At 37.2% G+C, this 121,896-nt stretch overlaps 1 protein-coding gene across 1 annotated transcript; it reads left to right on the forward strand.

Moving 5' to 3' along the window:
• Nucleotides 1-49,766: 49,766 nt before the first annotated feature.
• gfra4a (GDNF family receptor alpha 4a) lies at nucleotides 49,767-121,472 on the forward strand. The gene is made up of 9 exons (XM_038304703.1): nucleotides 49,767-49,843; nucleotides 50,788-50,812; nucleotides 62,878-63,181; nucleotides 65,924-66,004; nucleotides 78,263-78,602; nucleotides 81,649-81,758; nucleotides 83,966-84,100; nucleotides 116,484-116,653; nucleotides 120,874-121,472. The coding sequence occupies exons 1-9, from the start codon at nucleotides 49,767-49,769 to the stop codon at nucleotides 121,018-121,020; spliced, it is 1,389 nt and encodes a 462-aa protein (XP_038160631.1). The 3' UTR covers nucleotides 121,021-121,472.
• Nucleotides 121,473-121,896: the final 424 nt, after the last annotated feature.

A 121,896-nucleotide genomic window follows, 5' to 3' on the forward strand; every position in this document is an offset into this window, starting at 1 on the left:
CTCAAAACCAGCCCGCTTAGAATCCAAAAATTCAAAACACATCTCTGCGTTCTGATTGGCCCGCCAGATTTAGGGCCTGGGGCATTGATCGAGGCTAGACCAAACTTGCAGGCAAAAATGATTTTGGCCGCTGGCAGGTGGAGCTAGTTTACTAGGCTACTAACGTGTGGCTGATGTGGTTTGGCAATATTACAAAGATAAAATTTACAATAATTCTCTAAGAGAGTTTTGATCCAGGTCGAAGTATTTCAATGCTTGTTTTAAGTGCTTTAAGCAAACAATGCTTGTTTGGACCAATGCAGGGCTCTTTTTAAAAAAAGAAATAAAATATAAATATTTTCCTTTCATTCACCCTGATGGACTAGTTTATGTTACCCTATATAAAATCTCAATAAAATACATTGAAGTTCTAATATGCTAAAATGTGAGAAAAATCAAAAAGTATGAACAGACTGCAAGGGTGGACAAGAAAAGGAACAAACTGAGGGAGAGATCAGACAACATGCAGCAAAGGTCACCTCACAGACTCGAACTGTGAACGTTGCGATTTCACGGCCAGCCTCTGAGGCCCCCAAGCTATCAAGATGCCTCATTTGTAACACTTGCTGTCAGTGTTGACTTCAAAGACCACCAGAGGAAAATAAACCGTGCTGCTCCCATCTGATGTAGTTTGCTTTATTCTTCTTAAATGCCAGTATAGCTTACCTTGATTATTTCTCCATTTTCTTTTTTTATGTTCAGTTATTTAAAAGAAAATTATGGACAAATACAAAAAGAGAAATAGTGCATGATATTTCAAACATGTTTGGATGATGTATTCCAGTAGAAAATTATGATGGAGGAGTCCTGTAAACAAAAGGAGAGGATCGAAATGGACCCCTGGTGCCTAGACGCTGCTTGTGGTGGATGAGGAGATTTAGCAGGTGGTTGAGGCATCAAATCAGACTTGCTGCGCATCACAAAGAGGAAGAGAGGAGAGAATAAATATGAAAAATAACTTACAAATCATACTGATTGATGGCAGTAAAAAAAAAAAGGCCATCAGAGTCATGACATTGGAAAAAAGGGGGGTGGACAGCATGTGAAAACAAACATTTCACCGCTCTTCCAACATTTCATTTATCTACAGATACAGCAATAATCGGGTGAAAGTATAGTCGAAGTGCTGTAATGATAGGAGAAGAACAGATAGTAATCATATTGCTTTACTCTTTCAAAACTGATCATTCCTGCACTTGATATTACCCGTCCTGTTATTATTATGAACACAGACATCACATCTAAGAATCAAGGCACTGTGATGGAGAAAACCGTTTGGTAAAAAAATTTACTTTCCAATTACATGTTAGTTTTTCCTCTATAATATTGAGGCCTATGCTTCTGCAAGACTTTATGTACAAAATTATATTTAACAACATACTGTCACATCAGTGGAGTAATGCTACAAACTCCTGTCATAAGATGGTAATCAATACTTTGCCTGATAAAAATTTGATAAGATTGTAGCAAGAGCTCAAACCCTATAGTGATTAATGAAGCTAAACAATTTTTCTGATTAATTAATCAATCTAATAATTAATTTTTAATTAATTAACATTTATAAATAAACAAATGTTGGAAATTTTGAAAAAAAACTATAATGCACATTTAAAATGAATTTTAAAAGGCAAAATATAAAGTACTCTTTATACATAAATAAATTTGCAATATCTATAAAACAATGTTTTTTAAACTTAAATGGAAAATATTTGTACTTTCTGTAGAGTTTTGGGTTATTTGTTGGTGTAAGTGGGATATTCGTTCAATAAATGTCATGTTGTAGACATGTAATAACACCAATTTAATTTTTTTTTTTTTTTTGATAATCGATATATCACTATTAAGTCAATTAACTGATTCAGCCCTAGATAAATATCCATCTTCTGTTTTGATTAGTGGAGTTATTCTGAACAGTGGTGGATATATTCAATTTTTCAATGGGGAAAAAAAGCTCCAAATATCCAGTCAGGAAGGCAGTGCTGGACCTAAACCAATTAGAAGTGAATGTAATCAACAAAACAACAAGATAGTTTCCTACGTGATTGTTAAATATTGCAGTTCAGCTCTGACCAGTTTGCTTTAATGAGTTTAAGGAGACTTATGCCAAAAAGACATTTTTTTGACGCTTTACAAAAGCAAAATTCTCAAAAGTGATATTTTTATAAGAAATTGCTGTTTAATGTAAAATCTTGGGTTTAAATTTTATTTTATTTTTTTTTTATTTTTTATTTACTGTTCAGTAGAGATAAATTAATGATAGTAGAACAAACAACAAAACTAGAATTATAAATACGATTATCATGTTGAAGAAAAATGGAGGAATTTAACTAATTCATTTGTCGTTTCAAATTAAAACTATTTACTCAGTGAATCCCTTACAGGTACCAGATTATGTACAAAAATCCTGTAGCGCTCCTGAATCCAGGTAAGTTACAAGATTTAATCCTGAATACACAGCAGGGTGACCTCTGCTTTGTGTCTGTGTGATTTAAAGTAAAGGGCTAAGACTAATTTCTTATGAGTTAGTTTTAATTTCATTTAACAGCCTTTCATAATCCGTTTCTAAAGTGCACATTATGCTCTTATGAAGCCTATGACAATAGACACGGTGCATGATGGTCGCTGCAGGGCAGCCGTAATTGGAATAGACAAGGTCAAATGTAGCACTCCCAGTTACGAACAGAGTCTAGTGTGCTTTCTTTCCACCCTAACTATGATTCCAACACAAGCTGGCATCTGTTAATATCATATTTGTGCCCCGCCCTCAGGCTATTAAAATAATGTGGAATAAAAATCTTGGCTTTTCAAAAAAAAACGGACCAATCCATATCCAACATAAGGATCAGTTTTTCCGCTGCAGATTTCTTCAGAGTTTACCTTGTGAAGATATTAAGTATACTGAGCTTTTTGTTCTCTGCTCGTGAATTAAACATACTGAGCAGCATTGGACTTTCCATTATAGTTGAATCTGGGGCTACTTAGAGTTGGTTTTATTTTTTGCAGATTCAAACATGATATGTGCTCAAAACAGCGTTCATGTTTACAGCCTGTTACTTTGACATGGTTTAATATATGCCTTCAAAGTAGCACACAGGGGCCTAACAGTTCTTTGTCGGGATGATTAGTATTCTAAGAAAAGGTGATGTGATGCATTGGCTTAATATATTTGCATTATTCATTCGGACTTGGCAAACGTGCAGTGGGAAGCCCCTGTGTTGAGAGTTGGAAGCCTCCCGATGAGTTCTTGTTAAAGCTAACACCTTTTTCTGCTTGCAGCCCTTCAAAAATAAAGAGCTGCCTCTTCAAAAATCGCTCAGCGAGGAGGCTCTTGACCAAGCATAGTGAACTTAATTGACAACCAGCGGATCAGGGGCAGCATAACTCAAAGGTTGTGAAAGTTGAAAGCAACATTCTGGATTATGTTCCTGCGACTCATTGTCAGTAGGGAAAAACACACATGCAGTATTTAAACTATTTTTGTATACCTAATTAAAGGCTGCATTTTGCAGACACATGAATTTTACTTCTACAGGATACATAAGGTGAGCTTTAATATGGAAAATATTATTCTCTGCACTGTTTGGAGGAGAAAGTCAGAAAGTCTTCCAAAAGTGCACACACATAAGAAATATTAATATGAGCAATTTTAGTTGAAGCACAGGTAAACTATTCCAAAAAAGTAAAAAATAAATAAAACCTCTGGACTTTGTTTTCTAAGTTTGAAGACGTTTCGCTTCCCAGGAAGCTTTTTCACGATCACGCTCTTTCTCTCTGCTCTATTGCCCTTTATACAACTGTAGATTCTTTACTAGAATCATTTGGACAGGTTTCTGTGCACTAATGTCACATTTTCTCACTCTGACAGTACATGAAACTTGAAAAACTGTCTGTTATTGGCTACTTTTTAGGAAATCTCACTTTCTTAGACTAAATTATTTCATTCGTTGCTGTTAGCAAATCATCTTTAGGCTTATCACCCTAACGGCATTTTATATGAGTATCCGAATGTCTAGTGGACTCAACATTTCCCACAATGCATCTTGAAAAGTAGTGTACATCTATGGTCACTAGACAAGCAGACATATCCCAGAATGCCTTGCAAGAGCCCTCCTCCCAAAGCATCATGGGATTCATTTGTTTCTGGGGGGAGAAAGAACAAATATGGTGCAAGCACCGTGTTGAAAGCGGGAGTCATGTTACCAACAAGGAGTGAAAACTAGTTGTAATTTTTCCAAACAGTTAACAGTTCACTATAAAATCCACTATATAGCCTAGTCTCCACTCTATATGAACTGACATTTTTATAAACACAAAGAAAAAATGCTTAACAGTAGCTGCAATATTAGAAATGCAAATTTCTAGGTGTGTTTCTGTGCTGCAGTGTTTAGTGTTTAGTCCGGGCGACCCGGGTTTGAATCCGTCCTATGGTCCTTTGTCTCTCCACCTCTCTCATACTCCCTCTCCTGTCAGCCTGTTAAAAAAAAAAAAAAGGCTCACTTTCAAATAAACGGTGAAACTAACATTACCGGTAGCTCAGGAGATAATCACAAGTTGGAGATAATCTACATGTGTGGATTTTAAGTATTACTGCTTTATCATTATTTATCACAAGTGTGCACTTCTAACACAATTCCGACTTCATGCAACATGTTGCGGTGAAAGCGAACTGCAGACCCACCAAATAATTTTCAGCTCTAAATATGTCCTGAGCATTGCTTTCCTCTCTTACTAATTTGTCCACTTTTTTTCTGCATAATCAACTTTGAATTTCCTGACTCTCTGTCCCTGTTTTCTGCATGATCAGCAAATCAATTCAGGAGACCTCATTGGCCGCATCTTACTTGCCTTCTTAGCCAAGCTGTGTCTATTCCACAAACACCGAATCAGACATATCTTGTTGGTCCACCCTGCATCACAGAAAATAAAAATAAAAACATAAAAATACCTCACTGTGCCTTGTGATGCATATAATCTGTACATTTCCAGAGGGTATGATTCAGGATTCTTTCATTGTCCAATTCTCAGGGACTAAAACTCAGTTGGTCATAATGCGTCAGATACCACAGCAGAACACAATCTTCTTACACTCATATTTTAAACAGATGGGAAGAGGGAATGAACATGACAAGGCATCAATAAGAGCAAAACAAGCTATTTTAGTCTAGCAGTCTCATTTCTCTGGTTGCTCTCTGCGATGCAAGACCCCATCGCGCTGCACATGGGCACAAACAAACAGGCAGGATGGCAATTCTTTATAATGACTTTTCTCCTAGGAGATTAGCGACAGAGACATTCTGCTGAGGCGCTACGTTAAGAAAAGCTTCTTCTCTTTATTTTTTTTGCAGAGGCAACCTGATACGTCTGTGTCTTTTTAAAACAAGGAGGCAGTTAAAGTAATTATACCAGCAAGATAAACATAATTAGCACAGCATGAAACTTTGCCTTTTCCCGGGAAATTTTCTCTCGCTAATTATCTTGGTGTGGTTCAACAGTTTGTTGGCCTATTCTAAATAGAGATCTTTTGTAGATGATGTATATCTATTTCACATCACTAAAGTTTTTACACTGAAGTCCTCTATGAATTGTCACCCAACTAGGTTTTAATAAGAATTTCTTTTAAGTTACGAAAACAACGAAACAGTATTCATTACTCCTATTTTTTTCATATTTTGTGACAGAAAACTGCAAACGTGTTTTTTATAGTCTAGGGATAAAGAAGTGCATCATTTTAGTAGACCAAATAAAATAGATGACTCTTTTTGCCTTTCACTTGAGCAGGGGTCTGCAAAAAAAAAGACAGGCAAGAGATAACATATGTGTATATTTTTTAAATATCTACTTTAAAAAATGTGTTTTTATTTTTAGGGGACCACTTTTCTGTTTGATTAAGACAACGAAAGCAAAAAAACACTTTTTTGAATGGATACATTTTCCTTTGTGGAATGCTGAAATTGGAAAAAGCTGTAATGGTGTATAAAAACTTTGTTTCCAACGTAATAACAAGAAAAAAAAAATTACTACCTTTGGACTCATTCTTTTGCACAAATTTCTTCAAAAAAACATACAAACATTTTTCTAAAACTTGTACAGTAGTATTATTTATTATATGAATATTTTAAATGCACTAAGTGTTTCTTTATTGTGTAGGTTATTTAGAACCACTGTGTAGCTCCCTGTAAAGGCCACAGGTAGAGGACTGCTGATCCATTAGCAACCAATTTAGGAGTATTGTATTAGCCATCAAATACACAACATGGCTCTCCAACAGAACTGACGGAGCATTTAAATAAAGGAGCCAAGAGTCCCCTGTGAACTTTACAGGGTTTACAGAGCTCAGGTGGGGAAAAAAGACAATTGACAGAGAAGCTAGTAATCTGCGTTCCATGTAAGGAATAGAAAAAGAAATTCAGTGATCAATAAAAAAAAGTGTTTTTTTGATTGCAACAATAATGTAACAAAGTTCACTTCATATATGGCATACTGAAATTTACTTAAACAAGAATAACGACTTTGTTTTTATGTAAGTGACCTTTGCACACATTATGAAGACTATACAGCTCACCCTATACCTGCTCTCATTTAATCTTATTTATAATTTTTGTGAAATCACCAGCAAAAGTGGATTGTGAGCAAAAAAGTTAATGTCAAGCCCTGAATGTTATCCAGTAAATCTAACTGGTCCTGAACCCCTTTTTTTATTTTAAAAGAACAGACATTTTGGTCACAAGAGGGTGAATATTGACAGAGATGTAACCTGTAGAGCTTTTATTGCAGTTGTGTTGGTCAGTGATATAATAATCTACATAAATTACATTAAGATTGTTGCTGTTGTATGGGAGAACGTGGATAAAGTTAAAAAATCTAAATATTTACATGGCATGTAAGACATTATATAACTGCACCACCTATTCATCACTGGTGTGCGGAAAAGTTTGTGACAAATCTTTAGCTCTACTCTCTGACGTTTGCTTCCCACTGCAGTGACCCTGAATGCTGCTGGGACTTCAAGTAGCGGCACACTTGACACTGTTTTATTGCTTCCTCTTAGGCTTTATCGTTGCAGAAAGTATGTGGCTCGTTTCCAGACTTCTCTCTGAGTGCCCTCGGTGGTGACAGCCAACAATGTTCCTGCCTGTCAGTGATACCTTTGGAGGGAATTCAAGTTAAATCTATTTATAAATTCCTTTTAACAAGCAGATTTGTCACAGAAGCAAGGGAGATGATGGGGAATGAAAAATGACAAGAAAGGAGTTGCACACAAAAAAAAGGATGCAGGCATCAAGGGAGGCTCGGATAGGATGGTGAATTACGACATCAGCTCACAGTGGAACTTTGCGTCTACTTTAAGTACAGTCATGGAAAAATTAATCATGAATCTAAAGTTTTACTTGTCAGGATATATAATACGCTCATCGGGTACTATCTAAAACATATTTAACTCAATGTTATGTTTTAAGAAAATGCAGAAGCAGTTTGTCTGAACATCTAATGCTTGCTATCCTGCCACCTAAAGGTAATCAGATGCGCACGATTAAATGCACCTGGGCAGGTGGGAGAGCCTCTGCAGAACAAATTGTCTCATGCAAAGCTTTTAATGTATGCTTTTTTTAATGTTAAGAGGGTAAAGACATTTTTCTGTGCCATTAGATTTGACATTAAATCAAAGGTATTCATATCTGTCTTATAGCTTTTCCAGTTTGTTTTATTATGTCAAAACTAACTAAACAGACGGAGGCATAAGCATCAAAAGGTGAATCAGTAATTCAAGCTGTGTGGTATTGACTACATTAGTGTAACAGTTTTAGAATAAAGGGACCAGATTAAAAACTAGATTTGCCTTATATTTATATCCTGCTTTGTAATCCTGACCAGAAACATCATTAGCTTTGAACTTGTGTTATACATTAGCTTTGACACAGAGCAGGTCTCTTAGCTCTGACGATATGCAGGGCTTTCAGGAAGAGGGAGCTGCCTGTGAGTCAGCGCTTAGGGAAGCAGGAAGATACTAACTGCAGCCTAAGGTGTTTGTGCAGTGTCCTAAGGTTGATTGTTTTTTTAAGTGAAAATGTTAAACTTGTCAAGAATATAGAGAAAAGCAACAAGATTTTCATTTTTATCTCTTAAAAAAAGTTGCTAGATGGATATGAAAAGTCTCCAAATAAAGTAATAAAGTCTCTATTTTGGTAATAGTGGATTATGTCTAGTTTTCCTTCCCTAATGAGAGCACAGCAGAGCACTGTAGCAACCAGTTGGCTTGATCCACTAACCAGCTTTACAGAAAGACAAACAGGAGTTAGTGCTGCTAGTTTTTCAAAATAAAGTAAATTTTAACATTTAAAAGTATTTAAAAGCATTTTAAATTCTGATTATCATTAACATACATTTGCAAATCAACAGCATGCTATATCAGATCATTTACATTGTTTTGACATATTTTTTATATAATTGATATAATATGTAATATAATACATTATGAAGGTCTGGCAGCTTTTATTTTTTCTGCTGCAGTGCAGCATGATCAATTATATGTTGCAGAAAACCTGTCTAATATCAGTATTGGTCCCGATATTGAAAAAGATCCAAGGCAGACTATCAGTGAATTTGAACATAATCCCAGTAGGTTACGTATTCTGTCTATTATTATTTCAATCTGAAAAACTCAGAGAGAGAAAGATGCAATTAGAAGAGTTTATTGATACAATAGTTTGAACTTTGGCGCTCAGGCCTCGGCAGGAAACATAAACGCTGGTTTATACTTTAATGCAGATAAACTGATGTATGAGAATAAGGATATTCCCCCCGGGCCTGAAACTGGTGGTGGAGTTTAGATAGGTGAAGTTTGGTTAATCCATAGAGGCTGGTATACAGGGTGATGCTTGAGTTAGATGTCACTGAATGAACAAAGTTTGCATAAACTGTCCATGAAGAGCAAGCATGAAGCGACTGTGGAGAGAAAAAAACTCCCCTTTGGGAAGAAATCTCTGGCAGAACCAGGCTCAACGTGGCGGTCTTCTGCCGGACCGTTTAAAGTGACAGGGAACTCCATGAAAGTCTGGAGGGAGTACACAGTGGAGGTGAGGTTGAAGGAGCATCGAGGAGGAGTCGGATGAGCTTACTACAATGGTGGAGAAGGGGATGGAGGTGGGTTGTCTGAATCAAAGTCCGACATAGGAGCGATGGATCTTGCGCTTGTTGAAGAGCAGGCCTAGAGATGATTTGGAGTGGCTTTAAGTAGGGTGCTGGAAGATGATTGGGCATCAAGGAAAGTGGCTTGAAGCGGGTTGGCTGCGTCGGAGGCGGATCAGCCTCAGATTGAATGGAAGTAATCAGAGTTTCTTCAGTTGAATTTCCGCCTTAGCTTCATTTCAATCTGAAAAACTCAGAGAGAAAGATGCAATTAGAAGAGTTTATTGATACAATAGTTTGAACTTTGGCGCTCAGGCCTCGGCAGGAAACATAAACGCTGGTTTATACTTTAATGCAGATAAACTGATGTATGAGAATAAGGATATTCCCCCCAAAAATTGCTGAGGTACAGGCCTGAGCGCCAGCATATGCAGAAAGCGGAGGGAGAAGGATGAGTACAGAAGGACTTCATTATGCACAGGCTGATACACGTGATAAATGAATAATCATGACAGGGATCATAGCAGTGAGCATGGCAGAGAGAAAATAAAGGAGTTTTGCAGAATGCTTAGCAGGGTGCATTGCAGGAAGCATAGAAACATTGCAGGGAGCATTGCAGGAAGCAAGGCAGGAAACGACAGGGGATGTGGCGAGGAAGCAGGTTGGAAACACACAGGGAGCAGGCAGGGAGCAAGGCCGGGGACCACAGGGAGCATGGCAGGGAACACACAGGGAGCATGGCAGGGAACACACAGGGAGCATGGCAGGGAACACACAGGAAGCATGGCAGGGAACACACAGGAAGCATGGCAGGGAACAAGGCCAGGGAGCATGGCAGGGAACAAGGCCAGGGACCACAGGGAGCATGGCAGGGAACAAGGCCGGGAACCACAGGGAGCATGGCAGGGAACAAGGCAGGGAACCACAGGGAGCATGGCAAGGAACACACAGGGAGCATAGCAGGGAACAAGGCCAGGGAGCACACAGGGAGCATGGCAGGGAGCACACAGGGAGCATGGCAGGGAGCACACAGGGAGCATGGCAGGGAACACACAGGGAGCATGGCAGGGAACACACAGGGAGCATGGCAGGGAACACACAGGGAGCATGGCAGGGAACACACAGGGAGCATGGCAGGGAACACACAGGGAGCATGGCAGGCAGGTAAAGTGGCAGGGATCACACGGGGAGCGTGGCAGGGCGCATGGCAGGGAACATGACTCACGGGGAGCATAGCGGGAAGCATAGCAGGAAACACCCAGGGAGCATGGCAGAATGCAAGGCAGGGAATGAGGCAGGGAACACACAGGGAACATAGCAGGGTGTGTGGCAGGGAGCAATGATTTAGCAAAGATGAGAATATATTTTAAACCACCACCAGTATTCGAAGTTAGCTTACCTTACAGACAGAGAGAGCGTTGAGCTGCTAAGATTGAAGAGTGTTTAGGGCGGATATAGGATTTATAGGCTGAAAAAGTCTATCGGCCCAACTGCTGGAGAGAAGCCACAGAGACACCACGAGCAGCTGTTTGTGGCTGCCCCTATCCTAAATGAGTGGCTGGAATAATGACTGGATGAAAAGCCACAGGATTCTAATAGTATTCTGAGATGGTCTGGAACCAGCATGGTGACGCGGGAGAACCCTTGCGCGTGACGAAGTGGCTTGAAATGAGGGAAAAACTTTTGGCGCTTTGAACAGATTAAACATGGTGATAAACGGGCAAAGGGGCCATCTGTACGTAAGATAGAAATAAAACAAGGGCCTTTCCTTTAGAATGATTCAAGATATTTGTAAGATCGATGTGGAAACGAAGATCCGAAAGAGACAAATGCCGGGAAGGATCGAAACGACTATTAGTTGAAGTGAAGCTAAACCTGATTTATGTAGAAACTGGAGGAAGTAAGTACGAACGAAGAGAGTGGGTTAGTTAAGGATGAGTTCTTCTAGCGGAGGAACGGGGGTCGGAAGGAGATCGGCAGAAGGACGAAGATGTGGAAGGTCTGAAATTTAAAACGAGAAAGAGCATCAGCAGCATGGTTAGAAAGACCAGGAACGTGTCGAGCAGAGATGATGGAGTTGTAAGAGACTGCTTGCCAAGTTATGCCTCTAATGAATGGCATGAGAGATTGAGAGGAGGAGCGACCTTAGAGATGGCGTCAACGACTGCCATGTTGTCGCAGAAGCGGATATGCGCATTCTCCTCCAAAGCGGGCCCCACAGACGGCAAGCTACGGCTAAAGGTAAACCTCGCATAGCGCAAATGACTGAGAACTAGTAAAAGAGGGAGGCCATGAACCAGCAAACACCTGTCCTGAAAGAAACCCCCCAAAACCTACGGATGGGGCAGCATCCGTGAAAAATTGGAGCGTGTCGGCGTTTGAATGATGCCATCGAAAATAATTTGCCCTTCCATTTACAAGAAGTCTAGCCCAGAAGGAAGGATCGGAACGGCAACCTTCGTCCAGAGAAACCTAATCTAAGAGAGAGGGAACAGAGTTAGCTAGGTCAAGCAGTCGGGAAAAGAAATGAAGGAACGGCCATGATGCGCACAGCAAAATAAGGTGACCAAGCAAAGAAGCAACTGACGTTGGGAAATAATTGATGCAGAGCTATAAGACTGAGAAATCTCACGAATCTGAGACAGCTTGTCTGCGGGCAGGGATGCCATCATGGCCACTGAAACGAGAGCTATGCCTGGAAACACAATTTGTAACAGGGCCGATGGTTTTTCTTCGGACAGGGGAACACCAAGTGGTTAAGAACTTTAGTTTAAGGAGTGACGAACTGGGCTAATGGAGGGAGGATCTATGCGTAGGAAACCATCCTGAGATGAAGAACGCATGGCAAATGAGTAACATTAAGGAGAATCCAACACAGAGCTTCTGAGATTGTCAAACAGACAATGACTGCTCCTGCAGCAAAAGGTGAGACGGACAGCAAAGTAGAACAGAGACTTCCATTTAGCTCCGAACAGGAGCCATTGAGAAGGGTGAATGAAAATAATTTTGTCTGCTTTGGCCAGCCAGGCCCCTTGGCCGGTGGTCTTAATGAGAGAAAATAGCGTGGTCTACAGAAGCGTAGTGAAGAGAAAAGGAGGAAAGAGGGAAGAGGCTATTTATGGAGGAGTGACGGCCAGAATGAGGGGCAGATAAGTCCAATATGAGCCTCATTTTCCCGGAATATAGCGGTTAGCTACCACTAGGGGGCTCACACGAAAGGGAGCAGACAGAGAATGTTTTGAAAGGACCAATCGTGAAACTCTAGGACACAACTTGAGAAGCAGCTGATCTACGACGTCTGGTTCTTTGAAGCAGATTGGAGATTAGGGGAGACGTGGGTGAGGGGGGGTGGGGGGTGGGGTGGGGTGGTGCAGACTCCGAAATGAAAACCTTGAGACAGACCGGTAAGAATGAAGTTGACGAAAGTGCGGTCGGATGATGGGTAAGATAAATTGCCAATTCAGAAATAATGATGGGCGTAGAAGATGACGGGCTATTAATGTTTGAAGGTACGATTTCTCATGAACAGAACACGACGGGGACAGACGGACTTGGGATGCGCATCCTAGCAAAGCTGCAAATGTGGAGAAACTGCAATTAGGAAAGGTGCATGTACTTTCATTAAACTTATTACAGATGGGTCTGAATTGAATATCTGGAAATTTCTACCAGAGTCTGTGGGCTGGGCAAGTGTAGAAGAAAACGGAGGAGGAATAGATTGAATGCTAGACTTAAAGGGTATAGATGGGCAAAACGCGCTCGGATGATTTGAAACAGCTGTAATGTCACCTGCTGAGGCGACTTGATGTTCGACTTCACAGGAGGGGAGGGTGAGTGAAACTAAATTAATATATTTCCCTTATATAATATTGCAACAGGCAAGGATAAACGTTAGAATACATAGAAATATATAAACTGCCTGGATGGAAAGGGCGGGGGAAGCATAATGAGCAGAATGAAAAAAAAAGAAAAAGAAAATTATAATAGAAACATGGTTAGATACGTCTTACCTAGAGCTGGCTCAGGGCGGGCGTAGGCGAGTGTGAATGTAGGAGGAGGAGGGAGGGGATCCCGCTGCGAAGCTGAAGGCAGTGATGACGTGGCAGTGTGGGGATTTCCCAAGGCTTGGACACGTGCAGACAGAGTCTGAACGGAGCGATTTAGAGAGTCCAGGGTGGAGCATAGAGAAGCCGAAAACTGGTCAACTGCGGGAGGATTGTGGAAGGGTGGAGCCGCTATGGATTGAGAAACTGGCATGGTGGGAACATCTGAAGAAGGACCTGGGTTTGCGTCGGAACGGAGAGAGGGACCGGGCGCTATGGCGGCTGGAGCTGAGACGTTCTCTGCTGCGTTTGCATGACCGCTTACGAACCCTGGAGCGGAGTGCGGAGGACGGAGATGAGAGAGCGGCTAGACGGGAACTCCTTCGAGCCGGAGGATTGGAGGTAAGTTGATTTGTCTGAATCAAAGTCCGACATAGGAGCGATGGATCTTGCGCTTGTTGAAGAGCAGGCCTAGAGATGATTTGGAGTGGCTTTAAGTAGGGTGCTGGAAGATGATTGGGCATCAAGGAAAGTGGCTTGAAGCGGGTTGGCTGCGTCGGAGGCGGATCAGCCTCAGATTGAATGGAAGTAATCAGAGTTTCTTCAGTTGAATTTCCGCCTTAGCTTCATATTAACTGTAAGTTAGGTTAAAAATCTTTTGGACAGCAGGTAAGTGCTGAATCCTTTATGGAAAGCTGTCTTTGATTCAATAAAAATGTTAAGTTTGTCCTTATACTAATCTAAAGTTGCCTTTTGGGCTATATCTGTGCATTCATATCATACATGCTTGTCGAGCGAAGTTTATTACAGCCTCTTAAAGATCAGCAGTAATGAAGATAACATAAAAGCTAACATATTCCAATAGTTAGCTAGTGAAAATAGACACATGGTTTATATGAAAAAAAGTTTATCTAAATCTCAATAAAACAAACCACATAGCAAACTGCTCCCATTAATAAAATTTTCTGGGATCCACATTCATAAGTTCCTTAGCTTTAAAAGACATATTGATGAACTTACAACTAAGCTATCTTTTGTTTTTTTAAGACATTATCCTTCACTTTCTGCATTTCTCATTTTGTATAAATGTCTTTTTAAACCTCTTTTACAAAATTGTAATATCATATCGTGTTACACTAGTGGTAGACGTGGAGTCAGCAAGTCATCTCCATGCCATGCATTTGTTTTGCGAAGCCCCTGAACCAGCTGAGTCCAATCTGCACAATTTTGTCCACTGTGCAAATTGGACTCACTTTGTTAACACTTTGTCTGGCTGAGCAGAACAGATGCATGGCATGGAGATGACTTGTTGACTCCACATCTCCCACCACTGGTGTAACATAAACCCAAACCATTTAAAAAAAAACTTGTATACTTTCCATTGTAGTCTTCTTAGGCTTAGTGAGTATAACTACTTTCAGAAAGCTAATGTACCAGACTGACCACAAATTAAACCGTGTGACCTCATTCCAATCTGTACTCCTCCACCACTAGAAATAAAAATTTATATTACTGGAATAAAAACAAACATTGAAATGGACAAGCTTTAGTGTTTCCAGAGCACCACAGAAAACTTGGAATGTCACTTCTCATTTTCAATACAAAACTTAAGACTCAGCTTCTATGAATAAAAGGATAATCTACTCGTTAATAACTGTATAGACTTAAACGGCTTTTATTGTCATTTTTTTTATACACAGAGTGTATATAAAATGAGATTTCATTTTCAGCATAAATACCTGTATATTGCTCAATATATTAATCGTACTGCTATCATTCTTTGTAGCAAATCAAGTATAACAAAATCACTGAGATTGTCTTTTGTTTGTCTACTATTTATCAATGTTTTCTATATAATAAAAACATCTGGCAAATATGTAGTACTCATAAAAATATCTCCCATTAAAAGCTTTGAATAGCTTAGTGTACTTGGAATGAACCTTTAACTCATCCGGTTTTAAATATGTACTTGTTGTATGGAGCATCTGTTCCAATGTATTTCCTAAATGATGTGTAAATAAACTAAATGAAATAATAATAAAATCAAAATGTTTCAGGATCTGCAGATATCCACATTAAAGTATCAGATTCAGATCAGAAGTAGAAAAATGTGTTGAAACATCGGTAGTTGAAAACAACCGTACTGCCCATGAAGTTTAGTTGTTTTCAGATGTTAGATTTAAGGCACCTCTTTTACTAACTGTAACCTTCACCTTATGGGATCAACTAATCGAAATTTATTGAATTAATATGCAGGTATTAAGATGATAGACTCAATTTAAAAATCCTGAATTATCTCTTTACAGGGAATTATGGAATGTCAATATTAATCTGCAAGCAGTCAAAGATGCAGATTTTTTTCCTCCATTATATAGAATATTGAAAGTAAACATGATCATCACAGATCCTTCCCCCCAGCAGCTGTTAAACTTTATAAGCATCAATGCTCTGAACAAACTCAATAAGTTGTTTTCATCCCTGCTGTTTTTTTCTCAGTACTTTTTTATTTTCTTGTAAACATTCTGGGTTTTTAATTATGCAAAATTATTCACACACATTTTGTACACTATTCAAATCACCCTACTCAGTTCACATTCGATGCAATCTGATTATGCCATTCCTAATAGCCTACCAGTAGTTATCTTTTGTTCAAAAAATTTTACCTGCTGCTGACATACTTGCATTTCTATAATGTGGGAATGTAAATTAATATGTTCTGTTTAGATGTAAGGTGTCAAATTTTAACTTTGCCATTGGTTGCTTTAACAATTTCCTCTCTAAATTAAGTTTATTTTATAAGGTCTCGACATACTTTAAATGAGTTATTTTGGAAATGACAATGTGCAGCATTGATTTACTTTCTAAAATGATAGATATTATTGGTGTAGAAAGTCTGTCTGATAATGTTTTATGTGGTTGGTGTCAGCATGTGACTTTTTCTGGTAAAAAAAAAGAAATTAAGCTGTTTTTGTTTATTAGTAAAAAAATAAAAGCAAATCCTACCACCTTCAGTTGTGTACTGCAATGAAAATAGCAATCCGTTCAACATAGGAACAGCTAAATGTTTGTTAGATTTGATATGGGTCTAATCTATCAATTGAATTAAAGGATTTTTATTAAACCTACTCTACTGTAGTTATTTGTTGTGCATGGCTTATATGTTTGGCCATTTGAATTATGATGTGACTTGTGTAAATGAAAAAGCCATCACTGTCTACAGTTTGGTCCTGGAACTCATTCTAAAAAAGTTACATTTGTGCTTTCATCATGATTCAAATTGCCAAACTCATAGACTATATACAACAAAGACATGATGGGTCTTTTATTTGCATCTGGCTTGCAATGTGCTTAGGATGATGGATCTCCAGGCAGCTTAAAACCATGATTCTGCTCCACGATTTCTTCGTATGAAAGCCTATTTTCTTACAAACCTGTATGAAATAGGCATGTCAAGTATGTTGGCATCAAGTAAGTATTAGATCTTTTTTTAAACACAGTATGAAATTTATGAAACTACAATTTTTAATGGATCTTTTGCAACATGTCTCTTTAGACATTTAGACAAAATCAGAATTAGACAAGTATAAAAATTTCAACAACAAAAAATCTAAAAAGACCTGAGTACTGGTTTGTAACCACTAATGTTTGCTATTAAGACAAAACAACTGAGTTCTGAATTTTCCTTTAAAATAACCCTGACAAAAACAACCCACACTTGGAAACCCAATATCATTTATGTGTTCCATCTCATCAGTTGGATGTATCGTCACATCCTTAAAAGATACTAAGATGAGTATTTTCTCACAGCGACCTTAAGACAAATGTTCCCTTTATCCATTATTTAACAGCAGGTAGTTCCTGCAATTTCCAATCATTTTATGTTCAAGGCTTTTGTGAAAGTCTAATGCAAATGATACATGAGTACAGGAGCAGTGAAAAGTGAGCAAAATTGAAACCAAAGAAATTTGTGGTTTGTACTGAAATCTCTAACTTCTGGCAGCTCGTATGGGAGAATGAAGACAACGGTACGGAGGTTTAAAAAAGTGTTCATCAGTGTTGTGATGCTGTTGCCTCAGCACTGTGTGTCATTCCAGGTGTCAGCCTGATTAATGAGCCCCTATCCACCATGAGTCCCTCTCAGACGGACAACACAGATCAATATACAATGAAATCTCGCTCTGGAGAACCATGTTCACAGCCCTCGTGGCTTTCCGTCTGATCTCAGCTGATGGAAAGATTCAAAGAACATTTGCTTTTAAATCCTCTCTCATATAGCACCTTGAAACTGTGCAAAGTTGAAACAACAGCTGAGGCTCTTTATCTCGGGAGATATCAGACGCAGGATGTGAGTTATTTGATATGAAATGCAACGTGCTTCAGTTCACACTTTTAAGCCAAACTGCCCCTGGGCACGATCCTGGAGGTCTCTAAAAAACGATAGTTAGCTCATCAGAAGCATGAGATGAAGTCCTTTTGCTCTGTAAGTTTCACTTTTTTTTTTATCTGTGTAAGAACTTATTTTCTTTTTTTCTTTCACTTGTACTAATACATCTTGAAGAATAAGTAACCCCCTAAAGTCAAATTGAGGTTTTAATTGTTTTGGCTGGAGCACAAATCTGCCTCTTGCTAAGATTTTTCGGGGGCATTGCTGATCGATGGCACACAGTCGATATTGCTTTGTGTCCAGAAGAAGAGGGGAGGTGACAATGTCAGGATTTACAATCCCATAATGCAAAGGGATTTAAGATGGAAGAATGATTGTTGATATTGAGCATCTAAGTGGGACGATTGCATTCTGTCTGTTTCAGAGACTGTAAATGATGCCAGTTTTCTTCCTGCTCACTCACTGTAAAAGTCGGTTTCACTGGAGACTTTGCTCAGGGAAATTTCCTGTGTCAAATTCATTATATTGGTTTTGTTTGAAGCGCTCTTAGAAAACCCACGGGGATAACTGTTTTGTGTTCATACACATTCAAAGAACTAGTCTCCGTTAAAACTTATCCCCTTAAAAAAAATTACAAAATTTCTGAACTGTGAAATTGTTTGAAATCCCCATGAAACATAAGCACCCTGAACAACTGTTCTTTGCTTAAGAAAACAAAACTGTTGGAACATTTCGGTTTTATCTTAGAATACCAATACCCACTCTCTGGGTTTTCTCTTTTTACAGCTGTTTTTATTAAAGCTACCATGATCTGGTATAAAGTGGGGTTTATTTTAGTTTTAGAAATATGTTTAATTCTTATTAATACAAACAGAACCAAAATACAAACGCCATGTTGTGTTTAAAACAATACGTTTATATTAGCTGTTTGCGTTTTGTATCTTCTATGGTTCAGAATCGCCCATTCTTTCCTAATAAAGGTGTCGTTTATGTTGTGCTTTTCTTCTTCATATACTCCTGTCTCCTCCCTCAACTTTAATTGCTGAAAAGTTTAGATTTCTCTTTTCTTTTTAAGTTTCTAGCATTACTAGCAGTACAAAAAAAGCCTTATCCTAATTATAATGCTGTGTTAACACCAAAAGTGTTTCAGGTGTCAAAAATGCTTAAACGCCAAAATTTGGATGCAGGATCAGACCCTAACCCTAACCAGAAGGTCCCCCTTCAAACATCATCCGTACAGACAGCTCACAAGGATTGTGATCTTACTAAAATATTAATTTCTTGTGTGGAGCACCAGGACTCCTGCACACCGTAGTGAGGCCGCTCTGGAAATCCCAGCTGAAAGCTCTCTCCTGCGGCCAGCCAGCGAGGGATTTCCTGTTGCATTTGCAGCGGCTGGAAATGAATATAAAAATTTTTTGAGGTTCTGCAAGTACCAGAATATACTATCAAACATTTTTTTTCAGTAGATTGTAACATTTTTAGTTACCTTTGGTATTTAGAAACTGTTTCACCATAGTTCATTAAAATAAAAGTAAAACGTTTTAGTGCAGCAATAATGAGGAGTGCTTACTCTTTTTTCCTTGTGCATAATCCATTCCCGTCTTTTTTTTTTTATTGATATTTATTAATTTTTCATATACAGACAGTTCTGCAGAAACGCTAACAATTTCATATTTTATGATGTATGGTTGTGATCATTTTTAGCCTAAAAAGTAAAGAAAACTATTTTAAAGGTGGTCATTGGTAGTGGTGTCTCCTAGGGCTCAGGATTGGGGCCAAATATCTGTTTGTTTGTTTTTGGCAGATGATCCTTCTGTGATTTTGCCATTGTTTTATTTGTTTTTTGGAAGATATACAGGTGTTGTAAGTATTTAATTACAAAAATGAATAAAAAATGTTTTGGCAAGAATAAATCATTAAACCTCAGTAAAATAAAAAAGCATCTTTTTAAGATGCAGAAATTAAACATGCAAGTGGATTGTAAAACAGGGAATTAAATGACTTTTTAGGAGTAATAACATGATAAATACAGCTGTCAATTTAATATCAAATACATTCAAAATGTCTGTGTGAATGAAATATATTCATACTAAGATTAGGCTAAACATTTCCATACCTTCTTTCCCTCATCACTCTCTTTCATTAGTCATTATTTTCTAATTTGCATTACTGAGCAATAATTACAATTTATGAACTATTACTTGCTTTATACAATATTTGTATAAAGCAAGTAATTGTCTTTTACCTGCAACATTTAAAGGTTGTTTATGCATTGTGGCAGTTGTTATAATCTAAAGGGGAAACTGGATTTTAATTATCTACTGGTAATACCAACATAAAATTACCGGTATATATTTTTTTATTATGCTCAGGTGATATCCGAGGATGTCCCAGTTTAGGTATGTTTAAGTTCAAGATGTTTAAAAGTCACATTTGTGAGAGAGGTTTGATGAAGAAGAGCTACTCTTTTAAAAAGTAATGATTATTAATTCATTTTAATCTCATTTTTTTAGGTGTAGGGGACTTCCTTCTTTGCTGTATTTTGGGTTTTTATTATGCTGAGTGTGGTAATCTATTTTAGATACTCCACAGGGAAGAAGGGAGGGGAATTAAATGAGCCTATGTCTTTTCCTGCTCCTTTTTGGACATGTCATGTTTATACTGTAGGCTACTTGTCATCTGCAAAAACTGGTCAAAAAATAATGAATAGTGAATAGGTGAGTGCTTAAGCTAAGGAGCATTTTTAATTGTTTCAGAAAATGAAAAGCTGAAAAAGACACTTGCAATTTACTCCTTGGTGATAAACAGACAGAAAGATCAATTCTGCACAAACATCCATCGTGTTTGTTTAGGGCTCAGTAAAGTTTCAGCAAAGGTCAAGAAAGACAGCATTCTGTTTCTGATGCTTTACGATGTAGTCAGCGAGCAGAGCTCGTTGGCCAGAAGCTGCATTGAAAATGAGATCGCCGATGCACCTTTCACAACTGTGAGAAGTTCTTACATCTGAGGCAGCATTACGGAGATTCATTTAGACTCCTATAAGTTCATATCTGTACCTTTGACCCTCAGTGTTCCATCAGTGAGCTGTGAGGGCAGTTTCTCATGTGTGTCTTGTTAGAAAAAGCTGCCTGGGGAATAGCAGCAGGGACAGCTGAACCACTGACCTGGCATAAAGTCTTCAGGGCTCTGATGAAGATAGAATTCTTATCTACTTTGTTCCCTACCTCAGGAACAGGTGATTTTTTTTTTTCTGTTATGAAGAGATCCACAACTAAGAGAAAACATTTATTATCTGCTAGCTATACCAAAGAACCGGTTGCCAAACATTTAAGCCTGTGACCCCAAAAATACAACATTCTAGCGACCCCTTTTTATGGTACATTTATTTATCTTATTGGAGAAGGGTTCCCAAAGTGGTGGATTGGGTACCCCCCCCCAGTGCGGTGCGTGATGTTTTTCACAATCATTATGGTCTACAACCTGATACTGAGATAAATTAAAGGTCACAATATATATTAATATGAATGCCTGATATATTCAAGAAATGTACGGTACCATACAATAAGTACTATAGATGTGACATCTATCTATCTATCTATCTATCTGTCTGTCTGTCTGTCTGTCTGTCTGTCTGTCTGTCTGTCTGTCTGTCTGTCTGTCTGTCTGTCTGCAAAGGTTACTTGCTCATTTTCAACTTCAGCAATATGAAGAAACTGAGGACTAGATGGAGTGAAGGAAACAAACATAGTAGTATAAGCAGGCAGTTTATTCAAGCTAATGTTTCAGTTGGCATAAAGCTGAGCCGTTCTGTTTTCTAACTTTATTGTCATTTTTAGTCAAATAATACATGGTAACTACAACATAATTGTGTAAATATATGTATACCCATGCTTACATGACGGGGGGAAAGCTCGGTCAGCTGTCCTGGGCCAAACGTCAAAGGTGCATTCATGTGAATAAGTAGACACTCCTGCCTTTAAACCTCAACTGCTAAGGAAAAACTTTGACCACAATATTTTGTGCTCCAACATGTCACAAAAGCAGAGGTGTGTAAACAGGATCTTTTCTGACTGGATCAGGTGTAGAAAGCAAGAGGTGTCATGTATCCAATGCATTAAATGTTGCAATATTTGTCTTTATGAATCTATAAAATTTCATGGTTACTCTTGATGTATCAAACAAAGACAATATTGTTTTAACCTAAATAAATAAATTCAATATTATTTTTAAAATTATTAACAAATGAATGTATTATTTTTTTTTATTTCATGGCCATTCGGATTTTCTTACTTTACAAATCAAAATCATTTTTTGGATTTGTAAGGTCATTCCCAACTAGGGGAAAGTAAGAACGTTATTTCAAAATGTCCAAAAGCTAGGCAGGTGAATCTGCCTAGCTTTAATCTTAAAACTTAAAAAAAACTTAAAAAAATTTTAATTAGAAATTTTTTTCAAAGTTTCATTTTTGAATAGCCTTTTTTTCCCTTTCAAAGAAGTGCTCTTTACTTACAACAATAATGGAACAAAATGTACCCCATAAACATGCTAACTTCCATCCTCTACTGTAGAGACAAAGCATAAATCTGCTTATTTATCAGTACAGTGTATTTGACTGAGAAAAGTAAAGAGCAAAAAAACTCCCTCCACATTTAATCATTTTTCCACTCAAGGTTTCTCTCCAAAAGCTTGCGGCAGTCGGGTGCATACCACTCACATTGTTACTGAGCACCAGTTACCTTTTTTTTCTAGCCGCTTTAATTTAAGATACAAAAGGCTGAATAACGTCATCCATTGATTCCCTATGGGAGATCTTTCAATACATCCACCGTAGGGTTTTTTTTATTTTGGCAACAACTTTATCCAGGTGAACAGTAGAAAATTTTTAAGGAGGGGATCTAAGATAGGCATAGAGCTTCTTTAGGTCTTTAGGGAGCATTATATCAGAATTTTCAACTAACCCCCCTGAATTGAATTCATTTAATAAGATATTCTTCTTCGGAAAATTGCAAAGGTTCTCATATCCATCTCAAGTAAGAAACATATAACTGTGAAATAGAAAACTAAAGCCCTAATGGGTGAGTCTAAAGTTTGCTTTTTCTATTATTTCTTCCCAGCCTAAAATATAAAGTGTTATGAAGAACCACTGTTCATTTGTTTTCAGCAATAAGTAGAGAACATTTGTCACAGTGAACAGTCCAATATAGGAAGGTCTCAATGCTGACTTCATGAAACAAAGCCACTTGGGTTTGCTGCTTTCTAAAACTTTCCCTGCTTGCAATTTAACTGAGCAAGAAAAAAAGGGTTGATCTAGCTTCAGGTTATCACAGACTGGCAGTTTGCCTGAAATAGGCAAGCTGTTGCAAGACTTACTTTTATCGTACATTGTACCTGACATCTGTCCTAAATCAAAAAGTTTAATCAGTGAAAAGAAAAGTGGTGACAGAAAGAAGAAATCGCCCAAAACCTTTGAGTTTGGATAAGACTGCACTGTATTCCCCAACAGGTTCAATGAACTCAAAATATTTGATGAAACTGATTACCTCAAAATATTTAGCTATGTTAAAGAATATTTTAAGTAATTTCTACTTAAAATGAGACTTTTGTTAGTGCTCAAAATTTTGAGTACAAGGATAAAATTAAAAAGAATAATGTGAGAAAAAGATGTTTTAAGTAATTACTACATTAGTTAGACAAACTCTTTACACTTAAAATCTTTGGTCAAATGAACAACATTAAAAGAAATAATTTCAACAAACAAACATTTTAAGTAATTACTACTCTAAACTAGAAAAGTTATTCACACTCATTTATTTTGAGGAAGTTGATGAACTGAAACATAATAATTTCACAAACTAACATTTTAAGTAATCAATACTTAAATTTTTGATAAGTTTAATGAACCTGATCATTTTGAAACTAATGTTAAAACTAACAAAATTGACACTGGAAACGGAGTTGATTTTTTTAAGTTATCACCCCTAATAATATCTTCATGTTATCACCATGACTCATCCAGTTTCTCAGACCTAAACATTGTCAATTCAGCCTTTTATATTTTTAAGTTGACTTAACTGTATTTAAACACATTTTATTGCCTGTATATGTTAGCAATTTTTCTCAAAATCAAATATATTTTATTTGTATGATTCAAATAAAAAAATATTCAAAAGACAATTTTACTGCAGATTCCATTTATTTATGAATTCCATTAGAATTCAGAACAATGTCCCCAGCAATGGGGTTAATACAGAAAATAAAATAAATAACAACCACATTTTCAATCAAAATGCTGAATAAATACGGTTTTATTTATTCAGCAAATAAAACCGTAAAAGATCTTTTAGTTCCCAGTGACTTCAAGGCAGACCAAAGCATTTCCGTACGAAACTCTGAGACCTCAAGCCAAACACTGAAATGATCAAGTCAAAAACAATTACAAATCTGCAGGTCTGTTCAAAGCTGCCTTCTGAAACATCGGCTTCTCTGTATCCACAAAAAACTAAAAATTGGCCAACATAATAGGCCGATCCAAAAATAATGGGCCAACATAAATAAAAAAAGCGAAAACAAAAAACAAAGACAAAATGGTTGCTTGAGTATCACCATGCTGGTAGTAACAACGACATCTTTTAAGCAGACTGCTTACTCATCAATCATCAGATCATTTTTAAGGCTAAGCAGTCTCGGAGGTAACCGCTTCAGATCATCCAAACCCATTACAACTTTCTGAATAAAATTGAATGTATATGTCAATTTCTTGGGATACTGTAGATGTAGTGCATAAATCAAGCCAAAAAGCAAAATGAATGTCTCTGTTAACTGTGCTATAGTATATCACATACCACAATCTCTCCCTCAAGAACAATAGAATGTATTGTAGGACCAAACTTCACAAGGGAGACTGTATCATTCGAGACAGTGAGAACAGCTACAGTTGTATCCGAGAGGTCTGGCAGGTCAATGTCTTCTGCCTAAAGATGACATGACAGTAATTAGTTAATGAGTAGAGCAGTCAATGAAAAACACTACATGTGTATTTAATATGAAATACCAGTGAATGAAAAGTTCAGGTAAAATTCCCAAATATGACATTCTTGGAGAATTACTGTAGTACAGTATGATTTAATAGCTTTTCTGGTGGCTAGGAAGAGGGTTGTGGTTGTTGTCTTTTGGCAGTAACAGAGGGTTAAATAGAAAAAAATATATATTTATAGAGATACACAAACTAAGAAAAAGAAAGAGTAAAAGAGTACACACAGTTGAATCTAGGGCTGCAACTAACGATTATTTTAAAAATCGATGAATCGGCCGATTATTTTTTCGATTAATCGATGAATCGGACAAAAAATATTTTTTATATTAACCTCTTTATTCCAAAATAAACATTTTAGACAGAACAAACAAGCACACAAGTACAGGTTGCTCATTAACTGTACTGGTGCAATATGAAAAATAAATGTTTGTTTTAAAACTACGCAAACTTACATGAGAAATGTAGCTGTACATCCACAAAATATAGGCTACTTCGTTTCATAAAGCGCAAAAAAAGACAGGCATTTTTGTTTTTAAAAGCCCCTAAGGGGTTCAAACAATAGGCCCCCCCATTTCAACAAATGAGTTTTTTTAGACTAGAAGAGTTCTGCCTTTTAAGACAGGAAAGTATAGCAGTTAAAGTTGCTACTTGAGAAAATACTGAACCATAGAGATAAAAATAGCCCTGTGATTCAAATTATAAATTGTATTTGGAATAAAAATGAGAGAACTAGGGGTGCTAAAAAACACATCCTCCAAAGACAGATATTTACATGGGAATGTGGCAGATAATTGACATATTACTGATCTTGCTGGATTTTATTCTGCTTTACTTCCATAAATTGCAGGATCTTCTTTACTTTATCTTTGCCAGAAGATTTAAACTTTAAAAGCCTTGCCCTCATAATTTGCAAGTTAATTTATTTATAAAGGCTGTTTTAATTATTGTGATCAATTTGCGCCGTCAATCCCGGCGCATACGCACTTCATTTGCAGTCTGGACGCTGAGGGTAAACATCCTGCGGCTCTGACTGCAGCGCTGAGAGGGACTCCTGCGGGTTGAGATGGGGGAGGCGCCTCACGGCAGAGTAGGAACGATACATGCTTTCACGTAAGAGTCTCCAAAGGCCGCCAGTGACACCGTAAAAAGTTGCCAGATTTGTCACTATTTGCTTTTTTTTTTTTTTATAGTCGCTGGAGGGGTCTGAAAAGTCGCTAAATATAGCGACAAAGTCACTGAGTTGGCAACACTGCGCACCTGCGGTGCTGACTCGCTCTGCCGTAATTTTTTTTCTTCCCCCGTTTCAGTCAAGTGGCAGTGATAACGGCGGCGGCGGATTACGCATTTATCGCGCGACACAACTAATCAATGATGAAATTCGTTGCCAACGCTTTTAAAAGTCGATTTTTATCGATTCGTTGTTGCAGCCCTAGTTGAATCATAAACTTACATTCCAGGTCTTAAAAAATCCAGCAGCATCTTCACGCAGGAAGATGGGAAGTGCCTGCAGAGCAATTGTTCGTCTGCTGTTAACATCAAGGTCTTCCTAGAAGACAGAGGGATTGTGGGTAATGGGAAGACAGAATTGCAGAATAAGCAGAATATTAATCATATGCATATATTAAATAATACTATAGTACAAATTGTCATGAGGTAGGAAATGTTACATACAAGGAGATCATAGGTCCTGAATTCAGAAGTTTTGCCAGTGCGGGCCGCTTTCTCACGATACATCGTCATTAGCCATGGCATGTACTTATCAAATGCAGAATAAAATGTACTCTTTAAATTTATATTTGTTATTCGATGGAATTCTGCACAAATCTGAAAATGCAAAAAGAAAATTGGTCACAATGACATTAAGTTATATATTGCTGCAACATGGCATCACTACCCATAGGTCAAATTATGCTAAAATTGTTGCACTTCCTCACAACTGGGTGTGTGTGTTAGACCACTTCCTGAGGGGTGGCTACACTGCTAAATATTATTGGCTGTAGAGCATGTCCGATTTTGATAACGGAAAATGCTACAGGTATCTTTAGTGAGGATAAGTCTGTTTCTTTAAAGCAACATTAAAGCACTTTTATTCGTTTATCCAGCACCTACTTTGCAAATAACAATGTCCACAGATAGGGTAGAGTATGTTGCATGATTTTATGAAAGTATGATGTATTGGGACATCGAAGCAAATAATCAAATTAGTAGTTTCTTACGTCTGATGAGTGCCACTAAGATATTTTCATTAGAGAGCAGTAGCCAAACTTAGATATTGTATTTTCATGGCCTAGTTTACCAGACAGGATGTTTACATAAATCTGTTTTAAGGCTTATTTGCACAGATAAGATTTTTTAGGTATGGAGGAACAGCTCTACCGTATATAAAATAAATACATAAATAAATACATGCTCAATAAATAAATAAGCATTCAATTAAATACCCCCCAAAATACAATGAATAAATATGTGGGTAGAAGTTAAATTATACAGTGAGACATAAATGTATATCTCTTAATTAGCTTCTTAATTTTTTCACCTTTTTGTAAACAGTTTTATTTGTTACTTGAATCGTCTGTTTAATTGAGGTCTGAAGAAGTTTTCTCTAAGGGAAACCCTAAAGAAATAAGATGTCTTTTGTAGGGTTTTGTTTTCCATAGAGATGTCCATTGAATGCAAACTCACAGCCATGTCTCCATGTGTAGAACACTACACAGTACCTTTCATTTGGCTCTAATAACAGCAGATTGTTTATTTTTTTGTCTACTAGTAAATACTTTCGTTTTTTTTTTATTATGCTGATCATTAAACAATTTTTACACTGTGTTATGTCATTGGCTGATCTTTAATAAATATTTTAACCAGTGTATCAGACTCATTTTGAATTGATATTAGGTTGGTACAACGTTAAGTAGCTTCTGATGTAGTTAAGCTACTTTTAACACATTAATGTAACTTAGCTTGCTATAATTCTTTAGGTGGTAGCTTTTGTGTAGTGAAGCTTAATTTATTGTTGAGTAACTGATAGCTTAGCTCACTACACTGGACAAGTAGCTTGCCTAACACTGCCTATCAGAATCAGACAGTGATCATGCTAAGCTAGGCTATTGTCGGCAAGTTTGGATATTACTTGGCTTCCTATCATAGGCTCAAGTTATGAAACATTGCTTCGGCGTCTGGCTGGCTATAACTTTCGCGGCCAAAGTAGTAGGCTTAACACCAGAAACGGATGATAAAAGATATCTGGTAGTGCTAAAACCATACGGTTTGTCTGTCCTGTTTTCCACTAAAGTAGCGCAAAAGGCTAGCTGGCTCACAGCTGAGACAACGAACTTTAGTTAACTCGCAAAAACAGCTGAGGTCTGCCCGCTGGAAGACGACAAACAAATAAATAAACAAAGTAGCCTACAAGCGCGTTCTTACCTTCTGTGCAGAGAGGCTACGGTTTGCAGGCTGGTGTTGTTGATGGTCTCCTAAACGTTGTTGCCTGCCTACATCCGAGTGCACAGCAGTCCTTGCAAACAACTAGTCGTACGATGTCAAATTGTAACAGATTACATTCACCACAATCGATCATAGACTAGTTCTATGGAACCCCAAATGATTCATAATTAAATAAATTAAAAACTTTATTAAATAAATACCATTTTGATAAATAACACACAAATATATTAAAGAATAAAAATATATATTTCATAATAACATTACCTTGTTTTTATTTAATGACCATATTATATATTTGTTTGTTATTTATCAAAATTGTATTTATTTTAGGGCTGCAACTAACGATTATTTTAAAAATCGATGAATCGGACGATTATTTTTTCGATTAATCGATGAATCGGACAAAATATATTTTTTATATTAACCTCTTTATTCCAAAATAAACATTTTAGACAGAACAAACAAGCACACAAGTACAGGTTTCTCATTAACTGTACTGGTGCAATATGAAAAATAAATGTTTGTGTTAAAACTACGCAAACTTACATGAGAAATGTAGCTGTACATCCACAAAATATAGGGTACTTTGTTTCATAAAGCGCATAAAAAGACATTTTTGTTTTTAAAAGCCTCTAAGCTAATTCAAATGAAATTAAAAGTAAAATAAGTAGCCAACCTTATCACTGTCTGTAAGTAACTGTCTGTAGGTAGGTAAGGAAAGCATCAGATGAGCTACCTGAGAAACTAACGTAACGTTTCCCCCACTTTAAAACCAAACAAACATGGTGGTTCCGTGCCATGTTAATTTCTTTTGAAAAAAGTTGCATGTTATCACTTTTTTCGCTTTACAAAGCACAGGCTATTTTAATTATTGTGATCAATTTGCGCCGTCAATCCCGGTGCATGCGCGCTTCATTTGCAGTCTGGACGCTGAGGCTCTGACTGAGAGGGACTACTGCGGGAAAACGCGGTTGGTGTGGGGGAGGCGCCCCACGGCAGAGTAGGAACGATACATGCTTTCACGTAAGAGTCTCCAAAAGCCGCCAGTGACACCGAAAAAAGTCGCCAGATTTGTCGGTAGTCGCTTTTTTGAAAAATAGTCGCTGGAGGGGTCTGAAAAGTCGCGGAGTTGGCAACACTGCACCTGCGGCGCTGACTCGCTCTGCCGTATTTTTTTTTCTTCCTCTTTCAGTCAAGAGGCAGTGATGACGGCGCGGCGGATGACGCAATAATCGCGCGACACAACTAATCGATGATGAAATTCGTTGCCAACGCTTTTAAAAGTCGATTTTTATCGATTTTATCGATTCGTTGTTGCAGCCCTAATTTATTTCATAATTTTTATTTATTTATTTAATTATGAATCATTCGGGGTTCCATATAGTTCATCCACCATTCATTTGGGATATCCGATTTTTTGTATTTTTTTATATTGGTTTGTTAGGTTAATTTCCATGTTGATATGAACCTATCCAATGAACTGGCACGTCGTTATTACGTCAGACGTAAATTCAATCCACTCTTGAAAGGAATGAGTTTGGGGGTCAGTTCTACTCATATACTAAGAGTTAATCTTGTCAAAATAATCAATAACTGGGTAACCAGTTGAGTGAACTTAAAACATTTGTGGTGCCTGAACAATATGGCAGCTTTGAGTACAGCTCTGCAATTATATTGAGTTTATAGCACTGTTGGGGAATACAGTGTGTAAGGTAAAAAGAAAACAACAATGATAGTAACTGTCCTACCATAACCTCAGGCATCGTTTCATCAAGCACCTAATTTATTTACTTTTTTTTTTTTGTTGTTGAATGCACTGTAATAAACATTGAGTTAATTGTCTGAAATAGCTTTATACTGTTGATTCAAGGATAATTCAAGGAAATGTTGAGGAATTCTAATCCTTTGTAAAACCTTGATTTAAAACAAAGTGCATTATTAATGGGAAAAGTGTTTATTTTTCTTTAAAAAAAAAACTTATTTCTATTGTAATGTAATCAAAACATACATTTATAGGAAAAACATCCATCATTTATAGGGCTTGTAACATTCTATTCGAATTCTTACAAACTATATATCCAGTTCAGTTGCAAAATAAAACTCACCCACCGTTCTCTTGCATTGTTGGGGTAGTTTTTCTGTGTACTGTTTTTATGGTTGGCTATTTGAATACAGGGAGTGTGATTAAGTAATTTTGTTGGAATGACTTCCAGGACGAAATCGTAGATGTTAAGAATCTAAAATCGCTGAATCCTTTCTGTTCAGAGGTTTGTGTTTTTTCCTGGTATGTGTTTAGGAGGATGGATTCATGGAGCTTAACTGCATCAACGCTCCAACTTCAGATTGCTCTATTTTCCTTCTAATTTATTGTTTAATTCATGTAAAGCACTTTGAATTGTCTTTCTACTGAATTGGGCTATATACATAAACTTGCCTTGCTTTGCCTAGTGGGAATCGACATAATTTGGCATGACTCCTTGAAAGGTTTTGAAATGTCTTCAGAAAAACTGAGCCAAAGTCTGGTTCCCTCCAATTAAAGCCTGTCAGTAGAATCATCAGTGGAAGCTCTTTAACCTCCTACAACATTAATCAGTATAAGGGTTGATTTAATAGATTTTGCTTTGAACGGAAATGGATCTCGAAATTTTCTTCTGAGTGAATTTGTTATTTATTTTAGTATTTGAAATACAAGAAGTAGAAAAAAAAAGTATGTGTGACTGCAACATTTTAATCATTAAATCATATGTTTTGTTCCATACTGCTTCTAGAGTATGTTGTGCTAATGTTTCATCTAATTTATTTTCTTGTTTACAAGAACAAAAGCATCCTTTTTGCTAAGGCTTTTGTTTTAGTTTTTTCTGCTGTTTATTCATTCGAATAAAAAAAAAAAAAAAGCAAATTCCTGAATGTACAAAGACTATGATATGAATTTTTCTATGATGGCATCACTATGTATTGGGTTGTGAGACATGGTAGGTAAATTACTTACAATACGTCTTGCAGCAGCGACATAAAATAGGCTCATAGAATAAGTTGCTGTAATAAAAAAACAGTTTTGCATGCACCATAAGATCTTCGAGTGTCATACGTACTTATAGAGTTTTTTAAGAAGGTGGAAATTATTAAAGGAAATGAATAATAGCGATAGATGTTATAACGCTGTGATAACGCACAGAATGAAGAAAGATGAGTAGAGGTAAAACCAATATGGATCAGGTCATTCTAATGTCCTGTTGATCTGCTTGGGTCAGTTTGTGTTCAGCAACATTTTACAGTCAGCATGGTTGGGTGTACACTGCAACTGAGTCTATAAAGATCAATTTTTGATTAAAACAGGCATAATATCCACCCCTGGTAATTGCACAGCTACTGTGCATGCAGATGGGACCTCATATTTTTCAGGCTCATGAACTACTTCCATGAGGCATTTGCATACATAAACTAAAGCCACACTCTGAATTGAAAAAGATAATCAAACTTTCATCTCACTGTGGCACACAGAATGCTATCTTTGCTGTTTAAACAGGAGGGAATTTGAATTGATACGGCAATTCACTGCGGAGTCTGGTTTGAAGACGTTATATTCCAGTTGGTGGATAGAAGCTCATCCACAGGAGGATTAACAGGTCCAAAGCAGACCATGTGTTGCCGTATGAATCTAGTTGAAATCAGCTGCTTCAACACAGCCTTTTCCAGCAGAAAGCACATAACAGGTGGTCTCATATTTTTCATTTTTGTTTACAGAAACGTTCTGATCAACACACAGAAGCTCTGTTGGACACCGTGTACTGTAGAAAATGCTCAAAGGGGTTCTTTTCAACAAGAGGCTGAAAAGCACCTAAGTGGGTGGGCAGGGTTTACAAGCTGAGAAGTAATGAAATATTCAGTCTTTTTTCTCACAAAAGCATTCCTTCAAACCTAAAATGTTTTCGTTATAATTATATGTGATATGTAGAAGGACATGGTTTTTAAGTATTTTTCTTATTTTTTCTTTTTTACAATGACAATCTGAAAAGTGCAGAATATGTATATGTTTAGCCCCACTACTCATTGCAAGTCATGATTTGTTCCCCCAGTTTAGTAAATCTAGTATCTATTTCTGCCAGTTTGGGTGTTGTCCTACAGCAGCACATCATCAGGACACCAGTTTGTAAGGCTCTTCTTTAGGAAGATTGTCTTAACATAAACATTAGCTACCCCAAAAACTAGCACACATTTGGCAGGTGAGATACATTCAAGGTAGAGGCTTCTTGAAGAGGACCGGTATCACTGTAATTTTATATTTTCAAATGTTTGGGGGTTTTTTCCCCTATTTTAAGATTGATTTTTCTAAATTGAATTATCTAAATATATTACTTCCCAGATTCCCTACTTTTTACTCCAAGCACAAAACAAACATGAGCTCTTGACTCTCACATTGACCAGTATAATGCTGTTGCTAAAGTTTATGCAGACCAAAAAGATTGCATCTTTGCTCCTCAGCCCAGAGGAAAGCCATCACCCAGAAGTGCAGAGAATCTGGCCTGCATAAATGCAATGTAAAAAGAATGCAATTCATAAATCTCAATAAAAAAAACAAAAAAAAACACTTAAAATATCTGAAAAAAAGAACAGAAACTGAACAAATGAAAAAAATAAATTGGGGAAACTCAGTGCCACTGAGATTATTTGCAGATAGGACTCTTGTTTCACTGGGCCACATGGCAGTGTCCAAAGAACTGGCAACTCAAAAAAAAGTATTAGTGTTTGTTTTAAACCATACAAACAAATTGAGTCAACCAACTGTGTGCACCAACTTAGTTTACCAAAGCAAAACATATAAGTAAAAAATAATTAAAAACAATATATTAAAATATAAAGTGATACATTTAGATAAAAAGAATTACCTGACCATTTATTTTGGGGTTGCACATGCTGCCATCACACATTAACTAAGAATTTATACTTAGTACCTAATTGTACTTAGACACCTCTAAGATCTACAAATAATAATTGAAGGAAACTTTAAGCTACACAGCATTTTTCTACCCTATTAAAACATTTTGCACTTTTTTCCAGGGGGGCTGCATTTTTCACACTCAGGTCTGTTTCTGGTTAGAAAAGCAAACAAACTCAAATTACAGCGAAAACTTTTTTACATTTATGAGGTGAAAAAGTTTATTAGCAACATTTCTTGGAAAATAAATGAGAACCAAAGAAACTGCTCATTCAGTAGTATGCCACCATCACATACAAGTGTTAAATTTCCGTTTTGCTCCAGGTTGTTATTACCTTTAGATCCAATTTTTACTATTATATTGCTTCCAAGACCTTATGAAAGCTTTTATCCGCGATGTTGGGGTGTTTTTCGGGATGTTTTCCAGAGACATTTCAGCTCCAATTAGTCTAATTCAGACATGCTTTTAAAAGGCATGACTGAACAACTGATTTAAAACCTAATTATAGTGGAATTTTGGAGACATGCTCAGAACATCTAAAGATATTTATGGTCATGTTAAAAAAATAGAACACCTCGTTTAGTTCTTTATTAAGAAATGTTTTGATACCAGATTGTTTTGAATCAACCCCTTGTTTTCTGCTCAGTGAGTTATTTCTTTTAGTAAACACCAATGGTTTTCCTTGATTAACTGAACAATGAATATCAGAAAGGTAAAATCCAGGTGCAGTGAAGCCCAGGACACACAAATAGCTGGCTTTTTCCCCTTTTCCTGAAGTAACTTCAATCAAACCCTTCTTTTTTTCTATCTACCAACCTCAAGGGCTTTAAATGAGACCAAGTTTAAATCTATTCCAGAACTTTCCATGTCTTTATTTTAACACAATGAAGTTAGTTTTGGGTTCTGGGTCATTGTAATGTTCCAGTTTCCTTTTATGTTTCAGCTTAATCTTTAATACAATTCATAATGCAGAAATAAAGATTTATTATAAGAGTTTTCACAATTATAAGAGTTTATAAGAGTTTTCATAGTTTCTGAATATTTGTTATATTTATTGAGATTTATTGATGCAGAAATAAACATATATAAACATATACCTGACTTTTTCAAAAAGAAAGATTCTTATATAACAATTTTTCCACACAAATGGTCATTTTAAATATATACGTACTTACTTTAATTATGTTTAAAAAATCATATTTTTTACGTGAATAGTTAGTTCTGCATGTTGGAATACAATTCTCCATTTCTGCATCACTCAAAGAGCCAGGAAACTTTGTTCCGCATTTTGATACTCACATTGCACATAAACAGTTGCAGCCATTCAAAACTGCAATGCCAGTCAAACTGTAGCCGAATGGCAGCCTACTCCCCTGCAACTCCTAGCCAAATCCCCTCATAAATCCCCAAATTTTCTCATAATCAATTAATATGAATATTAACCTTTAAACATCTTCACCTTCCAGTCTCAGAGGTGGGTACTAAATAATTCTGTTAGCCAGCTGGCCTTTTCCTGGGCGTTCTCTATTTTTTTTTACTCTGGCTCCACCCTTGCACTGAATTACAGGGTCTGACCAGGAGATAACGCTTCTCTTTAGCTTTTCAATGTCCACAAATCATGGCAGAAAGAGTATTTTAGTCTGAGATTGATGTTTAAAAAGGACCTAAACACATACATGACGAACGCTTGCAGTATTTTCTCATAATCAATTAATATGAATATTAACCTTTAAACTTCTTCACCTTCCAGTCTCAGAGGTGGGTACTAAATAATTCTGTTAGCCAGTAAAATTTAAATTTCACATTTAAATGTATAATGTAAAATATCATTTTAGGAATAGTTCTTTGCATTATGCTTTTTATATTTACTTAAATAATATCTTTATAAAATATTATAACTTACTTGAGTGAAATATTTAGCTTCTTCATCCATCATGAGTAACATCACTAAACAACAAACAAGCTTATTTTAAGCAGAGGTGCTTCGTGTTTATGTCAAAATGGGTTTTCTTTTGTTTTTTGTATCCAAGCTTTACCTAAACCTCCAGCGCCCTGACATTTGGAAGCCAAGCTGATGTACAGTAAGGTGTAAATATTGTTACTGGAGCTACTGGATTGTGTAAAAAGAAAACTTGTTTCTGAAATATGTTTTAAATAAATTATTTGTTTGTTTTAGATATTTTTTATAGTCTTTAAAATACCAGAATTTAAACATAACTTTTGGTTTGTTTTTATGACATGGTTTTAAAATATCAGATGTTTTAATGACTTAAGGGCCCTTCAGACAGGATGCAGTTTTTACTGCCCATACGGTATGGGGTTTGGAGCTGTGCTGGCTGGGTTGGTGGAGCAAATATGGATCTGTCTCATGCTAAGAAGGCAGCGCTGGCACCAGCCCTGCTAGTTAGGAGAAAAAGAGCAGCAAGTAAGAATATGCTTTGGGGCATGAAACCATCAGGTCCAGGGAGCAGCTCGTGGAAGAGCTTTTTGTTAAATGTCTGGGGATAAGCAATATGGATCTACATATGTGTTGGAATAACTATTGAAATGGTGTTAAAACATTTTGAATCAGAGCTTTTTGAGGCAATATATTCTATAGCATTGACTGTAAACACACAAACACAAATACTGGTCTTTAAAGTAAAATAATCTTAACCAGAAATTCAAAAAATTAGCAGCACCTTTGCAGAGCACACAATCCCTGGTTTCAAAATGTGGTTTCAAAAATAATAATTTCTAGTTATGCTCATTTTTTCCAAATAAAAAAAAATAAGAGGCACCCATTTGTAAACTCTTTTTTCTTTAGTGGAATGGATGATTTAAATTTTTTAATTTTTTAATCTTTTGAGTTTGTTGGGGGACTCGCCTCCTCATTAACAGTCAAACTCATGGGAAATCCTTAAAAATGATTAAGACAAATTTTCTCAGTGTGTGCTTTGATTTGATGTTTCTTTTTATTTATTGATTTTAAAAAAACTCATAGAAAACCGAATTACATGAGAATAAAAACACTGAAAATGACTGCAGAGAAATGAATGATTTAGTTAAAGGGAACAATAAAAGACTCTTCAGAAAATGTGGCTCAAAATAAGGTCCAGCTTAGTGATGGTATCCAGTCACTTTGGAGTTGTTCTCCCTGTCAGTCTCCAATAAAAGCTGACCTGAAGGAGCACCCACATGAAGGAGACTTTTTCAGTCATTTTAAGTAGATGAAAAGGTTTGATTTGTTCTCACCAGGTTATTATTTATTTTTAATCATATTCGGCAAAAAGATTTAAAAATTCTTGTCTTAATTTATCAATGTGGCCTTATAGTAATTATGTTTTCACTGTTGTTCAAAATGATTACATATTCAGAAGCCTAGAGTATCTTATATTTTTCATAAGGCAAGGTTGTGGGTGGAAAAAAATATCTATAAAAAAACACACAGTCACACTCTAGGCAAGCATTCTTCAGCAGCTAATTAAATCTTCTCAATCATAACATTTTCTCCTATTTTCCTCTAAGCTTTGAAAGATGGTTCTGAAATCAAATGCACAGAGAACCCTCAGGTTCTTTCTATTCCTCCCTGCCCGGCTTCGTGCTGCTCATGCAGCTGCTCCGCACCGCCCCCACGCTCTTACATTCATGCCAAAAGGGAGCTCTCTTCCAATTCCTCTCATGTACTGCATGCCGAGTCAGGCTGGACCCGTCTCTTTCCTGCAAGTGAATAGTTAGACGCAGCACTCAGTCCAGGGGAGCTGTCACCTCGCCTGACAGAATTTCATCATTACTGGATCCATATGAGGCTTGTTTTTTTTTTCCTTTTTATTTTTCGGTCACAATAGACTCTACAAAAGCTCCTTGACTGAATATTGTTAGTGCAACCCTCAGTGTTCAAGGCTGCAGCAAATGTGCAGACTCTGTTAAAGACTTTTTTCAATGTTATTTTACATCTACTTTTATTCTAGCCATGGACCCATAAGCAACTAAAAAAATGTGTAGTAATATTTTCAAGTTATTTCTGTTATCCACCAGCCACCACAGCAGTAAACATTTCTTAATTTAACCAACCCATGAATGCACTAAAGATATGTATTTTCTCCAATGGCAGGTAATCCATCAGAGATGGCAAAAGTACTCACTTTCCGTACTTGAGTAAAAGTACAGATACTTGTGTTAAAAAATACTCTGGTAAAAGTGGAAGTACTGATTAAACTTCTTTACTCAAGTAAAAGTAACAAAGTACAGGCTTGTAAATTTACTTAAAGTATAAAAGTAAAAGTAGAAACCACTTTTTTCATGCCGTTGCCTACATTTTAAATGGATGTCTGCCAATAGGACTAGATCTCCGTTGTGTTCATATTCAATCATCTCGTCGTCCATGCTACTACGCTAACGCCACCGCCACCAAGCTGCAATGATTTGCCGCCAATGAATACCGCCGAATCTGTCGATTCATCTTGTAGTGGTGCGTCAAATGCAACGTAGATTCCCATCCAATTAGGTTGAATTTGGTATTGATGATGTGAAAAATAATAACGTTAACTCCATTGAAATGATTCAAAACTAAAGTAACGAACCAATTTTTTAAAATGTAAGGAGTAGAAAGTACAGATATTTGTGTAAAAATGTAAGGAGTAGAAGTAAAAAGTCACCATAAAAATAAGTAGTAAAGTAAAGTAAAAATATCAGAAAAATCTACTTGAGTACAGTAACGAAGTATTTGTACTTCGTTACTTCCCTTCTCTGTAATCCATGAATTACATCTATTAAATGTTGAAAAGATGATTGCTTAAACAACAGTCTCTAGATCTAAATGATCTACGACGGTGAAATTAGATTTTGCTGTTTTTATTTGTTGATTTGAAATTTTAGTGAAACAAAAGGTTAAACGTTAACATCTGAGACAAAACTCCAAACTTCCAGTTAGTTGTTTTGGGATGATACATCAGAGGACCAGAAGTTACATTAAGCCCCTGTCATACCTTGAGGATTTTGCCAGCATATGCCTGATGTCCCAGTATCTTCCAAAACGCTGGCATACGCTGAACTTTCTATGTATTTTATTTTATTTTTTCAATTTTGGGCGTATACATAGAGTAACCATAATGAGTCCATAACTTATGTCCGACGACAGCCGAACTTATGCATAACGCACGACAGTGTAATACCCATGAAATGTCACAAGCCAGTGTCCTGAGGGGGGCAGCAATGCGCCCAGAGGCGCTGGCCTGCATAAAAAGCAACAAGATTCCCTAAACTTCGGAGTTACTGTATCAACCAAGCTGCTGTTTGCCTCCCGCCCAAAACAAATGAAATGAAAGAAGGAAAGACGGTTTGCAGTCGCAGAAGATTAAACGTCATGTATGCTTGGAAGTTTGTTGGTCGTGTCCGTGGGCGTGAAGGCAGGGAGGATCCACCACACTCACTTTCTCGCTTACGCTATGATGGGGATGATATCTGAAGGAAAAGTGATGGTTTTCTCCTGTGAACCCCCTTTTATACAAAAATGCTGCCAATACGAAATTATACAGTAGCTGTAAGTTAGACGTTCAGCATTTGTCTGGGACACTTCAAATATGTTGATATGTATTGGAGAAAAGTTATTGACAAGTTCCGCTTAAGTTATGCACAACTTACTCATAGGTATTGGATAAGATAGACATCATGACTTATGAGTAATTTACACTTAATATATGTCAACGATCAAATAACTTACCTTTAACCCATGTATGAGCATATGCTGGCATACTTAGGGAAACTTTGAGCATGCTCAAAATCTCTCGATGTACCTGACGTATGTCGACGTGTGCCATCGTGCTTCACCATGCTCATACAGTAACTTATGCAAAACTAACCCATAGCTGATCCAACTTTTACCAGCGTTTTTGCCAGATTTTCCATATGTCAGGCATACGTTGGCTAAATCGTCAAGGTGTGACAAGAGCTTGACTTGAGAAATACATTTATCGTTTGGGTTAATCTTTTTCCTTAAGGCTAAACATGTAGAATAGTGCAGGTTCCAGACTCTACAACCCTGGAGAGCTACCATCCTGCAACTTTTAGATCCAGCCCTTTCCCAAAGCACTTCAATGTCATTCAGCTGTTGTTGAAGGGTTGCATCTCAGGCTACTTTCACACTGCAGGCAAATGTGACCCAAATCCGATTCTGATCTTTTTAACTCACAAAGAGATCTTGTTTCTTCCATCTCCCTACCTGGTAATAAATCGGTTTTTACTAGCATCTGTAGTCTGAAAGCTAATGTTTACATTTCATCCGACTCCAAGCTCTGACTTCTCCTTTATTCAGACTCCTCTGCAGCGCAGCAGTCACTGCTCCACTAAAACACACTGCTCTCTTTAACATTTCTTCATCGTGATATAATGTAATTTGATGCATTGTAATTAATAATACATTTGTTAATACTTCCATAAACATTGTGTTGCTGTGTGCTCTGTGCAGGCAAGAAAACAGGTTTTAATAAAAAAAAACGAAATTGATCCTCAAGACCTGCAGTGGGAATTTAGCGTAAAAGCTGCAGGATGGATGCTCATAAGGACTGGACTTGGTCTGCTGCTCTGTTCCTGAGGTTCTGCAGATGTTTGGCTCCACTGGCAGCAAGTTAAAATGACAGGAGGGTTGCGAATGCCCATGGGAAAAGCTTTAAATCTGCCTCTGTGACTGTGCAGGTTTTCTGTTAAGAGAAGTAATATCTTCTGGGGTAAGAAAGCTATAGAGAGTGGAGTTACATTAAAGGGAGCATGTTACCTTTTAGCAAAAAGGTGGCCAATTGACGATCCCTTTTCATTCCCAGGGAAGAGCTGAGCTTCCTTCTGGTTGAAAAATGCTTGAATATTTACTCTCATCTTTATCACTGGTCAATCAGACTTCAGTTTAGCCCTTATCGTCACATTAAGCAAACACTTTAGTTTCTTACCCTTGTATGAAGTCTGTGATGGGGTTTGAGGTGCACTTCAGGCTGTTTTGTGAGATCTATCTTCACAAACAGTCACTCCTGTTCTCTTTCTGTGGCAGAGACTCTGTAAAGTGGCCTGATAATCGAGATCTATTGAGTCAAACCGAATCACTCTCATTGAAGGACTAATGGAACCTCTAGAGGCAACTGTGGTAAATGGATGAAAGCTCATTTTACATACAGGGCTATTTTAAGGGCAGGTTTGCGAAACAAAAAAAAAAGTAAACATGTGCACTGAAAGTAATCTGCATTGAAATACTTTAGTGTGTGAAGCAGAAATAACAATGGCCCTGAAACAGCACCTTGAGGTTTGATTATGAAGTCAGAGCTCTGCCAAAAGTCCACATGTAAAAAAAAAAAGTATCATGTGAGCAGTTATATTAGAAACCCACGCATGTAAACTACTCTTCACATGTAGTTCGAATGTTTTATTTGTTCAGATTCAACAGCATGAGTCACCCAATATATCACAAACATGAGTGCCTATAGATCCTCTCCTAATTGTGTGTTGATCCTTTTCTGTGTGCTCAGGTCAAATTCGTTCACTTTAAGGATGAAAACAACCTAAAAATGAAGACGCCTGTGATAGGTTACTTTTCAGGGAATTCTGGCTCTTGAGACAGTACTGTTTTCTTCCTGGTTGTGGCTAGCCGTTAGCAAAGCATCTTCAGATGGATTGATGGGAAAATACACAAGTACTCGTACATACTTTTAAACTGTAAAGAGATTAAAATAGAAAACACATGAACAATCCAATCAACTCCTCAAATTTTTTTGGAAGTACATTTGAAATGGGCCTCTTCTTTTTAAGATGGTGTTTGAAATTTTGACATCTGCTAACCTAATCACCTGAGTGTTGTCAGCTGGCAGCTTAAGTGACGTGAAATAAATTTCTGTTCAAGCATTTGGTTAAAAAATTGTTGACTCCTAAGGTTGTTGTTTCGTCTTTCTGTCTTGCCTCCCAGAAATAGTGCCTTTTGTACGAACAAAACATGAGATGTCTCTGATTTACAGAAATGCTGGTATCAGAGAAGCTGTGAGTGTGTCTGCATGAGTGAACCCAGAGCCGTTACCTGATCAGGCTGTCAACTGGTTCTGACACTGCAGAAAGAGCCTGGATAACTAATGGTGTCTGACTTTATCCTTCACTGCAGCATTCGTGTATTTTCTTTTTGCTCTAAGTGCCATTTAGAAGCATTCCTTCAGCTGGAGCATTTTCATGTTTTGGCATCTCAAATAAAAGATCTATGTTTTATTAGAACTGTATGTAATAAACCAGGGGTCACTAAGCTTAACAACCTAAAGAGTAATTTTTGTCCCTGTCCTCAATCAATGCAATTTCTTTACAGCCATAAAACTCTGATGAGTCCTTGACCAAAACAGAAAACAAGCTTATCAGGTTTTATAAACACCTACTATACTGTATAAATTGTTTATATCTTCAGGTTTTATTAGTAAAAAAAAGTTTAGCATTACAGTAAAATAAAAAATAAAAAACAATGTGTATTTTTGATAGAAAGAAATAAATCGGTTTTGATGAATACAACTTTCCAAATTTGATGGATGTGGTTGTCAGCCTAAAGAGCTAAAGAAAAGTAAATTCTATCATTCTTTCAAGGCAGAATAATCTAGAAGTAGGATTTTTTTTTATTTATATAATTAAAACATTTCCTAGGACTTTATCATTTTGGAGAAAATCATTGGTAGCTACTATTGATAACCATAGGTGTCACATGTGTCTCTGGAGCAACAGGTTGCAGGCCCTCATGATAGAGCAGTAAAAAATATTTGCATTTGCAACTGTGCAGCAAAAGGAAAAGAATTCATGATCTTTTTTTTTACTTTAGTTGTAATGAAAAAATAAAAATAGGATTTTGCACAAGCATTTAGCATCTCGTTACTCCTAAATATAATCAAATCAACCAATAGCCTCAACAAGACTCCTCATTATAATAAGTCTTTAATTTTTTCAATTTTAGATAGCAAGATGTTTTGTGAAGGCTTTTAACAGTGAAACATGGTAAGAAGGAGGAACACGGAATGATTTGACTGAAGTTTTTTTTTTGTTTTACAAAATGTGGTAAGTAATTTTGTATTTCAGTTACATTAATAGAATTTAGAGTACAATTTTTTAAAATTGTCTAATTTTTAAAGTATCTATCTTGATCAACACTAGATTGAGTGTTGTCCAAGATAGATAGAAGATTACCCCTTTGAAAGTATTAAACAGATAACACTGTGAAAGACTTGAAAAAACTAAATATTTTGAACTCAATACTTATTTGAGTGAAATTTATATAGCACTAGTTTATAGTATCAAAAGTCAACCCCGCACACTAGTCTTAATACTCATATTGATTTATGAACAAACATAACTGTGTATCATCTGCATAATGTGATATTTAATCCCACACTGTCCTAAAATAGTGTGCTGCTAGGGCACGCTAACAGAAAACTGTAAACAGGCTCTGAACTCCATCAACACTTATCCATTGCAAATCAGGTGACTTGCCCATACATAACAACTGAGGTCGTTTCCGGCAACCCTGCAGTTGCAGGACAAACTTCTCTATCCCCCTTAATAATTTCAAAGTTAATTGATCTTGTTGTTAGCATGTATTTTAATTCTAAGACAAAACCTGCTCATTGTATAAAATAGAACTACCACCTAACTTACACTAAAATACTGTTAAATTAAGAAAATTAGCTGTTGTAATGAACACATTTGTTAAAGGGTAGCCTGTCCTCTGTTTCTATAAAGATGCTTTTGGCTCTTAAAGTAATTCCTGACCATAGACCTAAGATAAGAAAACTTCACTCTAACAGTTTAGAAATATATCAAGCAATGTCCTCCAGACACTGACCTATTTTAGAGTGAGAAAAAGGACATACACTACATAGAAAATGGAAAATAACTGAGCAAAAGATGGCCAAAATTCAATTTCCCAGTAATTATTTCACCAAGACGTCAGATCCATACAGGGAGCAAACTGATTCCAATGGATGCTTCCTCCAGATTTGAAGCGGCGATTTGCTCATGCAGAACAGTATTACTCAGAGTGTGACAGAGCATGAGGAGACTGACACAAGACAGAAAAGGGTCTGGACACAATATTTCAATACGCGTTATCATGCATGACAATCTCTTTTTGAATAACAGTCTGTCTTCGATAAGCAGAAGCCAGAAAAAGGTGCATATTTTATTCTACTGTCTTACATAATGAAACCTCAAGTTACCCCTAGATTCGTCATGGGTCATCTCCCAAGAATTGTGAGATCTCAAAACTCTGCCAAGCGCTATCATCAATAGCCTGTTTTATCAGTTGGAAATGCATCAGTGATTCAGTAATTAATGCATGGTAGATTCCTGTCTGGTGAGGGGAACAACTGTGCAGAACAACCTTATTAAAAAAACTCACTGATGATTCATATAACAACTTGAGAACCATTTGACTGAACAAAGTTTTTCATTATGTTTAAACTGAGTTTCACCCACATAAAAAATAAAAAGTACATTAAACTCTGTGCTGTGGGTTAGACTAAGTGTTTAGAGAGCTCTATGGAACAGTTGGAAGTTGAATTCAGGAATACATTCAGTAAGCATGTCCTTATCCAGTCACCTTATGAAGAGAGAGTGCTTGTGTCATGCCAAGTGGAGCTCTCAAAAGTTAAGTACCTCACAAAGTTAATCATTGTTAATAAAGTTTAGATTTTTTTTTTTCAAAATTTGTCAGATTCTCACCACAAATATTGTATGTCTTTGACATGGTGTGTGATAGAACAAAACAAAATATTAAATAACGTGAAATCGGAATCAAACTAGAAGATAATGAGCAACTGTCTAAAGTTACAGTGAAACATCTCTCAGTTGTTGGAACTAATTGTTCAAATACATCTGAGAAATTGTTATTATCTAGATGCTAACCTAAAATAGCCTCAGTTAGCATCTCCTACTGTGGCGGCAGCTGCGAAACTCAGCTTCCTTTGCTATCTCTCCTCTCTTCATTCCCTTGTCTTTTCTACATTCTCATCAATTTCAACACACCCTGGTTCAAAATGAAAAGGTACAACTTCACTGATTGCTGTTTTCATGGGATTGCCTGTAGCTAATGCTACAGGACCTAGCATCATTAACCAAGATTGCTTTGCAATGCATACAACATAGCAATTATTAAAATAAAAGAGTTTATAGCATCTTACGGTATTTCATTAGTGTAGAAAAAGTAATTTTTAAATATGAATTATTTATTTTATATTATTATTTATTTATTTCATTTTTATCAAATTAGAATATTTGGGATACAAAATATTTCTCCAATAAAGTCTTTTGCTTATTAATTAAAAAAATAAGCTTCATACAGCGAAGAAACACTCCAGTAATACTCCGTACCAACTCTGAATACATTCTGTACATTCAGCACCATGGACAGAGCACCTGCAATGCGTTTTTGATTAAGAGAACTGTTGAACCTGAACAAGCTGCTATGAATACCCAACAAGCATTCTAACTTCTGAGTGCATCAGTATCAAAAGTTGTCAGTATGTCAGTTTTGCTCCTCTGTTAAGCTCCTTCTGCTCTGTAAAATAACAGACTAAGCCAAAAGTCACATAACCGTCTCAGCATAACACATTTGCTAGTATAACCCCTGTGAATAAATTGAGTGTTGCTCAAGGTTTTATGGGTTCAGTATGTTACAGATCTGCATTTTTTTAACGTTTAAGCAGCATTTGCAGCAAAAGTATGTGTCTTTGGCATTTAAAAACACAAGTGTGACATACAGGAGGAGCAAAACTAAAGTGACCGTTACCACTATGAGTCATGTTCATAATTATTGGACCTACTTTTTTTATTGCGGGTTAAAAAACAGGACCTGTTTAGAATAACATTTTGATTCAATGTATTTATATTTTATACACATAGGTAGAGAAAATACCACACTGTCTTATAATCATCTAATGGTTTGCCACAAATTATAACCTTTAAAAAGGAAATATGTTTGAGAAAGAATGTTTTTTAAGAGACATGAGTGTGATAACTACCAATGAAAACAAATTCTGGACTCTAACTCTTATCAGTGTAAACTGTTAGGTTTTATGTAATAAAGCAACACAAATTAGGCGATGTAGAGATAGGGATATACCATTTTCTGCATCTTTATTTCACAAATAAAATCCTAAAATTTGGGTGTGAATTCTCCTGATACTGGTTTATTCTATTTCCACTATGGATTCAAATTATCTATTAAGTAAATCATTGGATATTATTCATTGATTGGCAAAGGATTAATTAAAGAGAGGTGATTTTTCTTTTTTTTTAACTCAGTTTTCTCTTTTATTGACAGGATCTTTCCATTTTACTTTGCATCTTGCCAGAAGCCTACAGTATAGATGCCTACACCTCGATAAAAAAAAATATTTTTTATCAAATGAAATGCAGTGTTGTGTATGACCTCAACCAGAAGCAGAATGCTGAAGTAAAACAAACATGGCTGCACCAGTTTCAGCTGGAATACCCTGCATTTACTTTATGAAAAATAAACAAAATGACTTCATTTGTGCCCTTGTGCATGGGGTAGGTGTGTGGGAGCTGTACTTGCTTTGTTTCACATATGTAATTTCAGGTGGAATTTACTCCTAAGACCCTCAGGGCTTAAGGCGTTAAGATGGGTTCATAAATTAATTGTATTGTACAAATTTTAATATATATATATATATATACAGTATATATATATATATATATATATTAAACAACATTATTTCTAAATATCTCTTTGCATCCCTAATATCCACTAAATGCTGCTTATTGAAAACAGTCCATCTGTGTATATTTAAACATGTAAAAAACTCAGCTATGTTTATACAGGATTGCCAGATTTAAATAATGTAACCTTTCATTTGAAAAAGTTAAACGTTGGAAACTTTTGCAAAGCTCTTTAGACCCTTTTATTCCCCCCGTCATAATAAACATTTCATTATTAATTTCTTTCCCATTTAGTTCATATTGTAAAAGAGGCAGAAAAAAATTTACTTGTGAGAAAAGTAATTTAGACAAGTGAGATTGCCTTGCAGTTTTTGACCGATTTAATTTAATTTGAAGTAAATAACAAGGCCATGTAATTCTAGAGAAATCCCTCATTTGTCATTTTTTTATTTCGGCTAGCGTTTATGCAAATCCATTTTATTGAAGCAGTTTTATTCTCCTGGGATTAACTTAAACAATATGTTATTTGCTCTCACACAAACGTACCATGAACAGACAAACATTGGAGTGATACAACCAAATATATAGTCATATTTGCTACCAAAGTCTGTAATTCTCAGTCAACACTGGAAAAGAAAAGAAGATGGAAACGCGTCTCTCTGACGCAGACACAGGCCACAAAATATGGAGCTATGCAGTGTTATAACGAGACAAGTAAAAAAGAAAATGCTGCCTTATCTAGAGTAAATTAAAAAGCATTTATTTAGGCAGTTATTATAAAGGCTGTGGAAAAATTGTTTTGATTGAATTTCTGATCAATTATTAGATGCTTGGACTTTTAGATAAAAATAAAAAGATATCTTTTAGCAAATCAACATTCCTCAATAAACAGTTTTAAACTAAGAAACTGATAAAAATGTGTAAAAGTGTAATTAGTGTGTTGCAGATGATATGTAAAGATTCTGTATGCAGTTGGAAAAGTGGTTTCAGCTGCCTTATTTAAATCAGGACTTTATTGCTGTTACCATGGAGAATTCTTGAAAGCAACGTCGATTTACTTTGCGTGTCCCAAAAGGGGCTACAATTTACAACAATGTTCCACAGAAATGGCATCCATGATATTCAGGAGAAGAAAGAGGGTTTTCTATGTTTGTGTGACATGAAAAAATAATCAGGACTCATGGCTAGTAAAATGACTGAAGAGCAAACTCAACACCTCTGGCTCGGGCATCTACATTCCAACTGTTAAAGCCATTGAAGTTTTTTTTTTTTTTCTGAACACAGTGTAACTCAGAAATGTTTGTCTTGAAATCTGCTCATATTGATGTGATTATCTATTACTCATAGCTACTTTTGGCAGAATTCTGACTTGATACATGACACTGATATTACATATATATATTTTTTTAAACTTGTAAAAGAAAAAAAATCAAAAGTTTAAATCTGTAAAGGAGCCCATACTTTTCCCCAGTTGCCCATGAACTGCTAGAGGCAGCTCAAATGGGGGGGAGTGTAGGCGGGTTTGAGACACAACTGTTTTGTTTAAAGAGGCCTTTTATATAGAGATTGCTAATGTAAATGTGAACCAAATTACTTTCAAATGACACCAATACTGATACCTAACTTCTTCAGTGATAATATTTGATGGTGTTTGGCCCTCTGGGCTTCCCTAATGTAGCATCCCCTCAAACACCCATACTATGATGGGCTGATCTCTGTGTGAACCCATTAATGCTGTGGGACTGAAAGAAAAGCTGCAGAAGTTTATTTGAAACATGCTTTGTTTAAACACTGATATCAACGTTTTAACTAAATTTACTAAAGGAGAAACAATCTTACTGTGGTTTTGAGACCCAGCTGGTTTTTTTTTCACATTTAACTGCATTTCATTTGTACCAGCATAGAGGCATTGCAAGCCATCAAAAGTTGAAACTGCAGGGTTTTATAGCTGTCATGCTCAAATAAGAGTGAGGATTTTAAAGGTCAGCATGAGAGCACTCAGGAAAAGATGAAACAAATAGTCTTGTTTCCCCCAATTGCTGTCTGAGAAAATTGGCAACAATTACATCTGGAGCGACTCTGGGCTATTCTGTCAAGTCCATGGATTTCCTGGCATGTGTGACAAATATCTAATTCTGGAAAACATCCTCTCCCAAGTCCTGCCTTTTCCAGCTGATCGTTTCACACACAGGTGGATGACATTTTTAGTGCCTTTTTCTTCCAAACATGGTGATCTTCAACAGCTGCCAAGCTCATTTTTCTTGCTGCTGCTGCTCTCAACCCTCTGTGAGGAAATGTGAACCACTCTTTTTATTGTCTAAGTAGGCCATCAGTGCAAATAAATGCAGGAAATGTTTATTCAGTGCAAGGGATAATAGGATGTCTTGTTGACAACCAGTTGTTCTGTGGTCAGGATCAATGTCAACTTGTAAAACACCCTCCGTTTGGTTGCTGGCATAGTACAGCAGGGGGCAGCTGGCAGGGTGGACACGGTTCAGTGTGCTGCCAGCTATGCTCTCTAATGGGCCCTGATGCCCTGCTGCAGGACAGAAGACTTTTCATGGTTGGAAAAATATTACTTATACTAATCTGGTCCAATGAATATCTGACTTTTTCTCAGAAGCCTCTATGTGGTTGTGTGCTGTTATAAAGGAGCAATACGCATTAATTAATATAAACAGATCAGATAAATAGTTACCTGTAGAACTAAAGGTATGATTTTAGGTTGGAATATGGTATGACGTCACACACCGTCTCTCTGTGGTTAAATGCCATCATAGCGTAGGAGCATCTAACTTAGATTGCTGTTGCAGGCGGGCTATTCATTCTGCCGTCGCAATGTAATTACTAACTAAACAGTCTACTAACACCATTAGCCGCAAATTTACAACATTTGATGCTAATAGGAAACACTTCATTAATGGCATAATTATTCTGTCTTTGAAAAACGATAAAGAAAAATTGAGGAAATGGAGGGGTTTTCTGAGGGCTGGTGTGCAGCTGGGGTGGAGATAGAGAGAGGCATGGCACTCATTTCATTTTGGCCTATAGAGTGTGCTCAACAGCCCCACCTAGTAGCTACGTTTTTCTTATTGGTTGTTAAAGGCGCTGGAATTTACCAAACTAAGAGCCTGATCTTAAGAAGCTTTATGTGTCTTACAACAGGTGCAAATTTGTTAGTAGGCACATAGCAGATCTTCACAGAGGGTACAAAGTGATTTATGTTTTCAATTCAGCAGATGGTAGCTAAAAAAAAACGTTTTTTGAGTGTCTGCCTTCATTAATATGACCAAACTGTGCAAAATAATGTTTGGAGGGTCAGTAAATGTATGTACATTTAAGACGTGCAAACAATGTTTCAAATAGTCAGCTCAACTGTAGCCGAGGTTCTTGTGTTGTTTAGTACTCCTGAAAGTCGGTTGCAAATTGGATGCACAAAATATTTGCAGTTATTGTAGCCACAAAGGAGGCACTGGTACAATGACGGTGGAGGGCGTTAGTTTATGTGCACATCTACACATATTTATCAAAAATAACAACAGTTAAAAAGATAATAATGAGTGGAAATAAAGTCTGTGCAGGTGGGCATAGATTAATGCCGTAAGATGGCACATATTCTTTATACAATTAAACCAAAACAAACAAAAATAAGGCTAAAGTTAAGTGGGGCAGAAATCAAAAGAGCCTGCAAAGAGACATGGGGAGTGCATCTCTTACTGTACTCTGAGACTGAGATTGTAGATCACATGAAACACTCCCACCTATTGCACGTACTGAAAAGAGTTACAAATGCAGTGTAGCTCCTCCTGTTGTAAATCTTTAAAGATCAGGTCCACAGAGTCTTGGTTTTAGCCTTTCTGCCTCTTCATTACCAGAACACGCTAAACATTCTAGACGTCTTGGAACCAACTTTAAAGTCTGATCTTTGAGTCAAATGCTCACTCTTTTAAAAAGATATGTTTTTATTTAAGACAGGTTTAATTTAATGTATTAGCTGTTTAAATGCTTTATTCTTTCTGAAGAACTTTGCGACATCAATGATGAAGGTGCAATATACTATAAATGATTATTTTCCTAATACACAAATATTTGGTGCCAGCATGGCTGCAGAGGTTGAAGGTGAGGAGGGAAAGCCTATTAGTGCTCAGACCATACGCCACACGCCACAGTACAAAGAGTAAGATTCTTATAATAATAACCACAGATTTTCCTATAGCTGCATGAATCATGACAGCAGACAAGATAGAGGAAAGCAGCAGGCGGGGTTACGAATCTACTTGCTCTGCTACTTGTTTGGCGCTTTTACATGTTGTCGCCAAAGTCTCCAGTAGCAGAAAAAAGTCGCTAGATTTTGCGCTAGGGGCTTTTTTGAAATAAAAGTGCTAAATGGGTCTGAAAAGTCACTAAATGTGGGGATATAAGCGGTAAGTTGCAACACTGGTCTTCACACCGTTTGTTTTCAAATGGTTTGCTGCTGTCTGTTTGGACCTTTCTGAACATGTGCAGCAATGTGGTGGACACTGAAGGGAGTGGGGGCTAAGACACAATTAATATTATATGCGTTCTGATGGCATTTTAGTGAAAGGATTGGATCTATACAGTAAACAGAGTTTTATGAGCCCCCAGGTACTTTGGGGGCCTGGGCAACTATCTAGGATTGCCATATGGGAAATCCTCCCCGTTTAGGAGTAGTTTGACTGCACCATGTTTTTTTTTGTCTTTTTTTTTTTACTTTTACTTAAATTAAATCCTTGACTATACTACCAACTGTAAGTACATTTACTAAAGAGAAAATAAGGCAAGGTAAGGTGAGGCAAGACTCAGCCCTATCTACTTATTATATGTCGCTGATAAACACAATCTGCCAAGTGCAAAAAGTGCTTTTGTCTAGCTTAGGGATTTTGTACGTCTCACAAGAAGTGATGCAAAACTGTCTTTAATTTCTTTTAAAGAAATCCCTAAATTATATCCAGAATATTTTCTTAGTTCCAGTGAGAACACAGGCAGCAGTGTTTTGGATTAGCTGCAAATTTTGACATAAATTACCAGACACACTTAAACTATCACTAAAATGAGTATTAATTTTTGTTCATTTTTGCTCTAACATGATTTTAACTGCAGAGACTTTTATGACATGGAGGTGAAAGTAATACTATAGTATCCTTGGGGGTAATTTACTCTGGTCTATCATACATGCATACGAAAGGGTTTCATATGATTAATGTTAGATAAAACAGATTTTGTGTTTCCTCTGCCTAAATTTATTTTACAAATACTCTTTTATATAATTATTTTTGTCTTTAAAACAAAGTGAATTTGTAAATAACTTCATATCATGGTGTGCCTGATTACATACTTTTAAAAAGTGAAACTGTTACTCGGTACTTTAGTAACAGTACCTTTTTACCAAATTTTTTTTTACTTGAGTTATTTCTTAAACCGCTACTCTTTACTTTACTCAAGTTTGAATATGTTGAGGTAGTACTACATAAATGTGATTACCATTTTTGGTACTCTGCCTGCCTCTAGTCATTTTTCTTATATTATTTATATATAAAAATATACACTTCTGCCAGTGATTTGATGTTTTACTCATATCTGTAGTACAGCCATCTTTGTTTGCAGTTATATTAATCCATCAACAGGGAGCGCAGAGTTTAACCCAAACTTTCAAAAATGACTCATGGATAGCAACTTGCTGATGCCATGCTGGAAATGATAAAAAAAAAAAAAAAAAAAAAAACATTTACTCATCTAATAAGACCTAGCAATCAATTTTCTAACTAATTTAGCCTGAATGAGTCATAGTTTAGTTCACTGTAACACTTGAGTGCCTTATGCTGCTTACCAGTTTAGCCAAGATACACTTGAATGTCTATTCCGTTTTATTGTGTGGCAAGATTTGTAATGAATCAACTTATTTTCTATTACCTGTGTGGGAATAAGCATTTTGAACAAGAGGGATGGAGGAAATGATTTACATTATGCCGAGTAAACTCTGTGGCTTTAGCGGGGTTTTCTCATGTAAAAAGTGAATAAGAAAATCTGATTTAAAAATATTGTAACATTTTTAGATCACTAACATAAGATTCTTCCTGAAAAAAATCACACTCCTAGACGGAACTGTAATAATGTATTTTCTAAATTCCATTTTTGCAGCAGACACTGAATTTCAGAAAGTAAAAAAAGCAACATTATACCAGTAAGAATTAATGTTTTATATACCTAGAAATGTTAACACATTTTAGGTGGCCATTTTGATATTTCTCATCTTGACTGAATAGGCATTTATAATATCTGAAATACATTTCTTTACTCTCAAAATAATACAAATGCTGACCAGTAACAATAGGAATATGGAGTTCTGAAATTAATTTCTAGACATCCAGGATATTTATTCTAGAAGTGACCTTTTTGACATTTTTACCAGGAAAAAATGACCAAAAATATCTTTAGATATCAGGAATACATTTTCAGTAAAACCAACACAAATCAAAACGGCCTGCCATAGCCTGTTAGGACCACGATAACATTACAGGTTTATTTCTTGAATGGTTGTAGATTAAGGATTCTATTTAGATTAAATAATCTTGCAGCAGGTTAAGATGAAGTCTAAAAATGTTATTCTAATAAATAGAACCTGTTCATCATCTCATAGGGTTCCTCCTCATGTTGATTCTGTCTTCCATCATACAGTAAATACTAAGCAGCTGTTTGCAGCAGCTTTGGATGTTATTATCCCAATAAATAGCTGTAATGAGTGGTTATGAGTCTTATAAAAGGGCTTTGAATTTTGCCAGTAGGATCAGTAGGTTGTAGGCTGGCACAGAGTGAATCCTAATCCTAACCCTAAAGTAATTCCTTTTTCCCGCGGAATTAATAAATCTATATATGTGTAAACTGAAAAGTAGTTCTTCATGTACTGTAAAAATAGATAAAAATTAAACAGTCCACATGTCACTCATATAAAAAAAAAAAAAAAAGCAAATAAATCTGTTATCCTCTCAACTTAGTTGTATAATCCTCTCCCTATAAATATTTAATTCTCTGTGGAAAAAAATGACGATCATTGTTTAAAAAAATCCTCATCAAACAGACATGCAGTGTTTGTTTTTAAAACCTACTGTGTCTAACGGACCTAGTTAATAATTTTTATTTTATGCACAAAACTGCGACAAAAATCGGACTAAATCAGGAAGTAAAACAGCGTGATTGGCTGTAAGGAGAGCAGACAGAGTTAGCTCTGGGGAGAATGTTACTACAGCAACAGAAGCACAGGTTGAGTAAAATCTCTTTGAGAAACAGAAAAGTCAGAATTTCCCATATTTCAGGTTTGGAAACTTGAGTTTTCAGTAAACCTGCTTCGTGAAACAGACCCTTGATCTATAGATACTTTCTATGTTAGAAAAGGTGAACTAGATCCACAGGTGGTTCTGTCTAATAATGATGAAAGAGAGCACATACAATTAGTCACAGTAAAAATTGGGCCAATTGCTATAGATAACTCACAATAACACATCAACATTAACAATTTTATTGGTTAGTTAAATTTGTATAGAAGATCTCTAGACCCAATACTTCATATTCACATCCTCAACTTTGGGAATCAATGCTCTTGTGAAATCAGAAACCAACAGTGTTGAGCTTTTAAAATGTTACGAAAGTACAGTTGGCCACATAGAATGGACATAGTGTGAAAAATGTAAAACTTCTTCCCTCCCTATAGAAACTGGCTGTTTGTTGTTTTTTCAAATTGACTGTTTTACGAGCTGTCCACTGATTGTTTATGGGATCAGGATATTACATACTTGAATGGAACAATAATTAATAATAGCCTTCACCTGTCTGCTGTGTTTACTTTTTACATGATGCTTTTACTCTTAAAGATAGCCGCACTCATAGTGGGATGAGATTTTACACAAAAATAGCTTCTTACTGTTAAAATAGCTTCTAAAAGCAGCTGTCCAAAGTGGATTTTTTTTGTGCCTTATTTTCAATATTAGTTTTAAGCAGGTATCAAAGTGATAAAAAGGAAACATAAAACATCATAGAAATGCTCCAGAGCATACAGTTCTCATTTTTTTATCCCTGCAGTGGGTTGGTACCATTTTGTTCTGAAGTGTTTTTCTTCTGTTTAGCCTTGACTGGAAACAGAGATTTTCTAGGAACTGTAATTCTTGGAAAATGGATCATAAAATACCTAGCATATTCAAGTTTGATGGAAGACACACCTGAACAGCAATTTATTGTGAAAGTTCTTCTCCACAGTGCTGACCAAACATATCTGAGTAACAACATGCAGCTGGAGGATTATTTTTTTCAGCTCAACAATAACAGAGCTAACCATTTGGCCAACAAGACGTGTGTTGTATTCAAATGGTTATCATTTAGTCTTAGAGCTTTTTCATATGTTTCCTGTAACTTCTTTTTTTTTCATTATTGTTCTCCTGTGTCAGTACAAATTTATATTTTTTTTATGTTTCCAACTTTTTGTTTACCTTACCATAGATGCTTAAAATAGATATCAAGTTTAATAGGTTCAAAGCAGTGGAAGGCACAGTTCTTTGTAAAAGCTTGTAGTCATGTTGCACCTATAGCTGACTTCACAACACTGAAAGAAGAATATTTTATCCCGGTTCTCAGGGCCACAAGGGAACATCAACACTTCTGAATTCTTACATTTTATTTAATACACACACTGACTAAATGCCAGAGTTAAAAAAGGAACAGTCCTGTTCATTCAGAAGCTTGAAGGAAGGATTTGGAGCCACTTTGAACCAGCTTTAAACACAAGTATGATTTCTCCAAAACTTTTTCTTAACTGAAAGGCCAGATTTCGGAAAAGTTACTTTATGCTTGTTTGCTGATTCCTGCTATGCAGACCAAGCTCAAAATAAATAAAAATTCATAAAAAAAAACTGATAACTCTCTCTCTGAATGAACAAGTTTTGGTACGGTTTTGGCTTCATAAAAAGACTTAAATGTATATGTATGAAACAATGAATTAATAATTATTGTAGGAACCCAATTACACAATAAGTAAAATACCGGTATGTGAAAAATAAAATCTGATTTTTTTGGACATGCAAACAAGTCAGATTTTAGCTTGAATAAGAGTGAGGTGGCTTGCATCATGGATTGCTCTGCATGTCTATGTTGGACGCAGTAGGACCATCAATGGTCGGACTTGAATTTACCAACCACTTTTGGTTTGGCACTGTATTTCACTATGCCCTTAAACGTTTATTAGTATATTAGAAAAAATTCTGTTTGGTTTTACTTTGAAATGTACATATTAAGTACAATGTTTTTTCTAAAAATGCATTTAGAGTAATTGCAAAGCAATGTGAATACAGTCTTTTATTGTGAAGATAAATCCACTTCAGGTTAATTCAGTTTATTCATATTGTGGGAATTCAAAACACGTGTCATCTCAAGGCACTTTACAGTTCACCAGATCATATAGTTACATTTATTCAAGTTTTCTATCTAAGGAAAACCAGTTGAGTGCATCAACTCATTGAAGACAATCCCTCACACTAAGCATGCTTGTTGCAACAGTGGAGAGGAAAAACTTCCTTTTAACAGGAAGAAACCTCCAGCAGAACCATCTGCCGAGGCTGACTTAGGTTTAAGGAGACAGAAGCAGTGATACAAAAGGCAACTGTAAAAGGCAGCCCCGCTCCAGGAAACAGACAGCCAGGGAGACGAGCTCTGAGTCAGCTCCCATGTCAAAGGATGAAGAAAGCATATCCAGCCAGTCACAGTCAGAGAAACAGGGCTACACTGGAAAACAGAGGTGTTTATGGTCGCAGCAAAGCTGATATTTCTCTCCAGGATGGTGTCAAAGCCAAACAGGAATAGATGAGGCAAAGCTACTATGATAATAGGCACCAAACTAATGCTGCCTGAAAAGTTGGTCTCAGTTCGGCTGCAGTCGATATCTAATAACAGCTGTAATCTGATATATATTCAGAAACAGGGTCGTCTGCCTGTGTGTCGCGGTGAACGCAAATATGCCCCGGCCGCAGACACTCTGGTGCCCCTCTTCAAAATTGTAGGTGATCGCAGACAGTGCCGCAGACAGAAGGCCTCTGATTGGTCAAATCTACAACCGCTCTACGCTATGCGTATTTCCTGTTTGGTACCTGCTTGTTTTGTTTGAATGACCGCCATTGTGGAAAACAACACGAGAAGTTGGACCAGCTAGGAGAATGAGGTGCGTGAGAACGCTGGGACCCTTTTTCCACCTGGATCCCCGCTCTTTTTCGGCCTCATATCCCTCCGTTGTCGCACAAACACGCCCCTTGCGTTTTTCCACTTCCTCACCACCTCGGTCGTATCTAGACCCACAGCCAGTTTGTGATTGTCCCTCTTGCATTGTGGCGTGGAATAACATATTGCAGACCACTCTTCAAAATTTGGCATAAATCAAAAATATCTGCGACAAGCTGTGACAGACTTCTGTAGGAGTATAACCTGTCCTTTAATCTGCACCTATTTCTGAATCTGGCTTCTCCAGTGACAGTACCATTTAATGCTAACAGCCCTCATATCAATATTGTCTAATGAAATATGAAACATTTTATTTTTTAAATCTGTAGTATAGAGTATTTGCACTTTATTTTAGTTGATATACACTTTTAATCTCACTTCAACAAAATAATATTTACTTTTGAAACTTTTGGTACTTTTATGGTTGTGTGTTTTTGAAGAACTTGAATATAGAAAGATTGCTTTTATACAAGTTCCGCTCCCAGAAGTTTGGATAGGTGTGCTTATTTTGGACTAGCTAATATATGTGTATGGGTGAGTTTGTCAGTAATGGGTAGAAATGAGGGTCCTTCTTTCTCTCAGACATGTTTTGGTTAGCCATTGATTCACGTCAAAATGTCCTTCAGGGTTTCCATTTAGCCATTTAGCCATTTACTCTTCCTGAACCTCTTTCAAAAAAACTGAATTAAAATGTTTTCCTTAAATGTATATTTTCTTTTCTGAATAGAGACTGTTCTGTAGCAGGGAAAAAAATGGAAAACAACAAGCCCAAGTAGACAGAATGAGTCACTGTAGTTTGAAAAGTGTTCAGATCGCTAATAGTGAACAGCAACATACAGTGACAGAAGTGTGGTGACAGAGGTAATCCTGTCATACTTTCAACAAACCTCCCACACACTTATAGGGATTGTTGTAACTAAATGGCTAGAAACTGTGACTATAGGGCAGCACATCAAAATAAAATAAATTATTATAAAAAAAAAAAAGCACCAAAACATCCAGTCTCTCATTTCAGGAGAGCATCAGTGTTATCATATTTTTAAGACACTCCATTTTGAGTCTTTATCATAAGACATGATCCTCAAAATAATACAAATTAAAATCTTGATTTTTTTTTACTCTTTTAGTAATTAGTCTATATAGTAAATAATTCACTTTTTTCAAAAATGAGTAATAAAATACTGAAAGGTGTCATTCATTTGCATAATTTCTTTGATATTCTATGTTATGATGTTATAAATGTGTATTTCTAACATAAAACATCCCTTTTCACCACATAATATTGTTTGTTCAGTTGAATCTTGAAGTTGCATTTCAGGGTTTAAGGAAACCAAACAAACCAGATATACAGATGTCAATGTTTTCCAGCTCAATGATTTATACTAAGTCAAGCTCACATTATGTGAACACATTAGTCATTCTGCCATCAACATCACTTATTTCCCTCACTTTTTTATCACTATCATCCTTTGCAATAACAGTGATGAATGTCATTTTTGGATATATGATCTTAATTAGATTTTGTCATACAATCCATAAAAGTATCAATCTTTTTCTCCATATAAAAGAAACTGTGAGATTTGTCAACAGCTATAGTAGCTAGATAATGGCAGCCATGGAAGTTCAATGGACGCCTCTAGCAATGCAAAGCACGCCTCCTGTTGATTACAAAAGCCATTTCATGTTCTGATTTATCTTTAAGACACAACAGAGGCATTTTAGACAAAGTCACGCTGCAAACAATCAGTGTAAAACAAAGATTTTCTACTCTTACAAATAGAATAAAATGGATAGAACTGATATTTAAAACCGTCCACAGCATCTTATATTAGAAATGAGGAAGTTAATGTGGCTAGCACTACAGAGGCGGCCATCTGTGTGGTTAGACATCCAGGGAACATTGCTCCTTACCTTAATTCTGATTTTTCCAAAAGCCTGTCAGCATTAACATCTACAGTAACTCGCTCCATAACAGATAGCTTTAAGGGATAAAATAAAGCAGCTTTGCCACCTCCCATGAGCCTTCCTGTTATCTATTGAAAATATTTCTCTTTCTAAATGAACTGCAGCTATGAGGTCTATATTCTGGCAAAAGTAAATACCCATACAAGCAGTTTGAATTAAAACACACTCATGTGAACTGATCTCCATTGATATTTTAAAATTTTGATGCATGCAGATTCAATAAGTGGCCAACAAAAAGTCACGACCATGAGTTCGTGCTCCTTCTCTGCTCTCTCTTGCTTTTTATGCTCCTGTTTCTGTAGGCTAAAATCAACTTTTGTCCCTATGAGCGTGGTGCTCCTATAAAAGAAAAGTCTGAACATTTAGGTACTAGCTTTGGCATTTCATTGAAATAAAGTAATTTAAGTGAACATGGAAATTTAGTGAACCATGTGAAACCATAACTGTTCAATACATAGCCTATACTGCCCAGAATTATTCTGGTTCTTCTGCTTCAGACATTTTCCATCGCGCTTATCCCAATCAGGGTCACGAGGGGTGCTGGTGCCTATCTCCATCTGTCTACGGGCGAGAGGTGGGCTACACCCTGGACAGGTCCCCAGTCCATTGCAGGGCAACACAGAGATAAACAGGACAAACAACCATTCACACACACACTCACAACTTAGGAGAGTTTAGAGAAGCCAATTAACCTATTTGGCATGTTTTTGGACTGTGAGAGGAAGCCAGAGTACCCGGAGAGAACCCACGCATGCTCAGGGAACATGCAAACTCCATGCAGAAGACACCTGGCTGGGAATCGTACCTGCAACCTTCTAGCTGCAAGGCAGCAGTGATTCATGATACATACAATCCTCAAAATACGCCTAACCTGCTCATGTGAACTGGCTTTATAGTTCCTACTGTGTATTTATAATTCATTAAATATTAATTAAATTTATCAGTCATTGTTCAGACTGACTCAGGTATAGGACGTTTCTGAATACACTTTAGTTTTACCTTTTCTTTATTATTTAGTTTTATTCTGGCATCTCTTTAAAACTCTATCTCCTTTCAAGGTCTGCTCCTTAAATAATCCCAGATGTGTTTTCAGCAGGAGATGATATGTGGGTAGAAAAAAAAGAATGATTTGATTGTGTGCAGAGGAAACAGAAAAACCTGAGAGAGCAGAAGCAAAAAACAAATTATTTATCGCAGTATGATAAACAGTCAGGCACATAGGATGGAACAAATTTGAATGACAGGGCAACTGATTCCTCTTAATTGGTTTTGACTGTCTGTCTTTGAACTGCTGGGGTGATGCAGCTCTGTTTCTAGGCAAACAGCATATCTCCTGCAATCTGAAGTGCTTCTTAAATTTCAGCATAAATATCAAACCCCTCCACACTGGAATAGTTGCAATTTAATGTGATTTGCACTGTTGGGGCTCAAGGGGTCCTTTTTTTCCCTAGTCATTTTTGGAAATGGGTAAAGCCGAATCATGCTTTGAGGTGGCTGTTTCAGCTCTACTTCCAGCGTGAGAACACCAACACATACCACCCACACGTGTTTTCCCACCTGCAGTTCAAACCACTTGTACAAGAGAAAATAAACAAGAAATAGAAACTATCATAACAATGCAATAATAGGTAATTTCAATGTGAATCTGCATTAATGGAGACTTCTCAAAGTGAAGAAGGTATTTGGAGATGAAACCGCTTCTTAAGGTTCAATCGCTTGATCCATTTTGAACTCACCAGTGGAACTGATTTGCATGATAAATGAATGGCATTATTTAGCTTTTTGGAGTTAATTTTTCTATATGTATTTGCATGAAAAATTAGCTGCTAAAGGTGAAGTCAATAGTTTAGGGAGAGGGGAAGCACAATCAGTTCTTCTGTCAAGTGCTTAAAACAGGTGAGCACTCAAAATGAGTGGCAGATATTTTCTTTCAACAGATTTCACAAACCTACCAAAGATCTCACTATGAACTTCTCAGTTCATTGTCTGTCAAAAGTTTTATTGACAGCCAACTATAGGTGACTCCTTAGAAAGGTTGAATTGTTCTGCTAGGAAGGTACCATTTTTTACTATATGCACAGAAAGCAGAGCCTTACAGTATACACTTAACAGCAGAAATAAGATATTGTTTTTTTGTTTATGTTTGAAAATTAATGACAAACTCAAATCAGTCTTAAAATGGAGGCAACTGGATGTTTGTTTACTAAAAAATCCAATATATTTCTCATGGAAATCATGTCAGCACATACCTGTTGTTTTTTATTAAACAGAATAAGAGTGCAGAGCTTCTAGATGTCTTGAAAATTAGATTCCCTGGCATCATTACATATCAGTAGGAAGGTTCATAAATCTGTTTTTAAGCCAATGACAGACACAAGTAGGGAGAACTGCAGATTTAAATGTGAAACAGATTTACTGGGATATGCAACATGCAATAAAATATATCTGCAAGTTTACCAGAGAGTTTACAAGAAAAATATGTAATGCTAAATTTCAATTCAACATATCTTTTTGTCTTGTGTAATTCAGCAAGAATCAGAATTGGTTGTGCCAGTCAAGGCAGATACTGATGCACAGTCAGTCTCATAGGTGAGACAGACTTAAAATTGAAATATAAGAAATCTACAAGAATTAAAGCACAATAATAGAGTAAAAATCATACAATAAATGATTTTTGGAATATAACTTTCAACACATAGACTTTACCTGCCAATATGTGGGAAAAAATTCTAAATTAGACTTTGCTGCTTGTGAAGGGGAATAATCACTAATGCAGCTTAAAGGGAAAACATCCATCCATCCATCCATCCATCCATCCATCCATCCATCCATCCATCCATCAGCAATCATAGTTTTGATGTTTTGATGTTTCCGAATAATAATATTGTGTTCATATTTGTACTTTTCAGTTTTTCATATTTTTTTCTGGATGGATAGATGCCTAGAAAGAATTTAAATTGTGTACATACTAGAGATGCATGATATATCGATGTTGGCATCGAAATCTGCTGTCATTCGTCTTTTTTTATGCATTAATGTTTTTAGTCCTTTATAGATAGCTACCGTACTAAAAGGCTTCTGTCTAAATACATATAAAGAGCACTGTATTTTGGTACTATGGTGTTCTCAATAATGGAAAAAATACTTAGAGAAAAAGTTATATAAATCTATAAACTGGTGAGGGGAGGGCAGTTTTTATGCCCTAACCTAGTAGTTGGGGCATAGGGCCCCACTCCCACAAACTGCAACTCTGGGTCCCTAAACAAAAGACCCTTGACCCCCACACTGCTCCCCGGGTGCTGCACAATGGCAGCCCACTGCTCCTCAAGTGGATGGGTTAAATGCAGAGAATTCATTTTGTTCCTCTGCACTTGTGAGAGTGTAATGACAATAAGAAAAAGAAAAAAAAAACTTCAAGATATAAACCTGCAACCATATTGGCTTCCTCTCTTAATTTTTAAGTAAAAAGTTGTTCATCTGAGAAAAATTATATTTTCAACTAAGAAAAAAAAATCACAATTTAATTCCTGTTGCCAAATCAATGAATGTGTCATTGAGTCCTGGGACTCTTAAAGAAGTCTTCAAAAATGCAACAAGCTTGATTACTTAAAACTAGCTTAACATAGCCGTACCTGTGGAGGCTAGCTTGACCTTTGGTGAAATGATCAATAATAGCTTGAATAAAGTAATCCAAGTGTTGTAGTTTAACTGTTCTCAAGCAAATACAGTGAAGTAAATAACTGCCCTGGTGCACTTTTTCCCCCCAGAACATCTTAAAAAATTATGTCATACAACACTTCTTATTGTATAACCCTGTTTTTATTTTTGTTTTATTCATTTTCTAGACTGAGCTGAAAATTACCCCTCATTTTAGTGATGAATGTGTTGGATGTCTGAAATTGGAAAAACACTTAACCATCTTTGCGTATAATTAGTGCCTTGTGAAAATGGATGACATTAAATGTGTAGTGATACATCCCTCTCCTGCACCTCTGTGAAACAAACATGGCACCTTGTTTAGGCTGGAGCTGATATAGTCTGGTGCTAAGAATGCCAGGATGTATGGTTGAGACGTGTCATTAACCCCCACAGTTTCATCAGATTCCACTCAGTGGTGTCAAGTGTGTTTAATATCACATAATAATTCATGCACAATATAGCCCGTCCTCTGCTCTGACTGGTCGATTCCTTTCCTTTTTTTATATATGGAAATTTAAATGCTTTAATGAGATGTAACAGTATTTGATCAGAAGGAGACAGACACACAAAAGAAATATAGAAGCACTGATCCATAAATGCATTCTATGTTAGAAAAGGCAGTAGTAAACTAGCTCCATAGGGCATCTGTCTAGGAAAGAAACAGTTACAGAGATGAGTTATGGGTTGTTGTTTTATGGCAAAAAGGAGGAGAGTGCATAAAGTTAGTCAGAATAAGCTGAGCCCATTGATTTGTCTTGAAGAGAAAGAGGACTAAGCACTGAAAAACAGATCCAACTCTATCATCTATAATTGGAGGTGTTGATGGCAGCAGCCCAGCTGCTATTTCACTCCAGGATGGTGTTAAAGTCAAACTTACCTAGAGCAGAAGAAGCTACTGAGAAAAAGCAGAGAGAGCATAAAGTTAGAAGTTGAACTAACAAACGCTGCAGATACAGTAGCAGCCGTTTGCACTTAAATTTATTTCGGGGTCTGAATAAAAGGATTGACAGCAAATGCTCGCCACCTTCTCAGATTTTTGTTTTACAAAATTTTGATAGACAAGCTCCTTTCGATTGCATTTTATAATCGTGGGCTGCTTTTTGTTGGTCTATCCTCTCCAATCATAAACACATTGAAGGTTTAATTCCAAACAGGTATAATATTAAAATGTCTCAGGGGAGTAAGAAGCTTTGCAAGACAGTTTAGTTTTTTAGTACTAAACACAAATCTCGTTAGTTTCCTCCTGATGCTTGAGTGCCTGTCATCTAACAGGTCCTCCCGCTTTGTCTTACAGGAGTCCCACATGCAGTCCTCTCTGCAGGCGGGAGGGACTGTCTGCGCGCTGGAGACACCTGCTCCAGCGATGACACCTGCAGCCCTCGACTGCGCACCCTCAGGCAGTGCGTGGCGGGAGATGGCAGCATGAAACTGGGCCCTGGGGCGCGGAACCAGTGTGAGAACGCTATGACGGCGCTGCTGTCCACCCCTCTGCATGGCTGCCAGTGTAAACGAGGGATGAAAAGGGAGAAGAACTGCCTGAGCATCTACTGGAGTCTTCACCAGTCTGTGCTGCACGGTGAGATAAGCACACAGAAAATGTATGGTTGAACAGTGGGCGACAGCTGGTAGAGTATTTTATTGGGATTATTGTGTGCTGGCCACCAAAGATGGATAAGGCAACCGCCTCCACACATCTCTACAGCAGGTTCTACGTTGAATAGAAAAGAGTGATTATTATGTCAAAAATAGGTAAAACTAAAGCTCTGATTCCTTTTGTGCTGCCCACATACATTATATTTGATCACTTTTGTGTTTATTTCCAAGCTCTTCTTTGTTCTTCTCTGATGCTGACATTCAAACATTAACCTTTAGGAGACATTTTTACTCTCAGCACATGAAAAATAGAGTTCAGTCATGATGATGACAGGATTGTGTGTTCTATTGAAGTCAAATACAAATCGTAACGCTTAGGTACAGATGAAACAAGTCCTTGAGCTGCACATCTGTGGGTATTTTTACTGGACTGGTGGAAAAGTTTCTCCAAGATGTGCACACATGTCCAATGTTGTACCCAGTGGTGGGCTTAAGAAATAAATTTAAGGCCCAAGGCGGAAGCAGGTACAAGGCCCTCTAAAATAAGGAGACACACACAAAACAACAAGTATATGAAACAGATTCAGACAGGTCCAACTGAGTTTTTCCTCATCTGTAGAAAAAACACATCAAATGTGAAGCTTATTTCAAAATAAGCTTTACATAAGCTTTCATTAGGTCAATGACATAGTAATTAATATGTCCATCCCCTCCTAGCGACCCTCTCAAACAAGTGTTTTTCCCGCAGCCGGTTGTGGGTTGATGCTTCTGCTGTTAGCTGCTGCTACAGTTGGGAAGTAGTTGCTTTTGGTAACTTTGAGAAGCTTTCTGCTTTTCTGTATTTCTCTCCTCTTTTCAGCACCGCTGGGGTGGCTTCTTTTCATCTTATTTCTCTTTTCTCCTCCTTTTTGCACTGGTCCTGCCTGTCGTGTTGATTTTTTGTCATGTTTTGCTGCTGCCTTCCAGGATCCTTTCCCCACATGCAGACTAATGTAGTGGAAATGGAAGGGGAAGGGTCCACAAAACACACATAATACAAGAAGCATCCTGAGGACATTTTAGTTAATAATTTTTATTAAAACATAATTAATCAGGGCAAATAGCCAATAACTGTATTAACCATACTTGTATAAGGAGTTTTATTGGGCCCTTAGGAATTCGGGCCCCAAGCCTGGTTTTGCTCATGGTGACTCCTCCTCTGGCTTCAGCCTCTTCCAGTTCATGATTTGCGCTTTCTAGGGATTTTTTCCTGAACTATTTTAACCATCTTGACAAAATATATTTTGACTCTTGTGCATTGGGTTGCTTTTCTTGCACCAAGTGTGCTTTCTTATCATGTTAGATTGCTCTAGTAAGACCCCCGGAAAGTTCTTAAATCATCCTCAGAAAAACTGAGCTAAAGTCTGGTTCCTCTGATTCAATCCTGTTTTGTATTTGCCATGACCTGGATGGCTGATAATTTACACAGGAATGATAGGTTCCTGATTTGTTATATTAATGAAATATGTCTAAATGCAATTAGACATATTTAATTAATTAATTAATAATTCTTTCAGCATATTGATAATAATAATGGAAAGACACCCTTGTTACGGTTAAGAGAAAACTCAGGTTTAAGAGCAACAGATGCCCATCAATTCATCGTTAGTCGATTGATAAGATCCATCAACGTTATATTAATTCATATAAATAACTTGCATCTTCTCTATTTCTAAATAATCAATTCTGTTTATTTAAATCGCCCCAATTCATAACACATATCATTTCAAGGCACTTTACAGAGGCAATTCCACCAGATCATATAGTCAAATTGATTCAAATGTTTTTTATCTAAGAAAAACCAGCTGATTCATTAACTCGAAGGCAATCCCTCACACCAAGCATGCTTGTAGAGACAGTGGAGAGGAAATCTTCCTTTTTACAGGAAGAAACCTCCAGGACAACCAGGCGCAGTGTGAGCAGCCATCTGCTGAGGCCGACTGGGGTTCAAGGAGACAGATGCAGACACAAAAGAAGCAGAGATAAAAAAAAAAAGGCAACTGTCAACCAGCTCCACAGGAACACCCAGGAAACACACAGCCAGAGCTAGCTCCAATGTCAGAGGATGAAAGAGAGCACATCCAGTTAGTCACAGTCAGAGAAACTGGACTAAACTGAAATACAGGCCAAGCTCCAATATTTATATACTAAGCTGTTGATGGAAGCAGCACAGCTGAAATTCTCTCTGAGATATTGTGAGTAAACAATCTGGAGTCAACAAATTAGAGGAGTAATCATCTTTGAAAAGTGAAAAATGCAGCATAAAAAATACATTTTTTTATGTTGTTGAAATATTTTAGGGTTGATTCAAAGAGCTATTCTTTATCAAGGCTACGTTAGGACAGACATTTTTGTTAAAAAAAATGCATATTATGAAATTTTGTCTCTGAGCTAAATAAAGATAAGAACTGGCCAACTTTAAATACATTTTTTGAAAGATTCACATTAATGCTTAGTGTTCTAATGTTCTCTTATCATTGCTGTTCCAATGATAAGAGAACAAACAAAGAAAAGTTTTCCAAAGAAAATCTCTAACTTTATTCACACTTAGTCACTCTATTCATTCTGTTATATTATTTCCTTTTAATAGATAATGAAATCAGGAAAAGGATTATTGTTTCATTATTTTCATGCATTTGTGATATTTACCAACCATTGATCTGTTTTATATGTTTTGTGTTTGCAGGACTGAGCCTGGTGGAGAGCTACCCGTATGAGCCAGAGGAAAGGGGTTCTGACTACGTGCGTCTGGCTTCCATCGCTGCAGGTAAATTATCATGACCCTGCCTTATTTGGACACAAATTAAAGAACAATATTATAATAAACAATACTTATGTCAAAGGAGACATTAAACATTGACAATAAATTGACCCACTGGACAACGCTGCCTTACAAAACACAATATCACTGGTTAGGTTACAACCACAAACTTGGTTGCCTTTCATGTCAGTTTATTTAACAGTTACTGAACTGGTGCCTCTAGAGATCTATCACACAAAGAAATATTGAAGAATTTGGAGAAGCTCCACAAGACTGAGGCTGGAATCAGTGAATCAAGTGCCACTACAGACGGATCTGTCTTAGATCTGAGCTACTAATGTATTTCTGATGTAGAGACGTTCCTGAAACGGGACTAAGGAGGAAAATACAAGCTTTCTGGAAATCTGATTTCATTGTCAAGCAGAACCTGACACCTGGTCATTCTCGCAAATGTACCAAAAGCTGGTTGAATGACCATTTACTGTGGTTGATCAGCCATTAAGCTGTCTTGATCTGAACAGCAGAGGGAATCCATGAGCGTACTGTCATTATTACACCTCAGCATGGCAGTATGCTGAACGCCGTGATGCATTAATCCATGGAAAGAGGTGTAAGCAAAATTGAATCCATAGAAAAGAACATCACTTTTAGAAGCCTGACATTTCTATTAAAATGTTCGCTTTTTTATCATCTTAAGTTATATTCTAATGTTCTAACTCATTGAATTTTGGGTTTTCATTATTTCTAAGGCATAATCAGCAAAATCAAAAGTAGAAAATACTGAAAAATGTCACTCTATGTGTAATGAATCAATATATGAGTTCAACTTTTTTATAACATTGAGCTTTTTTCAAAATATTCTAAAATTTAGAGGTGCTAGAAATTCCAGATTTAATGGATTTATAAATATGTTGAAAATCTTTTCACCTTCTACACAAAACCTTGTGTTGATAAACACTTAAAATCCCAATAAGATACAAGGTTGAAACTTATAATGTGAGGAAATCAGCACAAGTATCAGGGATAGTCTCAGTAAAAGCAGTTGTTATTCTGCACATTTGACAGAACATAGCGGTGGATATACAGGTGGCTTTGTAAAGTGTTTGATGAGTTACAGGCCTCACTCTCCTTTTGTCTTTCCTCTGAGCCTGTGGGCAAGCCTTGGGGCTGCTATGTGTGGCTGTTTGCCCCCAAGGCATAGTTTAATTACCTATTTACTTTAATGCAGCAGACAGCAAAGAAACTGGGTTGGAGACGAAAAGGAAGAGGCAGAAAAATAAAACAAAAAATGCACATTAGTTTAGAACGAGAAACACAGAGACAGCTATTTACTTTTTCAAATAAAGTTATTTTTCTTGCCATGAAAGGGAGCATGAAGTGAACCGCTTTTGTTTGTCTGACATCCGTTGAACTCTGGATGAGTTAAGTTGAAACAGAGAGTGTGTGAATTATGTTTTAAATAAGATAACTATTAGATAAAAAATTTCTTCATTACAAACAAAAAGTTTATTATTTAAATGTTGATCATTTAGATTTGTTAGTTTGAAGAAAGCAGTTTGCATAAATTAACCAATACACTGGATATGCATTGATATATGCAGTTTATTTTTATAAACACATTTAAGGTCTGGAGATTTAGCTCAGTGTCTCACGCTGTTACACTCCTGTTGACCCTTAGATGATTTTTAGAAGGATTTTGAATATGCTGAGATGTGGAAATGCAAGGTTTCTTGTAGCAATGAAAGATAATCAATTACACATTTAATTATTTCAAACCTTCAAGAAATCAAGCAATTCATTCTACAGTTGCATGACATATCCCTATTATAAAATAAAAGCTGACTTCCGGTTATAGAATAGTAAAACTATAATCATTTGTCTTCTCTGTCTTAAGTGATAAAGTCAGTATATTTATGTGAATAAGAACAACAAAAACATAATAAAAACAGTTTATAGAAATAAAACATAGTTTTATGTACAGGTTTACTTTTTGTACATAAATCCTGCCCTTCTGAGGCTTTATGAGGGAAAATCTGTGTTTTGCATGGTCAAATATTATGTCACAAACCTAAAAAAATAATGAACCAGGTTAATAATGCAGAAGCTATTAGTCAGCATAATAAATTTTAATATATATATAAAAACTATTTGTTTTCTGAGAATGTGTTTATTTAAGAGCAACTATGCAAATTAATAAACATCTAGAAAAAGTACACTCTTATATTATTTTCCATGTGAATCCCAGATTGTTCATGCTTCTGTACCTTTTCTAAAAACTGCTTTAAATCAGTCATACCTGTCTTTATCCATGCTGGGTCAGATCCTGATGTTTGAAATGGATGGAGGCAGTCAAGGCAGCTGAATAAAGTGTTAGCCTCGCTTCATGCAATTACCAAGCCTTGTAGCTATACCAGGTCATGGAAAAAGAAATACAGTAGGCCATTTTTCAATTCACAAGAATGCGAGTACAGACTTGTGTCCTTGAAAAGTATGTTCTTGAGAAGAACACAGTAAAGTGTGGACTTGGGGAGAACGGGAGCATGCAGCATAAACATGGGTCAATTGGAAGAGAAGCGTCCGTTTGACTTCACCTCACGCTCCGCTCGTCTCGAGCAGCATTTCACCTCCTGCTATTAATAGTCTCAAGATAGTAATAAATTCTACCTTTTTTCACTTAATAGGGGAATAATCCATCCATCCATTTTCTTTACGCGCTTGTCCCGAGTGGGGTCGCGAGGGGTGCTGGTGCCTATCTCCAGCAGTCAATGGGCGAGAGGCGGGGTACACCCTGGACAGGTCGCCAGTCCATCGCAGGGCTGGGGGAATAATAATAACACAAAAAGTTTACATTTTGCCAAATAAAAATAAAAAATCGGCATCAGAGCCAGTGGTACTTTACAAACGGCTATGCCGAGAGAGGGCTGCTGCAGACAGGCTAATGTTAGCCCTGGCTGCGGTTAGACTCCGAGGTCCGCTGGTTGACGCGGTCCTCTCAACATCAGAACTTTTTTAAAATTATGCACTAAATCAGTAAATGGGCAATATAATAGAGCTTAAAAGTATAATGTTCTCGCCTCAAATAATGTTTCAATCTCAAGAACGGACAAGTCTGCTCTGATGCATGCTCGGTAAAGAGGGAGGGGTGAGAAGAACATCCAGGGACTTTGTCTGTTCTCGGCTTCTTGTTCTTGTGAATTGGAACAATACTATGGCTGAGGCTGACCTCATTTTTCAAGTACACAAGCACATGAAAACGCACAGGTACACATAATTAGAAACGGCCAGAGTGTACCGTCTCCATCTGTCTTTTGGAATGCTGATTAATGTTGATCTTAAGCTGATCAGGTCCAAACAGTTTCACCTCTTGGTAAGTTTGCCTCCCTCTCTCAATTGACTCGACATGTCAATCACCTGAGCAACAACTGTTATGACAGTTCCTGTCACCTCAGGGCGTAGCTTTGATCCACCCAGAGCTCTACTATACTTCTGTACTGCAGAGGGGCTACTGCGCATGTAGGACTTTTTACGAGAGTCACTGGGTGAAACCTTTTGTACCCTAGGGTGGAAATATGTCACCAATCCGACGGAAAAAAACTAAACAATATTTTTGCAGGGTACTGTTGCTGTAGTGCGAGCTGACAGAATTGGAAAAGACCCTTGGATAGGTGTTGAAACATTTTTAGAAAAACAGAGCAAAGTCTGTTTGCTTACAATTCAATCATGTATTGTGGTTGGCAAATGACTGAGAATTTACACTGCACCTTAGAATAGCTAAAGAAAAGAAATCCAAAGTCAATATCTGGATTTAAATCTGGTGGAGATACTTTGGTATGAACTGTAACTCATGCCCAAAAACACCCCATTGTGACTAAATGAATGTTGCCCTGCAAAGATGACTGGGGCAAAATTCATCAACAGCCATTTAAAAGACCTGTTTATGACCTATGACAAAAAATTGTACTTTTACTGTACTAAGGGGACTTCCAGGTACTTGTGAGTTAGAGGTATGCTGGTAATGGTTAAGGTTAGGTTAGAGTAAAGGTCTAGGTTAGGTCATATGATTCAATTGATGTCAATGAAAAGTCCCCATACAAAACATGGAGGTTTTTCTTTGTGTGAGAGGCCTCTGTCTACTCAAACCCTGAGAAGGTACAGCTAGCTTCTGCTCGAGGTTTCTCCCCAATAAGTGTTTGCTCCAGGCATGCTGAGTAGGAGGGAGTGTTGCAAAGCATAATGCAAACAAACATCTGAAATATACCAATACATAAAAGTAAATTGGTGTAAAGGAGCTAAAGGACAACTGTATCACTAATTAGAGCTCTAGAATTATAGTGCTGGATCTTCTTGACACATACTAACAGGACTTTGCTCTCTGTTTATCTGTCCTGTGCTTTATTATTGCAAAGTATTTTGTGTCAGTATGACTGAGTGAAAATAAAGGATGTTTGGGGCATGCTTTGGTCCCCCAGTGGTTAGCGTGCATGACCTCAGGCTCACCAGGGTTCAAATCCCTTGGTCCTAGCTGGACGCCTTTCCAGTCAGCCTACTGTCAAAAAAAACGAGCCACTCGTGCTGTAAATTAAAGTATTTCTGATATTAGACATTCAATAGATGTATGTCTTTAAACTATGTTTGACCTTTTCCTGAGTCTCTACTCTGATGAGGAATAGTAAAATTATTGGGAGCAAGGGTGTGGACTTCAGTTTCTACAGTTTCGGGACAGGGTACAAAACTTTAAACAATTTAAACCCCTTCTTTGATATATAAAGGCCATCATTTGGGAAGAAAATGAGTCTTTCTATTAGTGCTCCCAAGACGAAAGATAATTACCTGGATTAGTAATAAAGTAGATTATGCTCTCAGTTTCCCTTTCATCTTCAAGTGGAGGCCTGATTGCTTGATTGTAGCTCTGCACGCTAGGCCGTAATTCTTTAGTCATTGCTGTGTGTACAATGCAGTTGTAAATATCCTGTGGCAAGGTCGTGTAATACGGGTACATATGAGAGCCGCCATGACTGTTAATCCACTCACTTGCATACTGCTGTTCCTTCTTTAGTCTACTGGGAATAATGCAAACCAGCTGTAGGTATGGAGATGTATCTAACTAACAACAACTATGCAGATGGCAACCAGCCATGAAAATAACAATATCACCAGTTGGCTATGAATCTATTCATGCTGAAAAAATGCAAAGAATAGATCAAATCATGGATGTTACAAAGTTGAAGTTATCATTTTTTTAGACCTAAAGAAGAGTGTTTAAAAATTAGCAGACAGCATAAATTAATAAAGCTAGAAACCACCAATCAGGATCTGAATCTGGGGGTAGTGATGGACTCAGATCTGAACCTACAGAGGCACATAAAGACCTCTCAAGGTTTTAAGGAATAATGTAGGAACTTTAAAAGTTAATACATGTTTATCTTTAGTAGAATTGATGACTGGATCAGTATCTTTACAGCTCTGCCTACAAAGTTGAAAACTAAGACGGGGTGCCAAGTACAAGATCAGAATGCCTGTTTTAATTAGTGTTGCGCCGATGCCATTTTTTGGCCCCGATACCGATACCCGATACCTGGCTGTGCAGTATCGGCCGATACTGATACCATAATATTGTAAAATAATTGCCATCATGGCTTTGTCAAGCTGCTGCCTACCTTTGTGAAGCAGGAAAAAATCTAATACAAAGTGAATCCAGTAGAACTTTTCATTGCCTACCAGGAGTGGGTGACAATAGTTGAATAAACGTATGGCTCTCAAAATGGTATCGATGCCCTATTTGTTGGTACTCGCCAATACCGATACCACCATTTTAGGGCAGAATCGGGGCCCCGTCTGATACTGGTATCGGTGCAACACTAGTTTTTATCATGTATATAATCAGGTTGCATTCGATATAGTTTAATAATTCATATGTTGATCATTACAGTAATTAATGAATGCAACCTAAAAATCCAAGCTAAAAATAAACTATACCAAAACAAAAAAATAACAATGTATAGAATATGTCCTTAATGTTATAATAATTTCAAACTAAAAACATAAAATAACTTTTTTTTGAAAAATGTCTGGATTTTCGAAATGTGTTTTTGTCTGGTTTGGAGAACTGAAGCTCTATTTAGTTTTAGATATCCCCACCAAGCTGTGAGAGCTGTACTGATATTGATGCTTTTAAATCAGCTATGCTGCTTAATTCAAAGAATGAGAGATTTAATATCTGAGGAGCAGATTTCCTAAAAGATGCTAACATGTATTCATGTCTGCATTTTCCCTTTCTGGGTTTCTTTATTTCTTGAAAGTCATAAGTCCGTTCAGCTGCTTCTTTATTCAGGGGTCACCACAGCAAGTTATTATAACTTTCCAACAGATTGGTAAAATTTTTTCATATTGAGCAATCCAACCCCGGCCACCCCAGTAAAGTCAAAGTCCTGCACCACTGGAACACAGAGGGAGTTATTACTTTAATAAATTTTTTTTTTATTTTTTTTTATACGTTTTCATTATTAGGATCAGAAATCATAAACTGCTATTGGCCTGAAGGTAAGTTGGTAAGGACAGCTTGTAGCATCTTTGTTTGTATAAAATTCTTTTACCCTTTGCAAAACTGCTCTGGTCTTAAATCTAATTCTAACTCTAATGTCCTGCTTTCTACCTAGAATGTTGTAGTTTAGCCATGAGATTACAGCAGTTAGTTCATGTCAACTCTTGCTTTTCTTTATAAAACATTTTATTTATTAAAAAAATAAAACTGTAAGCAAATAAAAAATACTGACTTTTTAAACATATTCATGTATCCCAAAAACACTGTTTTAAATTGTTAGAAAACAGATAAAACAATAATATAATAGAAGCATATATTGTAGAGTTTTTTTTCACACCTTTATCTTTGTTACTTTGTTTTCCAATCAATCACTTTAATTCAATTTGTGTGTGTACCGTGCTATAAATCCAAACCTTACTTGAACTCACTATTGTTAAAGTGCTCAAAAACTAAAAGTAAGGTATTTTCAGTCCTGGTGAGGAAGAACAAATGGTGTAAGAGGTCAGGAAGCTGTGTTTCTGTGAAACATCAAGACATGTCTTGCATTTATTCAGGCTGCAAAAACAAATCAGATAATAGAATGGCTAAATGGAGTACAATATCACAGAGATACCCTGTTTTATCATTTTAGGATCAATTAAATTAATAATCTTTCACCTTATTTCTAAAAGTGCTGATGTGTGTGATTTTTTTTGTTAATGAAAACCTAATTCAATTCAATGTATTTATGTAGCAACAACACATTATGCCACTAAAGATTTACAGAGATAATTCACTCAGATCATACAGTCAGATTGGTTCAAAGTTTTGTATCTAAGGAAAAGCATCTGATTAGTTTTAGTCTTTGTCTTGCAGAAAACATTCTTCCTGAATGAGCATGTGGCAACAGTAAACATTCACTTACAGTAATCCCTAACACCAAACACATATGCAGCAACAGTGAAGAGGACAAACTCAGGAAGAATCCTCCAGCAGAACCAGGCTCAGTGTTAGCAGCCATCTGCCGAGGCCGACTGGGGGATCAGGGAGACAGAAGAAGACGTACAAGTGGAACACACAAGCTCTGATCTATTAATACTTTCTATGTTAGAAAAGGTAGCAGTACATTAGTTTCATAGGTGGCTTTGTCTAGGAGAGCAAGTTAGCAGATGAGCTTAACTGTTAAAATATAGGAAATGAAGTAATGTACTCTAATTGCACACTGCAATAAAAGTTAGTTATGAAATTTGACTTAGTCTTAAATCAAAGCAGAAATCGAGCCCTATCAGAGCCTTAATACCACTAATCACCAAGAGTGGCATATAGTGCCGTTTTCAGGAGAAATAGGATGATTATAACCAGTGGGACCAGAGTCATCATGCAGCCTTTCCACTAGACTACCAGGAGGGGAAAATAAATATCTGAATTTATTGATCTTTTTACCTTTATTTAATTTACTTAGAGACATGAAATGTGCATAATGTGTGACTGTCCGAAGAGGGTTTTGGTTTTATTTTGAATATATTGACTAGGCTGTAAGAAAATGGTGTCACTGATGAATTATTACCTCTCCTGAAACAGGACTACATTTTTTATCTACAAACTAAAATTATAGTTAGTGTTCTTACAGCACAGTTATTAAACTTTTTTATGCTTCTTTTTTGATGGCTCTTCATAGCCTTGCCTCAACAGGGCTAGAATACTTTCATCATTGGAGTTTATGTTGACAAACTGAAAGGCACATATCGGACTTTCAACCATTTTGCAATAGAGCTATTAGAAATAAGTATGGCAGGATCCATCTTCTTTCACTTTTGTTGTTGAATGTTCACACACGCACTCGTAGAAACCTGAGCTTTATGTGAGTATAACTTTATCCTTGAATAACAACAAATACTGAAGCCTCACACACGTACAGAGTAGAGGTAGTTTTTAGTGTTCACTCTTCAAAGCAGTAAATAATTAAGAAATTTGGCAAAAGTTCAATAGTGTCTTTCAAAATACAAACAATTAGCTTCTGAAACACACAGTTTTACTGCAACTTTCAGTGAACTACTGGAAGTTGAACCCAGAGTCAACTCTATAGCAACACTACCTGGAATAAGGTCCGTATACTTAAAGTATAACCAAAATGGGCAACTTCAATCCTGAAGTGGCAAAGCTAAAACCTGAGATGCACTATCAGAGGCCTATACCTGCTCTGAGGAAAAAACATGGAGTTGTTGAAGTAATACTTCACCCACTGTCCTAAACTTCAACTTAATGAAATCTGTAATCTTTTTGTCTCTATTTTAAAAATATTTCTAAAACACTGTTTTACAAAGAGTGCTCTCTCCACCCCCATTTCATTATGTCACACCTTCCTTTAGAATAACTTAATTAATCACTGCTTCAGGTAAGAGATATCTTCTCATAAATAACAAAATAAGGGATTTTGTGTTTGGCCAATTGTTTATTTGTTGAATTATTATTTTTGGCAAAATTACATGATGTAAGAAAGCAGCATATGAGCTCTGCCCGCAAAAAACTTTCCTAGTCCTCTTTTAAAAATACAAAAATTCTAATTCACTATTTAGACAATGCAACCCTGCATTGCTGCTTCAAAGTTTTAATGAGCCATTATACATAAGATATATGTTGATATCTGCAAATCAAAAATGTACAAATTTTACAGTAACCTTACATGTTAACTTCTGTAAGACAGATGTTGATTTATTCTGGTTTATTGTTGAATTTTGCCAGAATATATTAATGTATCTCAGATAACGGGTTATCTAACTTAAAAGAAGAAAAAAAAGAATTAATGAAAATAGCTGGAGAAACTTCAGAATTACTAAAAGTGTGCAGAATTACATATGCTGCTTACTCAAATTATATCCATTGTTCCAGTCTGCTTTAAACTATCGTGGTCGGGCTAGCACTGTGCTGCTTCCTCATAATTTTATTTTATTTCCAGTAACTACACAGGAGGTCAAAGTTAACATCCATGCTGTGCATCTCGACGAGTCGGCTGCCAAAATAACGGAGGCGTGATTAATGGATGTTTTTCCACCCTTATAGCATGTCTCCCTCAAACAGAGTAATGACCCTTTTCATAGATGCAAACCAGAGCTGCAGCTCATCATATTTGGAAGAGTATTCAAATAACAAAGTGCTTCACCCTAGACCAATTAATCAGCTAACAGCACTAAAGTCAGTGATGTCGAGAGACTGCTTCTATTCAGACACATTGCATGCTCTGCACCCAGAGAGAAGCTTTTTAATGCATCATTGGCCAGAAGGAGGGATACAAATTGTGCTTCCACACACAAAAATTTTCCACTTCGTGCTCACTGGTTGGAAAAATGCATACCACCAGCTGAGTTTATGTTGGTTGTGCATCTGATGCAACAAGTTGCTTGTTTGAGCAATACGGAAATCAGCTTTTTAGATCCAGATGATCCAGACTCACTAGGGAACCTCTTAGTTTGGTGTAGACATTCAGAGGTCTTTTTTTTTTTACAACAACAACATGAAAGGTTTACAGTGTCTATTTTAAGTTTCAATGACTGCAGTGACTTCCACCCATGATTTTATACTCTCTGTATTTGAAAGGTGAGTCTGCTGTTGAATTATTCTGGCTTAAACATGCATATAAAGGTACTCTTTATCAGATAATATCGTCCCAAAATGTAAAAAATATCTTTAAAAAAAAAAATCCTGTATTAAATACTGCATAATTTTTTCGTTATTTTATACAGGCCAGTTGGTATTACGTCAGCTTGTACGCTTAAATTCGGCCTATCATATATCAACGGTCATCTATCAATCAAATTATTTTGGTCATAGCATCTTGATTCACATGTCAAAGCTAATATACTCAACGGTTGAAATAAGAAATAAGAATCAGTATTTACTTGACTGTTAAGTTCCGCTCCAGTGTTCACGGGGATGGATGTCCGTGTCTTCGGCAGGCGTAGAGCTAACAGAACTGGCAGCGTTGTGAGGCAAGGGCTCAAACATGTACGGCTGTAAGCCTTCTACACCAAACCAAGCTTCTGCCGCCCTGGCGTCCCTTTCCACAACAACGTCATCCCTGTTTTCCTCCTGTAAATAAAAAATGTATGACAGAGGAGACTCATCCACAATTTCTGACACAAAACTCTCCTCCTCTTTCATTTTTCCGCTGTCCATAGCATTCTTTGACAGTGTCGATTCTAAGTCACCAATTTAGTGCTACTTGGTCCCAATGTAATTTCCCATTGGGAACCTACTAGCACTAAGTTACTCACTAGTGAGCAAGATGCTTCCGAGACACCGGCCACAACCAAACCCACTGTGGAGAGGGTGTACACTCTCCACAGTCACTACATGCATGAGTCAACGACAAAATGCATGTGAAAATTGTTGCTTCTAGCTCATCTAGGAGGAACATGTCTTGAAGTCAATCAGCTTTTAACCAGTCTGACTGTATTGTCTCTATAAAGTGGCCTGAGATGTGTTGTGAATTGGAGCTATAAACATAAATAAACTGAATTGAATTGAATCTGTATGGTTAAAGCTTTTAAAACATTGCTGGGGATTAGTTAACTTTTTTTTTTTAAATAAGTATAAGTTTTAGGCTTGTCAACTTCATTGTACGGTTACAAATTGATATGTAGAGACCCTAAATAAAAGGGAACATAATGAACAACAATTTAGAATTACAATGTATGCTCTGACCTTGCCACTTATGCCACTAGAGAATACAATTTGCCAAACTCCAACCAATTTACCCCTGTGGGCTTTCAAGTATTCAAGTCAGAAATACAGCAACCTGGGCTTTGTGATGGGCCGTTGGCTCACTCTCCAAGGTCACTCCATTTTTTGTGACAGCTCGTCCAGAGTTAAATCCACCTGGAGAGACAACCACAGGCACTTAACAAACTAATGAGCGGCTGTATCTGCCAGAGGAACTGAGTGTCATCATGGCAGTGTTGCCTGTAGGGGGGATCGCTTGGAGAAGAAAAAAAGAAAGAAAGAAAACATGAACGCATGATGATGGATTGGGAAATAATGTGACCAAAAAAATAGGAGGTTATGAAGGGGGCTTTTCACTTCCTCCACAGAGGAGGCTCATTAACAGGGAAGTCAGCAGAAGCTTGGGCACTGAGGGAGGAAGAGATGGACCAGGCTGAGAGGAAAGAGCTGACGTAGAACATAGAGAGAGTGAACTAAACAAAGTAGGGAAAAATATGTGAGAATGGAAAGAAAAGGGGTAGGGAAGGAGAGAATCGGGAGTTTGAGCGATTGCCCCAGATGTGGAGAATGTGTGTTGGATGGATGAATAGGTGGATAAAGGGGAAGAAGCGGTAATTACAGGCCTTGTTGTGTGGTTGGAGAGATGGAGGAGCCCCTAGTTCTGCACTGCCACTCTGCATTAACCTCACAGAATGAAATATTCAGCTATTAGGCCTTGGCTGAAACACATCCAGCACCCAAGCTCATGCAACATTTAAACACCATTCATGCTCTATTCATTGGAAAGAAGCTTATTGCAAATAATCATCACTTTAGATTTTAATTCAAGATGCAGTTTTATGGTTTCATTTGTAAATGCAACACTGTGCCCGAGTCCACAGGTGAGTGCGGTGAGCCGGGATCAGCTCCAATTAAGTCCTGAAATCCTTTGTAAACATTGCCTGGGATTTGAATTTCTCACATCACACAGAGGGATAGAAAGGCTTTTTATCTTTCATTTGTTTTTTGTTTTTTTTATCCCTCAGAGTCTGAAGTAACGACAGTGAACCGCTGCCTGGATGCCGCCAAAGCGTGCAACATAGATGAGACATGTCAGAAGCTGCGCACAGAGTACGTCTCAGCCTGCATCCAGCCGTCAGCCCGCTCAGGGCCATGTAACCGACCAAAGTGCAACAAGGCGCTCAGGAAGTTCTTTGACCGCGTTCCCCCTGACTACACCCATGAGCTGTTGTTCTGTCCCTGCACCGACACAGCCTGCGCCGAGCGCCGCAGGCAAACCATTGTGCCATCTTGCTCTTATGAAGAAAAGGACAAGCCCAACTGCCTGGCTCAGCTGCGAGACTGCAAACAAGACTATGTGTGCAGGTATGTATGCTTGTTTTCTGATAAATCCCTGTTTAGACTGTTTTTTAAAAACTGCCTGAACTCTGTTATAGGTCAACTATTCTCTGTTTGCATGTAAACCATTCAGCACATACTACCCTAAAGGTATAATTTGAGATTCCTGAAATAGGCTTTTGTCAGGAGATTACAAACAGTATTTATCTCACCAACCATTAATAACTGTGTCGGCATTAGGGGTGGGACTTGGCAAGGATATTGCAATATGATACGTATTATGATATATGTGTCATGATACAATTTAGCCTGAAATATCTCAATATACTAACAGGAAGATAAATGGAAATTTTTAAAATAATATAGCTCAGGAAAGCTTTATGAGTTCTTCTTGTTACTCTCTCCTGTGGAACCAACTCCCAGTTTTAGTCCATGAGGCAGACATCCCGTCTCCATTTAAAGCTATGGTTAAAACGTTCCTTTTTTTTAATAAAGCTTATAGTTAGAGTGGCTAAAGTTATCCTAAGTCATCACTATAGTTGTGCTGCAAAGCTATGGGTTGTTCTCTGTAAGACAAACATTAGTTAATTGAATTCATAATTAAATAAGTTTAACACGCTGATGAATGTATTCTGACAGTAGAAATATGCTCTAAAATGATTGATGTTGAATTTGGATCTTCATATGTTCTAAGCTAACATAAGCATCACTGTTTATATCGAGAAAAGTGAGACTTCAATTAACTCTTTAATTACAATGGAACACAAACAACTACTGATAAACATTTTTTTCTTTTTATGTAAACAATGCATTTATCAAATTGTCAGATAATGACAGAGATGACTGTTAGATGTTAAGTCACCTAGGGAAAAAAAAATATTGTCCTAAGAGGTTGGATTTCTTAGAAAGTAGCGAATTACATGTGCATTTGTATCAAATATAGCTGCTTGTATGAGTATTTACATATGTCCACATTTTTCAGAGCCTTGACCTTAAGAAAACATAAATTAGGAGCAGTAAAATTACATGTCTGAGATAAAGACATTGCCTAAGTGGATCATTTATAAAAGAACATGAAGATGCCTTCTGCAGCAGCCAATTTCCCTCTCTAGGTCAGTTTCCCATCCAAACACAACACCTGTTCACAGACAAATATAATATAAATAATAACAAAGTTAGAAGAGTTAAAATAAATGTAAATATTCACATTTGAAAATAACAGATGATTCTATTTCTAGCCTGTTTTGAACATATTGGCTGTGTCCAAACATCCACCCTAACCCACATATAGGACACTATATAGTAGTTGCATCATTTTAAATGGGTGTCCGAATGTCTAGTGGATAAAAAAGTAGTTGACATAAAATTTCCCACAATGCACCTTGAAAAGTAGTGATCATCCATTGTCTTTAGACGAGCAGACATATCCCAGAATGCTTTGCGAGAGATCACCCCCCAGAGCATCATGGGCTTGCAGTTGAGTAGCGACAGAGGAAGCAAATAACAATAGCGCATGCATTGTGTGGGGAAGCAGAGTTATGTGACTAATGAAGAGCAAAAGTAGTGATCATCTGTCCAAATGGTCAGTTAACTGAGTTCACTGTAAAGTCCACTATATAGTCCGCACACTGTATAGCGATTGAGGGATTTAGGGGTTAGGGCGGACGTTCGGAAACAACCAATGACTTTAGCTGATGAATGTCCAGCCCCTGATTGTTTGACTTTCACCCTTGACCTCCTGAGCAATTTCGTTAAATAGCCCTGCTCTAGAGATTAAGTTGTGTTCTGTATCTTTAAGCAGAGGTTTGTGAAGTGTGACATGGTCATTTGAATGAGAGATGTCAGTTTTGTTTAATTATCTTAACTTTAATGTTTATTAACCTCATTCATTTAGTTCAATTGATGTCCACATTCATTTTCTGAGGCAAGCGGCAAGGCGACAAGCAGCCATGTGAAATAATGGTTATAGTAAACAGCTGTTATCACTCAGGGTTCATTTTGTTTTCTACTGTACATGCTCAGAAAATATTAAAAACAAGGTCTGCTTATGGACCTGAGAGACATGCAGCGTTATCCTAATGAGTTTTTTTATATAAACTGAAATATGTGTTTATTTGTCCCCTTAATAAAAATGTGATGTTATTAAAACTTTGATGAATTGTAGTTTGTCTAATTAAAAAAAGCCAAACAACATGCCATTAATTCATTAGGATTCATAAGGGATGTGTCTCAGGAGCAAGGACTTCTCAGACCCATCCTGTCTGTTCTGTTTTCTCTGTCACCAAACGGTCTCTAACATTTAATCTAGCTCCTTTCAAATGTCAAAAAGACAAAGGACTTCATCTGTCATGGCTATCGATCAGGCATCGCTCTCTGGAATGGAGCTTCTCAAGGCCCTGCGTTGCCCCCCAGTAATCCCACAACAGTCAGCCGGCATTAAGCGGCTGCCTGCAGAGGCTGCCTTCACTCACTGCACAGCCTTTGAGTTTTATGCACATCATTACAATGACATGACAAATGAGGCCAGGACGCAGACTTGTGGCACCCTGAGGGAATCATGCTGCAAGCGATAGTGGATCGGTGGCCAGTGATGCGATATAATGGTGGAGATAGCCTTGTATGATGATGACGGTCATGAGGGTAGTGGTGGGGGTCGCGCTGACTGAAAAGGTAAGGAGGGGAAGGCAAAGTGACCATGAGAGGATGGATTTATATTCAACATCCTTATCTGTCTCATATGCTGTTTGGAGAGGTGCCACCTGTTAGACAACACGAGTGGTATTTAGAGAGTAGAGCCAAGGCCTGTCTTTGTCTTCCATTGACTCTTTACAGTCTGCCAGACTTCAAGACGATAACTAGTCGGGGAAAGGCAGAATTAATGAGTGGAAGTGTGGTAGAGTGGGAGTACAGGGAGTTGATATAACAGTATGAGTATTTAGAGGAGCATTGTGGGTTTTAGATCTGCATCCTGGTGTTAGAAAGAAAGCGCTGCTGCTCGACACCATGAAGTGACACAATGAGTGCAGCAGCCAAGCACCAGTAAATGATGGATGGCATCTTATTGCTCCCACAGGTCTCGCTGGGCACAGTTCCAGTACGACTGTGAAGCGTCTGAGCACAGCGCCAGTGGCTGCAAGAGGGAGAACCATGGATCATGTCTTCTTGCGTACACCGGCTTGATTGGTAAGGACTACGTTTCTCTGTCGCTCAGCCCTTACTGTGTTCTATCTGGATCAAAAAGTCGTTTTTACGCCAAGAAAGGCTCTGAGCCGACAAGCTTGCTGAACACAACTCAAAAGAATAAATCAAGGATTGTGATGAGAGGCATGCCTCAGTGATCGATGGTATGCTGATTAATATGCCCAGCCACTGGCATTGTAAGTAGTGCAATTACAACTTCTGACTGCTGTTATAAAAGAATCCTCCCCAACATTTTGATCAAGTAGAGCACACAAAGGCTTTCAACATGGCTATTGTACTTCAGATACAAACGTAAACAATCAGACAATGTTCAGAAGGTTGTTCAAAACATGAACCTTAAAGAAGTCATTGTAGAAAAAGAAGCATGGCTTTAGTCACACTGGGCAGAAGACAGAAAGTTGGGTGTTTGGATTGAATAATAGACATATTAAATAAAGGTTCAAAGAAATTTAATGGAAACAAATCAAAACGTTTACAGCGGCATGCTCGCCACATCCAGTGTGAAAGGTCCTTAGCGTTTAAAACTAGACACATCAGGAGACTTACTCACCTATGAATAATTTACCTGATATCTTTTCAGGCAATTTATAAACATCAGTATGAAGATAGCAAATATGATCAGTTGATTGTGAAGAAGAAAGAAAAACTCTGAGATAAGAGGCAAAAAATAAACTTTTTAATTATATTTGAAGACTAGCCAAACTGCCTTTGTGCTTCTTTGGTCACAACGGTCCATTTGTTTAAAACCCAACCAAGTCAGGAAGATTGGATATATACCCTATGTATGACAACCATTAGAAGGATTTGGGAAAACATCTGACATCATAATGAGACCTGTGCTCAACACCTGATGGGTCCCATTTTAGTTGTAGAGCTACACATTTGGATTGTGCATCCCTACGCAGAACTGTATTTGGAAGGCACCTCCAATTAAATCGATATTCACAACAGTGCCACTGAATTCCCATTTAAATTCATGGTGTAACTTTTTTGTTGTTTGCATTTTTGACATGCTGCTTTGGTGCAACAAGCGAAAGTGTAAAGTTGATGTTACAAACAGAAAAAAAAGAAAACTAAATAGTGAACATTCAAACTCTTATCTGGTAAGAGAGATTACAAGATGACAAGCTGGTCACTAAATATAAGCCTTAGATAAATATTTATAAGAAGCATTTGAAATTGACATAACAAAGATTACTGCGGTTAAAAATGAGGCAGACGAAAAAGGATGCTTCATTTCAATTTCAAGCAACTATTCTTACATCTAATAAGCTGCAATGGTAATAAAATATTTTGAACATACAGTCCCCTGCTGGTTAAAATGTGTATAGAAACTCAATATACATTTTTTTCTTTACTAAAAAAAAACTTCTTCATGCTAATGAAAAGTACCTTCAATTTTAACCTACCAGAGTTTTTTTTTTTTTTTTTAAGTCAAATCCATGGACTTCTTATTATAGAGAACAAGTTTCCCAGCCATATGGACCCCATATGCCAATGTTGGCTGGAAATATGTAGACCTAAAATAAAAATATATACAAGGATTTTGCATATTTAAGCTTGGTGCCCCAGCTATTATATTTTTAATAAGGTTCTGTTGTGTTGTAAGATCATCGTTTGAAGTACATAGAGGAAAACTGAACAAACTTTTAACTAATATTTTTCTCTATTTCTTGATATCCAGTGTTAATGTGCCTGATTTCTCTTTCTTTTGACTTATCTTTCATCTATCCAGCTTTTTTAATCCATCTCTCTATCCATCTAAATATGATCATGTACATGCATGCAAACATCTCTGCCTAAACCTGATTAGACTATTGCTGTGATGATAGAAATGTCTGTTTTATTTGATTATCATAATCAGAGTAAGGTCTTAATCTTTCTAAGTATAACAAGATTAAATCAGTTCTGCCCAATTTGACTTTCAACTCCAGTTTTATCATTTTTGTGAATTGAGTCAGAAACTGCACATACTATCTCATTTTCAAATGTAGATCTCTACTCTGTAAGGAGAACAGCAGGGATTGGGGTAGTTTAAAAAAAAAACAAACACATCTAAAAAGGCATTTTGTGCATCCTACTGATCTGATTCAGGCAGGGCATAGTGACATGAAGCACTATATTACTGCAGTCAAACAGTAAAAATCCAGATTTGCCTCATTTTATCTTCTCTTCTTCCTCCTTTGCAGGAAGCACAATAACGCCCAACTACCTTGACAACTCTACTTCCAACGTAGGACCCTGGTGCTCCTGTGCAGCAAGTGGCAATCACAGGGAGCAATGCAATGACTTCTTGGCTTTTTTCCATGACAACGTCTGTCTGAGTGAGTAGCAAGAAGGACATATGGCACGACCCAAACAATAACTGCCTCAGTAAGGTAACAGAACAACTATGAGAATAAAGATACCCTGCAGATCTGTATCAAAAGGAGATAGCAGCAGACTTCCACTATAAAAACATGAGTCAGGCTAAACTACAATGGCTTTTACTTCTTTTTACATTTACAGTTTGTCTTATTTTAAGCACAGAATTGTTTTTACTAAAATATTATGTGGTTGACCAACCTAAGCGGCGCTTATGTAGGAATTGGAGAAAAAAATCTGACATGCAAAGCTTACGTTTGCATTTTTTGCTCCACATCTATAATCTATAAGCCTAAATCAAATTGAGAGAAGCAAGAATATGTTCTTGCTTTTTCAACTATGGTTGAAAGACAGGCATAAGAAGCTCAATTTTCTAATCATGTGGTGTTGTGGTTAGATCAAATCTGAAATGAGCTGTTTAAAAATAATATGAAGCCAAAAGAGCCAATGTGTGTTAAATGCTCACACAAGCAGTTTTTAATTCAAACACACGTTTAAACTGCTCTCCATGCACATATGTCCCAGTAGATTCTCTTCTACTTAGTGTGCCACTGTTTTTGTCACTCATGTCAACCCTTTTTCACTTTGAGGTGGAACCTACCTAAGACAGTAAACTTCCTGTGATTGGCTGCTTTTCAGGAAATCAACGTTAGAAAAACATCTTAAGGATAATTATTATCATCTTAAGGCTAAGAATTATGATGTACTGAAAAGTAGGCAATCATATGCAGTTAACTCTCTTAGGTAGGTTCTCAGGAGTAGGTTTTTACATATAATTAAGAGTGAGTACTTTTGACAGAATTCTGACTTCACAAACACACTTACTACGTACAGTGGTCTAAATCTAAACCTGATTCTTTGGAGAATATCCGGCAGAAACTACAAAAACCTATACAGTCTAACTGAAGTTTAGGTACTTTCCGAATAGGATTGATTCTTGTCTGTTGTAATCTAACAAAATGTAAACAAATGTAGGTTTAAAAAAAACATATTTTTTTATTCTTTTCTAGAAAAATATATCTATGGTCACCATAACATTCAAATCATCCAACTGAATTTTGTTCAGATCTCTGTTTTTCAGCTTCAATATTGTATGAAGACATTTCTCATAAAAAATAACGTGCAGCTAAACAGCCATGTACAAAAAGCATAACCTGTTCAATCAGCTGAGGCTCTTTTATCTTTTCTTAATGGTGTGGTACCTCTAACACTTATGCTCTCTTTGAATATTTTCAGCCGGCAATGGAATTGGCATTGGAGATCTGATCAGTCTTCAGCTATTCCGTTAAATCAAGGCACTCTGTGTTCCACCACTTTCCTCTGTATCTGTTCTGTGGATTTAACTCCATTTAATAATGTTTGCTTTTCTTTCACTGGATCAAAACAGAAGTTCTTAGAGGGTATTTTACAGGAAAGAAAAATGTAATATGTTCATTCTTATTATGTGAAATTTATTCCAGAGTGGGTAGGGGCCATAAACAAACATTAAGTCATTTAGACAGGAATACCTAGAAGGCATAAAATAAAGATCCACATCTAATTATGGCACTAGTATATTTATCTACAGAGTGTGCAGATGATGATGATGATGATGATGATGGAAACAGGAGAGGTTATGATCTTAAAAATCCCCTACAGGTCAAAAAATAAATGTAAAAGATTCCTGGTAGCTGAAGGCTGCTCCTATGGGAAGGTTGGGTAACAGACCAGAACATGTTAGCAGTCCAACTAAGAAGAGCATGACAAGAACAGAGTAAGCTGGTCCTGCAATATAAATGAATCCACAAAAGGCTATGCAAGAAAAGGCAATTATAGAATAAAGTCAGCTGAGAAAATCAAGAAAATTGTGTTAGTGCGAAAATGGGAGAAAAGAAAGAACCCCGTTTAAGGTCCTAATTTATGTGAAAACTAATGCTGAGATTTTTTTTTTTACTTTTAATTATTATGCTTTTTATGTTACAACCACAAATTTAAAAGTGTTTTTTGTTTGTTGCCATCCAACAATGTGGTGTGTCATTGTAGAGGAAGCAAAAGGATACATAGTTTCCTTTTTTCCAACAACTGAGAGCTTAATTAAACCCTTTGAATTGCCTATGTTGGAACAGGGACACATCTGTATAAGAAAGTATGAGTAATGGAGTTTGCTAGTGGGCTAAGAAATCACAAATAATGTCCAGGAAAGAGAAAGCTAACAGCTTACTGATCTTTATAGATTATAATTAGTAGTAATTCAAAGCAAAATCATAAAAAAAGGAAAAGGGGATGATTTAAAATCGCAGGGAAGAGAAAACAACCTAAAATAACTAAGCCAAGAACACCCCTCTTTAAAAAACAATGAGAACACAGGCACCTTCCTTTAAGACTCCTAAGTCAGTCCTTAAGATGCTTTTACACCAGACGTCAATTTCCTGCCCCAGGCAAAGACTATACATGTTGTCCCTATGTAGAGGGTGGCTCAGGAGCACCTTGAGACAACAAGGTAAAGGACACAATTTTAGCGAGGGGAATTACACATTTTTAGCGATTACTGTGAAGAGCTCCGCTGCACCTGCAAAGACTAGGAGGTGAAAATAAAGATAAAAATTCTGAATTTTGTAGATATTCACATCAGATAAGAAAAAAAGATTCATGGACCAGATGAGGCTTTGATAGAGGGTGAAGGAGGATAGGGTTTTTTTCTATCAAAATGGAAGATAGATAAAATAATGTTAACAATTAGATAGTAGGGAATGCTCTTAATGGCATGGGATGTTATTGCCATTTAGCCTAGATGGATGTCTTCTTTCCTTAGCTCCAGCGCAGGTGTTCTCCGTCTAGCTGTCTTTTCCAATCTACCAATGTCCATCTTGACTGATTGATTGATTGATGGATTGATTGATTGACTTTATTGATCTCACAGTGGAGAAATGTACTCGTTACATCAGCTCAAATAGTCAAAGGATAACAAGAAGGTTCCAAAGGATACAGGATTATTATACAGGGTTAACTTTTATCTCCCGCTGTTACCTCCAAATCTAACCCCGTCCAGTCACAATCTCAATTTACCGCTGTTCTCCTCCGTTTTATTGCTCTTGCTCTTTGGGTCCAGAGGACATCAGGCCTGGTCACCTCATCCTGGTTCTGGTGTTTTCTCTGACGGGGGTTCTTGCTCTGATTTCCTGCTGCTCCTCTGTGAGCAAAGTGGAAGCATCACCAGAGGAGCTCCTGGATCAGGGGGCGCCAACAGCTGTGTTTGGCTTTCCAAAGTAAATAAACCACCCTGAAATTCAGGTCTGCCATGCAGAAGTGAACCAACAACAAGCAGAATTTATGACAAAGTAAAGCCTTTTGCCCACTGTGCAACCTGCTTTCTGTGAATCTCTGGCCAAATTTCTAGGAAACAAAAGCCCACGAAACAGGCTATTATTTTTGCAGGTTTTAAGCTTGATTTAAATGCCCCATTGGAGCCCATTATTTTTAAATGGCTCATTCCAATCCTCTGCAGAGCTTGTTGACATACTGAAGAATTAATTCAGCCATTTAAACAGTGCCACAGGAGCCAGCTCCCATCTAAAACTTACAGAACATTGGCTTTTCGGGGTTGGAGCTGGATACCTCTGCTTTGAGTACACCTGAGCCACAAAAGGCTGAAATGAACAGAAGTTCACTTTATAGACTGGCAGTGGTATAATCTGTGGTACAGGATACAGTGGTATACCTCATATAGGCACTTTAATATTTGTGGTTTTAGTATAACCACCTAAAAATAAGCAGAGATATGTATCAATCACTGTGATATTTATGACGATGAATCATAGCAATGACGACTTAAATGACAATGATTTGTATGACACATCATGTTATTTGTCATGCATTGCTCTTCCTGTTACTCTTTTCACAGATGATCAGCCCCCTCCATCCCTGTGTCTTTAATGTCAAGCCATGAATGACATAGAGTCTTGTGCATCTCTTCAGCAAAATGTGAAAATCCAGGCAAGATTTATGACTAGATTGTAAACAAATGGGCTGTTTTCCAGAAGTAATGATGAAGTGCAAATTCCCACAAATGTGAAAATGGCCTCAATTGTCTTTGAAGTCATTCTGTTCTGTACATTTATCCATCAGTTGTTTATAGTCTCTTCTCCTCACTGGTTCCCAACCCCAGTGTTCCCTGTGTAGCAGGTTACATGTAAAAAGGTTGCAACTTCATAACAGATTTTTTTTTTGTCAAAGTAAAACCACAAATGTTTGATACTTCTCCCTACTTTCAAACCAAAAAAGAATCTTAAAAATACCTAATTGCATTGAGAAACTAATACTGTCAAATTTTTAAGAGTTTTGTGCATTAAGAGACTGGAAGTTCTGCACATGCTTCTTTGCAATAGTTATATGCCAATTTATACAAAAATAGTAATGCCTCTGATATCTGAATATTTTAGCACCAAAATCAGTTCTAAAATCTGAGTATTGATGCTTTCAATACTACCGTAATTTATGAAATGAATGTAAATGAATAAATGAATCAGCTAAATGCACTCTTTCTTGAGAACCACTTTTCTTGCGCCTGGTAAGTCTGGAAAGGCTCAGTACGTAATTTCAAGCACAGTGTCCTGCCATTGCTCAGCTACTTACAGACAGGAATAGATTATTAAATAAATGGGTGATATTGAACATCAGAACTTTGCAATATAACTATTAAATTTAATGTGAGATCGGGCAATCAAAACAAGGATTTAAAATAAAAGTGAGATTAAAAGGAGGGATAGTGCCATGCATATTACTGATTTTAAATACCCTGAAGATGCTGACTTGTATATGGATCTCACATTTGCAAATAAAAATCAAGATGCTTTGATTATTTAACTCCTAAAACCCATTTTTAGGAGCATCGTTATACCCATATAAATATTTTTCGCCCTTATTTCTAATATAATACAGGTAGGCCTGTGGTGATGCTGGAGGCCCTTTTTAATTTGATATTGTTATAACAGATAAACCGCAGCTTATGTCAGAAAAGCTTAGCCACTGATTCTCTGCGGTCTTTGACTTTGTCTTGTAGCTTTTATTCATCAGCCAGAGGCAACAAGACTGCTTTGATGTGGGGAGATCATCCCTCGGAATGAATGATGCTCTGGTGACAGAAGAATGACACTGGTGACTAAGTATTACAAATTGTGGCTGCTGGTTTCAGAAGCAGTGAAGTTTGTTTTGGGTTATTATTTTGTCTAACAATAGGAGACACAATCCTACAAGGCTGTCGCTTTGAGTAACAGCATTAGTGATGAGCCAGTGACTCAAAGGCGGCACAAACTGTAACAGACGTCATGTGGTGACAAAGAGCAAGGTCGCAGCTTGTTACATCTGTATAAAGATGCCATTATTCAGGTCCAGTTTGGATAAGGCTGCTGTAAGACAACTAGGCTGATTTCAGAAGTAATTGCAGCGTCACAAAATATATCAGCTGTGCCATTTGGTAATTTACTTTTTCATAGAGTCCAAAAAGAAATCTAATGTTCCAAAAGAATACCGACATCTCAATTCAGAGTAAATTGTTCTAAAATGGTGCAAAGACAGAAATATATTAATATAATATATAATATTCATGGTAAACAAAAGTTTGGATATTCTGTGAAAGAAAAACACTTAAAATATTGCTTCAGAGTGTAAATATATATATCAGTTAAACCCAGGGCTGTAAAAATAGTCATTTTGATAATGAGTTGTGTTTTCTTTTAAAAGGATTAATGCAAAAGATTACAGTTTTACGTTAAGTCATTCGTTGAATGATGGTTCCTCTCAACTTTCAACCTTCTTAGGTTTTTTTTCTTCTATCTTCTAAATACTGCAGAGTTGAATAATAGAGATAAAATGAAGCAGAATGATGAAACGTGTCCCTATGTCCTCCAAAACCCTAAGCCTTTTTAGTTCGCCACGCAAAATTGGCAGGAGTAGTTGTAGTTGATCTTAGACAGTAACGCAGACAGGAGGCCTCCGGTTGGTCAAATCAACTCTACACTATGCATATTTCCTGTTTACCTTACTGGCTTGTTTTGTTTGTATGACCGCTATTTTGGAAAATGACTCGTGGACATGGACCAGCTAGAAGAGCGAAGTGCACAAGGACGCTGGGACCCTTTTTTCCTCCTGGATCCCCGCTCTTTTTCCCCCTCATGTACCTCCGTTGTTGCACAAACTTGCCCCCACTGCCTCACTGCCTTGGTCGTATCTAGACCCACAGCTAGTTCGTGATTGTCCTTCTTGCGTTGTGGCATGGAATAACATAGTGCAGACCACGCTTTAATATTGGGCAAAAATTAAATATATATGCGGCAAGCTCAGTGCGACACTCTGCTGTGGGGAGGATAACCAGCCCTTTAGCATGAGCGCAGACACCAGACCAGCTGCTGCTGCCCTTCCTCGCTCTAGTGCTCTCTCTACCCGGTGGACATCTTCAAACTACCACTGTGGTAGCCACCTCGTTCCAGTTCTGGTGCTGTCTCTGCAATCTCCAGGTCTGCCATGTTGAGACAGATTGCTATTGCACACTAGGTGTCATGGTTTTAATGGTTTCACTTTAATTTTGAGTTGTTTTCCGGTTGTATTTGAGTTCTTATGTATTTCTTTTTTAACCCTCTGTTGCCCTCTTGTGTCAGTCTCCTTCCCCTAGCTCCCTTCTAGATTCTTCTGCCCACACCTGTTCCTCGTCTGCTAATTAGTCCTCCCATTGTTTCAGTCTCCCATATATACACCTCCTGTTCAGACATTTTTTTTTTGGGTTCCTTGTCATGTGTGTTTTTCCATGGATTTCAGTATTTTGTTTGTCGACTTTTGCTTCCGTTGCCTCTTTGGTTATTAAAGTTCAAATAGAAGAAACATACTAGTTTCACGTTGATAGTATGTACAAAGTTAAAAACATCACGTGAAAACATTTCTAGCATTTTGTTGTTTTTAGCAAAGATTATTCACTAAGACAGCACATAATGCTAAATTCCTCATTAGGTCACGTGACACAATGAGACGTTGTAGGTTAACATGACGTTATCATTTATTCACCTTTGTGATGGAGCTTTTATCATTTAACAAGGACGAATACGAAGCAATCAGAGTCTTAGTGGTTTTATTAATGCTTGCTAATTTAAATACCGCTGAGAAATGTTCTTTGATCTTATGCAGAGCCGGCGGAAGTTCATTACATGCAGATGGTTCTGTGCTTTAATTAGTCTAAACCAGAGTCTAACCTTTTTTTTAAAGAGGCAATTAGGGGCTTCAGATTGGTTCTGTGGTGGCTGGGTTTGGTTCGGTTTGCAGCGTGCTGCTGCAGCGGGGCATAAAGGCTGGTTGGTGTTTGAGTCCTGTGTGTTGTGCAAGCAATTCTGGGTAGCAGACTGTGCTCCGCTGCTGTGCCTGGACAGGGAAAGCGGTCCCTAGGTAATCTGATCACAGTGAGTGGTCCAAGCACTGGATCCTTTCTGCTGACCGGGTGGGACACACTGCCCTACGGATGTGGTGTTTACCCGGTTTGGCTCATGGCTCTGGGCCGGTGGAGTTTCCAGCTGTGGGTCTCAACCTGTGGTAACTGACTGTTATCAATCACATTTCTTGTTTTTCTGGAGCCTGGACCATAATGATATGGAAATCTGTCTGGAACTTCGGTTATACTAAACTGTGCAACTAGCTAGGGTTCGTTGTTTTATTAAATAAAATATTTTATTAAAAAAATAAAAGATGCTTTAAATGAGCTTTATGCCATTGTTACGTCCACCAAGGGCACAACATATTTGAGGACACGAGACAAAAGATGAGGGTTCAAAAAGATATTTTATTTATAAATTTTCTCCTCTGTAGCTTTCTTTGCTCGGCTTCTTCTGATTACTGCGAAGAAAAAAAGTTAGAGGCCCTCAGATCCCGTGCCCCAAAAGAATGAAAAAATAAAACCCAAAAGTAACAACAGAAAGTTGGACCTGGCGGGCCGATCAAACAGAACAAAACGGTACAGCAGGGGGCCAACCCTATACAGAGCCGTCGAAGCCCCTACTGGTACCGGACTAAAGGCCAAAAATAACCTAAGCAAAAGAAAAATCGAAAATAGGACAACCGGTCCCGCCAGGCCAAAAACCACAAGAAAAAAGTAAGCAACGGCTAACAAAAATACCGCATGGCAGGCTGGAACGTCCGCTGCAGGCCGCAGCGACAAGACAAGTGCGCACCGCGCACGGTGGAACAAGTGGAAGCAGGTGGAAAAGCGGCGTCCAGACGAAGATGGAAAGGAACGCCCCAACATGCTGAAAGCCAGCCTATTTATAGGCGGACGACAGCACCACAAATTAACGTAATTAACTCGCTAAAAGAATTATTCAACTCCCAAAATATATTAACAAAGATCCTTCAACTAAAATCTGTAAGAAAACAAAGAAAAGAAATAGACAAAAATCATAATGTGCCCGAAGCACATAACACCCCCACCCAAAGACTCTGAATGGGGTTTGAAAAAAAAACCAACCCATTCAGAGAAAAAAGGAAAGCGGGACTAGAGTCGGGAGAGTGCGTCAGCCACTACGTTGTCCTCACTTCCTACAATAAAAACGTGTTACATTAGTTTTCACATCCAAGACATGATCCAATGTGCTCTCAACGCCACCGAGCGCAGCAAATACATCCGATTCACCAACTCCAGTCTGCGTTTTTCCAAAAACAGCTCCTTCTCCATCAAAGCCAGCTGTCCTAATTCGACCTGAAGTTCCTCTAGACGAAACGGGTCAGCTGCAAGTGAGGTTTCCTTCGGCGATTCATCAGGACTCTGTGTTAAAACTGCAGCAGGAAAAATATCCTTCGTGCACTTACTAAAGACACCTAAAGTGGGCTTCTCACCAAACTCATCCAAGTCAAACACCATGTTCGAACCCTGGAATCACGCCACACAAACTGTCAAGCACACACACAAAGCCACAAAACACCAGAGCCAAATCGTCTAATCCACAGTAACCTCAAAATGCTCGGCCATCAACAGCAACAGATCCTTTGTGCATTTACGCAAAGTATCCAATGTAGGCTCTCGAACAAACTCATCCAGGTCAAACTCCATGTCTACCCCTGGAATCAAGCCACACTAAATCAGGAACACTCATGCGCAAACAAAGCTACAGCACCACCAGAACCGAATGCTCTAATTAACCAGCGTAACGCGCGTCAGCTGCGCAAAAACACACTTTGTTTAGACAAGCCCCCATAAATATGTTATGTCCACCAAGGACACAACATATTATGAGGACACTAAAGGCAAACTTTGTTTAGACAAGCCCCCATAAATATGTTAAAACAAGCCCCCATAAATATGTTACGTCCACCAAGGGCACAACATATTTGAGGACACGAGACAAAAGATGAGGGTTCAAAAAGATATTTTATTTATAAATTTTCTCCTCTGTAGCTTTCTTTGCTCGGCTTCTTCTGATTACTGCGAAGAAAAAAAGTTAGAGGCCCTCAGATCCCATGCCCCAAAAGAATCAAAAAATAAACCCAAAAGTAACAAAAGAAAGTTGGACCTGGCGGGCCGATCAAACAGAACAAAACAGTACAGCAGGGGGCCAACCCTATACAGGGCCGTCGAAGCCCCTACTGGTACCGGACTAAAGGCCAAAAATGACCTAAGCAAAAGAAAAATCGAAAATAGGACAACCGGTCCCGCCAGGCCAAAAACCACAAGAAAAAAGTAAGCAACGGCTAACAAAAATACCGCATGGCAGGCTGGAACGTCCGCTGCAGGCCGCAGCGACAAGACAAGTGCGCACCGCGCACGGTGGAACAAGTGGAAGCAGGTGGAAAAGCGGTGTCCAGACGAAGATGGAAAGGAACGCGCCAACATGCTGAAAGCCAGCCTATTTATAGGCGGACGACAGCACCACAAATTAACGTAATCAACTCGCTAAAAGAATCATTCAACTCCCAAAATATATTAACAAAGATCCTTCAACTAAAATCTGTAAGAAAACAAAGAAAAGAAATAGACAAAAATCATAATGTGCCCGAAGCACATAACAGCCATCAGGCACTTTATTAAAGCCATACAACAGAGAAAACAAGCCATTGCAAATTTGGTATATTGAATCTAACTGATGCAATCCTGCATGGGAGCAGGATTACAAATAAAAGAATCTGCCGTGACGTACTCCGAACATAGTTCGCTGTTTTGGCTTGGACTACACAGATTGTCCGGTTGATTTTTGTCTAGTCTTACTTTACTGTGCAAAATAAAACGGGCCTTAGGATAATTAAACATTCCTTTTTCCCGATTCAAAGCCATTCCTACAACTGGCACCAGTACAATAAACCATTGTAATGACGTTTTAACGATCCTTTCAGAGTGCTTAAAAATGCGTGAAGTAGTGTTTCTATAGACCCGCCAGAGGACGTTTGACTACACCGATGTCCCAGCTGTGTTTTGTCACCTGACTGCTCTCACCGGACTCACAGATCGCTGGAGCCCCCCAACATACTGTAAAATTATGTAAATTTTTAAAGGATAATTCACCATCACACACAATAAAACTGCTCTAGACGCACTCCTTTCTATTTGACCTTTAAACTTGAAAGATACCACCTCAGCCTTCATCTCTGTATTTGGGTCATTCAAACCGCCACCCGACCTGACACCAGAGAAATAGTGATTTGTTTTCTCAGCTTTTTAGTTTCGTGTGACACACCATAAATGTAAGCAGAGCAGGAAAGTGCCTTTACCTCAGATTATCAAAACCAGCCCTTTCCCATCCCGATCAAATAATGTTCTCCATTGTTTTCCTCTTTTTCTTGTCCCCATTCACTTAATTGTTAACATTTTTTGTCAGATATGCAATTTTCAACCTACTACACTTCTGTTGACAAGGTATGCACCGGACTGAAATAAGTTAAACTTAATATATGGGAGAACATGCATGTGACGAAATCTAACTGAATAACAAAAGAAGAAACAGAAGGACAGAAAAGAAATCTCTAGAGCCAGCTTAGATCTGTTCCTTTTGTAAGATGTCTATTATAAATAGAGTAAGGGAATAAGTTTCAAGATAATTGACGCATGTATAGCAAGGCGAGTCCTTTTTCAATACTGTTGGAGGTCATCAGTTCGAAGAGTGTGATATTGAAACTCGCATTGAGGTCTCTTCCTAGTTTATAACTTTTTTAAGTATCTTATCTTAACCACTACTACACATAAACATATTTCTGAGTAATATGTACTCAGATTTAAGATTTTACTTAGATACGGAAAAAAAAATTGGTCCCTCTTTTACTCTTTTGATAAAGCCATTTTTAGGAGTACTTCTGCAGAGTTAGGGAATTTAGACATTTTTGTTGCTGTCGCAACCTCAAGAACAAGGTTGGTTTTGCCTCAGAATATTCATGCTTCGGGAGAAGCTCAGCTGCTGAAGTCCACACCACTATAACACATGTCACTGATGGTCCATTGAGATCAGTTGGGGGATGGAGACACATAGAGCAAGCCAAGCAGGACAGCCAGATAGCTAAACATAGAGAAGCGACATAAATAAGAGCTCACTCTGTGCTTTTGTTCTATTTGGAAAGACTGCAAACACCAGAGGAATACATTGCTACGAGGGTGGGACCGCTCCACTAGGATCATTTACAGAGGAAACACTGCAAGTGAGCAGAAGTGGCTGCATGTTGGACTGTGCAAACCGCCAGAGTCCAACTGCCCAACTACAGTGTTACAGTAGGTTTGTAAAGTATCTCTGCTTTCCCAACCCAAACAAGTCCATCTAAATTTGTCCAGTCACACCCAGTAAGAAAAATGATCTGTCCTGACAGTGTGTCAAAAACAAGCAGTGAGATTCTCCAGGATGGCACTGAGAGAACAAAATGTCTCAGTTTTCGGCTTTTCCATCAGTATAGATGGATCACCAGACAAGTCCGAACCAATATGGTGGAGAGAGGAGAAATTTACTTATATGCCAGCTCCAACCAAATTATCTCTGCTTACAAAGGGGAAAGGACATACATCTTTCCTGTTCCAGTGGGCTTTAACAGATGTCCTTTCCTGTGAACCAGTCATTAAACCCCTGGGTAGTCTGATCATTCTTTGTCTCCCAAGTTCACTCGCAGCTGGAGATGTCTGGCTATCAAGAAAATGTCCTGCAGGCTTGTGTTGTTCCTGAAATGAAAACAGAGAATATGCTGCTCAACTGCAGGCAAACCTTGGCCAGTTTGGACTTTGAAGATTGAAGGCTTGCAGTGCTAGTTTGCAGGGCATTAGGTGTCTTCACCCACAGAGAAATATAGAGAAAGTCTTTCTTCAAAGAGAGTATGCTAGTTGTTAAAGAGTTAAACCTAGTGGAGATGTAGCATTCTGACATACTGACTTGACTATGTAAAAAGCTTATAGATGACATGTGTCGCTAATTGGTGCTGTAAAAAATAAACTAATCGATATTCTATTTTCAGTCATGACCATATTATATTATAATGATAAGGTAATGATAAGTTGAGATGGCAGGTGTGCATGCACACACAGTGACATGTGGATTGATACTAAAATATAGCTAGCTCAAATTTTGGGCCCTAAAATCAATTTCTACATTCAACTTTCAAACTACAATCAATTTAAATCATTCATGTTACCAGGAAAATTGCCTAAATGCAAAAATTTGATGGCAACTACTTTTCTTCTGTGTAATGAGTCACTACCTAATGCCTTGCACAATGTGATGCGCTGTTTAAACAAACAGTGGCAGATAGTGGCAGAAGTCTACAGAGTAATTTTATTAGTTTAGTCGTTTCTTGTAACATGACAACCTCATCAAATATTGCAGGTTTAATCACAACACAGAATATGCAAAATTGATGATCAGGACAGAAGCTGAAGACAACAGGTGTTGCTGCTGCTGGACAAAGGCAGATAGGGTGCGAGGATATGCAGAGCTTCATGTGGCACTAAGCACGGCTGCAGATTGAGTCTCTCAATACATGTTTCCAACACATGCATCCATTAATTCGGCTTTTTACAGAGGCAGAAATGCTTCATTTAAAAAAATATTTTCTAACAAATTAATAATTTCAAGTTGATAATGATGACCATACTGAACAATTGTTGTAAATTAGATTATCTATGAAATTGATAGAAGTCTTGATTTTCAAATGAGCAACTTGTGTGCATGTGGACTCTCTCTGGCTGTTCTTGTGTGCTATTTACTGTAAGCTCCTTAGCTCCATAGTGTCTGAAAAAAAATAAATAAAAAAAAATGAAAGAAAAAAATCAAATCTGACTGGCCTCATTTTCCTGTCTTATAGGAAAATAGAAAGCTCTTCCCGTCTGCATAAATGCTGGAAGTGAAGCGTTATATACAACATAATAAGGATGAACAAGTGTCTAATGGGAATGGTGATTTATAAAGCAGTGATGCATGTTGAGCCCTCATCTCAAACCAAAGTCTCTGTAGCCAAGCAGCACTCAGCTCATTTGGGGTAGAAAAAATAATATTATTTTGGTAAATTATTTTACTTATGACACAAGGATGTACAGTTGTGCTCATAGTACTACATACCCCTCTGGTATGGAAAATATATGCATGAACTTACAAAAATACCCGGCTGTTAGCCCCGTGGATCGTTGTATGAGTTTATCTCTATTGAACTATTAAGTTTCCCTTAAATTAATCACAATGGCAACAGAAAATCCACAAGGTCCTCTTAACAGGTTTTTAATGCCTAGCATTGCTGCGTTTAACATCACTGACAACTTCATTTTTCTGTGGTAGTTTTGTAAAAAGCTTCTAGTTTTTGTAAATCCTTGGCCTAAGGTCAGGAGAGCCTCCATACCTTATTTTATTGTTTTACAAATGGAAAAATTGTTTTGGTCAGAGGCCTATCAAGTTATTCACATAAAGAGCATTTGTGGTCGTAACTATAAATTTACATTTTAAGTCAATCAAATTTATGTAATTTACAATGCATCTTAAGATGCATAATGCATTTTACAAACACAAAGAGATCTGGTGTATACAAAGATGTACACAACTGTATGTTAACAAACTTTAGATGTATTGATACAAAGTCAATTACCATCTCTATCGTAGTCATAGCATAATGCAGGCAAGTCCAGTGTATTATGCCTATTGGGAAAAGACATCCAAGTCTATTTCTTAAAGTCCCTGTCTTTGCAGCAATCTCCCTGTCTGGACAACTAGATGGAGACAATGGGAAGTTAACTGCATGAACTGTCCATTGCAGTTTATCTAAGTTTGTTTAAGGAATCAATCCTTAACTTTGCATCAACTGGGAGTTTGAGAATAGTGCATGCACACAAGCTAAAAAAAAGTGAAGCTCTGATATAGCTGTACTTTCCAAGCTTACATGTTTGCATTTGTAATTTTTGTTATTTCACAGTATTCGATCACAGCTAGAAACCTGTATGGTAGGTCGTAAAATTTGAAGGGTGAATAATACAATACACAGCACGTGGAAAGAATAGATTATTCTGTTTCTTTTGTCGTGCAGAAAAATTGAGTCAAACATTAAAAGCGTGTATATGAAATATAGAGATAGAGGTACAAAAACATACAGTGAATAGCAGTAATACCTGCAGATAATGAATACTTGGAGAAATATTGGAGAATGTATTAGAGAGAGAAAAAGTTGTCATTTTACAGTATGCTCCAGCAGGTTAACCCTATAACAGCATAAAAAAAAATTAGATTAATCTAATCAACTCTAAAATCTGGATTATGCATGATGCCTCTAAATCCCTGAAATAAAATATATTGCAGACAAAGTTTTTGCAGTAGTTAATACTCTATACTGCTTTTCCCCTCTGTGCCCAACGTTCTGGCTGACTCTAGAGGGCGTGTAGGGAGCAGCCTTAAAGCTTTCAACACCAAACCACGTAGAAGTTTGATTTTTGTTATCCAAAAGTTACAGTCATTTCTCTCTAAGAGTTGTTCACAATCCATCGTAGTAAGTATTTATGGGCCAAATCAAAAGAGGTCTACAGATCTCCAGTAGGAGCTATCACTCATCCGTAATGATTATTCACCTAGGACTGTCTCAGTAGATACAAATATTCTTTGGTGCATGGTAAGGAAAAAATAGGCTGCGCGGAAACGAATTGCAGGGACTTGGAAGCTAAAAGGGCATAATTTAGCAGCACCAAACATAAACCAACCTCAACTGTAGGCTGTATCAAAAAGGAAAGATTTAGTTTTCTCAAAGGTAGACAGGAAATCTGCAATGGGAGAAGTTTTTTATAACCAACAGATATGTCTTCTATTGGGCTTTTAAAACTCTAGAACCACCAATAAAGTCTAGGAGCAAAGTGCTCTGTTAGGAACTAAGTGATCAGATCTCTGATGCATGATGGAGCTGATTTGTTAATGGATTTATATGTATTGTATTCTGGATATAACAGGGAGCCATTAGGAGGAGCTGGTTGAAGAAATATGATCTCTTCCTTTAATTCACATTAGAACTATCGTTACAGCATTTAGGACAAGCTGAGGGCTTTTAATTTAATTTTGTGGACTTCCTGTTAAAAATAGCAATAGTCCACCCTTGAAGAAAGAAATGCTTATCAAGTTTTTTTTTTTCTGTATTTTAGTGTCCTATCTTTGCTTTTAATTTCATTGCAGCTGTTTCCCAGGGTTCTTTCTGTAACATTTAGCATGGAAACATAGTAACTTTGGAGGACTAAACCAATGCTTCCAGTTTTTAACTGCTTATTTTGCATCTTGAAACAGTATTACATTAAATTTCTTTCTTTTTTTTTTCTTTTTTTTTTTTTGCTAGTTGTGAATCTCATGTGAGGTTATTTGCAGTTTTATTTCCTTTTTTTGGATCCAGAACATTCCCAATAATAATAATGGCTAAGATTGGATTTGTTTATAACAGAACCTGTACTTTTGCACATCTTAGGTACAGTTTAAACAAAAGTGGTTTCGTTTTCCAATACTGGGATATATTTTGATAACTTATTTTCTGCTTTATAAAGTTCAGCTCTTTAAAAAGTTCCTCATACAGATCCTTTGATTTCTTTGGCTTTTGATGTTGCTGACTAAATCCAGCAACATCATTGCAGAACTCATTTATGGGTCTGTGAAGATTCCAGAGACCCACTCAGATTTTTAACATGCACACTAATTACAAGTAAATAGATCACAGGGAAAAATGTTTACCTTTACTTTCCATTTGAACTAATCTGAATTAACTTGTGGTTATGTTATTAGACCAAAGCATCCAGGTTTACAAACTTTGATTAGATGTATTTGGGTTATATCTGTGGACATGTCATATTTTAAGAAGAATAAACAAGTATATTTATTAAATATTAATTTACCACTTGACTTAACCCCTTGACGACCACTCTTGTAAATATACAACAAACACTTTATATTACATACTCAGCTAAGATACAGTAGTTGTAGTAGTAGTAGTCCAAGTACCCTTTGGCAAGCTCAACTGGTTCCTATCAGTGTATGTTATCATTTACCTTTATAACTGTTGTCATATTATATCTCATAATATATATTTAAGGTCAAGGGGTTGCTTTGCTTTAGCCTTCCCGTTCTAGTTGCATGTGTATGTCACTGAATTTCATTGGTCCAAAACACTTCTGTATCAAGCCAAACCCATCTGCTGGCTCCTGGCAAGAGGTATTTATTGGATATTTTTTAATTCACAAATCTTGCGAAAATTTATCTTACTTCCAAGGTAAGCATGTAGTGACAGTGGAGAGAGAAAAAACTCCCTTTTAAAAAGACGAAACCTGCTGCAAAACCATGTTCAGTGTAAGAGGACTTCTGCCAAGGCCGAATGGGGGTTCAAGGAGTCAGAAGAAGACATATAGAAGGAACATAGAAGCACTGATCCATAAATGGTTTCTACATTAGAAAAAGTAATGGGAAACTACATCCATCCAAATAGGAAACACTTAATCAGATTAGCTTTGACAGAATTTTCTTGTGAAATGACAGGAAAGAGAGCACATACAGTTAGTAACAGTTAAAGCCGAGCACTGTCTACAGTATGTCTAGGAGAAAATGTGACTTAATTATTAAAAAATGCCTAACTTTGCCATCAATAATCAAAGGTGTTGATTGCAGCAGTCTGGCTGATATTTCTTATCAGGTTGGAATTGCAGTCAAAAGGGAACAGGGCAGATTAAGCTAGTATGACAATAAAAAAAGCAGAGAGAGCATAAGGTCAGGGGTTGAACTACGGGACCAAATAAGAGAGTAGAAATAGGATAAAGCAGGATGAAGAAAAGTGGTCCTCATGTCCTCCACCAGTCTTAGCCTATAAAAACATAACAGTAGATACAGTAGCTCAGTATGTAAACATTGAAGACCAAATTGGCCATTTGAGACATGGTTGGTGTTTTAATTCTGCCAACAACTTCAGCCAACACCTTTCTGGAGATTCAAAAATCTCCGGAAAGTCTATCAGCTGCTAAAAGACTCCAGCTTTCTTCGTTCGTTTTACTGTACCTTTATCGATTCAAATAACTCGTTTTAGTGGCCTTCACGGTTAAGCCTTGACTAAATTCAGCTTTGTTTTCAAGCACCTTCCCTTGTGTGTTGGCCAGCTTGCTGAAACAGGACTTCAGATGGCCTTTGATGACTTTGTAATTGAGCATAATTTGGTTTCCTGCCTCCAAACTAATGAGGCAAAAAGAAAGAACAGCAGCAGGGAAGAACACTGTTGTTTGCAGACAGAGGAGAGGAAAACTGCTGAGAAAAATGGCATGCTTCAGAGTGAGCACTCTCAGGTCTTAAAAAACATCTGTCACCCTGTCTTACCTCCTCATCGCAGAGATAACAGGCAAATCACCATGCAGAACAATGACTCGGGACTTCTTCATTTTCTGAGAGCTGAGTGTGTCAGGCACAAAAAAAAGATGAGGACAGATGGAGGTGAAGCTAATTTATTCCTGCAATTATTTGAAATTTTCTCTGCAAGTCAAATTAGGGAGTGTAATAGCAAAAAGTGAGAGCACCCATTTATCCATCAGGTTAGGGACAGTATGGTATGCACTGGATGTGCTCTGCTGCTGCTGGCTAAACTGTGAAGTCAGTATATTAAAAAAATCCTTGGGGAAAAACTTTAAAGTCAAAGAGATATGAGTGGAGGTGCTTAAACAGCAGTGTCCATTGATTTACAAAGGAGCTGTCACAACAGCTAACCGCTGAAGATATCAATTGGCACTTCGTCTCAGCATGCTAGCGGGTGGTGAACAGCTGGAGTTGTAGCTCTCATCCTTGTGCCTGCCAGGATATTGCTGCGTGTTACTGAAGGGTAACTGCACATTTATTGCGATCCAGCGTACTTTCCCACCTGTCCCACCAACACTGTTGACCCACAACACCAGTAGTATGCTGATCCACAGGCTTATCTGCAAGCTCCATACATGTGTACCATACATGTGAACATAGTCACAGGGATCTTGTCTTCCCCTGTGGTTTTCGTACTGTCTTGCAGGAATTTCTTTGCCTTTAATTCTTCTTCTTTTTTTCTTTTTTTTTTCTTTTTTTTTTTTTTTACATATTACATAAAGTTTTGATAAAGCAACACTAATTAGAACATAAATGTTCTGGGGGGAAAATTATATTGTGTTTTCTTGGTGCTGCTCAGTGGTACAGTGGGTAGCACTGCTGCCTTGCAGCAAGAAGGTTCTGGGTTCGATTCCTGGCCTGGGGTCTTTCTGCATGGAGTGCATGTTTTCCCTGAGCATGCGTGGGTTCTCTCTGGGTACTCCAGCTTCCTCCCTCAGTCTAAAAACATGACTGTTAAATTAATTGGCACCTCTAAATTCTTCTTAGGTGTGAGTGTGTGCGTGAATGGCTGTTTGTCTCTGTGTTGCCCTGCAACGGACTGGCAACCTGTCCAGGATGTACTTTTGAATAAAGGTCTTGTGTAATTCTTCGCTATTTCGCTCAGATTCAGTTAGCTTGGAGGGAAAACCACTAGACATAGGTCTGGATGTTGTTCCCTTCCTAGCAAAAGGAAACGCTTTGACCCAAACTATTTCATTAGCAGCTCTGGCTGTTTATTCAGATGAATTTAAGTTTCAAGTCTCTTTACAGCTACACTATATTGCCAAAAGTATTTGCTCACCTGCCTTGACTCACATATGAGCTTAAGTGACATCCCGTTCCTAATCCATAGGGTTCAATATGACGTCGGTCCACCCTTTGCAGCTAGAACAGCTTCAACTCTTCTGGGAAGGCTGTCCACAAGGTTTAGGAGTGTGTTTATGGGAATTTTTGACCATTCTTCCAGAAGCGCATTTGTGAGGTTGCACACTGATGTTGGACGAGAAGGCCTGGCTCTCAGTCTCCGCTCTAATTCATCCCAAAGGTGTTCTATCGGGTTGAGGTCAGGACTCTGTGCAGGCCAGTCAAGTTCATCCACACCAGACTCTGTCATCCATGTCTTTATGGACCTTGCTTTGTGCACTGGTGCACAGTCATGTTGGAAGAGGAAGGGGCCAGCTCCAAACTGTTCCCACAAAGTTGGGAGCATGGAATTGTCCAAAATGTCTTGGTATGCTGAAGCATTCAGAGTTCCTTTCACTGGAACTAAGGGGCCAAGCCCAGCTCCTGAAAAACAACCCCACACCATAATCCCCCCTCCACCAAACTTTACACTTGGCACAATGCAGTCAGACAAGTACCGTTCTCCTGGCAACCGCCAAACCCAGACCCGTCCATCAGATTGCCAGATGGAGAAGCGCGATTCGTCACTCCAGAGAACGCGTCTCCACTGCTCTAGAGTCCAGTGGCGGCGTGCTTTACACCACCGCATCCGACGCTTTGCATTGCACTTGGTGATGTATGGCTTGGATGCAGCTGCTCGACCATGGAAACCCATTCCATGAAGCTCTCTGCGCACTGTTCTTGAGCTAATCTGAAGGCCACATGAAGTTTGGAGGTCTGTAGTGATTGACTCTGCAGAAAGTTGGCGACCTCTTCGCACTATGCGCGTCAGCATCCGCTGACCCCGCTCCGTCAGTTTACGTGGCCTACCACTTCGTGGCTGAGTTGCTGTCGTTCCCAAACACTTCCATTTTCTTATAATACAGCTGACAGTTGACTGTGGAATATTTAGGAGCGAGGAAATTTCACGACTGGATTTGTTGCACAGGTGGCATCCTATCACAGTTCCACGCTGGAATTCACTGAGCTCCTGAGAGCGACCCATTCTTTCACAAATGTTTGTAAAAACAGTCTGCATGCCTAGGTGCTTGAATTTATACACCTGTGGCCATGGAAGTGATTGGAACACCTGATTCCAATAATTTGGATGGGTGAGCAAATACTTTTGGCAATATAGTGTATTTGAAGTGCTTTTGACCTTCTTTTCTCATTTCAAAAATGTATGCTAAAATAATATTGGTAAAATACTGTTGAAATTCATTTCATGGCACTAAAATGAGCAGCATATGTTTAAAATGTCCGAAGGAAAACACATTCAGATTACAATTTTTTTATTTTGTTGCACTCATATGACGTAACCATGGATTTTTGGCAGGTAAACTGAATGCTTCTACAGTGGCTGAAAACATAGAGAGAGTGAAGATCAGCTGTTTCCACTGAGAGACTTTAGTCACCAGAAAGAGGTGAAGCAGAGTCAGTAGAAGAGCGTCAACCATTGGCGTCACCAGACCCCATTTACTGGGGCACGTGCCCCAGTATAAATCTCATGAATATTTGCAACAGTAATAAAATTTTTAATGCATCAATTAAAATAATTCCAACGGGAGGAGACGTATATTTCTACTCCAAATTGAGGATGAATTAGCGCCCCCACGTCAGCGCATGTCACTGCATGAACTGCAGGTAAACTAACGCGCAGCTCTCACTGAGTTGGATGGGACACTGTGCGGCCGCGACGCATTTTTAGTCCTGGTAACGTTTCTTACCTGTCAATTTTATTATTTTCCCAGTGAAACCACATGCTTTATGCTACTGACTGAAAATTACTGCATTGGTTTGTAGATGGATATCAGGAAATTCCTCACATGAAGCAGAGACAGGGAAGCAGTAAAACAAGAGGAGAGAGAGGGAGGTAAGGTCCCGTGATGAATTAGTGATTTAAGCTAAGCAGTTACATTAGGAACGTTATAAGCAATATGATAGATATTTACATAATTATAGATTTATGTTTTTTAATGTTTGCTGTAGAGAATGAAGGTGCTGGAGTAGGAAAGGGAGGAGGAGGCGAGACTGACAGGCAAGAGACAGTTGAGAGACAGGAGAGAGAGGACCATGAAGGTGATGAGGGAGCAACAACCAGCGTCCACAAACAAGAAGGGGACATTAGTGACTTAGGGGGAAAGCATGATGGTCCTAGACAAGTGAAGTTGTCTCACTATCCCCAGGACAAATTTGGAGTAAAAAAAAACTTTAATTTAATTCAAAATGGTTTGAAAGCTTTTCCTGGTTGAAAAGAAAGCCCTGTCATCAAGGATATGCAGTGTGTTTTCAACTTGCTTGATAACACCATGTTCCCCACACTAACGCAGGTCATCCAGATCTCCCTCACAATCCCAGTCTACAGCTGGAGTTGTGAAAGGTCATTCAGTGTGTTGAGAAGGATCCACACTTGGCTGAGGTGCACAATGGGACAAGACAGGCTCCATCATCTTGCTATTTTATCAGTTGAAAAGGAAGAACTTTCTAAGCTGAGTCAGAGTCTAGTGATTGACCGCTTTGCAAAAATGATAAATAGGAGGTACACTTTAATGCTCAAAAAATAAGAGAAAAACTTAGTTCAGGTTGAGTTAAACCAGTGGTTCCCAAAGTGTGGGGCGCACCCCCTAGGGGGGGCGCAATGCCATTGCAGGGGGGGACCCGGGAAGCGGTATGGATGAATGAAGAAAAAAAAAACAAAAAAAATAAAAAACAGCGCTTGCTTGACTGAGCATAATGGACAGTTGTGACACTGCAACCCAGATTTGAGAAGATCTACAGCAAAAAGCAGGCTCACTACAGCCACTGAAAAGATGGGAGGATTGAAGTACAAAGAAAAAACTCTCAGGGAGCTGTTCAATGTTTTCACTCCATTTTGCACAGAGGCTTTTTTAATGTATAGATTATAGCAAAGTTAAATATTGTTACAAATAAAAAAAAAGAAATATGTTTAAAATAACACAGACAAAGAATCCTCTTCTAATCTACAGTATAGAACTATGAAAAAAATACAGTTACACAAAAGTGTTCCACTGTAAAGATGGTGTAGTTTGTTTTGTTGCAACCTGAAGTGTGAAATAAACTGCAGTGGAGTTTGAAAACAAAATATGTGTATAAGTCTATTATATCTGGTTGAACGATGTGTGTGCCCAGTTGATTCTTTTTTTTTTTTTTTTGTGGGGTGGGGGTGTCGTGGAAATGTTATTGTAATCCAAAGGGGGGCCCAGAAGAAAATCTTTGGGAACCACTGAGTTAAACTTTCCCCTGAACTAAAACTCTGAAACCTAGGAATTAATGATTACTTCAGAATGTGTATAGGGAAACTTTTTATTTTTAAAGTTGGTAATGTCTTATTTTTTATAGCTGCAATGTTGAAAATGTTCATGTTTGTTAAAACAAATATGCTCTAACACTCAACTGGTAATTTTTGTAGGAATATATCAGGGTGGGGCATTGTGCTTGTCTGTATTTGTGTATGGAAGGAGGGGCATATGTGGTAGGGGGCCAGTGCCCCAGTAAAGCTTTGTGCCTAGCAACGCCCCTGGCGTCAACCATCGGAATATAGAGCTTTTGGAGCCTCTCGCAGAGCAGACCTCACCACATGGCAATGAAAATTATAACACAAAGAGGAAGAAGAGCAGTGCGGAGCAGTAACAACAGATACAACACATGATTTTAGGACTGATTTTTAATTTGTTCAACTTTGAAATTTGCTGTAAGGGGTGCAGCATGGCGCTAGGTTTAAGTGTGTGACCAATGTTCAGAAGCTTTGGTCCTCGTTGTCGCAGGTTTGAGTTCCGGCCTGTCGACCTTAGCAGATGTCTTCCCCCTCTATCTAATCCAAAGATAAAGTCCAATAGCGCCTATAAATAAATCTGCTGTGACGGATTTTTATTTACCCTATGTATTTAAGTTACAGTCTTAAAATGTGTTTTTATTTATTTCAATAATTAAACACATAAAAGCAGCACTGTAAAAAAGAAAACAATACAAGTCCGTCAAAGTACAGTTTTATCTTAAAATTACAAAATATCTTCATCCTCAAACATATATATCTACAGGCTATGTTCAAAACAAATAAATGCATAAATCAGTGGAGTAATTGAGGATGTCTGCATACAGACTTTAAGCAGAAAATTTTTAGTTGGAGTTTCTACTGCTTCTGGGGATGAAATTAACAGAAAAAAGCAAGACCCCCAAAAAAAGCTATCAACAAGCATCAGGCAAAACCACCTTTCTTGAACATAACAGAGAAATAACACACAAAGGTATATCAGAAGACTCAAAAGAACCACACACCATGACTGATAATATTCAGATTTGTATTTATAAAAAAAAATTGCTGTAACGATTACCATGCAATAGTTAAATTTGCGCTTTAAGCTTTGAGTTTTAAGAAAATTTAGAATGTTTCAGGGTCATAGCTGCTGCTTTGGTAAAGGACTCCACCACATTAAGTGATGCTGTTTTAAACTAGCTGTAAACATGTTGAACAGGGACTTCTGGTTTTTAGTGTTTTGATGTCAGCTGGGTTGAGAAGATAGTTTGTGTCTTCCTTTTTAAAAGAATTGTATGCTGTTGGAGTCAGATAGAAAATAAAAGGGGCAATCCAAATTGTTGTTTAAGGAAATAGAACAAAGGGCACCCTTAACTATTCTTTTATTATTTCAATCTACTGGGGTCTTGCTTTTCCAATCACTATAAAAGCTGCTGGGTTGTCAGAAGGAGCCTGTGGGTCACCCATCCAATTCTCCATCTTTATCTTGCAGCTCATACACAGAATTGCATCAGTGAAGAGAGACGAGAGAAAGTCTCCGCATTGATTTCTGCAGAATCTTGTTTGCAAAGGAAAACTACCTCGGGAGAATGGATCAATTTGTTTTGATCCTGTGAGAAATCAATGTTTGTATGTCACACCCTATACTCCACTAAAGGCTTAGGAATCCTCTGCCTAATAATCAGCGAGCCTCCGCTCAAATCTGAGGGCTTTTTGACAGAAATAGACAGCATAGTGGAGCGATTTTTACCACATCCATGTTACAGCATAGGCCAAGAATATTAATTGATGGTTCCGTCATGCATGTCTTTGTTTGAGTACATTATAATTGAAGTGACTTTCATGCAAATGTAATTGCAGCCGAGTAGCCCATTTAGTGGATAAAAATGAATGCTTAAGGAATATTAATATATCACATGATCGTGTCGGTTGTAGTAGATCCAAGACCTTGGGGTGTACCACACACTTCCCTCTAAATTATACAAATTCCCCTAATTTGCAATGCCTAACAGTTTTAGTTTCCTTACTATGAATGATCTGTTTAAATAATCATCAGATTTTTGCATTATATTGATGACTAAACTTCAGGAGGACCTTTTTTCTGCCATAATCCTAAGCTACATATAACTGCTTCTGATCTATCTTATAATTTTAAGGCAGTACATAGAAAGATCTAAATTAAAACAGTTAGTTATACATCAGCTTGTACACCTAAATTTGGCCAATCATATATCAGCAGTCATCTGTCAATCAAATTTTTTTGGTCATAGTGTCTTGATTCATATGTCGCAGCTAATACAGTATATGCAACGGTTGAAGTAAGAAATAAGAATAATTTACATGTACAGCTGTAAGCCTTCTACACCAAACCAAGCTTCTGCCGCCTTGGCGTCCTCTTCCACAACAACTTCATCCCCCTCTTAATAAAAAATGTATAAAGGAGGAGACTTATTCACGACCTCCGACACAAAACTCTCCTCCTCTTGCATGTTTCCGCTGTCCATAGCATTCCTTGACAGTCGCTTTTCTAAGTCACTAATTTAGTGCTACTTGGTCCCTATGTAATTTCTCATTGGGAACCTACAAGCACTAAGTTCCTAACTGGTTAGCAAGATGCTTCTGAGACACCGGCCACAACCAAACCCACTTGTGGACCTTCCGCCACAACAATCCTGCCCCCTTGATAATCGACCAATCACATTCACTTTATTCAGTCGTGTACATTTTTTTTATTTTTATGGTAAGTATAGATAGACAGGCTTTATTTACTCACAGACTAAGCAAAAATTATGCATAAAATACTAACCAAGCAGGATAAAATAATTTTTAATAAAGACTTTGTGCGCAACCAATAAGTTAGTGGCGTATAGATAAAAAAATGTCAAATAATGTAACTATGTACCTTTAAGCAAACATGTTTGGTATTTTTTAATCAAGGTTTTATGTGTTCCTTGTGAAAATTCACAGGGTCATAAAGATTTTCTTGAACTCTAGAGCAGTGTTTTTCAATCCTGGTCCTCAACGCACCCTGCCCTTCATGTTTTAGATGTTTCCCAGCTTTCACACACCTGTTATCAATTGATAGCAGATTATCAGGCTTTACTGAACTGCAATCGTCTGAATCAGGTTTGGTTAACCTCAGAAACATCCAAAACATGCAGAGCAGGGTGCCTTGAGGACCAGGATTGTAAAACACTGCTCTAGAGGAGTAAATTTGAGTTTTTAAAAATACTTTAAATTAACATTGAATAATATCCCAGCTGCTCCCCTCACATTTCTGTCTATCTAATTATCCAACCTTGACCTCATCAAAATTGTCCCAAGTATAATTTTGGTATCTTTTGTTAGTTCTTAAGCCATAACCAAGAGGTGCATCCTGGTTTCGACTGGTTTTGTTTGCTGATTGGATTTAATAAGCCACCTGCTGCAGTTCAGTTTATGCATTCAGTTGATCCAATTCAGGGTCAATATGTACTGTTCACGATGAACCATCAGGAAATTAGATGCAGAAAACATCTATATTTTTCAAATAAATCACTGAAGACAGACAAGATTTTAATAAGTCTCTTAATACTAAAGCTACACACATATTTTTTCTTGTAAACTGTTTAAATTAATTTATGGTTCTACATTTTATATACATTTAATGGGTTGGGTAGTTGTTCTTTATCTTAAATTACATAGAAGACTCCTAGATAAGTGCAGAGACGAACTCTGCCCCATAAAACATGAAAAACTAATTATTAAAACAGTATTTGGTATTAGTTGTTGCTAGTAATTAACTGCTGAATTTTTCTAGAAAGTTTTTGGTTATTATAATAATTTTCAAAACTTCCATATAGGACATTCCATATAATGGTATCACTGCTGCCACCCTCTGCAATATAGAGGAGAACTGCTTGTTTCAGAGGTGGTGAATTACATCCCAGTGGGAACAACCAATCACCAGGTAGGTGAACCAGAGAGGTGGCCAATGATTGGCTAGGGATGGCCATAACCCCCCTTTGACTCCGCCCCATAGTAGGAGGTTTTCATGATGTCCAATCAAAAAAGTCAACCTTTAGTGGTGTTATTTGTCTGCATCTTGCGTTTTTAGGAACTGGATAACTGCAAAGGTTATAGCCACTGTTTGAGTAACTCGTTTAATCATTTTGCCAGTCACAGTGTCAGATTAGTCACTTTAACCCTTTTTAGATCCTCAGAAGAAAAAGCACAACATCCTAAATTATGAAATACCCATAGAGAAAAAACTGGTAAACAAACTTTGAGAACGCCTCTCATACCACATAATTATCGTTTATAGATTCCCTAAATTATCTGTTTTCAAACCAACATTTCTAGATCATTACAATCAGTAATTGTCTTATTTGTTGTTGTTTTTTAAGTCACTAACTGTATCCATTTAATCTATAGGTATTAGTGGATCAAAAATCATTAATGCTTACAAAGAATTGATTATAAATATCAAACACTTTATGTCTTATTTAAATCTTTTATTAATGCAGCTGTAAAAAAAGAGTCATGTATCAAAGAGAGGAAAATTAGCAGGAAACAGATCAGTATAGTGGTTCCAATTAGGTCAGGGTGTAGCTATTTTGGTTAAGGGCTAATTCTTACTGAGTCAATTAGTTTAGTCACCTTGTTGCTAAGCAGTTGATCCTGTTGCTGACTTCATTGCAACCCACACATGATGATTTCACTTATTGTCATCATACACTTTGTTGCTAGATATAGAATTTGATAATAATGATGAAAATAAAACATTTTATAGCAAAGATTCATGAGGTTTATAATAAAACATTACAAATTCAGTTCCGTTTATTTTTTTCAGACATAATAAGTTTAAAAATATATATTTTTACAATATCTGAAATGGAGCAGAAGCCACAGCTTTTTCAATTATTTTGTATAATTATTCAAATTAATTCAATCTGAATACTTGTATTTCAATATAATTCAATATTTTATTTTTTGGCCATGTATCCTGAGCTCCAAAAATTAATAAGAATTTAGTCTGATTTAAAATTAGAGTTCATTTGAAACCTTTTTAGTGTGTTTAATTGTTTTTTCAAATATGTCAGTTAATGTCGTTAGGTTCTGACCACAGCAAACTATATTAATGCATCTATCTAAGTAGATGTCTGCCCCAGTGCTGTGAAAAATGTATCCCCCCTTACAGATTTCTTGTTTTGCTTTATTCTCACACATTAATATATTACATAAAATATAATCCATTCATATACAGTCTTCGGTTATTAAATGATGTTTTAATTTATTGTACATAAAATGCTATTTGAGCTTTTCTACTCCCATTTAACAAGTAATCCTCCCTTAAACCTAATAGCTAGTTGAATCATTCTCTGCAATAACAGCCACCATCAAGAGCTATCAGATCTTCTACATGGCTGTGCATGAATTTGAATCCCTCTTCTTTGTATAATTGTTTTCATTCAGCCACACAGGGCATTCAAAGTCACAGCCTCTCCATCAGATTAGACCATTCCAAAACATTCATTTTGTCCTTTTTTATGAGGCTTTTCAGCATATCCCAGGGGAGTTGGAGCTTAAGGCCACTAACTGATGGCCAGATATTCTCTATCAGGGTTTTCTTTTAGAGAGCAGAATTCATGGTTCCATCAGTTGAATTGGATTATCGCTACCACAGAGTTTTACTGTCAGCATTATTTTATTGTTATGTAATGCTATGGTGATTATAAAAGTAAAGGATTCACACCCTGCAAAAAGTTGTAGCGACTATAATCTCAAAGTCAACATCAATGTTTTTTAAATTTATGGCTTTTAATGGGATTTTTTTGTGTCCCATACCTCATGTAAGTATTTTTATTTGTTTTTTAATCTGTTCCTACAATACATCTGCAAAGTCCTTAAAGTAATACATTCTTTTCCATGTTTCGTAATGTTACACACTACAAAAAATTAGTAGTACAGTAAAGTATTTTCGTTATATCAGAGTATGAAAGTCAGAAAATTAGCCAACTCAATTAGATAACTTAAGTTTAGAATAATAAAAAAATCCCTAATATCTTATTTCAAGTACAGAATGTCTATCTATCTTCCCATTGTATTTGCAAATCATTTTATTTACCTGCTCAAATCAAAGGCAAATAAACACATTTTACTTGTTTTAGGATCACCTTTTGCAGTGCAGCTTTAATTCCAAAAGTATTACATGAATCTCTTTCCTCATAAATGTAAACACAATAAGCAGAAGTGGGTATAGTATTCAAAAATTGTACTCCAGTAAGAGCAGCAATACTTCATCTTATTTTTTATTAAAACTAAAACGTAGCCGTCCAAGAAATTACTCATTATAACATCAGATGTTAAATTTTTTGTGATTTAGGCAGACCAGAATGCAATTATGTACAAATGTTTGTATTTTGAAGACTATAATAAAACAATCAAAGGAAATAATGTCAAATTGACTATTCCAGGAACAGTTTTCTAAACTAATTTTCTTTTTAACATAAAACATATTAAAGCAGAGCCGAAATTTACTCCTTACAGTAAGTTAGTCTGACCTCCAAATGTCATAGTAAAATGTCATGCTAATTTTAACATAAACATTACCTGTGTGTCTTTTTTTTTTGGAATAACTTTTGAAAAACAGCAAAAAAAAACAAGTTTGTTTGTTACTCAGTGAAGTTACTGAAGATGGACGGAGCCAAACAGGAGCGATAATATATGGCTATTACTGGCGTAAAAGTAGAAACTATGGTTTTATTCAATATGGCATTAATTATTTGGATTATTTTGTATCTGGACTTATTCAGCTAAAGGTAACCTTATAGGTCTTTCTTCACTGAATAATCCAGGATGTTTTAATAAAAGATGACTCTGCACCCCTTTACCTATGACTAGCATATTCCTTTTTTCCAGAGAGTGGAACTGATGAGGTGCTCTTGTTTATTGTGAAATGTCCAATAAAAATTGCATGAGCGTCTCTGAATACCCAATATGATGTCATACAGAAAGGATCACACTCTCACCTTGTCATTCAAACACTTTTATTTCTCTTTCTCTTATCTTTCTTATTTTATTCAACTCCTGTAGAATAATTCATATTGTGCCGCTTTTCACTGGAGGTTTACGGCACCTTTAAAAGAGCTCCCCTTCATCCCATTGTTGTTCCCCCCACAGACATTTCAGAAGTAGTTCCCAGTAAACACTCGCTCTTTGCCTTTTTAAAACCCACATTTGTGGATATTTTCACAACTGACAGCAGCAAACTGCTGGGAGGGAGATTTTAGATGCCGACTTAACGTTTAAAAATCAGCAGGAAGGTTAAAAAAAGTCAAGTTTACTGTGTTTGGAAAATTTCTTGCCTCTGTCTTTTAATACTGCCCCGCAGCTATTTAGGTGAGCCAGCAAACCTACTGACAGCAGATGAGTTATTCATTGTTTGACCAGGTTTTTTTTTTATTTAAAAAATCCTATTTAAAACTGCATAGGCTGGAATTATATATATATATATATATATATATATATATATATATATATATATATATATATATATATATATATATATATATATATATATATATATATATATATATATCAAAAACTAAGGCTGTCATCTGCAAAATCGAGCATAAAACGTTGTACATTTTTGCTCAGAAGCACATTTGTCGTGTGCATTGGCAGAAAGTTTTGTAAAGGATTGTGGACTGCAGTATTTTTGCCTCAGGAAAGACATATTGGAGTCTATTCCCCTGGCGTAAATACTACACAGAATGTTTCCCATTTTTAGCCATTTCCTTACACCAGATATCCTGAGAGAGATAAATTATATGTATACATGTAGGACATCTGACGTATTTATGCTCAGGGTTTTGCTTTCAATTCAGCTCCAGACATTTTTTTTCTTTTTTACATCCTGTGAGCAGAAAAGACTGAAGATGCTATGTTCCACACTGAATAGATTGATTTGTCCTTGTATGTTTCTCTTGTTTGAAATGGATGTTTAGATTATTATTAAAAATAAAATCTAATTCAGTACTTCTATTTAAAAGGCAAAACCCCCGTTATTAAGATGTGATACATCCATCGTGATTTTTGTTGTAGAGTTAGATGGTTATGATTTGCATTTAAGGTAAACTTAATAAATGTTCTAGTGAAATAGAACTCAGGACTAAAACAAAGGATTCATAATACAGAAATGTAGGACTATTAAGAAGTATGTGTATATACGTGACAGAGCTTAAGAGTTAATATTAAAACATTCACTCTTAAGGAGACAGGATTTATAAGCAGAAAAGGAGCAAATGCCATATTTTTTGAAAATAGACAGAACTGAGTCAAAACTTGGACACACAAGAAAACGTCGTCAGCATACATTGATAGTTTTTTTTTAATGACCCGAAAAAGAAATCTTTTGCAACAAAGGAAGATATTTTTATGAAATTAAGAATGCTTCTAAAGTTTAACAAATTGAGTTTGGAAAGGTCTGGTCCAAAGCTAGTGTAAAATAACTATAATGATTGTTATTTGTCATAACCTTCGCTTTTGGAGAGGAAATCGTATACAAGCTGAATCCAAGAAATACATTTTCTTTTCTAAATACATATATTTTTTTATACTCTTACAAGATAAATCCACCCAACCCAGTCCTTCTCCATGTCAAGGGAGAAGTGATAAAAGTAGATTACCTTAAAAATTTGCAAATATTATACAATAAGTGAATATTTCAGGTTTTAAGGTAAGTTGCTATTAGTCTTAAGACAATCTTAGCATCGAATTTGAGAAGAGGGATGGATCTATAAGAAGTACAGGCTTTGGGTGTGTTTTGTTTGACTGTGACATCATCCTGGAGAGAAATATTAGCTGGGCTGCTGCCATCAACACTTTAGATTATACAGTAGATGATAGAGTTGGGCCTCTTTTTCAGTGCTTGGTTTTGTTTCTCTTCTAGACATATGCATGGGCTCAACCTTTACTCTGACTAACTGTATGTGCTCCCATTCATCCCTGTGATATGAAAACTGGCTCTGAGCTTGTCTGCTCAATTCTCTCTTTCTCAGACAGAGCTACCTGTAGAGCTAATTTACTGTCACCTTTTCTAACATTTAAAGTATTTATAGATCAGTCCTTCTGTTTGTTTTGTGTGTCTGCTTCTGTCTCCTCAAACCCCAGTCAGCCTTGGCAGGATGCCACTCACACTAAGTCTGGTTCTGCTGGAGGGTTCTTCCTGTTAAAAGGGAGTTTTCCTCTCCACTTTTGCTCCATGCATGCTGGGTGTGAGCGATTGCTGTAGAGTCAATAGATTGTAGATGCTTTCAGCTGAATTTCCTTGCACAGAAAACTTTGACTGTATGATCTGACTATTGTGTCTGTAAAGTACCTTGAGGTGACATTTGTTGTGAACTGGAGCTACATGCGTATGAATAGCCTGAAGTGAATAAAATTGGAGGATCTCAGTCCGTGCTGGATGTCATCCAAAGGATTGAATTGAACATAACATTGCCATAACATATCTGCCTTAACATCCTGTTTTGGTCTTAGCCAGTGCTAAATTTGAGTTATAATCAGCCATTAGCTCTAACCATCAGTATACCCTTGTGTAGACAGGTTAACTACACAATTTGACTTTGTGTGTAATGAATCTGAACAATATTTTATTAGAATCAATGAAATGATGAACTTCACTAAGATTGTTTAATTTATTTTCAGGCACCTGGATGATACAGTGAGCCCTGACCTTTAGCGGCAGCATGATGGCTAGATGCTGTTTGTGTTTATTTTACAGGTCCTGCGTCATATGATTCGTAGTCAGAACTCGTCAAAATATCTATGACCTGTAATAATCAGATTTTTTATCTCCTAAGGAGCAGAATCATTATGTGCTTTTAAATCTTTATTTCTGCTGCTGGTGTGTTGCAGAAAACGCCATCGTAGCATTCGGGAACGGATCAGATGTAAAAACAGGCGCCAGTCAGCCTGGGGTGACAAGTCCAGCGACAGACAACGAGAGTCCACACTTGGCAACCACCGCCCCGAGTATCTCCATGGAAACAGAGCAGAACGTTCTGCGGGCACAAATACCTACTCAGGTGAGACGAGATGGAAGAATGGAAACGTGATGTGCAAGCTTTTCTAAAAACTGAGCCACAGGTGGAGAGATGACCCCGCTGTGATCTGGGTCCCACAGCAGCTAAACATGGAGTATTTGTTTTAACGAAGTGGGTGATAAAGGCGGAGGAAATTTATAGAGAAAAATAAGTGAAACGCTTAAATTAAAACATGTAAGACTCAATGACCAGTGTGAGACTCACTTAGCAACTAATTACATTCAGAAGTCAAATAATTAGTGAGTAATACATCCACCTGGAATTTCTTTACACTAAATCATATAAATTATAAATGATATATTTACAAATGTGGCCTTTATGTAAGAGTAACAAAGAATAAGATATCAGGTATTTCTTTTTATTCTGCCACAAGCAAACAGATGGAAGGTGCAGAATGTAAAACAGCTCAGACGCTGTGTCTATTTTTTTTTTTTTCCCAAGACTCTGAATAATATCTTTTTCTGTTTCCACCATTTTTAGCCAGTCCAGAGCCATCGGCTTCACTGATAATCGACCCAATATCAGTTAGATCTCAACTGGAATGATCTACTGAGCAGATTGTTGAACAAACAACATACAAATAAGAAAATGAAGGCAATCTAATGGCAGCAGGATTTAGCCTGAATATTGTTGTCTTTATACTTTCCTGAAAGAAAAGGAAGTCTGTAGTTAATGAAGTGATGAATAACTGTGGTGTATAGCAAGAGGTTTCATATTTTGTTCACTCCTATCATAAAAAATCTAATCAGTTTGATACATACAGTGTTAATTTACAACACGTCTCATTACCTCAGGGCATTAAATTAATTAGTTCAATTTTCTTTCTTGTACAATACAAAAAAATACATATCTACAACTATCCAACTATAATCTGTAACATTACCTGTAGAATTCAGTTATTATATTCTGCCTATAATATAAATTTAAGACAAACTTTATTTCAAAGTTTTCTTTATAAATTGTTCTTCAGGTTTCACAGGATTTTTCAAAGTAGACTTAAGGTGACCTTTTCCTGACTTTTGTTCTATTATCTGACTCTTATCTGAACATCTTTTTAGCTGTGGCATGAAGGCGGAAAAGGCTTGAAAGAAATTTACTTACATTATGTCAGTGCTGATTAATAACCATTTTCTCGAAAAATGTCAAATATGACAGCTTCACAAACAGAACCTGACACTTTAGATCCAAAGAGCTTTATGTTAAAAGAAGCAGATGGACAGCTAAAGGATATCTGGGGTTATCCTTTTTTCTTTTTTTTTTCTTTTCTTTTTTTTTTTAGGCATGGCTTCCAGATCCCCTAATTTACTGCAGATGCAAACTAAAAATACTTAAAAGGAAATCTTTAAAACACTTTTTTTTTAGAAAACTTAAAAAGCGGATCAATAGGACTGATTACAAATATGACAAAAATATATTTCTGCTTAGAAGGTAAGCATAAAGAATCCTCTCCCTCTGGTTAGTGTTGACATTTCTCTTTTATCAGAGATGGCTTCCTTCACCACCTTTAACATATCTTTCCTCTCCGCCAAGATCTGATGGGTCACTGATTTGCATTTGAATTGAATGCAAAGTTGGATGTGCCTCCTCTGTATTTTTGTTTTTCTGTAGTGAGATATAAAAGGTGTTCTTAAACTAATCACAGGCTTAAACATTATGTAAGTTCAAAGGAATATAAGAATCTGCTCATTCTTTTCAACTGTTTCATCAAACAACTTTGCATTACGATTTTATTACTCTCTCTTTTTGAGACTGATATAGAGCTATAAAGTTAGCACTCACAGCCTAAATTAAAGGGCCACATCACTGCTTCTAGTATGTTTGATCTGCTGCTGATCTGTAATATTTAGACTGGGCAAAATAGTTTTTTACTAAAGGCAGTTAATTAAAAACTAAAACTTTTTTCAAACCAGTGAACTGTATCTAAATGTCAATTTCATAACAGTTAAAGCATCTGTTGTTGATGTTTTTTACAAACAGAATAATTTTTTTTTTACTGCTTTTAAAAGAGTCTTTGTGTTTTGGAATTCAGCTCAGTTTCAAAATCTTAAAGCACATTTTTGTTTCTGAGTCGATTAAAGTTGTTCCAGATTCATTAAAAGCTGCATGAACAATTTACTCAGGCCTCTGTAACTGAAGCTAACTTCAAGCTTGTCCACTAAATGAGAGATGATGTCACCCAGGCAGGACAAACAGTAAAATTATCAATTATTCTACCAAATCTTTGACAGCAAGTTTGGTTTCTGGTACAGTAGAAATGGCAAGCACATAATGGTTTTGCAAGTTTGAGCTATATGTAATGATGCAGATCTTCTTTTTTGGCCTAGACAACTTCACGCCAATTTAATCCCTCCTTGACCAAATTGCTACTTGTATTTAGGAAAAGTCTAAGCCTACACCCACAAAGCACTCTGGTGCTGGTGATGGTCCATTATTTGCTCTAATCTGATGTCTGATATCACTAATGAATAGCGGCTTCTATCAGACATTAGCAATCCACACGTGCAGAAGAAGAATTAAGACCTCACACAGCTGTGCTCCGTAAAGAAAAGATAATGAATGTGATTCTCATTTAATATGTTCAATAAAGCTTTGTTTGAACAAAAACATAGTAGTGGCGTCAAAGTCAGATATGGACTACATATGCAGAAAAACATTGTTTGTGGGTTATATTTTGGTTGTATACATAGAGCCATTCTCGTTTTGCTGCAGTTGTTAATCTTTTGCAGCCTCTTTAAGGTCTTTTTCACATTTTATTCGAATTTAGCGATAGCCATCCTCCCATCAACTCGGATGCATGTGGCTTTGAGCTTTGACCGAACTCATCAACTCTGATGAAAGGATAGTGAGAGCAGTTGATGCTAGCACCACTATGTTTCACTGGGAGAGGTTTGCTGAGCTTGATTTATAGTGTTTGTGTTTAAATGCTGCATTTTCTGCAGAGAAATCTCCAGAGGTTGCATTGCTTTCATTCTATTACATTCCATTCAGTTTATTTTTATTGCACCAATGCGTAACACACCTTACAGCTGTGCAGCTCCACAAGCTTATTCTGTAATAAATATTCATGGTTGATTGCTATGACGAACCACCAAAGAGTAGCTTAAAAGCCTAAAACAAGACTGCAGATTAAACTGAAGGGGAGAAGCCCCAGCTGGAAGGCAGAACCAGAAAGAGACAGGGTGAAAATCAAAGCCTAACCTTGAATTATATCTATCAAACCATCTATTGCAAGAATCTGGAAATCAACTCCTGCCAAACGTAAACAGCTGAAAGAACCACATGGGGAATAGCTACCTTGCAATTAGGTTGAAAATAAATTAACAGGAAGGTTTTGTCTTTTCATAAATATCATTTCAGACCAGATTTTTTTTTTTCACTGTCCAAAGGTTGCGTTCTTTTCCTTTACTTTGACACATCTGGTTCAGACCACCCAGACTGTACTCACTAAAATGCCCAAATGCCAGGATGTATAATAGGGGTTGGTTTTGATGATGTTTAATAGATATTCTTCAACATTTCCAGGGTAGATATTACAAAGGTCAGCTTGGAGAAGAAGACAGTAATTGCAGCATATTGAGAAAAATTAAAGCAAAAAAAAAATACTTCTTTTTATCGTACTTGTTAGATCCATTGAATTTTTTTAAATGAAAATGAAAACAGCAATAATAACGTAAAATCCTCATCCCAGGATTGGCTTTTCATGTTTGTTGTGCTAAGGGAAGGGACAACATTAGGATGTAAAAATTTAGACATCACCAATCCTTTTAAACACACAGCATAAAAACAAATACAGTGCTGTATGAAAAATATCACTTCTTCACAAACTTTGACATTTCTAGGTTTCTACTTCCAACTGTTGCATGGTATTTAATTTGATTTAATTCAGGTAAAAGCTACCTAATCAAATTCCCTCAGGTTTTTATTAAAATGTTCATGATGGTGATTGCAGTGATCAGAAAGGATATATTGTATAGGCAGATCTGCATGATACTCTGAGTGAATTCACTTTGGTATGTTACAGGAGGAAGTAACTTATGATGTATGTTTGATTTGTCAAAACCTTTCTTTTTGGTAAACTGTGTCATTAAAATCCAAACAAAATACATCAAAGCATTTGTTTGTAAAATGATAATGTTGTGCAATTTAGAAACACATTTAACCCAAACTTGCGACACTGAAAATATCTATACTCTTTCTTTCAGGTTAGTGGGAATGACAGACTGTGGGGCGACGAAGGAGACTCCACTCTACCCTCTCCAAGGCTTTTGGATCATAGCCCAGAGCAAGTCCGGCTCTCCATGCTGCTCATCCTGGGCTGGCTGATGCTGGTGCTGCTCTGCCAACCATAGGAGGCATCCCTTTAATGGCCTTTATGGACCGAGCTGCGCAGAACCGACAGGGAGGATGATTTGGGTGTGAGAGAGAAACTGCAATTCCCATGTGTCCGATGAGGGTGAGAGGGAAGAGCCAGCTCTGTCCTGCCCCATTCCCTTCTCCCTACCATACACAGAACCCCACCTAATCTCTTTTTTAATGGCTCAGAGTAGATATGTTGTGAAGGATACTCTGCGGACAGAACCTAAGGAGAGGGTGCCACCAAGGCACCGCACAGGGGGAAAAAAAGAGGTTCCACACATCATTCCCTGCTGCACACCAGCCCAACTTTTACAGAAGAAACACACAGACTTCTCTCAGCTGCATATCTACAGAGAAAAAGGCCAACAAGTTCAGAAAGTGTAAAGTGAAGAGACACTGAGAAAGCAGTGACTGAAAACATTACAAATATATATATATATATATATATATAAATAATTTTCTTTGTTCTCGAACATTCCTTGATGTAGAAAAAAAACATTAAATGTAAAGATTCTTCTCTGAGACGACATCTTACACAAGATTTAAGGTGGAAAGTGTGTGTTTGTCCACATGCAGAAAGCCGCCTGTTTTGCTTCGCTCTTTATCTTTGATGGCACATATTTTGTTTTAAACAGAAATGTTTGATAGAAGCACATGTTAAACCACAGTGAGATTCTTTGGCTGTCAGTGGTCGTGTTTTTGATTTGAAGGTTGAAGAGTTCATTTCCAAAAATCATTAAAAAGGCTATGTAAAATTGTATTAACTTTGAAATTTTTTAGTTTTATATCAACAATTCAAGGCTCAACAACCCCTTTTGTTCTTTAACTTTTTTTTTAGGGCAGAATAATTAAAGGGATCTTTTGGGACG

This window comes from Cyprinodon tularosa, unplaced genomic scaffold, assembly GCF_016077235.1.
Source record: "Cyprinodon tularosa strain WSP-4 unplaced genomic scaffold, ASM1607723v1 ctg54, whole genome shotgun sequence".
Lineage (NCBI taxonomy): Eukaryota > Metazoa > Chordata > Actinopteri > Cyprinodontiformes > Cyprinodontidae > Cyprinodon > Cyprinodon tularosa.

Excerpts from the sequence above, each read along its gene's own strand:
- gfra4a (XM_038304703.1), top strand. The coding sequence starts at position 49,767 with ATGGCTGCAGAGGTTGAAGGTGAGGAGGGAAAGCCTATTAGTGCTCAG. Across the intron at positions 66,005-78,262 it reads TCTGGCTTCCATCGCTGCAG|AGTCTGAAGTAACGACAGTG; the intron begins GTAAATTATCAT and ends TTTATCCCTCAG. Across the intron at positions 116,654-120,873 it reads GGGCACAAATACCTACTCAG|GTTAGTGGGAATGACAGACT; the intron begins GTGAGACGAGAT and ends TCTTTCTTTCAG.